Here is a 144,179-nt window from a genome sequence, read left to right as displayed (position 1 = left end):
ATAAAAATTTTATAATAATAACAAAAGAGAAAATGAAAAAATAACTTGTATTCCATTTAGGATTTCTGTTTTTTTCTTAAAAAAATACAAAATACACTCATTTAATATTTTACAACATAATGTTCTATCCATATTTTATTTGCCAAATATAAATTTATATCTCTGTATATTAAACGAAACTACCATTTTCAAAGGTGAAATACACGTTCTCCGATCCCTTGATTTGTTGCTTATTACCACTTCCATATTTGGCTCGATCTTCTTATTAAGATATGACCATGAAATGACATGTCTAGTTGAAATTTTACATCTTTATTTCATACATTTACATGCATATATTTTTTAAATTTTTAAATTATCTTTAAAAAATTAATATAATGGACATTTTACCCAACAATAAAAAAAAAAGTTTTTTCATGGACATTAATGATTTTCAAAAAAAAATTTAGTGTTATAGTCAATACTTATATAGTAATTGTTAAAAAAATTGACAATATATTTATTGGCACTTTTTTTTTTTGTACCGGTCATAAGTAAACTACGAAATGTTAATTAATCATTATAAAATAGTAATTCTTGACACTATTTTTATGGTGTAAAGAATAATGATAAAATTGTGAAAGAATAAGAAAATAAAATATGAATAATTTTTATTGATTGTTAATTGATTAAATTAAATTGTATTATGAAGGTAAAACTAAATATATATAAAGCATTGACCTAAGAAAGATAAAAGTAAATAAAGATAAAATAAGATAAAATAATAAAAACTAAAATTATAACTGAATTTATGTATTTTGTTAGGTTGAATTTGTGGGTCACGAGACTTCTTTATTGTTATCATGGACTAAGGTGGAAGAATAGTTTAATAAATAAAGCGGAGAGAAAATTAATATATATATCATTGATTGGTATAAAACACTTTGTTTTGCTTCTAATCAAGAAAATAGAAACGAATTTTCTTTTGACCATTTTTTCTTCGTCTCATTCTTATGTCTATCTATATATATATATTTTAGTTTTTAGCTTTCTATTATTATCTCTTTAATCCAAGAAAAGTAAAGGTATGTGTGTGTCTTTCTTTTAGCCACTTATAACAGTGTCACTATCATTACTCTCTAACGTTAGAAGCCACTTGTTCCTAAAACAAATGGTTCTACAACATGGCCAGGGAATACGCATTTCCTCTTACAACTTACAATCAGAGCTGTAAAGGAATTTGAATCATATATACTATTATCATAAAGTAGTGAAAACTTTTCTCTAGAAACATATCAATTCATGTACACCTATTACACTATATATCTTTAACGTTATCTAGATGAGAAAAATAAATAAATAAATGAATATATATGTTTAAAATTATAAGGGATGGAATGACAAAAAAAGAATTGGATTTATTTTATTCAATGTCAACTATGTAGGTTTCCAATTATGTCAATTAAAATACATGTTTGATTTACCTACTTATTATTTCAAAAGTCATGAAAAATAATCCAATTTACAAACATCTAGCAGTTTAGAGAAGAATTGTACTTAAATAATATAATGTAAAAAATATAATTTGATAATTTTATCTATAGTTGATTTTATGACTTAAACTTGTGATATTGAAGTCACATAAAAATTCATTTCTCCAAATAAAATTTTATTTTATATATATATAATTATTTTCCATCATATTATGTTACACAAAAAATCATTCCTCAATTAATTATTATGGTGTATGTAAATAATATCTTTATAGAACCTCATAAAAAATTATATTATATCATTGTAAGTAAATTTATTTATCTATTACAGATTTAATTATTGTATTATTATATTATGACAGATTTGATTATTATTATAAAAACTGATTACTTAACTAAAAAAAAATATATGAATCATCAATACTCATAAATATATACAAATACATAATAATAGTAATTGTTTTGATGATTGATTTTTTATTTATGTGGAATATTTTTTAATTCTTTTGTATTATTAGTATAAAGTGTTAAACTCAAAAGAATCCTTAATTGATTTAAAAATGGATATAGAATCCATTATTTTAAATAAAAATTGAAATGAGATCCATGAATATATATAGTATCATATATCCATGGTTAATGAAAAAGAAGAAAGTGATTAAAAGGGGTAATTCAACTTTGAAATTTAAATTAAATCATGACTAATTAAACATCAATAAGCATAATATATTCTCCCTTTATGCTTAAATTTACATGGTGCAAGTGGAGGGGGGTGTTTCTACAAGTAGCTAGTAGTAACAACATAAAAGCAATTAGAAAATAGGGCAAAAAAAAAAACAAGAAGAAGAAAATGGATCCAAGAAGGCATGGGAAGCTACCATTATCTTCATCATCAGATGCAAAAGAGAAGAGAGAGGATGATGATTATGGATCTTCTTGGTGCACACCTGAAGACACTGACATGTCAACCATGGTTTCAGCTCTTGCTCAAGTTATGGCAACTTCCAATAATAATAATAATCAAAACCCTCATCACATGATGATGATGCCACAATCAAACCCTTTTCCTCTCTCAAATGAACCTCTTCAACCTACTCACCCTCTTCAAGATCAAGGTGAGTTATAGCTTCTAATTAAATAATAATAATAATAATATTATTATTATTATTCAATTCTTAATTAGTTACTTGTATGTTTAATTTCTATATGTCTTGTTTCTCCTTTTTATTTAATTTATATGAAATTGGCATGCCTAATTTCTAAAAAATGTTATAATTATATCTTATGTTGTGTGTGATGTGTTGTTTAATTTGTAATTGTTTAATTCCGTTTCAAGTTGCTTTCTAATAAAGATCTCTCATATGATTTGTTGGTGATATTTTTCAAGAAAAAAGAACCAATTATTGAAATGGTGTGTATGTTTTGTTGGTGGAGACGTGCTAGACACGGATCTAGATTTTGGTACTCTTATTATAGTGTTATATATTATATAATCTTTTAATTATTTGCAGTTTTTGATCCATAAAAAGGTCAAAAAATAATTTTGTTATATTAATATTTTATACGGCCATATATTATTAATAGATGATAATGATAAATTAAAGTTTTAATTTGATTTGGTTTATTACACTTTTGATATCAATATCATGCATCAATCTATATTCTATATATATATATATGATATTGAAGATTTGATAACTTACATGTGATGATTGATGGCTTTGTATGGAAAATGTAAGCTATTTGCATTGTTAGTAGAAGAATATAGTTCATAAAAATTTTATTAGTTCAATTCGATGTTTGATTTGCATGAAAGCATGCTTGCATATATAACTATAAAATTTATTTCATCCAAAGTGGATAATATCACATGCATGTAAGCATTTCCAAAGATGTATGCATCATTTATTTCAATTTTAGTCCATTGGTATATTTTTTATTTACACTTACACTACTTACATTCATGTTGCATGCAACTATGGACCGGATATTAAATATCGTCTTATGCATACAGCAATCAATTGGTCAGCAGTAGATTTTTAAATAGAGTTTAGATTTATAACAAATTAACTCTAAACCTGTCGGACTATAAAATACCATGGACAATCAAAAAAATAAAATTTGTACCTACCACCTAAACTTTTCTAAACCGGTTTACATTCATTTTCCCATGACATAACATCAACCCCTTTTCCTTAGTTAAAGTTTTGCATGACATCTTTATTTACTTAAAGTTGCAAATCCATATGGTTTGATAATATATAATATTTAGTTCTTTAAATCAATTTAATTATAATATAGCTTTGATTTTGGTCCATCTTGACATCTTGTTAAGTAGATAATTCTAGCATATATAATAACTTGAGTTCTCTTTGCTGACTAATAAACTTTGTGGAAATATACATTGCAATCATTTCAATTTATTCGTTTCTTAATGGATGATATTGTTGGTACACAATTACTATGACAAATTAAATAAAACTTATTTTTTCATCAAGCAATTAATATCTGATAGTACATATTATTCCAACTCACATGATGAGTGAGATGACGATGATAAATATGCCAAGTTTCTGGTTCTATTTTCAAGCATGTGTAAAATATAGACATCAAAAATAGATTTATATGTTGAATATCAAATTCGGTACTCTAAAATGATGGAGTATCATGATGACTAAAATGTTTCTCATTCTGGTTATAGACATGTGTAAATTCTATGTAGGAAAAGCACAATTGAGCAATGATTGATGAATTACCTGTTTTAGTTTCTCATGTCAATGAAGGAAGAAAAAAAAAAAAATAGACTTTTTCCTAGAGACTTTTATATATAGAATCCAATTCGTTTGCTACTTCAATCAAAATGTCCAGCAATGCCAAAATAAGCTTTGTTTAATTTTATTTTCTCACTTCCATCCAAGTATGTCATGAAAAAAAAAAAGCCAAATTCTTTGCATTCTGTCCAAAAGAAATTAAACTAAACAAATCATACTACATATATAGTAAGTTGAGATTAATATTTTTTTATTAAAAACTTTTTTTGAGTATTTATATCAATACACTTGTTTTATTATTTTAGTACGACCTAATCACTTTCATTTTTTTCATCTCTAAATATAAATCATACCTATTGATTTACATGTATACTTTGATACATATATATTATTATAAAAGTGAAGAGATTTAAATCACCATGTTATACATATTAAAAATGAGGAAATATAGGGAGCTAATGGAGTATCTGTACGTACAATGGAGATTAGGGATGTTCGATTCAGTAGGAGATCGGATGTTTATTATTTCTAGTACCAGATAGTTATTCTGGATAGTATAGTATAGGTGTACTGTATTTGAGAAATTAGTAATATTTTATCCTGGATGTTCATTTTTTAACTCATATTAGGCCAAATAAATAACCCATTGTACACATTATACAAATACTTCATTGGCTCCCTAACGGGATTCATTAAAAATATATATATATGATAACTAATTTAATGATTAATTTTTTATATATACATAAAATTTTTGTAAATGATACAGAAAATTGTAATCTGTTGGACCTAGTGTGTAAAGAAATTTAAAAATGAATAATTTTTTGTTATGCATAAACTTTTATGATAGACATTATTATTTTAATATCAATATTTTCAATAATTAAAAAGTATTTTTTTTGCTTTATTAATTAAAACATAATCTAAATACATAATTATTGATAACAACTATATTTTTACATGAGGAGTACCAGGAATATTTACTGCATAACATTATTATTGAAAGACAAAATTGTAATATGTTTTGTTGAATTTGCATGTACGCATATTTTGCATTGATGACTAATAATAAAGAGGAGGGGTCAAATAAGAAGAAGCCACACTACAGAGGAGTGAGACAGAGGCCATGGGGAAAATGGGCAGCAGAAATTAGAGATCCAAACAAAGCAGCAAGAGTCTGGCTTGGAACCTTTGACACTGCTGAAGATGCTGCTTTAGCTTATGACAAAGCTGCTCTCAAATTCAAAGGCAACAAAGCCAAGCTCAATTTCCCTCAAAAACTTGTTCAACCAAACACTACTCAACAACAACAACCTAATAACAACAACATGCTACAACAACAACAACTACAAGGTGGTTCTGCCTTTCAATTCAGTGGTTCAGCTTCTAATGCTATTCTTCCTACGCTCTATTCACCATCATCATCATTATCCTCAACACATGATCATCAAGTTTTCCCAAACTTGTTTCAGTATGCACAGATTCTTTCAAGTGATGAAGCAAATTTTCCTTATTACACTTCACATCTTTTCAATCAACAACAGCAACAACAGCAGCAACAATTGCAACAATCTTTGAATCCATCGTCCTATTTCTACAACCAACAACAACAACATGATCATGAAGGAGGACACCATCACCACCAAGATTAGTAGTATATATATAAAAATATATTGTATGTGTCTGCCAACTGCTGTGCATGTTGTTGCTGCATAAATATATATCTTTTATGACCTCTTTCTTTCAATAAAAAATATTGGATGAGTCATCGTTATCACCAATATCTCATATGAAATAATTATGCTTATTTCTAGAGATTAGTACTTTAACCATAATTATTGATGATTATGTAGTGATTTAATTTATCATGTCCTTATACATTTGTTATCATCAAGATTGATTATAAATATATAATATACAATTTTTCTTATCGAATAGTCTATATAGTATATATCATTGCATTGTCAACTAGTTGAATCTTATTTTTAATTAAGTTTGGAAAAATACTTTTATACTTATGGAAAAGATGAAAGTTTTACTCCACAAAACACACACCATTGTTACCCCTTGTGAAATGTTTTTAAAATTAGAGTAAAAAGGTAAACATCCGTTTATTTTATTTTATTAACGATTCCAAAAAGGAAATGTTATTCTGAAAACAATTCACTTATAAAATATTAAGTTATACACTCTTTTGAGTGGAAGTGGAAATTAAAGGCAGAAACAGAGAGGAAAGAAAAGAAAGTAGTATTCATCTTTTGACTTGCTTCTTAACTTCTTTTGTAGTCTTTTATATAAAGTTAATAGTTGAGAAGTGTTAGATATACAATTATTTTCATGTTATAAAGAAAATCGCATGTACTAAGTAAGCTGTAATGTTAATCGTTGACGAGCATGAAGAGAGAGAAAAAGTGAAGGTTGAGAGGAAGAAAAATGATTTCTTCTCATTTTAAAAGATTTTGAAATGAATGAAAAACTAAAACAAATTATTTAGTGGTTAACCTTACGTATTTTTTATGTACTCTTAATCTCCTTCTATAATTAATTACAACCAACATTAAACTAATAAAAATTAGGGGTGTGTGGTTTGGCCGTCCTCTTCTCCACCCTTACTGTAGACCCTGATTTCATATAGGTTACAGACAATGCATTTGTTGTTTTAAGCAAGTCAAGAAGAGACTCTGGTTTTCCAAATTCCATTTGGTTATTGTTGCTGCTGATGGTGTTGTTAATGATTCCATTATTGTAGAGTGATCACTTCTACATTGGAAAAGAAAAGTTAATGCTTGATGTTAGGGTGATGTTGATGTTAGATGTGTAAATAATATTGGAAAAAAGATTGCTATTAAATGATTGGTATTATTAGAAAAATAATCTCTTCTCGTTTTGAAAATCTTTTAAATAAATAAAAAACTAAAACAAATTGTTTGGTGGTTCACCTTGTACACTTTTTATGTACTCCTATGATAATTAATTGTAATCAATATTAAACTAATAAAAAATGATTTAGGTAACATGTGAAGTTGTAAGTTGACATATTCGATTAAATGTTATTTAACGACTCTCAACTATGAACTTTACATGAATATCATCTCATAAAGTAAGATAAATATTGTCATTGTGAAATGTAAAGTGAGTGATGATTGTTGAGAAACACGCATGGATAAAAGTGGGGCTTGGCAGCCTCCGCCACTTGTAACGGTTGATGGTGCATCAGTCAAAAAGAACCCCACTTTCATCCTATAACCAAAAAAAAAAGCGACAACAATTTTAAAATTTTTCCACATGCTAGCTAACTAGACAAGCGTGCTTCTTTTGAGAATGAGTAGGAAAAGATTGAATACTTTAGATCAAACCTTATCATTTAGTAACTGTGTTCCTAACCTCTCTTCTTAGTGTTGCTAATTTTTTTTATTGGGTACGCGAGTGAACAAATGTTAAATTCTCTTTTCCTACTCATTCTCAAAGGATCACACGACTTTTTGTTAAGAAATTTTTTTTTAGTTATTCACCTTTTAATTGAGATATATCAATCAATTTCATTTAAATACGAATTTTTTATACAAATATTTTTTCTCATAAAACAATATTGTTTTAAGGGATTGAATAGTCATATTTTTCACTCAAAAGATGTCTAGAGATTGAATATCCTTGTTCGTCGTTGGAAAAATTGTTTTAGGTGAAAAATAATTAGGGTCTCCAAAAATAAATAGTTAGGACTTAGGACTACTTTGTTATCTAATTTTCCATGTATTCTTTACCTTGACAAGGTAATGACTAATTCGAATCCCGACACTTTTTAAGCGGATTGAATTAACTACTAAACCAACTCAACTTCACCTCGACTTTATTCAAAAGCTAAATGCATGCATAAAAGTGCATGGTTAATCTTTGGGCGTAGTGGGAGTTTATGAAACCCAAAACCTGGCTATATATGTATGCAATAATTCTATGTCAAATTTAGCTTGAATTCAAGCCCATTTCCATTTACCATCTTGAACAAAAATGAGTTTCGCTTAAAATAGTTAAAATATAATTATCAATTTTGAAATAGTTTGTGAAAATTTTATTGTATGTAGGAAAATTGATCATCATTGGTAACAATTGCCTAAAGAAGTCAGAGATTGAATACTATGCTATCTTGTCCAAAAGTTCGTTACAATAGATACCTCCCATTTTCTGCTGTTTCTCTTAAATCTTATGACAGCTTGAATTGTAAGTCCCAAATTACTTACTTTTATATAATATTCATATACACTAGTCTCAAGTAGAAAGAGCATCACATCAAATTGAAACATATGATTGAATGTCCTAACTTACAACCTTACTAATATTTCACCCCTTTGATTTATATTCTTTTTCATATGGCTGGTTTGTTTAGGTACACTACGCACACTATATATCACCCCAAAGTCCCTTATCTTCTTAAAAGGTAAATGAATATTTGTGTACTCACATGTATTCACGCGTGGTTTCAATTGTGATTGAAATATTGGGTTGGCAAACTGAGCACGAACAAGAATCAATAACCTGCTCTTTTTTTTTTTTGTTGAGATTTAGCATTATGAACTCAAATAGTTACTAGGAGTCCAATTTGATGATGTCAATCAATCTTGATGTACTATCTTAGCTTTTAGTTGTAACTGTGATGGCTTAATCCAACAATAGATTGTGAATATGTCATTTTATAAATGATTTTATGATTTTATACGCCAAGATTAAGTAATTTTGGATTCATTACCTAGTATTTAAGGTTCCATCTATCTATATATATAGTGCATAATAACTTACATGTTATAGTTATGAACCAATATGAACTTGCATTACTATTAGTTTTGCTTATGATCCATGCTTCGGCATAAGAACTTAATATAAAATATGTTAGTCGAATGGGTTAAATTACCAGTTTACCTTCCTTGTGAAGTAGAATGGTACAACTAATTTAATTTGATTTGAAGAAAAGAACTTCTCTGAACTATTTGTGCTTGGACGAGCGAAGTCTAGTAGTGTATTTTTATATATTTTTATATCGACGGTGATAAAACAACTATGATTAGTATGATGTGGCTCATGAAACGGGGGAGGCTATAACATTATCCTCATTTTCATTTTTAATTTAACTATTAATAAATCTGATAAGAAGATGAAAAAGATATGTAACATTGTCTCATGTTTTGCAACTATTTCAAAGCTTGTTTGGTTGAGTAAATTTTCATAACAGTTCTTGTTTGGTTGAGTAAATTTACGCCATTATCTAATTAAGTTTTTTAGTTTTCAATTTTATTATAGTAGTCTCTCAGATTAAGTTTGGGGCACTATTATGATCCCTAAATCTCTTTTCAATGTTGAATTAGCAATTACAGTGATGATGTGACATTTTATTACCATGTTGGAGGCTGCAATAACTAGCTGATGTGTCAAGTTGCAACTGAGATCCAATTTTGGTAAAATTTTTTGAAAAGGTGTCTGTGCACAAATGCTTGTACTTGCGGCTTTTAAAAGTTAGGGGTGCTTTTACCTAGATTGAGCTTTTTAAAGTTGGCTTGTACGTATTAAAATTAAAAAAAAAAATCTAATATAATAAATATTCAAAATTACCATTATTAATTATTAACACCATAATTTATTTATTTTTCCACACATATTTTTCGCCATTATATTACCATTGGAATCCTCATATATTTCTAATTTCTCAACCTAACTTTCACAAATTCTAACACAATCTTCATATATTTTTATTTTTTAACCTAATCTTCACAATTTTAACGCAAATACATTTCTATCACGTATTAGGTATGAACTTCTATCTATTTATATTATTTTTTGTGCTTTATTTTTGTATTTTTTAGTAGATATTTGTTTTTCTCTATTCTCTAAAATCGTGAAGAAGGAGACCTGGTTTATGGAAACCAATCATAAAATTTTCGTACACTAACTTCATGAACATTAATCACAATTATAATAACAACATATATATATACATATGTAAATATAGATATATAATTTTACTTGAGATATGTGTCCAATTTTCTGTGATATGTAAAAATGAGTCAATATATAAATGGATAATGGACGTATCAGTATTAACATTGGATTACATTCAAGTTTTATTATTGACTAATGATAACTCTATTTATATTACTATAAAGAGTAAATCAAATAACTATTTAAATTATTGGTCTCCAAAATTTGAAAAAAAAAATTATTCTTCGTTATAAATATGTTTATTATAAAGATTGGAGTACTTTTGAAAGCACCTAGCATAAAGCTTTTCAAAGTCATATGTTAACTAATTTTCAAATTTAATACTTGCATTTATGTCTATTATAGTATTTTTAAATTTTAAAAGCTATTTTACCAAACACAATTGATGTTGCTTATGTTTATTAAAAGCTATTTTTGATTTGATTTACCAAACATAAAATGCTACAACTTTTAAAAAGCCATTTTTTAAAAGTTAATTTTTATAAGCTACTTTTGAAAAGTAAAAACTTTACCAAACTAAACCTATATCTAGGGTTTTATTGGGTTTTTAGGGTTTTCTAGGGTTTTCTTGTGTTTTTAGGAATTTCTAGAATTTTCTAGGGTTATCTAGGATTTTCTAGGGTTATCTAGGGTTTTCTAGGGTTTTCTAGGGCTTTCTAGGATTTTATAGGGTTATCTATGGTTTTTAGGGTTTTCTAGGGTTATCTAGGGTTTTCTAGGGTTTTCTAGGGATTTCTAGAGTTTTTAGGGTTTTCTAGGGCTTTCTAGGGTTATCTAGGATTTTCTAGGGTTATCTAAGAATTTATAGAGTTTTTTAGGATTTTCTAGGATTTTCTAGGGTTATCTAAGTTTTTCTAGGGTTATCTAGGGTTATCTCGGGTAATCTTGGGTTATCTAGAATTTTCTAGGGTTATCTAAGGTTATCTAGAGTTTTGTAGGGTTATCTAGTGTTTTCTAGGGTTTTCTAGGGTTATCTAGGTTTTTCTAGGGTTTTCTAGGGTTATCTAGGGTTCTTTAGGGTTTTCTAGGATTTTTTAGGGTTTTTAGGAATTTCTAGAGCTTTCTAGGGTTATCTAGGATTTTCTAATGTTAACTAGGGTTTTCTACGGTTATCTATGATTTTCTAGTAGGGTTATCTAGGATTTTCTAGGGTTATCTAAGGTTTTATCGGGTTTTTTAGGGTTTTCTAGGATTTTCTAGGGTATTTAGGAATTTATAGGGTTTTCTAGGGTTATCTAGGATTTTCTAGGGTTATCTAGGGTTTTCAAGGGTTTCTTTGGTTTTCTAGGGTTTTCTAGGGTTATCTAGGGTTTTCTAGAGATTTCTAGGGTTTTCTAGAGTTTTCTTGGATTTTCAAGGATTTTCTAGGATTTTTTAGGGTTTTCTAGGATTATTAGAGTTTTCTAGGATTTTCTAGGGTTATCTAGGATTTTCTAGGGTTATCTAGAGTTTTCTAGTGTTATCTAAGGTTTTATAATGTTTTTAGGGTTATCAAGGGTTTTCTAGGGTTTTCTAGGGTTATTTAGGATTTTCTAGAGTTATCTAGGATTTTCTAGGGTTATCTAGGATTTTCTAGGATTTTCTAGGGTTTTCAAGAGTTTTCTAGGTTTTTTTGGGTTTTCTAGGGTTATCTAAGGTTTTCTAGGAATTTCTAAGATTATCTAGGATTTTCTGGGATTATCTAAGATTTTCTAGGGTTATATAGGGTTTTCTAGAATTTTCAAGGATTTTCTAGGGTTTTCTAGGGTTTTCTATGATTTTCTAGGGCTTTCTAGGGTTTTCTAGGGTTTTCAAGAGTTTTATAGGTTTTCTAGGGTTTTCTAGGGTTATCTAAGATTTTCTAGGGTTTTCTAGGGTTTTTAGGATTTTCTTGGGTTTTTTAGGGTTATCTAAGATTTTCTTGGGTTATGTAGAGTTTTCTAGGGTTATCTAGGGTTTTTTAGGGTTATCTAAGGTTTTATAGGGTTTCCTAGGGTTTTCTAGGGTTATCTAGGGTTTTCTATGGTTTTTTAGGGTTATGTAGGGTTTTCTAGGGTTATCTTGGGTTATCTAGGGTTTTCTAGGGTTATCTAGGGTTTTCTAGGGTTTTCTAGGGTTATCTAGGGTTTTCTAGAGTTTTTAGAGTTTTTTAGGGTTATCTAGAGTTCTTTAGGGTTTTCTAGGGTTTTCTAGTGTTTTTAGGAATTTCTAGGGCTTTCTAGGGTTATTTAGGATATTCTAGGGTTGTCTAGGGTTATCTAGGATTCTCTAGGGTTTTCGAGGGTTATCTAGGGCTATCTAGGTTTTTCTAGGGTTATCAAGGGTTTTCTAGGGTTATCTAGGACTTTCTAGGGTTATCTACGGTTTTCTAGGATTCTCTAGTGTTATCAAGTGTTTTCTAGGTTTTTTTAGGATTTTCTAGGGGTTTCTATGGTTTTCTACGATTTTCATGGGTTATCTATAGTTTTCTAGGAATATCTTGGGTTTTTTAGGGTTTTCTAAGGTTATCTAGGATTTTCTAGGGTTTTCTAGGGTTTCAAGGTTTTCTAGGGTTTCCTAGGGTTTTCTAGGTTTTTCGAGGGTTATCTAGGATTTTTTAGGGTTTTGTTGGGTTTTCTAGGGTTTTCTAATGTTTTTAGGGTTTTCTAGGGATTTCTAGGGTTTCTAGGTTTTCTAGGGTTATCTAGACTTTTCTAGGATTTTCTAGGGTTATCTAGGGTTTTCTAGGGTTATCTAAGGTTTTATAGGATTTTTAGGGTTTTCTAGGGTTATCTAGGGTTTTCTAGGATTCTCTAGGGTTATCTAGGGTTTTCTAGGGATATCTAGGGTTATCTAGGGTTATCGAGGTTATCTAGGGTTTGCTAGGGTTATCTAGGGTTATCTAGGATTTTCTAGAGTTATCAAGGGTGATCTAGGATTTTGTAGGGTTATCTAGGGTTTTCTAGGGCTTTCTAAGGTTATCTTGGGTTTTCTAAGGTTTCTAGGGTTTTCTAGGGTTATCTAGGATTCATTAGGATTCTCTAGGATTTTCTATGGTTTTTCGGAGTTTCTAGGGCTTTTTAGGGTTTTCAAGGGTTATCTAGGATTTTCTTAGGTATTTTAGGGTTTTCAAGGGTTTTCTAGAGTTATCTAGGGTTATCTAGGGTTTTCTAGGGTTTTCTAGGGTTTATAGGTTTTCTAGGGCTTTCTAGAATTATTTAGGATTTTCTAGGGTTATCTAGGGTTTTCTAGGGTTATCTAGAATTTTCTAGGGTTATCTAGGATTTTCTAGGGTTTTTAAGGGTTTTCTAGGTTTTCTAGGATTTTCTAGGGTTATCTAGGGTTTTCTAGAGTTTTCTAGAATTTTCTAGGGTTTTCAAGGGTTTTCTAGATTTTCTAGGATTTTCTAGGGTTGTTAGGATATTCTAGGGTTATCAAGGATTTTCTAGGGTTATCTAGGTTTTTTAGGGTTATCTAGGGTTTTCAAGGGTTATCTAGGATTTTCTAGGGTTATATAGGGTTTTCTAGAATTTTTATGGATTTTCTAGGGTTTTCAAGGGTTTTCTAGGGTTATCTAGGATTTTCTACGGTTATCTAGGGCTTTCTAGGGTTATCTAGGGTTTTCTAGGGTTAGCTAAGGTTTTATAGGGTTTTTCTTGGGTTTTCTAGGGTTATCTAGGGTTTTCTAGGGTTTTCTAGGGTTATCTAGTATTTTCTAGGGTTATCTAGGGTTATCTAGGGTTTTCTAGGATTATCTAGGGTTTTCTAGGGTTTTCTAGGATTATCTAGGGTTTTCTAGGGTTTTCTAGGGTTTTCTAGTATTTTCTAGGATTATCTAGGATTTTCTAGGATTATCTAGGGTTCTTTAGGATTTTCTAGGATTTTTAGAAATTTCTAAGGCTTTTTAGGGTTATCTAGGATTTTCTAGAGTTATCTAAGATTTTCTAGGGTTATCTAGGATTTTCTAGGGTTATCTAGGGTTTTCTAGTGTTTTCAAGGGTTTTCTAGTGTTTTCAAGGGTTTTCTAGGGTTATCTAGGGTTATCTTGGGTTTTCTATGGTTTTCTAGGGCTTTCTAGGGCTTTCTAGGGTTTTCTAGGGTTTTCTAGGGATTTCAATAGTTTTATAGGTTTTCTAGGGTTTTCTAGGGTTATCTAGGATTTTCTAGGGTTTTCTAGGATTTTTAGTGTTTTCTAGGGTTTTCTAGGGTTATCTAGGATTTTCTAAGGTTATGTAGGGTTTTCTAGGGTTATATAGGATTTTTTAGGGTTATCTAAGATTTTATAGGGTTTTCTATGGTTATCTAGGGTTTTTAGGAATTTCTAGAGCTTTCTAGGGTTATCTAGGTTTTTCTAATGTTATCTAGGGTTTTCTACGGTTATCTAAGATTTTCTAGTAGGGTTATCTAGGATTTTTTAGGGTTATCTAAGGTTTTATCAGGTTTTTTAGGGTTTTCTAGGATTTTCTAGGGTATTTAGGAATTTCTAGGGTTTTCTAGATTTTCTAGGGTTATCTAGGGTTATCTTCGGTTTTCTATGGTTTTCTAGGGCTTTCTAGGATTTTCTAGGGTTATCTAGGGTTTTCTAGGATTTTCAAGGGTTTTTTTGGTTTTCTAGGATTTTCTAAGGTTATCTAGGGTTTTCTAGGGTTTTCTAGGGCTTTCTAGAGTTTTCTAGTGTTTTCAAGGATTTTCTACGATTTTTTAGGGTTTTCTAGAGTTATTAGGGTTTTCTAGGGTTTTTTAGGATTTTCTAAGGTTATCTAGGGTTTTCTAGAGTTATCTAAGGTTTTATAGTGTTTTTAGGGTTATCAAGGGTTTTCTAGGGTTATCTAGGGTTTTCTAGGATTTTCTAGGGTTATCTAGGGTTTTCTAGGGTTATCTAGGATTTTCTAGGGTTTTCTAGGGTTATCTAGGGTTATCTAGGGTTTTCTTGGGTTTTTTAGGGTTATCTAGGGTTTTCTAGGGTTATCTAGGGTTTTCCAGGGTTATCTTAGGTTATCTAGCGTTTTCTTGGGTTTTTTTGGGTTTTTTAGGGATTTTTAGGGTTTTCTTGTGTTTTTAGGAATTTCTAGGATTTTCTAGGGTTATCTATGATTTTCTAGGGTTATCCAAGGTTTTCTAGGGTTATCTAGGGTTTTCTAGGTTTTCTAGGATTTTCTAGGGTTATCTAGGGTTTTCTAGGGTTTTCTTGGGATTTCTAGAGTTTTTAGGGTTTTCTAGGGCTTTCTAGGGTTATCTAGGATTTTCTAGGGTTTTCTAGGGTTTTTAGTGTTTTCTAGGGTTTTCTAGGGTTATCTAGGATTTTCTAAGGTTATGTAGGGTTTTCTAGGGTTATATAGGGTTTTTTAGGGTTATCTAAGATTTTATAGGGTTTTCTAGGGTTTTCTAGGGTTTTCTATGGTTATCTAGGGTTTTTAGGAATTTCTAGAGCTTTCTAGGGTTATCTAGGTTTTTCTAATGTTATCTAGGGTTTTCTACGGTTATCTAAGATTTTCTAGTAGGGTTATCTAGGATTTTTTAGGGTTATCTAAGGTTTTATCAGGTTTTTTAGGGTTTTCTAGGATTTTCTAGGGTATTTAGGAATTTCTAGGGTTTTCTAGATTTTCTAGGGTTATCTAGGGTTATCTTCGGTTTTCTATGGTTTTCTAGGGCTTTCTAGGATTTTCTAGGGTTATCTAGGGTTTTCTAGGATTTTCAAGGGTTTTTTTGGTTTTCTAGGATTTTCTAAGGTTATCTAGGGTTTTCTAGGGTTTTCTAGGGCTTTCTAGAGTTTTCTAGTGTTTTCAAGGATTTTCTACGATTTTTTAGGGTTTTCTAGAGTTATTAGGGTTTTCTAGGGTTTTTTAGGATTTTCTAGGGTTATCTAGGGTTTTCTAGAGTTATCTAAGGTTTTATAGTGTTTTTAGGGTTATCAAGGGTTTTCTAGGGTTATCTAGGGTTTTCTAGGATTTTCTAGGGTTATCTAGGGTTTTCTAGGGTTATCTAGGATTTTCTAGGGTTTTCTAGGGTTATCTAGGGTTATCTAGGGTTTTCTTGGATTTTTTAGGGTTATCTAGGGTTTTCTAGGGTTATCTAGGGTTTTCCAGGGTTATCTTAGGTTATCTAGCGTTTTCTTGGGTTTTTTTGGGTTTTTTAGGGATTTCTAGGGTTTTCTTGTGTTTTTAGGAATTTCTAGGATTTTCTAGGGTTATCTATGATTTTCTAGGGTTATCCAAGGTTTTCTAGGGTTATCTAGGGTTTTCTAGGTTTTCTAGGATTTTCTAGGGTTATCTAGGGTTTTCTAGGGTTTTCTTGGGATTTCTAGAGTTTTTAGGGTTTTCTAGGGCTTTCTAGGGTTATCTAGGATTTTCTAGGGTTTTTAGTGTTTTCTAGGATTTTCTAGGGTTATCTAGGATTTTCTAAGGTTATGTAGGGTTTTCTAGGGTTATATAGGGTTTTTTAGGGTTATCTAAGATTTTATAGAGTTTTCTAGAGTTTTCTAGGGTTTTCTATGGTTATCTAGGGTTTTTAGGAATTTCTAGAGCCTTCTAGGGTTATCTAGGTTTTTCTAATGTTATCTAGGGTTTTCTACGGTTATCTAAGATTTTCTAGTAGGGTTATCTAGGATTTTTTAGGGTTATTTAAGGTTTTATCAGGTTTTTTAGGGTTTTCTAGGATTTTCTAGGGTATTTAGGAATTTCTAGGGTTTTCTAGATTTTCTAGGGTTATCTAGGGTTATCTTCGGTTTTCTATGGTTTTCTAGGGCTTTCTAGGATTTTCTAGGGTTATCTAGGGTTTTCTAGGATTTTCAAGGGTTTTTTTGGTTTTCTAGGATTTTCTAAGGTTATCTAGGGTTTTCTAGGGTTTTGTACGGCTTTCTAGAGTTTTCTAGTGTTTTCAAGGATTTTCTACGATTTTTTAGGGTTTTCTAGAGTTATTAGGATTTTCTAGGGTTTTTTAGGATTTTCTAGGGTTATCTAGGGTTTTCTAGAGTTATCTAAGGTTTTATAGTGTTTTTAGGGTTATCAAGGGTTTTCTAGGGTTATCTAGGGTTTTCTAGGATTTTCTAGGGTTATCTAGGATTTTCTAGGGTTATCTAGGATTTTCTAGGGTTTTCTAGGGTTATCTAGGGTTATCTAGGGTTTTCTTGGGTTTTTTAGGGTTATCTAGGGTTTTCTAGGGTTATCTAGGGTTTTCCAGGGTTATCTTAGGTTATCTAGCGTTTTCTTGGGTTTTTTTGGGTTTTTTAGGGATTTCTAGGGTTTTCTTGTGTTTTTAGGAATTTCTAGGATTTTCTAGGGTTATCTATGATTTTCTAGGGTTATCCAAGGTTTTCTAGGGTTATCTAGGGTTTTCTAGGTTTTCTAGGATTTTCTAGGGTTATCTAGGGTTTTCTAGGGTTTTCTTGGGATTTCTAGAGTTTTTAGGGTTTTCTAGGGCTTTCTAGGGTTATCTAGGATTTTCTAGGGTTTTCTAGGGTTTTTAGTGTTTTCTAGGGTTTTCTAGGGTTATCTAGGATTTTCTAAGGTTATGTAGGGTTTTCTAGGGTTATATAGGGTTTTTTAGGGTTATCTAAGATTTTATAGGATTTTCTAGGGTTTTCTAGGGTTTTCTATGGTTATCTAGGGTTTTTAGGAATTTCTAGAGCTTTCTAGGGTTATCTAGGTTTTTCTAATGTTATCTAGGGTTTTCTACGGTTATCTAAGATTTTCTAGTAGGGTTATCTAGGATTTTTTAGGGTTATCTAAGGTTTTATCAGGTTTTTTAGGGTTTTCTAGGATTTTCTAGGGTATTTAGGAATTTCTAGGGTTTTCTAGATTTTCTAGGGTTATCTAGGGTTATCTTCGGTTTTCTATGGTTTTCTAGGGCTTTCTAGGATTTTCTAGGGTTATCTAGGGTTTTCTAGGATTTTCAAGGGTTTTTTTGGTTTTCTAGGATTTTCTAAGGTTATCTAGGGTTTTCTAGGGTTTTCTAGGGCTTTCTAGAGTTTTCTAGTGTTTTCAAGGATTTTCTACGATTTTTTAGGGTTTTCTAGAGTTATTAGGGTTTTCTAGGGTTTTTTAGGATTTTCTAGGGTTATCTAGGGTTTTCTAGAGTTATCTAAGGTTTTATAGTGTTTTTAGGGTTATCAAGGGTTTTCTAGGGTTATCTAGGGTTTTCTAGGATTTTCTAGGGTTATCTAGGGTTTTCTAGGGTTATCTAGGATTTTCTAGGGTTTTCTAGGGTTATCTAGGGTTATCTAGGGTTTTCTTGGATTTTTTAGGGTTATCTAGGGTTTTCTAGGGTTATCTAGGGTTTTCCAGGGTTATCTTAGGTTATCTAGCGTTTTCTTGGGTTTTTTTGGGTTTTTTAGGGATTTCTAGGGTTTTCTTGTGTTTTTAGAAATTTCTAGGATTTTCTAGGGTTATCTATGATTTTCTAGGGTTATCCAAGGTTTTTTAGGGTTATCTAGGGTTTTCTAGGTTTTCTAGGATTTTCTAGGGTTATCTAGGGTTTTCTTGGGATTTCTAGAGTTTTTAGGGTTTTCTAGGGCTTTCTAGGGTTATCTAGGATTTTCTAGGGTTATCTAAGTTTTTCTAGGGTTATCTAGGGTTATCTAGGGTTATCTCGGGTAATCTTGGGTTATCTAGGATTTTCGAGGGTTATCTCGGGTTATCTAGAGTTTTGTAGGGTTATCTAGTGTTTTCTAGGGTTTTCTAGGGTTATCTAGGTTTTTCTAGGGTTTTCTAGGGTTATATAGGGTTCTTTAGGGTTTTCTCGGAATTTTTAGGGTTTTTAGGAATTTCTAGAGCTTTCTAGGGTTATGTAGGATTTTCTAATGTTATCTAGGGTTTTCTACGGTTATCTAAGATTTTCTAGTAGGGTTATCTAGGATTTTCTAGGGTTATCTAAGGTTTTATCGGATTTTTTAGGGTTTTCTAGGATTTTCTAGGGTATTTAGGAATTTCTAGGGTTTTCTAGGGTTATCTAGGATTTTCTAAGGTTATCTAGGGTTTTCTAGGATTCTCAAGGGTTTTTTTGGTTTTTTAGGGTTTTCTAGGGTTATCTAGGGTTTTCTAGGGCTTTCTAGAGTTTTCTTGGATTTTCAATGGTTTTCTAGGATGTTTTAGGGTTTTCTAGGATTATTAGGATTTTCTAGGGTTTTCTAGGGTTATCTAGGATTTTCTAGGGTTATCTAGGGTTTTCTAGAGTTATCTAAGGTTTTATAGTGTTTTTCGGGTTATCAAGGATTTTCTAGGGTTATCTAGGGTTTTCTAGGGTTATTTAGGATTTTCTATTTCTAGGGTTATCTAGGATTTTCTTGGGTTTTCTAGGGTTATCTAGGATTTTCTTGTGTTATGTAGAGTTTTCTAGGGTTATCTAGGGTTTTTTAGGGTTATCTAAGGTTTTTTAGGGTTTTCTAGGGTTTTCTAGGATTATCTAGGGTTTCTAGGATTTTCTAGGGTTATCTAGGGTTTTTTAGAGTTTTTAGAGTTTTATAGGGTTATCTAGGGTTCTTTAGGGTTTTCTAGGGTTTTCTAGTGTTTTTAGGAATTTCTAGGGCTTTCTAGGGTTATTTAGGATTTTCTAGGGTTGTCTAGGATTATCTAGGATTCTCTAGGGTTTTCGAGGGTTATCTAGGGTTATCTAGGTTTTTCTAGGGTTATTTAGGGTTTTCTAGGGTTATCTAGGACTTTCTAGGGTTATCTATGGTTTTCTAGGGTTCTCTAGTGTTATCAAGTATTTTCTAGAAATATCTAGGGTTTTTAAGGTTTTTCTAGGGTTTTCTAGGGTTTTCAAGGTTTTCTAGGGTTTTCTAGGGTTTCCTAGGTTTTTCGAGGGTTATCTAGGATTTTTTAGGGTTTTTTTGGGTTTTCTAGGGTTTTCTAATGTTTTTAGGGTTTTCTAGGGTTTCTAGGTTTTCTAGGTTTTCTAGGGTATTCTATGGTTATCTAAGGTTTTCTAGGGTTTTCTAGGGTTATCTAGACTTTTCTAGGATTTTCTAGGGTTATCTAGGGTTTTCTAGGGTTATCTAACGTTTTATAGGATTTTTAGAGTTTTCTAGGGTTATCTAGGGTTTTCTAGGATTCTCTAGGGTTATCTAGGGTTATCTAGGGTTATTGAGGTTATCTAGGGTTTGCTAGGGTTATCTAGGGTTATCTAGGATTTTCTAGAGTTATCTAGGGTGATATAGGATTTTGTAGGGTTATCTAGGGTTTTTTAGGGCTTTCTAGGGTGTTTTAGGGTTATCTAGGGTTATCTAGGGTTAACTAGGGTTTTCTAGGTTTATCTAGGGTTATCTAGGGTTATCTAGGGTTTTCTAGGGTTTTCTAGGGTTTTCTAGGGTTATCTAGGATTTTCTAGGTTTATCTAGGATTTTCTAGGGTTTTTTAGCTTTTCTAGGGCTTTTATGGTTTATTTAGGATTTTCTAGGGTTATCTAGGGTTATCTAGGGTTATCTAGGGTTATCTAGGGTTATCTAGGATTTTCTAGGGCTATCTAGGGTTTTCTAGGATTTTCTAAGGCTTTCTAGGGTTATCTAGGGTTTTCTAGGGATTTCTAGGGTTATCTAGGATTTTCTTGGGTTTTCTAGGGTTATCTAGGATTTTCTAGGTTTTCTACCGGTATCTAGGGTTCTTTAGGGTTTTCTAGGGTTTTTAGTAATTTCTAGGGCTTTCTAGGGTTATCTAGGATTTTCTAGGGTTATCGAGGATTTTCTAGGGTTATCTAGGATTTCTAGGGTTATCTAGGGTTTTCTACGACTTTTAAGGGTTTTCTAGGTTTTCTAGGAATTTCTTGGGTTATCTAGGGTTTTCTTTAGTTTTCTAGGGCTTTCTAGGTTTTGCTAGGTTTTCTAGGGTTTTCTAGGGTTTTCTAGGTTTTCTAGGATTTTCTAGGGTTATCTAGGGTTTTCTAGGATTTTCTAGGGTTTTCTAGCGTTATCTAGGATTTTCTACGGTTATGTAGGGTTTTCTAGGGTTATCTAGGTTTTTCAATGGTTATCTAAGGTTTTATAGGGTTTTCAAGGGTTTTCTAAGATTCTTTAGGGATAACTAGGGTTTTCTAGGGTTTTCTAGGGTTATCTAGGGTAATTTAGGATTTTCTAGGGTTATCTAGGTTTATCTAGGGTTTTCTAAAGTTATCTAGGGTTTTATAGGGTTTTTTAGATTTTCTAGAGTTTTCTAGGGTTCTTTAGGGTTTTCTAGGGTATATAGGAATTTCTAGGGTTTTCTATGGTTATCTAGGATTTTCTAGGGTAATCTAGGATTTTCTAGGGTTTTCCAGGGTTATCTTGGGTTATCTAGGATTTTCTTGGGTTTTTTTGGGTTTTTTAGGGTTTTCTAGGATTTTCTTGTGTTTTTAGGAATTTCTAGGATTTTCTAGGGTTATCTAGGATTTTCTAGGGTTATCTAAGGTTTTTTAGGATTATCTAGGGTTTTCTAGGTTTTCTAGGATTTTCTAGGATTATCTAGGGTTTTCTAGGGTTTTCTAGGGCTTTCTAGGGTTTTCTAGGGTTTTCTAGAGTTTTTTAGGCTTTTCTAGGGTTATCTAGGGTTTTCTTAGGTTTTCTTGGGATTTCTACAGTTTTTAGGGTTTTCTAGGGCTTTCTAGGGTTATCTAGGATTTTCTAGGGTTATCTAAGAATTTATAGAATTTTTTAAGATTTTCTAGGGTTTTCTAGGGTTATCTAAGTTTTTCTAGGGTTATCTAGGGTTATCTCGTGTAATCTTGGATTATCTAGGATTTTCGAGGGTTATCTAGGGTTATCTAGAGTTTTGTAGTGTTATCTAGTGTTTTCTAGGGTTTTCTAGGGTTATCTAGGTTTTTCTAGGGTTTTCTAGGGTTATCTAGGGTTCTTTAGGGTTTTCTAGGAATTTTTAGGGTTTTTAGGAATTTCTAGAGCTTTCTAGGGTTATTTAGGATTTTCTAATGTTATGTAGGATTTTCTACGGTTATCTAAGATTTTCTAGTAGGGCTATCTAGGATTTTCTAGGGTTATCTAAGGTTTTATCGGATTTTTTAGGGTTTTCTATGATTTTCTAGGGTATTTAGGAATTTCTAGGGTTTTCTAGGGTTATCTAGGATTTTCTAGGGTTATCTAGGGTTTTCTAGGGTTCTCAAGGGTTTTTTTGGTTTTCTAGGGTTTTCTAGGGTTATCTAAGGTTTTCTAGGGTTTTCTAGGGCTTTCTAGAGTTTTCTTGGATTTTCAAGGATTTTCTAGAATTTTTTAGGGTTTTCTAGGATTATTAGGGTTTTCTAGGGTTTTCTAGGGTTATCTAGGATTTTGTAGGGTTATCTAGGGTTTTCTAGAGTTATCTAAGGTTTTATAGTATTTTTAGGGTTATCAAGGGTTTTCTAGGGTTATTTAGGGTTTTCTAGGGTTATTTAGGATTTTCTATTTCTAGGGTTATCTAGGATTTTCTTGGGTTTTCTAGGGTTATCTAGAATTTTCTTGTGTTATGTAGAGTTTTCTAGGGTTATCTAGGGTTGTTTAGGGTTATCTATGGTTTTATAGGGTTTTCTAGGGTTTTCTAGGGTTATCTAGGGTTTTCTAGGGTTTTCTAGGGTTATCTAGGATTTTTTAGAGTTTTTAGAGTTTTCTAGGGTTATCTAGGGTTCTTTAGGGTTTTCTAGTATTTTTAGGAATTTCTAGGGCTTTCTAGGGTTATTTAGGATTTTCTAGGGTTGTCTAGCATCTAGGATTCTCTAGGGTTTTCGAGGGTTATTTAGGTTTTTCTAGGGTTATTTAGGGTTTTCTAGGGTTATCTAGGACTTTCTAGGGTTATCTATGGTTTTCTAGGGTTCTCTAGGAATATCTAGGGTTTTTAAGGTTTTTCTAGGGTTTTCTAGGGTTTTCTAGTGTTTCCTAGGTTTTTCGAGGGTTATCTAGGATTTTTTAGGGTTTTTTTGGGTTTTCTAGGGTTTTCTAATGTTTTTAGGATTTTCTAGGGATTTCTAGGGTTTCTAGGTTTTCTAGGGTATTCTATGGTTATCTAAGGTTTTCTAGGGTTATCTAGGGTTTTCTAGGGTTATCTAGACTTTTCTAGGGTTATCTAAGGTTTTACAGGATTTTTAGAGTTTTCTAGGGTTATCTAAGGTTTTCTAGGATTCTCTAGGGTTATCTAGGGTTTTCTAGTGTTATCTAGGGTTATCTAGGGTTATCGAGGTTATCTAGGGTTTGCTAGGGTTATCTAGGATTATCTAGGACTTTCTAGAGTTATCTAGGATGAACTAGGATTTTGTAGGGTTATCTAGGATTTTCTAGGGCTTTCTAGGGTTTTTCAGGGTTATCTAGTGTTATCTAGGGTTAACTAGGGTTTTCTAGATTTATCTAGGGTTTTCTAGGGTTATCTAGGGTTATCTAGGGTTTTCTTGGGTTTTCTAGGGTTATCTAGGGTTTTCTAGGGTTATCTAGGATTTTCTAGGTTTATCTAGGATTTTCTAGGGTTTTTTAGGTTTTCTAGGGCTTTTATGGTTTATTTAGGATTTTCTATGGTTATCTAGGGTTATCTAGGGTTTTCTAGGGCTATCTAGGGTTTTCTAGGATTTTCTAAGGCTTTCTAGGGTTATCTAGGGTTTTCTAGGGATTTCTAGGGTTATCTAGGGTTTTCTTGGGTTTTCTAGGGTTATCTAGGATTTTCTAGGTTTTCTACCGGTATCTAGGGTTCTTTAGGGTTTTCTAGGGTTTTTAGTAATTTCTAGGGCTTTCTAGGGTTATCTAGGATTTTCTTGGGTTATCGAGGATTTTCTAGGGTTATCTAGGATTTCTAGGGTTATCTAGAGTTTTCTACGATTTTCAAGGGTTTTCTAGGTTTTCTAGGATTTTCTAGGGTTATCTAGGGTTTTCTTTAGTTTTCTAGGGCTTTCTAGGTTTTGACCTTAGAAAACCCTAGATAACCGTAGAAAACCCTAGATAACTCGAGAAAACACTAGATAACCCTATATAACCCTAGAAAACCCTAGATAACCCTAGAAAACCCTAGATAACCCTAGAAAAATTAGAAAACCTAAGAAATCCTAGAAAGCCCTAAAAAACCCTAGAAAATCCTAGATAACCCTAGAAAACCCTAGAAAACCTAGAAAACCCTTGAAAACCCTAGAAAACACTAGATAACCCTAGAAAGTCCTAGATAACCCTTGAAACCCTAGATAACCCGAGAAAATCCAAAAAAACCCTAGAAAGCCCTATAATTTTCTAAAAACCCTAGAAAACCTAGATAACCCTAGATAACCCCAGATAACCCTAGAAAACTCTATATAATCCTAGAAAATCCTAAAAAACCCTAGATAACCCTAGAAAACCCTAGATAACCCTAGAAAATCCTATAAAACCTTAAATAACCTTAGAAAACCCTTGATAGCCATACAAAATCTTAGAAACCAAGAAAACCCTTGAAAACCCTAGAAAACCCTAGATAACCCTAGAAAACCCTAAAAAACCTAGAAAACCCTTGAAAACCTTAGAAAACCCTAGATAACCCGTGAAAATCCTAGATAACCCTAGAAAACCCTAGATAACCCTAGAAAATCCTAAATAACCCTTGAATGTCCTAGAAATACCTAAAATCCCTAGATAACCCTAAAGAACCCTAGATAACCCTAGAAAACCCTAGAAAACCTAGAAAATCCTAGATAACCCTAGATAACCCTAAATAACCCTAGAAAACCCTAGATAACCCTAGAAAATCCTAGATAACCCTAGAAAACCCTAGAAAACCATAAAAATCCTATAAAACCTTAGATAACCCTAGAAAATCCTAGATAACCCTAGAAAACCCTAGATAACCCTAGAAAATCCTACATAACTCTAGAAAATCCTAGATAACCCTAGAAAACCGTAGAAATTCCTATATATCCTAGAAAACCCTAGAAAAATCTAAAGAACCCAAGATAACCCAAGAAAATCCTAGATAAGCCTAGAAAATTCTAGATAACCCTAGAAAGCTCTAGAAATTTCTAAAAACCCTAGAAAACCCTAGAAAACCCTAAAGAACCCTAGATACTGCTAGAGAACCCATGAAAACCTAGAAAATCCTATATAACCCTATATAACCCTAGAAAATCTTAGATAATCCTAGAAACACCTAAAAAACCCTAGATAACCCTAGAAAGCCCTAGAAAATCCTAGAAAACCCTAGATAACCCTAGAAAACCCTAGGAAACCCTTAAAAACCCTAGAAAATCCTAGATAACCCTAGAAAATCCTAGATAACCCTAGAAAATCCTAAATAACCCTAGAAAGCCCTAGAAAACCTAAAAAACCCTAGAAAACCCAAGATAACCCTAGAAAACCCTAGATAACCCTAGACAACTCTAGAAAACCCTAGATAACCCTAAAAATCCCTAGATAACCCTTGAAAACCCTAGATAACCCTAGAAAACCCTAGATAACTCGAGAAAACCCTAGATAACCCTATATAACCCTAGAAAACCCTAGATAACCCTAGAAAGCCCTAGAAAACCCTAAAAAATCCTAAAAAATCCTATATAATCCTAGAAAACCCTAGATAACAATAATAAACCCTAGATAACCCTAGAAAACCTTAGACAACCCTAGAAAACCCTAGAAAACCCTAGAAAACCTAGAAAACCTTAGAAAACCCTAGAAAACCCTAGAAAACCTAGAAAACCCTTGAGAACCCTAGAAAACACTAGATAATCTTAGATAACCCTAGAAACCCTAGATAACCCGAGAAAATCCTAAAAAACCCTAGAAAGCCCTAGAAATTCCTAAAAACCCTAGAAAGTCCTAGAAAATCCTAAAGAACCCTAGATAACCCTAGAAAATACTAGAAAACCTAGAAAACCCTAGATAACCCTAGATAACCCCAGATAACCCTAGAAAACTCTATATAATCCTAGAAAATCCTAGAAAACCCTAGATAACCCTAGAAAATCCTATAAAACCTTAGATAACCCTAGAAAACCCTTGATAACCATAGAAAATCCTAGATAACCCTAGAAAACGCTAGAAAATCCTAGATAACCCTAGAAAACCCTAAAAAATCCAAGATAACCCTAGAAAACCCTTGAAAATTCTAGAAAACCCTAGATAACCCTAGAAAATCCTAGATAACCCTAGAAAATCCTAGAAAATCCTAGAAATCCTAGAAACACTTGAAAACCCTAGAAAACCCTAGAAAACCCTAGAAAACCTAGAAACACTTGAAAACCCTAGAAAATCCTAGAAAACCCTAAAAAGCCCTAGAAAACCATAGAAAACCCTAGATAACCCTAGGAAATCCTTGAAAACATAAAAAACCCCTGAAAACCCTCGAAAACTCTAGATAACCATAGAAAATCGTAGATAACCCTAGATAGCCCTAGAAATTTCTAAAAACCCTAGAAAACTCTAAAGAACCCTAGATAACCCTAGAAAACCCTAGAAAACCTAGAAAACCCTTAAAAATCCTAGAAAATCCTAGATAACCCTATAAAATTCTAGATAACCCTAGAAGATAACCCTAGAAAACCCTAGATAACCCTAGATAACCCTAGAAAACCCTAGATAACCCTAGAAAATCCTAAATAATTATAGAAAGCCCTAGAAAATCTATAAACCCTAGAAAACCGTAGATAACCCTAGATAACTCTAGATAACCCTTGAAAACCCTAAAATACCCTAGAAAAATCTAGATAATCCTTGAAAATCCTAAAAAGCCCTAGAAACTCCTAAAACCCCTAGAAAACCCTAGAGAATCCTAAAGAACCCTAGGTAACCCTAAAAAACCCTAGAAATCCTAGGAAATCCTAGATAACCCTAGAAAGCCCTAGAAAATCCTAGATAACCCTACAAAATCCTAGATCACCCTAGATAACTCTAGAAAATCCTAGATAACCCTAGATAACCCTAGAAAACCCTAGATAACCCTAGATAAGCCTAGATAACTCTAGTCTACTCAAATCTGTGGCTGACAGATAAGCAAAGAATGACTGGAACTGCTTTTCATACCTACAGAACTATGGTCAGAGGGAGAACTATTTACTTCCATCTGGACAAAATAAGAGAGGTCTTCAAACTGCCTCAACTACAAGATGATCCTGAATCCTTTAATAGGAGAATGGTGAGAGGAGATAAGGGGTTGGATCAAGTTCTAGAGGACATATGCCTCCCTGAAACTAAGTGGATAACCAATTCAAAAGGTGTCCCAAACCAACTCAAGAGGGGAGATCTCAAACCAGTTGCAAGAGGTTGGCTAGACTTCATTGGGCGTTCTATATTGCTCACTAGCAACCGTTCTGAGGTCACTGTCAAGAGAGCAGTGATAATTCATTGCATTATGCTGGGAAAAGAAGTGGAGATTTATCATCTGATTTCTTGTGAGATTTACATAATTGCAAACAAGAACTCCACTGAAGCCAAACTGGCTTACCCAAACTTAATCTCTCTGCTATGTAAAGATGCTGGGGTGAGGTTAATCGCGCGTTTGCGGAGAGGTATGACGTTGTCGGCTGAAGGATGGGCGGCAGTGGGTCGAGGGAGAGGCTGCACGGCCGGTGGCGGTTGGGCAGCGAAAAGGAGGTTGTTCGGGGCTTGTACAGTGCAATCGGACATTCGCAGAAAGTTTGGGCAGTGGCGGCTGGAGTCTGGGCAGCGTCTAATCGGAGATCAAAAAAATGAAGCAACGGCTGGGTTACTCTACAGATCGAAGTTTGCAAATAGAGGAGGAAGGTTAGCGTGACAGTGGGCGTAACTGATTTGGTTTAATCCTTATTTTTTAAATTTCAAAATCTGAAATAATTAATAATTAATTAATAAAAAGATTTATTTCGTTTTCCTTTTTTATTCTATTGTTTGAATTGTTTACCTCACTCATTGTTTTCCTATACTTTTTCAAATTGTAAACCAAGTAGATAAATATCGATAATAAATACAACAGATACAGTGCGAATATAATTTGTATTGCTAATATTCATAGCACTTACTAAAGACAGTACTATCAAACAATATGTAAAAAATTAAATCATTATTCATGTTGCACTATTCTAACCTAAGTGTCACTTTTGGATATGACTTCAATTAATTGCCTATTAATTTCACTATTAATTAATAGTTACATACCTACTTTATTTATTTAACTTAAGTTACAATTAGTTACCTATTTTATTTATTTCACTTAAGTTACAATTAGTTACAATCAATTATACAAAATATCAAACCATATTATACCCAACTAAATATATATAAATTGTCTAACTTTGTCTAGTTACAAAGTCCTATCACATTAACTAAGTTACTAAAACCTAAACATCTAAATTAATTATTCACTAAAAAATAAAACAAGAAAAAATTACTAATCTTAAAATCTAAATCTCCAGCCACATGCCAAGTAGCATTCAGTCTATTGATGTCTCTCTCGTGAACATATTTTCGGAGGCCATATTTACTTAAGGAACTCGAATTTAAGCGTTTAGAAACTAACAAAATTCTTAAAAATTATTCAAATACACAGCAATCTAGGCTGCTATGACCTTATATATACGTCTGAGTATATATCGGATGTTGAGACCCAAATTAGACAAATTGTATATATCTCAGATACTGAGATCCCTTTTTCAGTTGCCACATATCTCAGGTGCTCAGTCTCCAATCTCGATAATAACACATATCCTAGATGCATCCAAGATATATCTCGGCATCACTCGCATAGGGTGTCAAACGCCGAAATATGTTCAATTTTTTACTTATCTTTCGACATCCAAAATGTGTAAGATTACGCATTTTAAAAAATACTTCACATTTTATCTATTTTCATAATTTATACATTTATTTAATTTACATAAAAGATCCTTAAAATTACTATCTCATAAGAACATTTTTAATGTGTCGCTTTAGTTTAATTTTATTTTAAGTTTTATAATATAATATGTCACATTTATAATATGTTACATAAATATTTGTGAGATCATATATTATAAAATTTGATTTAACACTCAGTAAAAAATTTGTTATTCTAATAGTTAATTTCATTTAAATTTATTAATAACATTACAATGTTTATTTAATAAGTTTAATGAATATGTAAATAATTGCATTGTATTAGTGTTTTTTTTTAAATAATATGATATTATTAGTATTATTTTAAAAATTATATCTAATATAAATTTTAATTTCAAATGGTAAAAATTAAAAATAATATTAAAAAAATATCCTATTTAGATTGCTCTAAGTTGTAAGTTATAACTTATAACTACTAATGAATTTTGATTGAATGGCTGTTACTTACAATACTCCTATAATATTTGGAATTTTAAAATTCGGTGTGATTTAAATTTAAAAAATATCAAAATAAAAACTCTGGATCTATTTTAATTTTTTTTTGTTTTATTAAAAAAAATTACTTTCGACTCTCCCTCTCCTCTCTAACCCACTCGGTAAACATCATCATCTTATTGCTGTCGCGCCTCCGCCACTTGCTACGGCGCTGACGCCCTTCCGCAATGCCAACCTGAGGCAGAGATTCCGATTCCGGCGTTAACCCAAATTTTTGGATATCAACCCCGAATTTATGGAGAACGGTTCGAAGCCAGGAAGGAACAGAGGCGACGGCGTAGCTAAATTTTAATTTTAAAAAGTAATATAATCTTTTAAATAAAAATTTAGAATCTTTCAAACAATTAAACAACTCTTATCTTAAAAGAATATTTTATTTTTTAAAAATTAATTATAAAATTATTTTATTTTTTTAATAATTAAATTTTAATTAAAATTAAATAAATTTAATACTAAAAGATATTTTAGTTTTTTTTTATTTTTGTTATATTTTAATATCAACTCAAAAATAAAATAAATTTAAATTAAAATAAAAAAATTGTAACTAAACAAAATTTTAATGTTTTTTATTCTTTCTCTTTTTGATTATGGAGTCCTAAAACTCTGTGGATAGACATTTCTTTTCTATAATTAAAGAAGAAGAATGTTAGGGGCCAGCAACTTTTGTGATTTGTAGTCATCAAATAGTCATCAATGATGATTTTAATGGTGTGAGATTGGTGTGAGATTTCATCTAATGGCTCATTTTTTTTGCTGGTTATATACTGGTCAAAATTTAACAAAGTTGCTGCCCTCTAGAGTTTTCCATTAAAAAATACTAAAACTCTATTAATCTATTATTTTGAAATATCAAATCACATATTGAAAATCAAGTTTATCCTTGAATTAAGATTTGTTGCTTATTGAAACGATTTTCATTGGTTAAAACTTAAAAGTTAAAACCTTTGACCAAATTAACATTAACCGGAAAAAAAGCAAATCAATTGCTTCCCCATTTTTTAAAAATAACGGTTTCCAAAGTTACATTATTTCTAGGAACTGAGGGGAAAAAACGTGGGAAAATGCTCGTCTTTTTAAACGGATTGAAGAAATGTGCATATGAATCTTCTTCCTCGCCAAAAACCCTAATATCGGGACCAATAGCAATGAAGCAATCGAGCATGGAGAAGAAGAAGCTCAAGAGCATCAACGATCTCCTTCTTCCGGAGCTGATAGGAGCAATCTTACTGAGGGTTCCCATCAAACACCTTGTGTGCGTCAGGTGCGTTTCCAAGCTATGGAACACTCTCATTTCCGATCCCAATTTTGCAAAATCCCATCTTGATCACTCTCTCGCACCCTCCCATGGATGCCTCTTCCTCCAAAACAATTCTCACGCTTCCTCCGTTGACCTCGACGCACTGCTTCAAGATGATAATGATGGCGTTGATGTAATAGCCATCTCTCTCCCTTTCAAGAAGAAGCTACCTTTTGATGATTTCTGTCTTGTTGGTTCCTGCAGAGGGTTCGTACTCTTACACTGCGAACCACAGTTTTTTATCATATGGAACCCACTCACTGATTCCAGCAAAAGAGTTTCATACTCTCATATGGTTAATGCCGCAACAAGCTATGAACACTTCTCCGTTCGCGGTGAAGCGCTTCTATATGGCTTTGGTTATGATGCGTCACAAGATGATTATGTAATAGTTGTAGCATATAAGGGTAAAGACGGCGAAAACCATTTTGATCTGTTTTGTTTGAAAAGCAATTCATGGGTTAATCTTGATGCTGCACTTCCCAAATTACCGGAACGGGGGTAATTTGAAATCTAAGGGGTTGTTCTGTAACGGGGCTATTCATTGGTCTACTCATGAGTACTGTTTTCACATTCTTATCTTTGATATAAAGCGAAGGACTTTTTCAACCATATCTGGGCCGGAACAACTGGCATGCTCCTATCCAGGTATAGCCGTACTACGAGGCTGCCTAGCCTTGTATCATAACAATGGTGATAGCTGTAAGATTTACATATGGGTGATGCAAGAATATAAAGTGCAGTCGTCTTGGATCCTCTGTGAGATTCCCCTTGTATGCTTTAAGTTTAAGCCACTGTGCTTATCTGCTAATGGGGATATTATTGGAAGATCTTATCCTTGGGAGGGTGAAGTAGGGTTCTTTGTATATAATGTCAGAGGAGAGCTGCTCAAATATGTTAAATATCTTTATGGTGATCCTACCAGCCAAGTAAGGTCTATCGTGCATGTGTACTGTCCCTTGGCTCTCCCTAGCAACATCAAGCAGAAGAAGAGGAAGAAGGGTATGTAAAGTGTGCTTTACACCATTTTGTTGCTGTTAATTTTGCTTGTGTTATGATTGATTGAAACGATTTGACCATTGATGGTGAATTTGAAGTCCATTAAACCATGTCTTGCTTCTTATTGTCACGTCTCCCATTGAGGTTCTTTGAGATTAAAATTATCTCTGTTTTTCTTGTGTAATGCGGTGAATTTTACTGGTTGATCTTTTCTGCAGGTTCTTAGAATCACGAAGAAGTCAAACAAGGGAAGGGAATTAGGAGTAAATACGGGAAAAGCTTGGACACTTTGATTGTGTGGTAAATAAAGTGTAGGATTGGCAAGTTGAGCTAGAAAGGAACTCCTCAAAATTCTTATTCTATGATTGGGGAAAACTCAAGCATTTGAAAATGCAATTGAGTTTCTTCTTATTTAATTCAATATCTCTTTTGAATTATATATAATAGTAAACTAAGTAAAGTAATATTTCTGATGCTTTATTTTTCCTCTCCTATACATGTAGTTCAAGTTTTGGATTTGCTTCTTTATGTTTTATCTCTACCATATTTTATTAGTTGCGTTATCTTTGACTGATCTATCATTAGATTCCTGTTCTTATTCTTTCAATACTAATCCCTCTGTTTAAATGATTCTAAATGGCTTATATAAGTAATTGCCTTTTCTTCTATGCATTAATGGTTGGCGGAAACAATGTAATAGGTCGTACAATTTATATACAGAATAAAACACTTCGTTGTAAGATATATATGAGGAAAAGTCTAGGTGCCAGCAATTTTTGTGTTTTCTGGCAGCACTTAACCATCAAAACAAAAGTGAGTGATCTCACACCATTAAAAACACTATTGATGGCCAATTGATGGTTACAAAACACCAAAATTATTGGCCACCTAACATTCCTCATATATAAAATGTGAATTCCAACTTGAAAATTGTGAATTTATTGATTTGTCAATTCAGTTTTCTGAATTATTTTTCATTTGTCAATAGTGAGTTGTATTGGCTCATTAAGTTCCATTTTATGCATGTAAGTACATAAATATAAGCATTTAACCGTCTTGAATATAAGTCGAACAAAAGTGGATTGTTAAATATCATAAGACTAGTCCTACCTAGTTAAATATCTTGTGTATTTAATTGTTTTGAGTTTAGACTTTTATAATTTTTAGAATTACTACAAATTTTGTATTGTAAATTATGTTGTGGACATTAATATCAGTTTTGTATCTTTTATTTTTTCTATTTTCTTTAAGTTTTTATCTAAGTGTTTGTTTGGGCGCATTATTGAAAAAAGATTTTTTTTTTATTTTTTAGCGTGTTTGGCAAATTTCTAGTAGTAAAAGTAAAAGTACTAAAAAAATAAAAAAAAAGATCTTTTTTGAGAAGCTGTAAGTGCATGTTTGGGCGCCATTATTTTGTTAAAAAAAGATCTTTTTTCAATGAAAAAAGATCTTTTTTTATTTTTTAACGTGTTTGACAAATTTCTAGTAGTAAAAGTAAAAGCACTAGTAAAATCAAAAAAAGATCTTTTTTGAGAAGCTGTAATTTACATCTTTTTTTAAAAGATCTTTTTTCCTTAAAAAAAAGATGTTTTTCATGTAATAAATGAACAAAAAAGTACTTTTATACAGTTATACCCAAACATAATTGATAGATAAAAAGACTTTTTTACATGAGATATCCAAACATAAAATTACTTTTACTTTTCTATAAGATCTTTTAAAAAAAGATAACTCAAAAAAAGATCTTTTTTTAAAAGTTCACCCAAACAAGCCCTAATTTACATCTTTTTTTAAAAGATCTTTTTCTCTTAAAAAAAGATGTTTTTCATCTAATAAATAAACAAAAAAGTACTTTTATATCGTTATATCCAAACATAATTGATAGATAAAAAGATCTTTTTGCATGAGATATCCAAATATAAAATTACTTTTACTTTTTCATAAGATCTTTTAAAAAAAATAACTCAAAAAAAGATCTTTTTTTCAGAAGCTCACCCAACAAGCTCTAAGTATCATAACAGAGAAGACTACTTAATTTACTTGTTCCTATATTTTTTTTTATTTGGCTCTTTAATGATTAAAGATAAGGTAATGAATATGCAAGTAAAATTAGTTATGTAAAATTTAAAGATGTTTTATTTTATCAATTATATACACAAATATACACTTTTTTTTTAATCATGTTGTTAATGCAATTAGTTTTAAGTAGTTTTCTAGTAAATTATGATAGACATAGATAAAAATAAATTAATGCTTAATCACTTTGTATGTCAAACCACAAAAATTTAAAATAAAGAATGTAGCATAATTTTTTTAAGGTGATTTTTTACATACAAAATATACCAAACGAAAGACTTTTAAAAAAACAAAAAAAAAAAGAGAGAGAAAATAAAACTATGGTATAAATTTATTAAGCACAGTATTTTGATTAAAAAAAAATTGGTTATTCGAATATTTTTATTTGATTAATTTATTATAGTATAAATATTTTGATGTTAATTGCACAGTATTTTGTGAAAGATAAAAGTAAAAAATATTAAATAAATAATTAGAATATAAGAGTGAAAAATATATTGAGTAGAAAAGTTTAACTTAGGGGATAAGTACAATTTTGGTCCCTCACGTTGAGGGTCAGAATCGAATCCGTCCCCGATGTATATTTTGATTTAAAATCGTCCTTAAAGTCGCATTTAAATTTAAAATCGTCCTTTATAACATTTTCGGACGCAAATGCCCTTGCGTCGTTATGAGGCTGTTATGATCATCGAAAATAATAATAAATATATATGTGTATATATAGGAAATTAAAATGAATGGAAAAGTTTAATAATGATACGTTGAATTGAGAAGAGGAAAGGGTAAAGCAGCGTGGAAGCCATTGTTGCAGAGCTCACCCTGAGGACCTGGTGGAGGGAGACAGCCATGGCTGCACGAAGCTCAACCTCGTCTCGAATCCCATCTTCGTCACAAGGTAGGCTGCTACTTTGTTCTCACGGTGAGAAGCCGGTGTTGCGAATCTCGGGGACCAAGGAGAACCCAGGTCGCAGATTTTGGGGCTGTGTCTACTTTGAGGTTTGTTTATTTACTTTTTCGCTGAAATCGGTCTTCTGGGCGTTGGAAGGGATGGTGATCTCTGTGGGTATGTGCAGGTGAAAGAAGGCTGCAATTTTTTTCGTTGGGCAGATCCAGATACAGAGGTGGAGTATTCAGAAATTGCTAGGTTAAGGAAGAAGCTTTCGATGATGAAATCAAGAACTCAAGTGGCAGAGTGGAAGCTGAAGTTCGTTGCAGTGTTAGGGTTTTTTGGGTGGGTTGGGTTTGTATGTTTGCTGTTGCAGAGTTGGTCTAAGGCAACGCAACAATGTCTCATTCCGTTGAACCTGGTTTGAAACATGTGTAGGTATATTTTGCTGTTGTTTTTGGTGGTGAGTTGGTCTGGGTGGGGTTTATGTATTGGGGGAGTTCTTGTCTGTGGCATGTTGAATGCATTTGAAGATGTAATATGACTGTCTTGTAAGCATGGTTGGATATTGATATGAGAGTGAAAGTTTTCAGTGGCAAAACATGATTTACATGACTGAACAATAATATTAACAGTGTCATTTAACTGGCAACAAGCTACAGTGTTTGACATGAAAATGGTAACAACCTTAATACATAGCAACCATAGTGTTTGACATTACCAGCACCTTAATATAAACTTAACTCAAAACAAGCTAACCATCAAAAGGATTGGCTGGGCTGAGAGCCAATATTTCACTACAACCAACAGTAGCACAAAGGCAACATATAAGCAACAAAAAGTAACAAAATATCCAAGCCAGTATTTCAGTACAACCACACTGGATTAACCAAAAGCTTAACACCAACATAAAACAAAATAAACAAACATGCTAAGTGTTCTGATTTCCCTAAAGCAATCCCCATTTTCTTGGAGGCAACTTTGCCATTAACTTCAGCTTCCTGGGAGAAACATGAGGTCCTCCAGTACAGCTAACAGAGTAGTGCCTAGTGGGTTGGCTTGATGCTGTGGCAAAGGATGGCTGAGATGCTGGAAGAACAGTGGAGGCTGGTTGTGATGATGAAGTTGGTGGATCAGGGTGGGCTGAAGGTGTGGGCTTCAAGGTCCCCTTGGGCCTGCCTCTAGGCCTTTTTGGTGGTGCTACAGTGTTGGACTGGGCTGAGCTTGTTGGCTGTGTTGCTGAAGCAACTTTTCTCTTCACAGTGAGCTTGGGAGTGGGCTGTGTAGATGCACTTTTCTTTCCTCCCTTAGCTGCTGGAGGGATAGAGTTGTTGCTTCCCCTGGATTGGTTGCCCTTGCTTTGTTTCTTGGAATTTTGGGCCTATGAAACATTTGCAGTCAATACAGAAGAACATAAGGCATGAGTAAAAAATTCTCAGACATGCAATGTAAAAAAATTTGATGAATATACCTCATTCTCAATAGGTTTAGGGCATCTGCTTTTATTATGCCCAACAACACCACATATAGAGCACCTCTGTTTCTCCCCCTTCCTGGACATGTGAGTGCGGCTGCTTTCTTCTTCATCTCCAGCAGCTGCCTTCCTTTTTTTGACTGGCCTGTGACTAGGTCTTCTGTATGGGGGAGGCATTACATCAGGATGTGGTGTAATCTCCCATAGGTCAGGGCCATTCAATGGGTGAATTACTGCCTCGTAGCACCTCAAGTATGCTTCTCTCTTGTAGCAGTCAGCCACATAAGGTTCCAACGGAAGCCCTTTGAATTTGATGCGCCCAATTGCATGGACACAAGGTATTCCACTCAACTGCCACCTTCTACAAGAGCACTCACAGGATCTTAAGTCAACAGTAAACTTATCTAACCCATTCATAACCTCATATGTCTGAGCAGCAGACCAATATGGACGCCAGTCACCAGCAGATCTAGACCTCTTCTCCAATTTGATTCTAATCCTAGGTAAGATTGTCCCTGCATACTTCTGAGCCAACTCCCTATTCTCTGCCCACCTAGTCATCAGTTTAACCCGGATCTCCTCTAACATTGTTAGTATAGGTTTCTCTCTAGCATCAACTATGGCAGCATTAAAGCTTTCAGACATATTGTTAACCAGTGTATCTACCTTAGAGTTATAGGTAAACCTAGATCTAGACCAATACATAGGGGGGATAGCAATTAGGTACCTATAGGCTTCCTGATTCACAGCCTTTAGTTCGGCCATGTTCTTCTCCCAGTCCCTCCAGTGAGTAGCCTTAGCACACCTCCACATTATTTGCTTCAAATGTAACCCTGGAAACCGTTTCCTGAAATTGCTGTATAGGTGCCTCACACAGAATCGATTCTCCACACCTGGTATAACAGTTTCGTATGCTGGCAACAAACCTGTAAGCAGAAAATGGAGGACCAAATAGTCATTGATACTTGAGATAAAGTAATTCAGAGTTTCAATGTACATAAGTTAAATTTGGTTTAGGATTGCTTACTTTCTGCTGGTCAGACATAAAAGTAGTTCTTCCCATCTTCTCAACACCAATGTCAGTTGCAAGATGACTAAGGAACCAAGTCCATGAGTCCTTGGTCTCAGCCTCTACAACTGCATAGGCAACGGGCAACATTTGATCGTTTGGATCCCAACCAATGGCAGTGAGCAGTTGTCCCCCCTGTGGTGTCTTCAAAAAACAGCCGTCTAGACCGATAAAGCTCCTACAATGGTTGAAGCTCTGCTTGCATGCTTCCAAGCAGATATATATCCTCTGAAAGATACAGCAGCTGGTTTGTGATGAGGCAACCTCGTTTTCAACTTCAGGGTACCTTTGCACTTGTAAGCGAACAGATGTCCCAGGATTTGCCCGCATCAGCTCATGTGCATAATCATATATCCTCTTATACTGTTCTCGAAAGGTTCCCTGGATTTCATCAAGTGCAATCTGCTTTGTCCTCGTTGCCATTGACTTGGTGACAGTCAAGTTCCACTTTTTTTGAGCCTTTGAAACTAACTCCCTAATCTTCACCCTCGGATTTGATTCCACTTTCTTCTTGAATGCCTTCCCTAGCCATCTAGAGTGCAAAATCCCCACCCTGTGTGTTTGTGTACACGTGTGAGTCAAGTTCATGCTACGAAGCTGCCAACTATCCTCTTCTTTCATCTTCGCAGCATACAGCCAAAACGGACACTTGCCAGTGCAAACTGCCCTTACCCTCTGCAGATCACACTTTCTAAATGTGATTGCCCGAGCCCTCTGCACAGCATATGCAGTCACAGTGTCCTTGAACTCTTCCCTTGTAGCATACACTGTGCCCACTTCCCACTTGTACTGGCTCATGTCTTTTTGATGCTTGTGAACTGGATAACTCTGTCCCTGGTGGTCTGAGTCTGACCCTAAACCTCCAACCTCGTGGTCATCCTCTACTTCATCACTCCCTGCTCCATCTTCATCCTCAAAGTTTTCAGTTGCAACCCTCTTATTTTTCACTGCCCGACTTTTTTCATTCAGCACATTAACATCTTCAAATCCACTGACAGCAGGATCAAGCTCATCTTCACTGCTGGTAAAGTGTAAATCATCTTCAGTCTCTTCCTCTTCCTCAGATGGTTCGTACTCTGAATCAAAGCTATCACTATCACTATAGTTACCCATATTAGCATCCAGATTAGCATCATCACCACCCTCTGTATTCTCGGCCCCAGAGATATCAGCAGCTGCATCAGATTTTTTTGAACCAGCATCTTCTCCTCCATACACAACCAGCTGTTGTCCCACATCATCCATCCTATGACCCCCCCCCCCAACATCAATGTATCCACAAGCAGGAAACACCTGCTCTTCCTCAACCTTGTGCACTACATACAACTCAACATAATCCCTTACCTCAGCTATTTTGCACATAGCAATAGAATCTGCATCAAACTTAAACAGCTTCAAATTTTTCTCCAAGTCTTCATGTGTTGGATCCTTGAACCATAACGAAGGGATATTCTCCTCCACATATCCAAACTGCTTTAACTCCGCATAAGCTTCAAATACGGACCACCGATCACCATCAATTTCTTCTATCATTGTGGTTTCTCCCCCCACATACTCTAACGGCCCATTCCGATAGGTAAAAAACCCCCCATGGTAGACTTTCAGTTTAAAGTATGCCATTGGCTTCTCCAACAACCTATACACAGTGCCATATCACAGAAATAGAAGAAAAAATTAAAACCTAAACCACACAATGATCTTTATTACTACTCTCAGAAACTGGTAAACAGCTACACATACCTGACAGAATGTGCACGACCCTGCCTTTCAGTAGACCAGACTCGGCTGCGATCTTCACTCCAAGAGCACCTTCTAGCGTTTCTGAATCTTCCCTAGGGCACGGTGGAACAACATTGGTGAGATGAGACGTTATGATTAATGTTGGGTTTAAGTTGAGGGTTAGAAAGCATATGAAGCGGTGAGGTGTTTCGCGCGAAACACAAAAACTTCAGAAGGGTATCATCGTCATTTATAAAAAATTTACTTCTTAAAGGACGATTTTAAATTTAAATGCGACTTTAAGGACGATTTTAAATCAAAATATACATCGGGGACGGATTCGATTCTGACCCTCAACGTGAGGGACCAAAATCGTACTTATCCCTTAACTTAGATTGATTTGTTACCGAATTAAATAAAAATATTAAATAAATCTAATTTTACTATTTTATACACTTTTCAAAATAAATCCTTAAAAATAGGACGTATATATTTTACTTTTATAAAATTTAGAATAGTTTAATAAATATCCTTTAAATATTATTATTTATTTAATTTTTTTAATATTAATTTAAAAAAATTAAAACAAACACATTTAAATATATTTATTATCTTTTTTTAATTTAAAAAAAATCTAAAAGACAGAATAATTAAATTAAAATTTAAATTTTAAATTTTAAATTTTTTTAACACTAATATACCATGAACAAAACCTTAAATATTTTTTTAAAAACAGATTTCAACTAACCACCTCTCCTCAGTGGTAACTAAAGAAAACCTTTCGTCTTCTCCCGCACCGCGCACCTCCCCCGCGACGAGCTCCCCCTCCCCCTGCGAAGAACTTCTCCATCCGGAGAATCGAAGTTGAGTGAATTGGTATATGAATTGAAAAAAGCTCAGCAATCCAAGCATGGATAAGAAGAAGAAGCTGAAGCACACGGTGAACAAAGCAAAAGAGCAATCGAGCATGGGGAAGAAGAATCAGAATGACAAGAGCAAGAGCATTCACGACATCCTCCCTCTTGACCTGATTCACATAATCCTTCTGCGGGTGCCGATCAGACATCTCGCTCGCCTCAGGTTCGTTTCTAAGCTCTGGTGCTCTCTAATTTCTGATCCTGACTTTGCGGCATTGCATTTTCATCATTCCCCTGTTGCCACCAAAGCATGCTTCTTCGTGGAAAAAGATACTATGGCTGACTTGGTTTACTTAGACGACAACAATGCATCACAAAAAGAGGTATGTCCCCCTTTCCAAAAGAAAGCACGTTCTGGTTTTCTGGTCTTGGGATCCTGCAGAGGCTTTATTCTCTTACATCGAGACCCACATTTTCTTGTGGTATGGAACCCACTCACTGGAACCAGCAAAAGAATATCCTACTCTCATATTGTTCATCGTAGTAAGCCCCCTGCCCCTTGGATTGCCTACGGTGTGTATCTGCATGGATTTGGTTATGATGCATCACAGGATGATTACTTACTTCTTGTAGCTTGGTGCGATTGCAAAGGACAATATCATTTGGATTGCTTTTCCTTGAGAACCAATTCATGGATTAATCTTGATGCTGCTGTCCCCAAACTCTTGGGTCGTCATTACTGGCATTCTGGTGGGTTGTTCTTTAATGGCGCTGTTCATTGGGTGCCTTTCGAACTTAATGATTACAGGGATGCTATTGTTATCTTTGATCTCAAGGAAATGACTTTTTCAACTATATCTGCGCCAGAACAACTGTCATGCTCTTGTCCAAGTGTTGCCTTACTCGGAGGCTGCCTAGCTTTGTCTTCTCGCAATGATGATTGCCGTAAGACTGACATATGGGTGATGAAAGAATATAAAGTGCACTCATCTTGGACTCTCTATCAGATTCCTTGCAAGGACTTCCGGCCTCTGTGCTTATCTAGTAATGGGGATATTATTGGAAGAGGTTATATTTACTGTGGAAAAACAGGGTACTTTATATATAATGTCAGAGGAGACCTGCTCAGGCATTTTAAAAATCTGTGTTGTCAACTTTCCTACCGTCCCAATACTGTGTATACAGCGAGTCTCTTGCCACTCCCTAGTGACATTAAAGATAAGGATAATAAGAAGAAGATGAAGAAGGAAATCGGCATGTAATCATTCTCCTATGCTTTGCACGAAGCTATTCCTGTTTGTTTTCATTGCATTTTGCATCAAGTTCCAATCAAATGTGTCTTTTGTTTCTGGACGCTGAAATTTGAATTTATCAATGCTTAGGAATCATTGATCACTCTCTTGCTTCTTGTAGTCCGGGCTTGCGGTGCAGTTTTGAAGCTTAGATTATTTTCATGTCTAAAACTTTGTCTTTTACCTGACCCTCTTTTTTTTGCAGGCCATCAAGTTCACCATGAATATTTTGAACAACCTGATGTTGCTAAAGGTTAGCATCAAACAAAGAAAGAGAATTAGGAGCCAACATACAAGTGAACAGCTTGACACATGGGGAAGAAGAACATTTGAAAAGTGCAAATGAAGTTTTGTTGGTTATGCAAAACTTTAGATGTTTTATTTCTTAGTTGGTTATGTAAAACTTTAGATGCTTTATTTTGCAGATTGCATAATGTACTTTTCTTTTATCATGTCAAAACCTTATGAATCCAATCCTAGAAGTTTTAATTGTAGATTCTTTTGGGAATAATACATTTCTCCTGCAAACTTGAGATGCTAGGTGTGGAGTCTATTGAATTTGTCAAATGAATCTCTTGTAAAATTTCTATTTATCTCTGTTTTATGGAGCATTGACATTCCTTAATCCATATGATGTTTCTTGCAAGTAAACAATCATATTCTCAGGAAAACTTAACAACATGAAAATCAATCCACTACGCATGAAAATTTTAAATCATCTAACATTAAATTTGATTGTTTTAAAACCTGGATTATTAATTCTTATTGTTATGAAAATTCTTATATTAAACTTACTGCTTAATTAAGGAATATATAGTAGAGGTGTTACTGAAACTACTTAAACACGTTTTAAAAGGATAGGTCCTACATTATTCCTGATTGGTTTTATTACTTTGTGATCAATAAAAGTACTGAGCAAGATGCATTGTGCATCAAGTTGCATTCAGATGTGAGTTTTGACTATTCATGGTGAAACTTGATGTATCAAATGCTAGGGGAATCATTAATAGCTGTCTTGCTTCCTACAATAAAAGTACTGTGGTGAGGTATGCTTCGTTGTTGTGCTGAGTGCTATGCCTTGTTGAGTGGAATGGTGCAACTACTTTAATTTGATTTGAAGAAAAGGAACTTCTCGGAGATATTTGTTCCTGGACAAGCGAAGTGTAGCAGAATATTTTTATATGGATGGTGGCGAAACTATGATATGATCTTATGGGTGATGAAACAGGGGAGGCTACAACATTATCCACGTTTTTTTTTTCTTTTTTCTAGTTTGACTATTAATAAATCTGATAAGAAGATGAAAAAAGATATTTAACAATGTCTCATGTTTTGCAACTACTTCAGAGCTTGCTTGGTTACCTACTTTCACTTCACAATGAGAAATTAAATTATTTTTTAAATGCACTTTCTTTTAGTCACCAAAAAAATGCACTTTCTTTTAGAGCAACATTAAAATTTGGTTAAATTTATGATTTATTTGGTTGGTAAAAATATATTTTATTTAAAGTTTTAGTATTTTTTATTTATAGGATTTCATGAGAAAAGAAAAAAAATTAGAAATATAATAAAAAAATTTTTAGCTAAACTGATCTTTGTTATTGTCAAATGTCAACACTTAAGAGGCTGAAACAAAAGAAAAAGCTAAGCATTTATTTATATTGTTTTTTTTTTTTTTTTTGCATTTAAGGGGTGGTAATAGGATAAATATGAGAGAATTTTGTCCAATTCGATCTTGTTCTGCCATATAATAACTTGTATAAAATTCTTCTTGTTTTTATATACGAATAATAAAAAATTAAACTTTAACCTATTTTGCAGATATTCATCATTTCTGTCCTTATAATTATTAAAATCTAATAAATAAAATTAAATTTATTTAACTATCATCACATGTATAATATAAATTAAAATTAAAATTTAAAAATAATATAATGTTATTAATTATTTTACTAATTATCATCAGATGTATAATATAAATTAAAATTAAAATTTAAAAATAATATAATATTATTAATTATTTTACTAATTATTTTATATATATATATATATATATATATATATATATATATATATATATATATATATATATATATATATATATATATATACACTGGTACGGATAAAAGTATGTATTATTTAAATTCAATCTTCGCTCTATCCCATTAGAAACGCAATCCAACTAAAAATTTGCTCTACTCGGACGAATAGTTACCCCATCAGATAAGTAGAAACAGGATAAGTATCAGCTTTGGAGAGGGGTTTTCTTTTTGTGTAACACCCTACTAAACAGAGCTTTATGTCTAGGACATAAATCAAAGGTGGTGAGGCGCTACGATTTCTAAAACAAAAATACGTAAATAGATATATATGAGGAATAGTTTAACTAGGAGGTTTGGAAGAAAAGATGAACAAAACAAGACCGAAAATACGTCACACTCGAAAAGCGATAAGATAGAAGGCTTATACAAAAAACCAAAAAGACAAGTATATAAACTGAGTTTCAAAATATAGATACATAAGCAAGCTCTAAACTCGACCTGCGAAGCAATGGTCGGCTAGAATATATATATATATATATAATGGGGAATCTATACACATATATAAACATAAACAAAATACAACACCAGGTTCCAAGATAGCTGTTCGCTTCAAGAGTTACCAAAATGCTTAGTGCGGTGCCTCGTGTCCTGCATCTAAAAACAACAACATATGTATGAAATGAGAATCGGAGGTTCTCAATATGGTAAAGGTGCCCACATAGATAATATATAAGGTCTTGGAAAAGTTATAGGCAATCCTAAAACTTCGATACCTATATTCAAAACTTAGAGTTATACTTTAAATCAGAAATCAGGTAAACTATCTAAGGTACTCAGGTTCTAATCCAAATATAACTTAACACTTCAATCTCACTCTCCTCAATTCCTCCAAATCACCAGTGGAACAACTCTCAGTGTCACCTCAACTAACATGAGGGATCTCTCAGTTGAATAGACATATAATACAGACAAGAAAAATATAGATAGAATGCAGTTACAGCAAGTAAATCAGATATCGGTTAGTCACAGACAAGCACATAGGCAATCCAAAACAAATCCATAGACAAATAAGTCATACAAATGCATATGATGCATGTCTATCCTATGATTAATGAGCTAATTTATCAATTATATAATCAAACTTGACATATCTGGTAGCTAATCTAGACACTGTTTCTGTGTTGCGCAATAATACCATTAGAGGGAATACGTGCCCTGTCATCATTAGAAGGATTATGTGCCCTGCCACCATTAGAGGGAATAAGTGCCCTGTAACCCTTACAACCAGAGAGAAAATATAGACATACTTGTCATCAATAATCTTTAATCATGTCTCATCTATCATAATCATTCAATTTCATAATCAAAATCATTTTTCATCATTTTCCTTCCTCATCTCTTTTTCGGAGCAAGTGGACAATGCCACTGCCTCTTACCCAGGGTCTCAACTCTTAATCAAATTCAATTTCATTTTCAAATACATTTCTCAATATCATTCAATTTCATTCAAAAATCATACTTTAAAATCATAATTTCATCATTCTTAATTCTCTATGCGTACGCACACTTTGAGAAAACTCTTCTGAGAGTGCGTACACACAACCTTATGCATATGCACACTGCCATGTTTTTCAATGAAAACTTTGTTTTTAATCGTTTTACCTTCCTGACAAGCTTGCAAATATCCATAACACTTGTTTAAAACCTTTTTTTTCCAATTTTAGGGTCTTGAATTAAGGGAGAAAACAATAAATAAATAAAAAAGAGATATTTTAGTTATGAGTTTAGAGCCGGTGACATATATTTTGGAAGGATTGTGTAAATTCTCCCTTGAATTGGTGAATGTTGAGTTGTGAAGTATATGGTAGAAGAGATTTTTGGAAAATGGGAATGCTTATGATGAATTTGAGAAATTGGAAACCGGTGATGGTTATGATGAGTTAAGAACTTGAAAATGAATGATGAAATTATTGGATTATATGAGAGTGTGCGGGATGGCGTGGTAGTTTTTTTTGCTGCAAGAGTGTACCAAGCACTATATCCTTGGAATGATTTATGGTGAGACAGTTGTTGTTGATTCCTTCTCTGCTGCATGAGTGTGCATGGCGTATATCTTTGGCGTGGCAGATTATCTGCTGTAAGAGTGTGCAGGGTCTATATCCCTGGCGTGACAGATTTCTCTGCTGCATGAGTGTGTGGGGCCTATATCCCTGGCGTGGCAGGTTTATGGTGAAACAGTTGTTGTTGATTCCTTCTCTGCTGCATGTGCAGGGCCTATATCTCTGGCGTGGCAGATTCTCTGCTGCATGAGTGTGCAAGGCCTATATCCTTAGCGTGGCAGATTTTTCTGCTGCATGAGTGTGCGGGGTCTATATCCCTAGCGTGGCAAGAAGGCTACATCCGGGAGGATGTGTCGGGTTGACATTAATAGACCGACAAGTGATATCACCAGCCAATAGGATATACATTCATCATATGCATCTTCTATATGCTTGTTTGCTTTGCTTAACTTTAGTTATGCCTAAATGAATAGGACGTATATATTTTATTTTTATAAAATTTAAAATAATTCAATAAGTATCTTTTAAATATTGTTATTTATTTAATTTTTTTAACATTAATTTAAAAAAACTAAAACAAACACATTTAAATATATTTATTATCTTTTTTTAATTTAAAAAATCTAAAAAATAGAATAATTAAATTAAAATTTAAAATTTAAAATTTAAAATTTCTTAACACTAATATATCATGAACAAAACCTTAAATATTTTTTTAAAAACAAATTTTCAACAAACCACCTCTCCTCAGTGGTAACTAAAGAAAACATTTCCTGTGTGAAAACTGAAAAACCAGGCTGCAGCGCCTCCCCTCCTTGCCACGTTCGTCTTCTCCCGCACCGCGCACCTCCCCCGCGACGAGCTCTCCCTCCCCCTGCGAAGAACTGCTCCATCCGCGACGCGCAGCTCCATAGGCGACCCGCAGCTTCCCCGCACACCTCTTTCGACCTGGGTCTCCTCCAAGCTCCAGCGTCGCGATCCTTCTTCGTCTAAGGTAATTCTGCTTGAACAACTATGTATGATTGGGAGTTTTGTAAAATGAATATACTGTAGATGTGCTAAACTCTAATTTTTAAAGAATAAGACCATCTCCAGTAGGGAACTCATCCCAATTCCTGTTTATGGCCCACCTGTCATAAAAAGTAACTCCACATCAGCTTTTGCGTCATAAACAATAAATAGGAACTCAAAGCATCTCTCTCTTCTCCATTAGGAGGAACTAACTTTAGTCCCTATTGTGGTCCCACTTAATTAATTAATTAAAATACTTAAAATTAATATAATTAATTTTTTTCGATAATATTATTTAAATTTATAAATTTAAAAATAATTCATTATTAAAAGATATTAATATTAAATAAATTCATATATAATAATAATACACAATATATAATTTGAAATTATACTAATTTATAGTTTTGTGTTTACAATTGCTAATTTTAATAATATCATTAGTATTTTAAATTTTTAAAATAAAAATAACCAACTCAACTAAAAATTATTTTATAAGGTATAAAAATTAAATTTATTTTTTAATGTAAGTAAATTTAATTAATTATAATTTAATATAATAATATAAATAATATTTAATATTAATTATAATATAAATAATTAATATAAATTATTAATTAAATAAAAATTTAATTATTTAATATAATTTTTATTATAATTATTACTAATTTAATTATTATTTAATTATTTAATTATTTCAGATTTTATATTATTATTTTTTTATAATAACTTGCCAAATGGCAAGTTATTATTGGTTAATTTGAGTCCCTGCTTAGAGGGACTCCCTTACCTTGATCCTTGTGCGGGAACTCACTCCTCCTCTCCTCCAATGGTTAGAGTTCCTATATGTCAGAAAAAAGTCAAAGAAGAACTCACCATTGGAGATGCTCTAAGTAGCATTTTTGAATTCAGAAACTTACCTAATAAAATTTGTTTGGAACAAAAATATTCGATAAGATATTTTTTATTGCCCCATTTAAAAGATAACATTTTTTTTCCCAATAACCAATCCAAAACTAACCCTTTTTTGTTTTTTCAAGGCAATTTCAAGACCGGAGAATCGAAGTTGAGTGAATTGGTATATGAATTGAAAAAAGCTCAGCAATCCAAGCATGGATAAGAAGAAGAAGCTGAAGCACACGGTGAACAAAGCGAAAGAGCAATCGAGCATGGGGAAGAAGAATCAGAATGACAAGAGCAAGAGCATTCACGACATCCTCCCTCTTGACCTGATTCACATAATCCTTCTGCGGGTGCCGATCAGACATCTCGCTCGCCTCAAGTGCGTTTCTAAGCTCTGGTGCTCTCTAATCTCTGATCCTGACTTTGCGGCATTGCATTTTCACCACTCTCCCGCTGCCACCAACGCATGCATCTTCATGGAAAAAGACACTATGGCTGACTTGGTTTATTTAGACGACAATGATGCATCACAAAAAGAGGTGTGTCCCCCCTTCCAAAAGAAAGCACCTTCTGTTTTTGTGGTCGTGGGATCCTGCAGAGGCTTTATTCTCTTCCATCGAGACCCACATTTTCTTGTGGTATGGAACCCACTCACTGGATCCAGCCAAAGAATTTCCTACTCTCATATCGTTCATCGTAGTAAGCCCCCTGGCCCTAGGATTCGCTACGATGTGTATCTGCATGGATTTGGTTATGATGCATCACAGGATGATTACTTACTTCTTGTCGCTTGGTGCGATTGCAAAGGACAATATCATTTGGATTGCTTTTCCTTGAGAACCAATTCATGGATTAATCTTGATGCTGCTGTCCCCAAACTTTTGGGTTTTCGTTACTGGCATTCTGGTGGGTTGTTCTTTAATGGCGCTGTTCATTAGGTGCCTTTCGATCTTGAAGATTACAGGGATGCTATTGTTATCTTTGATCTCATGGAAATGACTTTTTCAACCATATCTGCGCCGGAACAACTGTCGTGGTCCTCACCAAGTGTTGCCCTACTCGGAGGCTGCCTAGCCTTGTCTTCTCCCAATGATGATTGCCGTAACACTGACATATGGGTGATGAAAGAATATAAAGTACACTCATCTTGGACTCTCTATCAGATTCCTTGCAAGTACTTCCGGCCTCTGTGCTTATCTAGTAATAGGGATATTATTGGAAGAGGTTATACTTCCTGTGGTAAAACAGAGTACTTCATATATAATGTCAGAGGAGACCTGCTCAAGCATTTTAAAGATTTGTGTTGTCAATTTCCCCACAATCGCCGTCCCTATACTGTGTATGTAGAGAGTCTCTTGCCACTCCCTAGTGACATTAAAGATAAGGATAATAAGAAGAAGATGAAGAAGGAAATTGGCATGTAATCATTCTCCTATGCTTTGCACGAAGCTATTCCTGTTTGTTTTCATTGCATTTTGCATCAAGTTCCAATCAAATGTGACTTTTGTTTCTGGATGCTGAAATTTGAATTTATCAATGCTTGGGAATCATTGATCACTGTCTTGCTTCTTGTAGTCCGGGCTTGTGGTGCACTTTTGAAGTTTAGATTATTTTCATGTCTAAAACTTTGTCTTTTACGTGACCCTTTTTTTTTGCAGGCCATCAAGTTCACCATGAATATTTTGAACAACCTGCTGTTGCTAAAGGTTAGCATCAAACAAAGAAAGAGAATTAGGAGCCAACATACAAGTGAACAGCTTGACACATGGGGAAGAAGAACATTCGAAAGGTGCAAATGAAGTTTAGTTGGTTATGCAAAACTTTAGATATTTTATTTCTTAGTTGGTTAAGCAAAACTTTAGATGCTTTATTTTGCAGATTGCATAATGTACTTTTCTTTTATCATGTCAAAACCTTATGAATCCAATCCTAGAAGTTTTAATTGTAGATTCTTTTGGGGATAATACGTTTCTCCTGCAAACTTGAGATGCTAGGTGTGGAGTCTAGTGAATTTGTCAAATGAATCTCTTTTAAAATTTCTGTTTATCTCTGTTTTATGGAGCAATGACATTCCTTAATCCATATGATGTTTCTTGCAAGTATCCAATCATATTCTCAGGAAAACTTAATACCATGAAAACCACTAATGAAAAATTTAAGTCATCTAACATTAAATTTGATTGGTTTAAAACCATAGATTATTAATTCTTATTGTTATGAAAATTCTTATTAGGGGTGCACATGGGTCGGGTGAAGCCGAGTTTGATGTGACCCAGACCCGGCCCGAAATATACACCGGGTCTATTTATTAGACTCGAACCTAGATCCAATGAAACCAATACACTTTCGGGCCACAATTATACCGGGTGAAAACCGGACCGTTAACATTACATTACGTTGATACCTTCTTGTAAGCTAGCATGTAAAAATATCCAAATTTCCAAGACTCCAACCATTAGTTAACATGGTAAAATTCACTTAGAAAAATATAACAAGAACCAATCCTTCTTCAAAATTAAAGCATAACCACAATCAATACTAAAGCATAACCACAATCAATACTAATATTGTCTAATAATACCAAATATTTAAATCAATACAAATAACACAATCTTATGTATTAGTCTAAAGTCTTATGCATTCTAAACATAAAACATTAATTTATAGTCTTATAATGACTAATAACACAAAATATTAAGGTTTACAATATTTAAATTCCACATAAGAATAATCATGATCCATCACTAATAACACAATATTAATTGTGTATGATGACCGGGCCATCGGGCCGACTTCGGGTGACCCGAGCTATGGCCCGGACCCAACCCGAAATAATGACTGGGTCTATTTTTGAGACCCGTACCCGACTCTAAACCCGATGACCAATTATACGTAATGTTATGTCCGGTCTGTGCCTAATTCTTATATTAAACTTACTGCTTAATTAAGAAATATATAGTAGAGGTGTTAGTGAAACTACTTAAACACGTTTTAAAAGGATAGGTCCTACTCTGCTATTCTTTGCACTACATTATTCCTGATTGGTTTTATTACTTCGTGATCAATGTAAAAGTACTGAGCAAGATGCATTGTGCATCAAGTTGCATTCAGATTTGAGTTTTAACTATTCATGGTGAAACTTGATGTATCAAATGGTAAGGGAATCATTAATAGCTGTCTTGCTTCCTACAATCTAGTATTGTGGTGAGGTATGCTTCGTTATTGTGCTGAGTGCTATACATAAATATACTTTTTCTTATTAATTGTATACTTTCAGTTAAGATGTTGGCTTTGGCAACACTTTAAATAATTTTTTGTTGATGTGTATTCTTTGTAATATTATTAGGTACATCACAATGAAATAAGACTCGTAAGATTTATCTTAATGTCATACAAGTAATCAATGTGACTGATAAAATTTTTTGCTAGCCAATTAATTGCTACCCATACAAAGCAAAATTGAGAACTAGTGAACTCTATTTAAAAATTTGTCGCTAGCTTACAGGTTGTTACATGTATAAGGCGAAATTCGAATTTTCGCCATTTACTTAAACTGACTAGTGAGCTAACCACCAAACAACTCCAACTTCATTGAAAGGTTCAATGCATGAAAGAGCATGGTTAATGTTTGGGCGTCTGGGAGTTTATGAAGCCAAAATCCTAGCTATATATGTATGGAACAATTCTATATCTAATTTAACTTAGTCCATTTCCATTTACCATAATGAACAAGAATGAGTTTTGCTTAAAATAGTTAAAATATGATTCTGAATTTTGTAATAATTTGTGAAAATTTTATTGTTTGTGGGGAAATTAATCATCATTGGCAACAACTGCCGGCTATTGAGTAGGGATGTTCATGGATCAGATCTAATCTACATATCTGCCGTATTTATCTGAATCCAATCCGAAAATTGAGGCTATGGATTTGATCCGAAAATTGAGGCTATGGATTTGATCCGCAAGGCTATCGGATCAGATCCGCACACTTATAGGATCAGATTGCGGATTTTATGCAAGTATTCGTATATCCGTTCAGCATACGCACGGATCCACAAAAATAAATAAATAAATAATTAAAATTCTTCTTATATTTAATTTCAACTAATAATTATCATATATGTTGTATTATTTTAATTTTATTATTTAAGAAAAGTATGTTTAATATTATTTTAAAAGAAAACATATTTAAAAGAGTAGAAAATAGGAATTTTATTAATATTTTTTTAATAAAAATAAGTGTTTAAAAATATTTTTGTGTTTTGCGGATATATCCGATATCCTATATCATCATATCCGTAAATGTGCGGATCGTATCCAAGTTTAAAAACCGCAGATATTAAGTCCATCTGATGATTCTAGTGCGGATCGGATCTAGATTTTCATCATATCAAATCCGATCCGATCCGCGTTCACCCCTACCATTGAGGAAGTAGGAGATTGAATACTATGCTATGTTGGCCAAAGGTTGGAGTTTACGTTACAATGAAAGTAAGTTCTTAATCTTATACCTCCCATCTTCTGCTGTTTCTCTTAAATGTTATGATAGCTTGCATTACAAGTCCCAAATTACTTACTTTGATGTAATATTCATATAGCATATTACGTTATTCCACCTTGGAACATTACTCAGTGCCATATAAAAAAACTGGTCTAGTCTTATACTATACATAAGTCTCAAGTAGAAAGAGTATCACATCAAATTGAATCATATGATATACAACCTTACCAATATTTCACCCCTTTGATTTATGTTCTTAGTGACTCTTAAGGGGCCGAAGAAAAAGGGTATGAGCATTGTATTCTCTTATGCTTTACTAGTAACATTTTATTTATGTTAATTTTGATCACATTATGATATGATGGATGATCTTCTTTGTGTTCTATGCAGGCCATGAAGTTTTGTGACTGTGATGGCTTAATTCAGACAATAATTTTGTGAATATATCATTTTCTAACTGATTTTGTGCGCCAAGATTAAGCAATCTTGGATTCATTACCCGGTTACTATTTAAGGTTCCATCTAGCTATAGTGTATAATAACATGTTATAGTTATGAACCAATCTGAGCTTGCATTACTATTACTTTTGCTTATGATCCATGCTTCGGCATAAGAACTTAATGCAAAATATGTTAGTCAAATGGGTTGAATTAACACTTTACCTCCATTGTTAAGTGGAATGGTGTGAAGGTACCAGATCTTAGAGGGTGAAGATTGAAGAAGAAAGGAGACTGAAGATTGAGAAAGAGAACATAGAAAAATGAACTTTATTGATTACTCAGCATGAATGAAAAATCAATTCAGTACAATAACATGCGTCTACTTATAGAGAGTGATGGGAGCTTCTGGAAAATTGCCTAAGGGTGTGAAAAGGTGTGACTAGTGTTAAAGGTGTGACTTGTGCCAAAAGTGTGACTTGTGCTGACTCATAACAGAGCCTAAGGGTGTGGAAAGGTGTGACTTGTGCTAAAGGTGTGACTAGTGTTAAAAGTGTGACTTGTGCCAAAGGTGTGACTTGTACCAAAAGTGTGACTTGTGCTGACTCATAACAGAACTACCTGTAACACTCTCATCATAACACCTATCATGGTGCAACCACTTTAATATGATTTGAAGAAAAGGAACTTCTCGGAGATATTTGTGCTGGGACAAGCCAAGTGTAGCAGTGTATTTTTATATCGATGGTGGCGAAAGTATGATATGGCCATATGGGTGATGAAATAGGGGAGGTTACAACATTATCCACGTTTTTTATTTTCTAGTTTGACTATTAATAAATCTGATAAGAAGATGAAAAAAGGATATGTCACAATGTCTCATGTTTTGCAACTACTACAGAGCTTGCTTGGTTACCTACTTTCACTTCACAATGAGAAATTAAATTATTTTTTAATGCACTTTCTTTTAGAGCAACGTTAAAATTTGGTTAAATTTATGATTTATTTGGTTGGTAAAAATATTTTTTATTTAAAGTTTTAGTATTTTTTATTTATAAGATTTCATGAAAAAAGAAAAAAAAAAAACTAAAAATATAATAAAATTTTTTTAGCTAAACTAATCTTTGTTATTGTCAAGCGTCAACACTTAAAGAGGCTGAAACAAAATAAAGCTAAGCATTTATTTCTATTATTATTTTTTTTTTTTTTGCATTTAAGGGGTGATAATAGGATAAATACGGAAGAATTTTTGTCCAACTCGATCTTATTCTACCTTATAATAATTTGCGTAAACTTCGTCTTGTTTTTATATACGATTGATAAAAAATTAAACCTTAACCTATTCTACAGATATTCATCATGTCCTTATAAGTATTAAAATCTAATAAATAAAATTAAATTTATTTAACTATCATCACATATATAATATAAATTAAAATTAAATTTAAAAATAATATAATGTTATTAATTATTTTACTAATTATTATATATATACTGATACGGATAAAAGTATGTACTATTTAAATTCAATCTTCGCTCTATCCCATCCGAAACGCAATCCAGCTAAAAATTTGCCCCACTCTGGCGAATAATTACCCCATCAGATAAGTAAGGACAAGATAAGTATCAGCTTCAGAGAGGGGTTTTCTTCTTGTGTAACACCCTACCACACAAAACTTTATACCTAGGACGTAAATTAATGGTGGCGAGGCGCTACGACCTCTAAAACAAAAATATGTAAATAGATATATGAAGAATAGTTTAACTAGGAGGTTTGGAAGAAAAGATGAACAAACCAAGGCCGAAAACGCGTCACACTCGAAAAGCAATGAGATAGAAGGCTTATATAGAAAACCAAAAAGACAAGTATATAAACTGAGTTTCAAAATATAGATACATAAGCAAGCTCTAAACTCGACCTGTGAAGCAAAGGTCGGCTAGAATATATATATATATATATATATATATATATATATATATATATATATATATAACCCCAGAAATAAACCAACATATAAATATAAATCCTGTTTCTCCAAGTCAACCTCTAAGAGAGACAAAACATAATATATACAAGATGGAGAATCTATACACATAGATAAACATAAACAAAATACAAACACCAAGTTCCAAGATAGCTCTTCACTTCAAGAGTTACCAGAATGTTTAGTGCGGTGTCTCGCATCCTGCATCTGAAAACAACAACATATGTATGGAATGAGAACCGGAGGTTCTCAGTATGGTAAAGGTACCCACATAGATAATATATAAGGTCCCGAAAAAGTTAGAGGCAATCCTAGAACTTCGATACCCATATTCAAAACTTAGAGTTATACTTTAAATCAGAAATAAGGTAAACTATCTAAGGTACTCAGGTTCTAATCCAAATATAACTTAACACTTCAATCTCACTCTCCTCCAGTTCTCCAAATCACCAGTTGAACAATCCTCAGTGTCACTTCAGCCAACATGAGGGATCTCTCAGTTGCATAGACATATAATAAAGACAAGAAAAATACAGATAGAATGCAGTTACAGCAAGTTAATTAAATATCGGTTAGTCACAGGCAAGCACATAGGCAATCCAAAACAAATACATACACAAATAAGTCATACAAATGCATATGATGCATGTCTGTCTTATGGCTAATGAGCTCATTTCTCAGTTATATAGTCAAACTCAACATGTCTGGTAGCTAATCCAGACATTGTCTCTTTGTTGCGCAATAATACCATTAGAGGGAATACGTGCCCTGTCACTATTAGAGGGATTATGTGCCCTGTCACCATTAGAGGGAACCTTACAACCAGAGAGAAAACACATACATACTTGTCATCAATCATCCTCAATCATGTCTTATTTATTATAATCATTCAATTTTATAATCAAATTCAGTTTTCATCATTCTCCTTCCTCATCTCTTTTCCAGAGCAAGTGAACAATGCCACTGCCTCTTACCCAGGGTCTCAACTCTTAATGAAATTCAATTTCATTTTCAAATACATTTCTCAATTTCATTCAAAAATAATACTTTAAAATCATAATCTCATCATTCTTCATTCTCTGTGCATATGCACACTTTGAAAAAACTCTTCTGGGAGTGCGTACGCACAACTCTATGTGTACGCACATTGCCTTATTTTTCAATAAAAATTTTGTTTTTAACTGTTTTACCTTCTCGACAAGCTTGTAAATATCCGTAACACTTGTTTAAAACCTTTTTTTTCCAGTTTTAGGATCTTGAATCAAGGGAGAAAATAATAAATGAATAAAAAAGGGATATTTTAGTTATGAGTTTAGAGTCGATGACATAGGTTTTGGAAGGATTGTGTAAATTCTCGCTTCAATTGGTGAATATTGAGTTGTAAAATATATGGTGGAAGAGATTTTTGGGAAATGAGAATGCTTATGATGAATTTGAGAAATTGAAAACCGGTGATGGTTATGATGAGTTGAGAACTTAAAAATGAATGATGAAATTATTGGATTATATGAGAGTGTGCAGGGTGGCGTGGCAATTTTTCTGCTGCAAGATTATACTAGGCACTATATCCTTGGAATGATTTATGGTGAGACAGTTGTTGTTGATTCTTTTTCTGCTGCATGAGTGTGCATTGCCTATATCTCTGGCGTGACAAATTCTTTGCTACATGAGTGTGCAGGGCCTATATCCCTGACGTGGCAGATTTTTCTACTGCATGAGTGTGCGGGGCCTATATCCTTGGCGTGGCAAGAAGGCTACATCCGGGAGGATGTGTCGGGTTGGTATTTATAGACCGACAAGTGATATCACGAGTCAATAGGACAGGCATTCATCATATGCATCTTCTATATGCTTGTTTGCTTTGCTTAACTTTAGTTATGCCTAAATGAATCACATGTCTACTTGTTATTTGTTTACTTGCTATATATGTATATCACTTGTGCTTTACTTGTTTGCATTAACTGTGTTTTCTACTGGAATTGAAGAGGCTCGGTAGGCGGTGGCGATGGGATCACATGGAGGTTAGGCTGGCGAACGCTGTGGGACAACGATGCTATGTTAGTTAGAAATCCCTTAAGATAGAATACGCTGTTTATGGTTTAAGTTTTTTATTTATTCTAAACTTGAATATTTGTATTGATGTGAAGTTCTAGGATTGTCTTTGGCGTCCTGGAACCTTACATCTTATATATTGGGCACTGTTACTATACGATATGTTGTTGTTATTTTTTAGATGCAGGTTGTAACCCACCTCGGTGAGTTGCGAGATGGTGACAGAGCGGAGTATGGTTTTATCTTTGTTTTATTCTGCTTTATTTTGATATAGTCTCTCTCTCATCCTTTGTATTTATATAACCTTGTTGCCTTAGAGGCTTTATTTCTGAAAACTTTGAGAGATAGGTTGTTGCTATTTTAAACTTCAAAACTATGTTGTATTCGGTTTGACTAGCCAGCCTAAACTCCGCAGGCTGTGACTAGTCCTCTTTTTGTATATCATACTTATATGTATGTCTTGTTTAATTTAAGTACTACTTTGTATATCCTGGAGCTATCTACAAGGTTTTATATATATTATGTCTTGTTCTGTCTGTGCCTAAGTGTTTAGTTATCGTGTGTGAACGCTTCGCGTTTTATAATTTCGCTTTACGCGACTTTGAGCTTTATTCTTTCATCGGGTTCTAGTTATATAAATTCTTAGACATATATTATATAATATAAGCTTTAGAACGGTTGTGACTCTTAGTTATTCTTTGCTTTACAACTAGAGGTAAAGTTTAGGGTAATTGGGGTGTTACACGGTGAAGAGGAGGATTACAATATGGATGGTAGGCAACATCCTAGAGTTATCAATGTGCAGACCAATATGTTAGGCAACATCTTGGAGTGTAATGCTGACCTCACCCCATGGAAGGTGGAATGTGTGGGCCTCGAGTCTCCACCGCTCGACAAATATAGAGATCAAGAAATTGTCAAACATAAAATCTATCCACTCTACTACATGCCCAAATTCCGCCTCCCTGATATAAGGCAATAGGATGTTAGGCGGGAGGATACCAAGGTCACATGGCATGGCGACAGTAATCGTGGTCTCTACAATATCCATAACATTTACTCTCACATATTAATCTCGTCTATACCATTAATTGTGTTTAACCATTACTAAAATTTCTAAACCAAGTAGATAAACATCGATAATAAATGCAACAGATACAGTATGAATATAATTTGTATTGCTAATATTCATAGCACTTACTAAAGATAGGACTATCAAACAATATATAAAAAATCAAAATCATTCATATTGCACTATTCTAATCTGACTGTCGTATTTGGGCATGACTTCAATTAATTACTTATTAATTTTACTAACGTATTAATTAATAGTTATCTATTTTATTTATTTCACTTAAGTTACAATTAGTTAAATCAATTATACAAAATATCAAACCATACTATATCTAACTAAATATATATAAATTGTCTAACTTTGCCTAGTCACTAAGTCTTACCACATTAAATAAGTTACTAAATTCTAAACATCTAAACTAATTATTCATTGAAAATAAAATAAGAAAAAATTACTAACCTTAAAATCTAAATCTCCAATCACGTGCCAAATAGCATTCAATCTATTGATGTCTCCATCACGGACATATTCTCGGAAGGCCATATTTATTTAAGATACTCGAATTTAAGCATTTAAAAACTAACAAAATTCTTAAAAATTATTCAAATACACAGCAATCTCGAGCAATCTCGGCTACTGTGACCTTCGAGTATATTTCAGATACTAAAACCCAAATTAGGCAAATTGTATATATCTCAAGTACCGAGACCCCTTTCTCAGTTGTCAAATATCTCAAGTGTTCAATCTTCGATCTCGATAATAACACATATGTCTCGGCATTGTTCGGTCATAGCACGGGGTCTCGGACAGCAAGATATGTTCAATTTTTAACTTACTCCTCAACATCCAAGATGTGTAAGAGTACGTAATTTTTTAAATATTTTAATTATGTATTTTCATAATTTATATATTTATTTAATTTAAATAAAAAATCCTTAAAATTACTATTTTATTAGAACATTTTTAATATGTGACTTTAGTTTAATCTTATTTTAGGTCTTATAATATAATATGTCAAATTTAGAATATGTCACATAAATATTTGTAAGATCATATATTATAAAATTTAATTTGACATTCGATATAAAATTTGTTATTCCAATAGTTGATTTCATTTAAGTTTATTAATAACATTACAATATTTATTTAATAAGTTTAATGAATATATAAATGATTGTATTGTATTAGTCTTTTTTTTTTTAAATAATACGATATTATCAGTATTATTTTAAAAATGATATCTAATATAAATTTTAATTTCAAATGGTAAAAATTAAAAATAATACTTAAAAAAATCCTATTGAGATTGCTCTAAATTGTAAGTGATAACTACTAATAAACTTTGATGATGAACTTGAATCCAACAAATGCTTAGAAAATCAAGTTTATCCGCTTGAATTAAGATTTGTTGCTTATTGAAACTATTTTGGTTGGTTAAAAGTTAAAACCTTTCACCAAATCAACATTAACAGAAAAAAATAATCAATTGCTTCCCCATTTTTCTAAAATAACGCTTTCCAAAGTTGCATTATTTTTCTCGGAACTGAAAAAAGGGGAAAAAACGCGGGAAAACGCTCGTCTTTTTAAACGGATTGAAGGAATGTTCATATGAATTTTCTTCCTCGCCAAAACCCTAATATCGATGACAATGAAGCAATCCAGCATGGAGAAGAAGAAGCTCAAGAGCATCAACGATCTCTTTCCTCCGGAACTGATACGAGCAATCTTACTGAGGATTCCCATCAAACACCTTGTGTGCGTGAGGTGCGTTTCCAAGCTATGGAACACTCTCATCTCCGATCCCAATTTCGCAAAATCCCATCTTGATCACTCTCTCGCACCCTCCCATAGATGCCTCTTCCTCCAAGGCAATTCTCACGCTTCCTCCGTTGACCTCGACGCACTGCTTCAAGATGATAATGATGGCGTTGATGCAATAGCCATCTCTCTCCCTTTCAAGATGATAAACCTTCTGATGATTTCTGTCTTGTTGGTTCCTGCAGAGGGTTCGTACTCTTACACTGCGAACCACAGTTTTTTATCCTGTGGAACCCACTCACTGATTCCAGCAAAAGAGTTTCATACTCTCATATGGTTAATGCCGCAACAAGCTATGAACACTTCTCCGTTCGCCGTGAAGCGCTTCTATATGGCTTTGGTTATGATGGGTCACAAGATGATTATGTAGTAATTGTAGCATATAAGGGTAAAGACGGCGAAAACCATTTTGATCTGTGTTGTTTCAGAAGCAATTCATGGGTTAATCTTGATGCTGCACTTCCCAAATTACTGGACCGGGATAATTTAAAATCTAAGGGGTTGTTCTGTAACGGGGCTATTCATTGGTCTACTCATGAGTACGGTTTTCACATTGCTCCTATCCAAGTATCGCCGTACTACGAGGCTGCCTAGCCTTGTATTATAACAATGGTGATCTTGTATGCTCTAAGTTTAAGCCACTGTGCTTATCTGCTAATGGAAGTATTATTGGAAGATCTTATCCTTGGGAGGGTGAAGTAGAGTTCTATATATATAATGTCAGAGGAGAGCTGCTCAAACATGTTCAATATATTTATGGTGAGCCTACCAGCTACACAAGGTCCATTGTGCATGTGTTCTGTCCCTTGGCACTCCCTAGCAACATCAAGCAGAACAAGAGGAAGAAGGGTTGTAACGTGTGCTTTACACCATTTTGTTGCTGTTAATTTTGCTTGTGTTATGATTGATTGAAACGAAATGAGCTTGATGGATTTTGCACTAAGTTGCAACCAAATGTGAGTTTTGACCATTGATGGTGAATTTGAAGTCCATTAAACCATGTCTTGCTTCTTATTGTCACGTCTCCCATTGAGGTTCTTTGAGATTAAAATTATCTCTGTTTTTCATGTCTAATGAGGTCAAAGTGTCAAACCAAAGAGGTCAAACAAGGGAAGGAAATTAGGAGTAAATACAGGAACAACTTGGACACTTTGATTGTGCGGTAAATAAAGTATAGGATTGGCAAGTTGAGCTGGAAAGGAGCTCCTCAAAATTCTTATTCTATGATTGGGGAAAACTCAAACATTTTAAAATGCAATTGAGTTTTCTCTTGTTAAATTCAATATCTCTTTTGAATCATATATAATAGTAAACTAAGTAAAGTAATATTTCTTAAATTATCTGCTTTATTTTTCCTCTCCAATATATGCAGTTCAAGTTTTGGATTTGTTTCTTTATGTTTTATTTTTGTACAATATTTTCTTGGTTCATTAGATTCCTATTCTTGTTCTTTTAATACTAATCCCTCTGTTTAAATGATTCTAAATGGCTTATATAAGTAATTGTCTTTTCTTCTATGCATTAATGGTTGGCGGAAACAATGTAATAGGTCGTGCAATTTATACACAAAATAGCACACTTAGTTGTGAGAATTGAGATATATATAAAATGTGAATTCCAATTTAAAAATTGTAAATTGTGAATTTATCGATTTATCAATTCAGTTTTCTGAATTATTTTTTATTTGTCAATAGTGAGCTGTATTGGCTCATTAATTTCCATTTTATGCATGTAAGTACGTAAATATAAGTATTTAACCGTCTTGAATATAAGTCAAAGCAAAAGTGGATTCTTAAATATCATAAAACTAGTCTTACGTGGTTAAATATCTTGTGTATTTAATTGTTTTGAGTATTGCCAACGAGTAATAGCTCAAATGGCATAGTCTCCTCATACCTAATTAAGAGGTTGGTTTTGTTGGTAGCTCGTTGTGTGTTATCTTCTATATTTTTGTTTGCTCTACTTTAATGTATTGAACTTCTTTTATTTCAAAAAAAATTGTTTTTAGTATAGGCTTTTATAATTTTTAGAATTATAACAAAATAAATCCTCAAAAAATGGGACTTATATGTTTTATATTTGTGCAACTAAATATCCTTCATATATTGTTATTTATTCAACATTTTTTAATATTAATTTAAAAAAATTAAAACAAACACATTTAAATACGTTTATTGTCTTTTTTTTTTAATTTAAAAAACTATCTAAAAAACAGAATAAACAAATTAAAATTCAAAATTTTAAATTTAAATTTTCTTAACACTAATACATCATAAACAAAACTTTAAATATTCTTTTAAAAACAGATTTCAACTAACCACCTCTCCTAAGTGGTAACTAAAGAAAACCTTTCCTTTGTGAAAACTGAAAAACCAGGGGTGCAGCGCCTCCCCTCCTCGCCGCCTTCGTCTTCTCCCGCACTGCGCACATCCCCTGGCAACCTTTTAATTGAGTATGAGGAGACTATACCATTTGAGATATAACTCATTGGCTAAATGGGAGTTTGTATAGAATTGATTTTGCAAACTTGATTTTGATGAAAAGTAAGTTTGTGTTAAAGTAATTTATGTTTAGTAATCTTTATATCAAAATAGATTATAGTAAAATAAATATTGTTTAGATTACACTACTCAAAATTATTTTTAAATAAAAAATTATTAAAATAGACATCAACTTAAATAAATTTTTTATATTATTCTATTATTTTAATTTAGATATTTAAATAAATATTATTAATTAATTTTATAATAAAATTAATATTTACTTACTAAAATAAAAATAATATATAAAAATTGGCAAAATATATTTTTATATCAAAAGTAAAAATAATATATGAAAAATATATCAAAATATATTTTATTATATTATATTACTTATAATTTTTTAGTACTCTTGATACTCTTTTATTTAATATTATTTTAACTATAAATTTTAATTATTTATGATTTTATTCTTAATTATAATTAGTTATTTATTTATTTTGTTCTTTTTAATGGGATTAATAATTTATATTATAACAAAATTATAATAATAAATTAATATACAAGAATTACACTTACAAATTTTAATAGAGTCAAACAAAAAATAAATTTTTTTTATACAAAATCAAAAGTAAAAATTTAATAAAAAAATATAATTATATATTTAAAATATTTGAATACCAAAAAAACTATAAGAGGGTAGAATTGATAAGAAAAAATAATTCAATCCTAACGTGATTTTCTAAACGCAAAACTATAACATTTAAAAAAAAAAGGTACCCAAATATAAATAGCAAGCATTCAATGCACTGAAACGTGTTTCTCTTCTTTCTAACGCTAAACCAAACACAGGTATTGGCAGTTTTGTAAAATGAATGTAATGTAGATGTGCTAAACTAATTTTTAAAGAATAAGTAGCATTTTTGAATTTAGAAACTTACCTAATAAAATTTTTTTGGAACAAAAATATCCGATACGATATTTTTTATGGACCCATTTAAAAGAACTTTTTTTTTTCCAATACCCAATCCAAAACTAACCCTTTTTTCAAGGCAATTTCAAGTCCCGGATCTGAGTTGAGTGAATTGGTATATAAATTGAGAAAAGCTGAGCAATCCAAGCATGCATAAGAAGAAGAAGCCGAAGCACACGGTGAACAAAGCAAAAGAGCAATCGAGCATGGAGAAAAAGAATCAGAATGACAAGAGCAAGAGCATTCATGACATCCTCCCTCTTGATCTGATACACATAATCCTTCTACGGGTGCCGATCAGACATCTCGCTCGCCTCAAGTGCGTTTCCAAGCTCTGGTGTTCTCTAATTTCTGATCCTGACTTTGCGAAATTTCATTTTCACCACTCTCCCGCAGCCACCAACGCATGCTTCTTCATGAAAAAAGACACTATGGCTTACTTGGTTTACTTAGACGACAATGATGCATCAGAAAGAGTGGTGTGTCCCCCTTTCCAAAAGAAAGCACGTTCTGATTTTGTGGTCTTGGGATTCTGCAGAGGCTTTATTCTCTTCCATCGAGACCCACATTTTCTTGTGGTATGGAACCCACTGACTGGATCCAGCAAAAGAATATCCTACTCTCATATTGTTCATCGTAGTAAGCCCCCTGGCTATGGCACGATTGCCTACAATATGTATCTGCATGGATTTGGTTATGATGCATCACAGGATGATTACTTACTTCTTGTAGCTTGGTGCGATTGCAAAGGACAATATCATTCGGATTGCTTTTCCTTGAGAACCAATTCATGGATTAATCTTGATACTGCAGTCCCCAAACTCTTGGGTTTTCATTACTGGTATTCTGGTGGGTTGTTCTTTAATGGCGCATTTCATTGGGTGCCTTGTGAACTTATAGATTACAGGGATGCTATTGTAATCTTTGATCTCATGGAAATGACTTTTTCAACTTTATCTGCGCCCGAACAACTGTCATGCTCCCATCCAAGTCTTGCCCTACTGAGAGGCTGCCTAGCCTTGTATTCTCGCAATGCTGATTGCTGTAACACTGACATATGGGTGATGAAAGAATATAAAGTGCACTCATCTTGGACTCTCTATCAGATTCCTTGCAAGGACTTCTGGCCTCTGTGCTTATCTAGTAATATGGACATTATTGGGAGAGGGTATACTTCGTGTGCTAAAACAGGGTACATCCTATATAATGTCAGAGGAGACCTGTTCAAGCATTTTAAATATCTGTGTTACCGTGAACCCATTATTGTGTATACAGAGAGTCTCTTGCCACTCCCTAATGACATTAAGGATAAAGATAACAAGAAGAAGATGAAGAAGGAAATCGGTATGTAACCAATTTCCTAGGCATTGCACGAAGCTATTCCTGTTAGTTTTCATTGCATTTTGCATCAAGTTCCAATCAAATGTGACTTTTGTTTCTGTATGCTGAAATTTGAATTTATCAATGCTTAGGAATCATTGATCACTGCCTTGCTTCTTGTAGTCCGGGATTGTGGTGCAGTTTTGAAGTTTAGATTATTTTCATGTCTAAAACTGTCTTTTACCTGAGCTTTTTTTTGCAGGTCATCAAGTTCACCATGAATATTTTTGAACAACCTGATGTTGCTAAAGGTTAGCATCAAAGAAAGGAGAATTAGGAGCCAACATACAAGTGAACAGCTTGACACATGGGGAAGAAGAACATTTGAAAAGTGCAAATGAAGTTTAGTTGGTTATGCAAAACTTTTGATGTTTTATATCTTAGTTGGTTATGTAAAACTTTAGATGCTTTATTTTGCAGATTGCATAATGTACTTTTCTTTTATCATGTCAAAACCTTATGAATCCAATCCTAGAAGTTTTAATTGTAGATTCTTTTGGGAATAATACATTTCTCCTGCAAACTTGAGATGCTAGGTGTGGAGTCTAGTGAATTTGTCAAATGAATCTCTTGTAAAATTTCTGTTTATCTCTGTTTTATCGAGCAATGACATTCCTTAATCCATACGATGTTTCTTGCAAGTATCCAATCATATTCTCAAGAAAACTTAACAACATGAAAACACTAGTGAAAAATTTAAGTCGTCTGACATTAAATTTGAGTGGTTTAAAACCATAGATTATTAATTCTCATTGTTATGAAAATTCTTATATTAAACTTACTGCTTAATTAAGGAATATATATAGTAGAGGTGTTAGTGAAACTACTTAAACACGTTTTAGATATGTTACTGAGGGTGAAGTAGAGTTCTATATATATAATGTCAGAGGAGAGCTGCTCAAACATGTTCAATATATTTATGGTGAGCCTACCAGCTACACAAGGTCCATTGTGCATGTGTACTGTCCCTTGGCACTCCCTAGCAACATCAAGCAGAACAAGAAGAAGAAGGGTATGTAACATGTGCTTTACACCATTTTGTTGCTGTTAATTTTGCTTGTGTTATGATTGATTGAAACGAAATGAGCTTGATGGATTTTGTACTAAGTTGCAACCAAATGTGAGTTTTGACCATTGATGGGGAATTTGAAGTCCATTAAACCATGTCTTGCTTCTTATTGTCACGTCTCCCATTGAGGTTCTTTGAGATTAAAATTATCTCTGTTTTTCATGTCTAATGCCAAAATTTTACTGTTTGATATTTTCTGCAGGTTCTCAGAATCACGAAGAGGTCAAGCAAGGGAAGGGAATTAGGAGTGAATACGGCTTGGACACTTTGATTGTGTTGTAAATAAAGTGTAGGATTGGCAAGTTGAGCTGGAAAGAAGCTCCTCAAAATTCTTATTCTATGATTGGGGAAAACTCAAACATTTGAAAATGCAATTGAGTTTCCTCTTGTTAAATTCAATATCTCTTTTGAATTATATATAATGGTAAACTAAGTAAAGTAATATTTCTGAGATTATTAGCTTTATTTTTTCTCTCCTATGCAGTTCAAGTTTTGGATTTGCTTCTTTATGTTTTATCTCTATACAATATTTCCTTGGTTACTTATCTTTGACTGATCTATCATTAGATTCCTGTTCTTGTTCTTTCAATACTAATCCCTCTATTTAAATGATTCTAAATGGCTTATATAAGTAATTGCTTTTTCTTCTATGCATTGATGGTTGGCGGAAACAATGTAATAGGCCGTGCAATTTTTACACAGAATAATACACTTTGTTGTGAGATATATAACATGTGAATTCCAACTTAAAAATTGTGAATTTATCGATTTGTCAATTCAGTTTTCTGAGTTATTTTTTATTTGTCAATAGTGAGCTGTATTTGGCTCATTAAGTTCCACTTTATGCATGTAAGTACATAAGTATAAGCGTATAACCGTCTTGAATATAAGTCGAGCAAAAGTGAATTGTTAAATATCATAAGACTAGTTCTGCATTGTTAAATATTTTGTGTATTTAATTGTCTTGAATATATGCTTAACAATTTTTTAGAATTGTTACAAATTTTATATTGTAAACTATGTTGTGAGCACTAATATCAGTTTTGTGTCTCTTATTATTTTCTGACTTCTATCTAAGTATCATAATAGAGAAGCCTATTTAATTTACTTGTTCCTATATTTTTTTTTATTTGGCTCTTTAATGACTAAAGATAAAGTAATAAATGTATAAATAAAATTGGTTACAGTCACCAAAAAAAAAATAAAATTGGTTATGTAAAATTTAAAGATGTTTTATTTTATCAATTATATACACAAATATACACTTTTCTTTTTAATCATGCTATTAACGTAGTTCGTTTTAAGTAGTTTTTTAGTAAATCATGGTAGACCCAACTAAAAAAAAAATTAATGCTTAATTACTTTGTATGTCAAACCACAAAAATTTAAAATGAAGAATGTAACAGAATTTCTTAAGGTAATTTTTTGCATACAAAATATACCAAAACAAAAGACTTTTAAAAAAATAAAAAGGAGAGAGAAAATAAAACTATGGTTGTTCAGGAATTAATTAAAAAAATTGTTTATTCGAATATTTTTATTTGATTAATTATTATAGTAGAAATATTTTGATATTAATTGCATAGTATTTTGTGGAAGATAAAAGTAGAGAATATTGAATAAATAATTAGAATGTGAGAGTGAAAAATAAATTGAATAAAAAAATTTAATTCAAAGTGATTTGTTATTGAACTAAATAGAAATACTAAATAAATTTAATTTTACTATTTTATATATTTTCTAAAATAAATCCTTAAAAATAGAATTTATATGTTTTATTTTTATAAATTCAAAGCAGTGTGATTAGATATTCTTTAAATAGAGTCTCCAAAAAGATATTCTTTAAATATTGTTATTTATTCAATTTTTTTAACATTAATTTAAAAAAGTTAAAACAAACACATTCAAATACATTTATTATTTTTTTAATTTAAAAACAAATATAAAAAAACAGAATAACCAAATTAAAATTCAAAATTTTAAATTTAAATTTTTTTAACAATTAGACATCATAAATAAAACCCTAAATATTCTTTTAAACACAGATTTTAATTAATTAATCACCCCTACTTTGTCGTAACTAAAGAAAATCTTTCATCAGTAAAAACTAAAAACCCAGAGCTGCAGCGTACCTCCCCTCGCGAAGAACTTCTCCATCCGTGACGGCGACATGCAGTTCCATTGCCGACCTGCAGCTCCCCCGCTCACCTCTTTCATCCCAAGTCTCCTCCACCATCGCGATCCTTCTTCGTCTAAGGTAATTCTGCTTGCAAAACTATGTATAATTGGGTGTTTTGTAAAATAAATATAATGTGATATGCTCAACTCTGATTTTTAAAGAATAAGTTGCATTTTTGAATTCAGAAACCTACCTAATAAAATTTTTTTGGAACAAAAATATCCAATACCATATTTTTTATGGACCTATTTAGAAGATAACTTTTTTTTTCCAATAGCCAATCCAAAACTAACCCTTCCTCTTTTAGTTTTAGGTTTTTAAATTAATTTCAAGTCCCGGGAACCGGAGTTGAGTGAATTGGTATATGAATTGCGAAAAGCTCAGCAATTCAAGCATACATAAGAAGAAGAAGCTGAAGCACACAGTGAACAAAGCAAAAGAGCAATCGAGTATGGAGAAGAAGAATCAGAATGACAAGAGCAAGAACATTCACGACATCCTCTCTCTTGACCTGATTCACATAATCTTTCTGCGGGTGCCGATCAGACATCTCGCTCGCCTCAGGTGCGTTTCCAAGCTCTGGTGCTCTCTCATTTCTGATCCAGACTTTGCCGAATTGCATTTTAACCACTCTCCCGCTGCCACCAATGCATGCTTCTTCATGAAAAACGACACTATGGCTGACTTGGTTTACTTAGACGTCAATGATGCATCACAAAAAGAGGTGTGTCCCCCTTTCCAAAAGAAACCACCTTCTAAGTTTTTGGTCGTAGGATCCTGCAGAGGCTTTATTCTCTTCCATCGAGACCCACATTTTCTTGTGGTATGGAACCCACTCACTGGATCCAGCAAAAGAATATCCTACTCTCATATTGTTCATCGTAGTAAGCCCCCTGGCCCTAGGATTGCTTACGATTTGTATCTGCATGGATTTGGTTATGATGCATCACAGGATGATTACTTACTTCTTTTAGCTTGGTGCGATTGCGAAGGACAATATCATTTGGATTGCTTTTCCTTGAGAACCAATTCATGGATTAATCTTGATGCTGCTGTCCCCAAACTCTTGGGTTTTCGTTACTGGCATTCTGGTGGGTTGTTCTTTAACGGCGTTGTTCATTGGGTGCCTTTCGATTTTGAAGATTACACGGATTACACTGACGCTATTGTTATCTTTGATCTCAAGGAAATGACTTTTTCAACTATATCTGCGCCGGAACAACTGTCATGCTCCTACCCAGGTCTTGCCCTACTCGGAGGCTGCCTAGCCTTGTATTCTCGCTATAATGATTGCCGTAAGACATATGTGTGATGAAAGAATATAAAGTGCACTCATCTTGGACTCTCTATCAGATTCCTTGCAAGGACTTCCTGCCTCTGTCCTTAACTAGTAATAGGGATATTATTGGAAGAGGTTATACTTCGTGTGGTAAAACAGGGTACTTCATATATAATGTCAGAGGAGACCTGCTCAAGCATTTTAAAGATCTGTATTGTCAGCTTCCCAAACGTGAACCCATTATTGTGTATACAGAGAGTCTCTTGCCACTCCCTAGTGACACTAAGGACAAGGATAACAAGGAGAAGATGAATATGAAGAAGGAAATCCGTATGTAACCATTTTCCTATGCTTTGCACGAAGCTGTTCCTGTTAATTTTCATTGCATTTTGCATCAAGTTCCAATCAAATGTGACTTTTGTTTCTGGATGCTGAAATTTGAATTTATCAATGCTTGGGAATCATTGATCGCTGTCTTGCTTCCTGTAGTCCGGGATTGCTGTGCAGTTTTGAAGTTTAGATTATTTTCATGTCTGAAATTGTCTTTTACCTGAGCTTTTTTTTTTTGCAGGCCATCAAGTTCACCATGAATAATTTGAACAACCTGATGTTGCTAAAGGTTAACATCAAACAAAGAAAGAGAATTAGGAGCCAACATACAAGTGAACAGCTTGACACATGGGGAAGAAGAACATTTGAAAAGTGCAAATGAGTTATGCAAAACTTTAGATGTTTATTTTAGTTGGTTATGTAAAACTTTAGATGCTTTATTTTGCAGATTGCATAATGTACTTTTCTTTTATCATGTCAAAACCTTATGAATCCAATCCTAGAAGTTTTAATTGTAGATTCTTTTGGGGATAATACGTTTCTCCTGCAAACTTGAGATGCTAGGTGTGGAGTCTAGTGAATTTGTCAAATGAATCTCTTGTAAAATTTCTCCTCAGCACTCACCTCTTCATTCCTCTTCATCAAGGACCCTGCAGAAGCTCACTACTGCTCTGACCTAAACGAAATATTTCATGACGATACTATGATTAAAGTGACCTTTCTTGATTTCATTTTCCCGATGAAGAACAAGAAGGAGAAGAATATGGATCAATCTCGTGAATCGTAATACAAGGTGGGTGCCTAGCCTTGTATTTCATAAACTACAGTTTTGGTGATAATAGAACTCAGATATGGGTTTTGAAAGAATAAAAAGTGAATTCATCTTGGACTCTACTCTGACATTCCTTAATCCATATGATGTTTCTTGCAAGTATCCAATCATATTCTCAGGAAAACTTAACAACATGGACATCAATCCACTACTCATGAAAAATTTAAGTCATCTAACATAAATTTGATTGGTTTAAAACCATAGATTATTAATTCTTGTTGTTATGAAATTTCTTATATTAAACTTACTGCTTAATTAAGGATATATAGTAGAAGTGTTACTGAAACTACTTCAACACGTTTTAAAAGGATAGGTCCTATTCTTCTCTTCTTTGCACTACATTATTTCTGATTGGTTTTATTATTTGGTGGCTACTCCAATGAAGATTTCATAATTGTCATCATGTGAAGATACTTCATTTTGACCATTGGATGATAAGTTGTAGGGCTTGATTTTTATTTAAAGTAAAAATGTTACTTTTATTTAAAATGTTGCTAAACAAATAAGTCACACTTTTTAAACAAAGATCATCATAAGAAGATGTTTTTAACATCTTCATTGGAGTAGCTGCCTTATTACTTTGTGATCAATGTAAAAGTCCTGAGCAAGATGCATTGTGCATCAAGTTGCATTCAGATGTGAGTTTGACTATTCATGGTGAAACTTGATGTATCAAATGCTAAGGGAATCATTCATAGCAGTCTTGCTTCCTACAATCTAGTATTGTTGAGGTATGCTTTGTTATTGTGCTGAGTGCTATACATAAATATACTTTTTCTTATTGATTGTATACTTTCAGTTAAGATGTTAGCTTTGGCAACACCTTAAATAATTTTTAGTTGATGTATATTCTTTGTAATATTATTAGGCACATCACAATGAAATAATTAAGACTCATAAGATCTATCTTAATGTCATACAAGTAATCAATATGTGACTGATAAAATTTATTGCTGGCCAATGAATTGCTACTCATACAAGGCAAAATTGAGGACTAGTGAACTCTATTTAAGAATTTGCTGCTAGCTAACAGGTTGTTACATGTATAAGGCTGGATTCGAATCTTCGCCATTTGCTTAAACGGACTAGTGAGTTAACCACCAAACTTCTCCAACTTTATTCAAAAGCTAAATGCATGAAAGTGCATGGTTAATGTTTGGACGTCCTGGAGTTTATGAGGCCAAAAACCTGGCTATATATATATATATGCAATAATTCTATATTAAATTTAGCTTGAATTGAAGCCCGTTTTCATTAACCATAATGAACAAGAATAAATTTTGCTTAAAATAGTTAAAATATGATTGTGAATTTTAAAATAATTTGTGAAAATTTTATTGTTTACAGAAAAATTGATCATCATTGGCAACAACTGTCCGCCATTGAGAAAGTCAGAGATTGAATACTATGCTATGTTGGTCAAAGGTTGGAGTTCACCGTTATAATGGAAGTAAGTTCTTAATCTTATACCTCCCATTTTTTGCTGTTTCTCTTAAATGTTATGATAGCTTGCATTGCAAGTCCCAAATTACTTACTTTGATGTAATATTCATATAGCTTATTAGGTTATTCGACCTTGGACCATTACTTAGTGCCATATCATAAAAGTTGGTCTAGTCTTATACTATACACAAGTCTCATGTAGAAAGAGCATCACATCAAATTGAATCATATGATTTAATGTCTTAATTTGATTTGAAGAAAAGGAACTTTTCGGAGATATTTTTTTTGGGACAGACTAAAACTTCAAAGTAATCCTTAAGATTGGGCGAGTTACCCATAATCGTCCTTGACTTTTAAAATTCCCTAAAGAGTATCTCTCACATTCAGTTTCGAAACCCATAGTTGCCCTGCTACCCTTTTCGGCGCACAGTCAGCAAAATTCCCTAAGACTACCTAATTTGCTTGCTCCTATATTTTTTTTATGATGAATTATATGGTAAAGATGTAAGTTTAAAGGTCTTTCTTTTTATGTGATGAAAGAGAGATTGAAAATACCAGAATCCACATTTTGAACATTAATAAAATAATAAAAAATAACTATAAAAAAATTTAATTCTCTCTTTATACAACTTGAATCTGTATAGTAGAGTGCCCCTTTTTTTATTTGGCTGTTTAATGATTAAAAATGAGGTAATGAATGTACAAAGAAAATTGACAATGTAAAACTTAAAAGATATTTTATTTTATCAATTACATACACAAAATATACACTTTTCTTTTAAATTATGCTGTTAACGCAGTTAGTTTTAAGTAGTTCTCTAACAAATTATAGCAGATCAAAACAAAAATAAATTAATACTTAATCACCTTGTATGTTAAGCTACACAAATTTAAAATGAAAAATGTAACATAATTTCTTAAGGTAATTTTTTGCATACAAATATATCAAAACAAAAGACTTTTAAAAAAGCAAAAAAAAAAAGGGAGAGAAATTAAAACTATGGTTGTTCGGAAATTGATTAAAAAAAATTTTATTCGAATATTTTTATTTTGATTAATTTATTATAGTATAAATATTTTGATGTTAATTGCATAATATTTTGTGAAAGATAAAAATAAAAAATATTAAATAAATAATTAGAATGTGAGAGTGAAAAATATATTAAATAAAAAAGTTTTAATTTAGAGTGATTTATTACTAAACTAAATAGGAATACTAAATAAATCTAACTTTACTATTTTATACACTTTCCAAAATATATCCTTAAAAATATAGTATTTATATAATTATATGATATCTTTTAAAAATTGTCATTTTTTTAATTTTTTTAAACATTAATTTAAAAAAAACTACAAACACATCTAATTATATTTATTGTCCTTTTTTTAATTTAAAAACAAATAAAAAAACAGAATAACCAAATTTAAATTTTAAATTTTAAATTTAAATCTTTTTAACACTAACATATCATAAATAAAATCCTAAATATTCTTTTAAACACAGATTTCAACTAGTCACTTCTATTATGTGATAACTAAAGAAAATTTTTCCTCCGTAAAAACTAAAAACCCAGAGCTACAGCCCCTCCCCTCCTCGCTGTGTTCGTCTTCTCCCGCACCGCGTACCTCCCCTCGCGACGAGCTCCCCCTCCCCCTCCCCCTGCGTAGAACTTCTCCATCCGCAACACGCAGCTCCATTGGCGACCCGCAGCTCCCTTGCGCCTCTTTTGTCCTGGGTCTCCTCCATCATATCAATTTTTTTTGTCTAAGGTAATTCTATTTACACAATTATGTATGATTGGGAATTTTGTAAAATAAATGTAATGTGGATGTGCTAAACTCTAATTTTTATTATTTTGTTGATTTCGAATTTGAAATATTAGTGTAATCTGAATGTATAATGATATAATTTTTTATGTTTTCATGTTATTCATGTTAATATTAAATGTGTTCGTGTTTTTACTGTACTATTTTTAATTTTTCAAAAATTAGATACGAGAGTATTATTGTTCTAGTAACTGTGAATGATTTGTTCGTTTTTATAATTTTATTGATGATTTTTGTTGTCTATCAATTATTTGGTGTGTAATTTTGTGATTTTAGTTGTGTAATTTTATAATGTTGGAATAATTTTGTAAATTTTAAATTGTAAACAAATCATATGATATAAGCAAAATAAAAAAAATAATTTTTCTAATTTTTTGAACAACTAATATCATAAAAATAAATATTTAAATTAATTAAATAATAAATTCTTAAAATTAGAAGGCATAATTAATTAAAAAATTAAAATAATATGTTATTAAATTAAAGACGGAGCAAAAGTTAAACTTTAAAGAATAAGGGCCGTTTGAAAAACTTTAAAAGTAATTTTTTTGATTTTTTTATTTATAAAAAGTAGTAGTATTAATGTTCAGTAGAATTTTTAAAATTAAATTGCAGCTTTCTAAGAAGCTATTTAAAAACTTATAGAAAAGTTAAAAAAAATGACTTCTCTCATAATGCTACTACTTTTTATCATATTTATATAAAATAAGTATTTTTAGAACTAAAAATCCAAACACAAAATAACTTATTTATAAGCTACTTTTAATATAATTATTTATTGTTTAAGCTATTTTTTCAAATATAGCTTAATTAAGTTGTTTATCCAAATTGGGACTAAGTAGTATTTTTGAATTCAAAAACCTACCTAATAAAATTATTTTTGAACAAAAATATCCCATTATTTAATAGAAGTGTCTTTATAGATATATTTTCTAGATGTGTCTCTTTATATATGTATTTAAAATATATTAATTATTAGATACATCCACGAACACACTTCCATGAAACACAATTATAAATAAGAGTTGGCAGAAGTTGGCAGATAATATGTTGGTACCCTATACTTTTCCTATTTTTTATGGACCTATTTAGAAGAGGGAGTGGATCATCCTCTCCAGTAAAAAATAAATTGGATGGTGTTCAATGTTAAATCTAATCCTTTATTGTTCTCTCTCTCAAATTTAATTTTAGTCTCACTTATAAAATTAAAGATAAAAAATCATTCTTTATTCTTTCAAGTGTTAAAAAAATTAGAGAAGATCTATTACCATTTAGAAGATAACTTTTTCTTTTCAATTACCAATCCAAAACTAACCCTTCCCTTTTTAGTTTTAGGTTTTCAAGGCAATTTCAAGTCCCGGGAACCGGAGTTGTGTGAATTGGCATATGAATTGCGAAAAGCTCAGCAATCCAAGCATGGATAAGAAGAAGAAACTGAAGCACACGGTGAACAAAGCAAAAGAGCAATCTAGCATGGAGAATAAGAAGAAGAATGACAAGAACAAGAGCATTCACGACATCCTCCCTCTTGACCTGATTCACATAATCTTTCTGCGGGTGCCGATCAGACATCTCGCTCGCCTCAGGTGCGTTTCCAAGCTGTGGCGCTCTCTCATTTCTGATCCTGACTTTGCGGAATTGCATTTTCACCACTCTCCCGCTGCCACCAATGCATGCTTCTTCATGAAAAACGACACTACTGCGGAGTTGGTTTACTTAGACGACAATGATGCATCACAAAAAGAGGTGTGTCCCCCTTTCCAAAAGAAACCACCTTCTAAGTTTTTCGTCGTAGGATCCTGCAGAGGCTTTATTCTCTTCCATCGACACCCGCATTTTCTTGTGGTATGGAACCCACTCACTGGATCCAGCAAAAGAATATCCTACTCTCATATTGTTCATCGTAGTAAGCCCCATGACTATGGCAGGATTGCCTACAATGCGTATCTGCATGGATTTGGTTATGATGCATCACAGGATGATTACTTACTTCTTGTAGCTTGGTGCGATTGCGAATTACAATATCATTTGGATTGCTTTTCCTTGAGAACCAATTCATGGATTAATCATGATGCTGCTGTCCCCAAACACTTGGGTATTCAAATCTTGGGTTTTCGTTCCTGGCATTCTGGTGGGTTGTTCTTTAATGGCGCTGTTCATTGGGTGCCTTGGGATCTTAAAGATTACAGGGATGCTATTATCATCTTTGATCTCATGGAAATGACTTTTTCAACTATATCTGCGCCAGAACAAATGTCAGGCTCCTATACAAGTCTTGCCCTACTCAGAGGCTGCCTAGCCTTGTATTCTTGCAATAATGATAGCTGTAACACTGACATATGGGTGATGAAAGAATATAAAGTGCACTCATCTTGGACTCTTTATCAGATTCCTTGCAAGTACTTCCGGCCTCTGTGCTTATCTAGTAATAGGGATATTATTGGAAGAGGTTATACTTCGTGTGGTAAAATAGGGTACTTCATATATAATGTCAGAGGAGACCTGCTCAAGCATTTTAAAAATTTGCGTTGTCAGCTTCACTGCCGTGAACTCAATATTGTTTACACAGAGAGTCTCTTACCACTCCCTAGTGACATTAAGGATAAGGATAACAAGAAGATGAAGAAGGAGATCGGCATGTAACCAATCTCCTATGCTTTGCACGAAGCTATTCCGGTTTGTTTTCATTGCATTTTGCATCAAGTTCCAATCAAATGTGACTTTTGTTTCTGGATGTTGAAATTTGAATTTATCAATGCTTAGGAATCATTGATCACTGTGTTACTTCCTGTAGTCCAGGCTTGTGGTGCAGTTTTGAAGTTTAGATTATTTTTATGTCTAAAACTTTGTCTTTTACCTTAGCTTTTTTTTTTTTTTTTGGCAGGCCATCAAGTTCACCATGAATATTTTGAACAACCTGATGTTGCTAAAGGTTAGCATCAAACAAAGAAAGAGAATTAGGAGCCAACATACAAGTGAACAGCTTGACACATGGGGAAGAAGAACATTTGAAAAGTGCAAATGAAGTTTAGTTGGTTATGCAAAACTTTAGATGTTTTATTTCTTAGTTGGTTATGTAAAACTTTAGATGCTTTATTTTGCAGATTGCATAATGTACTTTTCTTTTATCATGCCAAAACCTTATGAATTCAATCCTAGAAGTTTTAATTGTAGATTCTTTTGGGGATAATACGTTTCTCCTGCAAACTTGAGATGCTAGGTGTGGAGTCTAGTGAATTTGTCAAATGAATCTCTTGTAAAATTTCTGTTTATCTCTGTTTTATCGAGCAATGGCATTCCTTAATCCATATGAAGTTTCTTGCAAGTATCCAATCATATTCTCAGGAAAACTTAACAACATGAAAATCAATCCACTAAGCATGAAAAATTTAAATCACCTAACATTAAATTTGATTGTTATTAATTCTTGTTGTTATGAAAATTCCTATATTAAACTTACTGCTTAATTAAGGAATGTATAGTAGAAGTGTTACTGAAACTACTTAAACACGTTTTAAAAGGATAGGTCCTACATTATTCCTGATTTGTTTTATTACTTTGTGATCAATAAAAGTACTGAGCAAGATGCATTGTGCATCAAGTTGCATTCAGATGTGAGTTTTGACTATTCATGGTGAAACTTGATGTATCAAATGCTAGGGGAATTATTAATAGCTGTCTTGCTTCCTACAATCTAGTATTGTGGTGAGGTATGCTTCGTTATTGTGCTGAGTGCTATACATAAATATACTTTTTCTTATTGATTGTATACTTTCAGTTAAGATGTTAGCTTTGGCAACACCTTAAATAATTTTTAGTTGATGTGTATCCTTTGTAATATTATTAGGTACTTCACAATGAAATAAGATTTATCTTAATGTCATACAAGTAATCAATATGTGACTGATAAAATTTGTTGTATGAATTTCTACCCATATAAGACAAAATTGAGGACTATTGAACTCTATTTAAGAATTTGCCGCTAGTTAACAGGTTGTTACTTGTACAAGGCTGGATTCAAATCTTCGCCATTTGCTTAAACGGACTAGTGGGCTAACCACCAAACCACTCCAACTTTATTCAAAAGCTAAATGCACGAAAGTGCATGGTTAATGTTTAGGCGTTCTGGAGTTTATGAGGCAAAAAACTTAATCTTATACCTCAGCTCCCATTTTTTGCTGTTTCTCTTAAATGTTATGATAGCTTGCATTCAGGGGCGGAGCTAGAAATTATTTTGGGAGGGGCTAACATGAAAAATATAAGTTAAAAAGAAAGAAAAATTAAAAATTAAAAAGAGGTTAAACTAAAAAATCAAAAACTTATACATACACCTTATTAGTTTGGGGGGGCCATTGCCCCCCTTGCTCATAACGTGGCTCCGCCACTGCTTGCATTGCAAGTCTCAAATTACTTACTTTGATGTAATATTCATATAGCTTATTAGGTTATTCCAGCTTGGAACATTACTTAGTGCCATATAAAAAAAAAGCTGGTCTAGTCTTATACTATACACAAGTCTCAAGTAGAAAGAGCATCACATCAAATTGAATCATAAGATTGAGTGTCCTAACTTACAACCTTACTAATATTTCACCCCTTTGATTTATGTTCTTTTTGATATGGCTGGCTTGTTTAGGTACACTACTCACGCTATATGTGTCGAAAATCTGTTGCCCCTTCCTAGTAACATTTTATTTGTGTTAATTTTGATCACATTATGATATGATGGATCATCTTCTTTGTGTTCTATGCAGGCCATGAAGTTTTATGACTGTGATGGCTTAATTCAGACAATAGTTTTGTGAATATGTCATTTTCTAACTGATTTTATGTGTCAAGATTAAGCAATCTTGGATTCATTACCTAGAATTTAAGGTTCCATCTAGCTATAGTGTATAATAACATGTTATAGTTATGAACCAATCTGAGCTTGCATTACTATTACTTTTGCTTATGATCCATGCTTAGGCATAAGAACTTAATGCAAAATATGTTAGTCAAATGAGCTGCATTACCAGTTTACCTCCATTGTTGAGTGGAATGGTGCAACTACTTTAATTTGATTTGAAGAAAAGGAACTTCTCGGAGATATTTGTGCTGGGACAAGCGAAGTGTAGCAGTGTATTTTTATATCGATGGTGGCGAAACTATGATATGGTCATATGGGTGTATTTAAACAGGGGAGGCTACAACATTATCGACGTTCTTTTTTCTAGTTTGAGTATTAATAAATCTGATAAGAAGATGAAAAAAGATATGTAACAATGTCTCATGTTTTGCAACTACTTCAGAGCGTGCTTGGTTACTTACTTTCACTTCACAATGAGAAATAAAATTATTTTTTAAATGCACTTTCTTTTAGAGCAACGTTAAAATTTGGTTAAATTTATGATTTATGTGGTAAAAATATTTTCTATTTAAAGTTTTAGTATTCTATTTATAGGATTTCATGAGAAAAGAAAATAAAAATACTAAAAAATATAATAAAAAAATATAATAAAAAATTTCTTTAGTTAAACTCATCTTTATTACTGTCCACACTTAAAAATCTGAAACAAAAAAAGCTAAGCATTTATTTTTATTAACTTTTCCTTGTATTTAAGGGGTGGCAATAGGGTAAATAAGGGAGAATTTTTGTCCTACTTGATCCGGTCTTCCCTGTAATAACCTGCATAAAATTTGTCTCATTTTTATATGTGGATAATTAAAAAATTGAACCCTAACCTATTTTGCAGTTATTCGTCCCGCCCTTACAATTATTAAAATCTAACAAATAAAATTAAATTTAAAAATAATATAATGTCATTAATTATTTGGCTTTGGGTATGATGCGTCACAAGATGATTATGTAGTAGTTGTAGCATATAAGGGTAAAGACGGCGAAAACCATTTTGATCTGTGTTGTTTGAGAAGCAATTCATGGATTAATCTTGATGCTGCACTTCCCAAATCATTGTACTGGGATGATTGGAAACCCATGCTAAGGGGTTGTTCTGTAACAGGGTTAGAGGAATGCTAGGGGGCAGCAACTTTTGTGATTTATAGCCATCAAATAGCTATCAATTATGGTTTTAATGGTGTGAGATTTTATCCAATGGCTCACTTTTTTTTGCTGGTTACATACTGGCCAGAATTTAACAAAGTTGTTGGTCTCCTAGATTTTTCCAACAGTGTTATTCATTCATTGGTCTACTTATGAGTACTGCATTGACATTCTTATCTTTGATCTGAAGGAAAGAAGTTTCTCCAAGATATCTGTGCCAATAGAAAGAGACCTATGTAAACCCTGTCTTGTCCTGCTAGGAGGGTGCCTAGCCTTGTATTTTTATGAAGAGATTACAACTGAGATATGGGTGATGAAAGAATATAAAGTGCAGTGGTCTTGGACCCTCTATGAGATTCCGCTTGGATCCTTTAAGCCTCTGTGCTTATCTGCTAATGGGGATATTATTGGAAGATGTTATCCTTCAGATGGTGAAATAGAGTTCTATATATATAATGTCAGAGGAGAGCCGCTCAAACATGTTCAATATGTTCTTTATGGTGAGCCTTCCAACCACATAAGGTCCGTTGTGCATGTAAGTGTGCTTTGCACAGTTTTCTTGCTGTTAATTTTGCTTGCATATTATTCATTAAAAACAAATAAGCTTGACGGATTATGCAGTAAGTTACAACCAAATGTGAGTTTTCATCATTGATAGTGAATTTGAAGTCCGTTAACCCATGTCTTGCTTCTTATTGTCACGTCTCCCATTGAAGTTCTTTGAGATTAAAATTATTTCTTTTTTTCATGTCTAATGCGGTGAATTTTACTGGTTGATCTTTTTTGCAGGCTCTCAGAATCACAAAGAGGTCAAACAAGGGAAGGGAATTAGGAGTAAATATGGGAACAACTTGGACACTTGATTGTGTTGTAAATATAGTGTGATATTGGCAAGTTGAGCTGGAATGAAGCTCCTCAATATTCTTATTCTATTTTGCTTTTGCCTTAAAGTATGATTTCCCTTCCAACTATAATTGGGGAGAACTCAAACATTTGAAAATGCAATTGAGTTTCCTCTATGGTAGCGCATAATAACTTAACATGTTATAGTTATGAACCAATCTGAGCTTGCATTACAATTACTTTTGCTTATGATCCATGCAAAATGTTAGTCAAATGAGTTGAGTTACCAGTTTACCTCCATTGTTAAGTGGAATGGTGCAACTACTTTAATTTGATTTGAAGAAAAGAAGCTTCTCGGAGATATTTGTGCTTGGACAAGTGAAGTTTAGCAGTGTATTTTTATAATGATGATGTCGAAACTCAAGATATGGGTCATGAAACAGGGGAGGCTGCAATATTGTCCACATTTTTTTTCTAGTTTGACTATTGATGAATCTGATAAGAAGATGAAAAAAAAAATGTAACATTGTCTCATGTTTTGCAACTAGTTCAGAGCTTGCTTGGTTACCTACTTTCACTTCACAATGAGAAATTAATTTTTTTAATGCACCTTGTCAAACTAACATTAAAAATTGGTTAAATTTATGATTTATTTGGTTTGTGAAAATATTTTGTTTAAAGTTTTAGTATTTTCTATTTATAAGATTTCATGAAAAAAGGAAAAATAAAACAAAAAATACTAAAATATAATGAACAATTTTTTCCCTTGGCTAAAGTGGTTTTTACTACTGTCAACACTAGAAGTCTTAAGACAAAAGAAACAAGCTAAGCATTTATTTCTATTAACTTGCATTGTGATGCATGATGAAAAGATCAGTGAGTCTTTTTTTTGGCTAAGATAGGTAGTTTTATTAAAATGATGAAAGGTCTAAATTCGAACAACAGGCAAAAAGAAATTGGAATGGTTCCACCAGTGTCTAACTAAGAATAATGGCTATTACAATTTGGGAAAAAGTCAATTGGGAAAATTAGGTCGTCCTCTTTCTCTCAGTTATCATTGTCTGTGCTAGCTTCACACTGAGAGATGGTGATCGTCGAACTCCTCCAAAAACCAATTCATTTCTTGCTTTCCAAAGTTGCCAGAGTAAATTGGCCACCAATTCATTTCTTCTGGAACTTGAATTTGGACTTTCTGCCAGGCTTCCAGGGAATCGGGACAAGTTAGTAGACAGTGGGTAACTGATTCCTCTTCTTCCTCACACCTTGGGCATTTTGAATTTATGTTCGGAATCCTGGAGTGAAGCTTGCTCCGAACAGGTAACCCTTCATGTATGAATTTTCATATGAAGTTTTTAACTTTTGGCTGATTTTTAAGCTTCCATATACTTGACCAAAGAGATTTGTTTCTGTAAATTTCAGAAAGTCAATTGGAGGATGAAAAAATTGGAAGGCTAACCGGTATCCAGAATCCGCTGAATATCCACCATTTTCTCCTTCATCCAGGTAACTGAATCCTCTCCTTCATGGATTGTGGTGTTGAGAATTGATTCTGTGGTGTCTGTGGTGAAGAACTGTCTGATTTTTGTTTGGTTCCACTATCTAGTTGGTAGGATTAACTCTGAGACTCGAACTGGTGTATAACTTGAATCTGTATCAATAATTGGAGAAATTGCTAGAAAGTCCTTAACCCATGAATCTTCTTTTATCCGGATCAGTTGACCCCCTCTTACTCTCCAGAGAATACCTTTTTCCAGTACTTTCCTGCCATCCAACACACTTCTCCAACCCCAGGATGAGTTATGGCCTGCCTGCACTTCTAGGAATGTTGAGAATCTGTGATATTTAGCCTTATAAACTTTGGCAATCAGAGAGTTTGGACAAGTCAAAAGTCTCCAACCTTGCTTGGCTAGCATAGCAAGGTTGAAGGCTTTGAGGTCCTTGAAATTTAGCCCTCCCTGACTCCTTGGCCTACATGAAATCTGCCAACCAACCCAATGCATCCGCTTTTCAGAGGCTTTTTGACCCCACCAGAACTGTAGCATAGCCTTTTGTAGTTCTTCCAAGAATAATTCTAGAAGTTTAAAACAGCTTAGAGTGTAGATAGGAACCACCGATACGACTGCTTTAATAAGAGTCTCTCTACCACTAGTGGATAATAAACCCCTTTTCCAATGTTAAAGCTTTTTGTTAACCTTAAAAAGATCAGTAAGTCTTCATACAATAGGAATTAAAATTGTTATCTTGTATGTTGTAACTACTAATGAATTTTGATGGTAAACTTGAATTCAGCAAATGCTTATTATGAAATCACATTAATCCTTGAATTAGGATTTGTTGTTCATTGGTTGAAACCTTTGACCAAAATCAACAGTAACTCAAAAAAAAAATTATGGTTGCTGTAAATTGCTTCCAAATAACCGTTTCCAAAGTTGCATTATTTCTAGAAACTGAAAAGAGAACAAAAAAACGCAGGAAAATGATCGTCTTTTTAACTGGATTGATGGAATAGGCATATGAATCTTCTTACTTGCTAAAAGTCCTAACATTATTGGATAACAGTAATGAAGCAATCGAGCATGGAGCAGAAGAAGCTCAAGAGCACCAACAATCTCCTTCCTCCAGAGCTGAAACGACAATCTTACTGAGGGTTCCCATCAAACACCTTGTGTGTGTCAGGTGCGTTTCCAAGCTATGGAACACTCACATTTATAAGTTGTTTGATTAAGAAGTTTTATATATATGTATATGCTTGTTTGTTTTCATGAAAAAATATTTTTGTATTTTCAAAGAAAACAGCAATACGATTTTGAGTTAAAGGCTCCTATTTTATTATTATGTATATGAAAATCGTCATAATAGTTTTGTTATTAGAGTAACATAACCGGAAGCATAGCATTCTGATAGTAAAGGTGATACAATAATGATAGAATATTTGGATGAAATTGTCAATTTTTATATATTCTCTACAATATTAATTTTTAAATGTAATAAATTTCTTTATGATGTAGGTTTTTAATTCAGTTTTCTAATTGGCTTTTTGATGTGTTATGAATTATGATTATGAGTGTGCAATGAGGGTTTAAATATACACTTAGTATTGTGTATTTAGGGCTCAAACATGTACACATAATTACAAAAATTTAACTGTCTTGAGTATAGGCTTTTACAACTTTTAGAATTGTTACAAATTTCGTATTGTAAACTATATTGTGGACACTAATACCAGTCTTGTGTCACTTATTATTTCTCCTGTTTTTTCTAGGCCTCTATCAAAGTATCATAATAGAAAAGACTACTTAATTTGCTTGCTTCTATATTTTTTTATTTGGTTGTTTAATGACTAAAGATGAGATAATGAATGTACAAGTAAAATTGGCTATGTAAAACTTAAAGATGTTTTATTTTATCAATTACATACACAAAATATACACTTTTCTTTTTAATCTTGCTCTTAACGCGATTGGTTTTAAATAGTTCTCTAGCAAATTATGGCAGATTCAAACAAAAATAAATTAATGCTTAATCACCTTGTATGTCAAACTACAAAAGTTTAAAATGAAGAATATAACATAGTTTTGAGTAAAAGACAAATAGGTCTCTAACCTTTTAAAATGCGGACATTTTTGTCCCTCAAGATTGGAAAATACATTTCAATCCTCCACGTTTTAAAACGGCCGACAATTATACCCCTCCGTCCGTTTTGGGCCAAAAACGGCAACGGAGCCAACTGACATGGAGGGGTAGAGAATGACGTGTCCGTTACACTTACTGAAGTGGATTGGGACGAATTATTAGTGGACAAATCTATCCCTTAAGTGCAAAACGACGCCGTTTCCACCAGTGAGCCCTATTTCATCAAAATGCAAGGTGGAAGCCATGGCCGCTGCTGGTGCGATCGTCCATGATGAGTGAGGGGGGCTCTTCATGCACAAGACCTGGACGGGGATCTTCATGCGCTGTTGCAGGAGGATGTGATCGAGATGGGGTTGCCGCGAAGTGCTTCTGCGGCATTTATGCCATTCTTTACAAGTCAAGAACAGCATCTAATCCCAATAGGATGTTTCTCGGGTGTCCATTCTTCAAGGTGAGTGATTATTTTGATAGTAGTTGGATGAGACTGTTCTGTGTCTAATTACGGCGTTATCTGAAAAATTGCTCTAGGTTAAAGAACGGTATTGCCGGTACTTTGTCTGGCTTGATGAACACCTGAAAAAAATTAGGGCCATGGAGTCTGAAGCATTGGGTGCTGTGGATGATGTTGGAGGGGTAGACGTTGAAGATCAAGTGGTGCGAAGTCAGGAATTGGAAACAAAAATTCAACTGGTGCGAAGTCAGGAACTGGAGAAAAAAATGGAAGAGTTGGAGAGGAAACTATTATGTATGGAGAAGGAAAAAAATAAGTATGTGGCATATTGCTTTGATTAGTGTAGTTGTTTTTCTTGTTGTTGTATGTTTCTTAAAGTGGTGAGAATGAATTGATGTACAATGTTGATGATGTAATGAAAATTGCCATTGTTGAACAAGTAAAAAATACTGTGAATCAGCTATTATATAAGGTAGTACTTCTGCATAGATTATGACCAAAATATAAACAACAATGTATCTGTCTTAATCCAAAACATAACAGCATAAGTTTGCCACAAAATAACAAAACATCTGGTTGGCATGTAAACAAGTTTGCCAAACTACAATAAGTAGACAGTGTTGTTTAATTCATACTAAAGACTAGGACAAAAAAATAGAAATTCATTCAGTAGTGTTCAGTTCTTCTGATTGTTGGATCCAGGAGTTGGGATGAAATTCATTCCTATGGCCTCACTACCAGCAACTTTCAAGGTCTCTTCTAATGTAGCGACACTGGCACTGATGCTTTGAGTCTGGGTTGTATCTGGGGGTGGAGTTGGTAGTGGATTTGAAGGTGGATTTGCACTTGTTCGGGGCCTTCTGATTGTCTGCTTGGGTCTGAATTTAGAGGCAGCAGCAGGGGTTTTGGGTTGACCCATTCTTGGCAGCTGGGATGGAGGCCTGAATAGAGGTTGGACTGGAGCAGATGGTGTTGTTGCTGCAGCATTCTGGCTGATGACATCATTCTGCAAAAGTAACCGAATTATTCAGTTGTTCAAATGCATGGACAAGAATAAAGTGATTGGCATTATGAGTGTATTATTTAGGGGGGCTTACTGGAGACTTTTCTTGCGCAGCATTATTCTCAGCAAAACTTTCAGTCTGTGTCTGGTTTTCATCCTATGCAACATAGATCCAACAAGGAAACAACATGGACAAATTAATCCTTAAAAAAAATTATAATGACATCGTAACCACTGACAAAATTTAAAATGTACAGATTTATCCTAAAGCATAGCAGGGATATCTCTGGTTGAGGGGCTGATTGTGAAAGGGGAAGCAGCACCAAGGGTTGTGTGTTGTCAGCAGTCTTCTTAGCTTTTTTCTTTTTTGGTTTCCAATTTGGGTTGCTTGGTGCTCCCTTACAGGTCTTATAGTTATGGTCTTTCTCATTGCACTTGTTGCATGTCACTTGAAAGCTTCTCTTAAGCTTGTCACCCTGAATATGAGACTCAGCAGGATCCTTGTTGCGATTGTGTACCTTTGGCCTCCTAATAGGTCGCTTGATGTGTGGTGGAGCAGGCCTCAGCTGGTCAGTGGTTATCCAAAATTTCTCACTTGAAACTGGTTTTATGCAATGTGCATATGTCTTGTGAATAGATTCCATACATAACCAGGGATGCACATAATCATCTACCTGGTCATGCCTCTTTCTAATTGCAGTAATACCGTGAATGCATGGCATTCCTGAATCAAAATCACATAACATATTACCTAGCATTATATAAGATCAGCCTTAAAGAAAATCATTCAAAATAAACTATGTACCGGTCAATTGCCAAACATTGCATGAACAAGTGTGTTTGATCAAATCCACATCTACTTTGGTCTGCTTTCTGCTAACTTGAAATCTTTTTCGTTCGTTATCTCCCACCCACTCGGCAATCCACCTACTGCTGGGTTTTATCCGCCTCTGCAACCTTTTCTCCTAGACGGGTGCAAGCTTTCCACTATGGCGCTCTAACAGCCTAATATGCTTAGTCATTCTCCGCATTAGGTAGCACCTAATTTCCTCACACATATTTAAAACTGGCTTCATTTTGTACTTAACCACTTTTGCATTAAATACTTCGCACATGTTGTTAGTTAGGTTATCCACCTTGGGGCCATGACTGAAGAAAGCCTTAACCCAAGTGGCTGGTTCAAATCTCATCAGATACTCCCATGCCACCTTATTCACCCCCTTCAGCTTCTCCATGGTCTCTTTGAACTCTAGTTCAGTTGTGCACCTAGCACAGTCCCATACTATGTCTCTAATGTGCATATCTTTGAACCTATTTATGAAGTTCTTCTACATATGCATGACACAGTTCCGATGATGTGCTCTCGGCATTACCTCCTTTAAGGCTGGTAGCAGACCCTGCCAACACATAATATTGCAAACACATATATGCAGCAGTTTAAATTTCATACACTAATATGCAGTAACTTCAATTGCAAACACATATATGCAGTATTCAAAATTTCATAGACTAATATGCAGTAATATCCATTGCAAACACATATATGCAGTAAATTCCATTTCAAACACATACATGCAGTAATTTAATATGCTACACTAATATGCAGAAATTTAATTTCTAACACATACATGCAGTAAATTAATATCCTACACTAATATGCAGTAATTTAACATGCTACACTAATATGCAATAATTTAGAAGTCTAACCTTTTGTTGGTGGGACATAAAGTCCAACCAAATTGATGTGCATCACCCAGATCTTCTTAAAGCAGTGTGAGGAACCATTTCCATGATTCCTTCGTCTCCGATCTTGCAACTCCATATGCCACTACATAGAATTGGTTATTCGCATCCTGTGCCACTGCTGACAGTAGTTGGCCTCCATGGTATGTCTTCAAAAATTCTCCATCTAGATGTATGAAAGGCCTACACCCAGTTTTAAAGCCTTGCTTACAACCCTCAAAGCAGATATATATTTTGTCAAAGACAGGTAGGGATTGAGAGATTGGTATCACATCAACTCTTGCAGTCGAGCCCAAATTACTCTTAATGATCTCCATGCCATAGTCCCTAAGCTTCCCATACTGTTCCTTTTCATTTCCCATAATTCTCTCTTTGGCCTCTTTCACTGCCCTGTAAACCATCTTCGGATGCAACACTAGATTAAACTCTTCTCTAAGAAATTCAATTGCCTCATTAGTTGTCATATGAGGTTGACATGCCATCCTCTTCTCCACTTTCTTGCTGACCTAGTGTTGATCAGCAACATTACTGCCCAGGTCTCTAGCACATGTATGCTCTGCCTTGTAAGTCTTTACCTAATAACATAACAATTTTTTGTTGTAGGATAGATGTGCTAGCCATGGATAGTTTTCACCCCTGCAGCCAACCCTCACCCTTTCTTTATCATTTTTTATCCACACGAGTTCCCTCCCTTCAGAAATGAACATATCTTTTACCACTTCTTTGAACCCATCAATTGTTGCAAACTTGGTTCCAATCTCGAACCTACCCTCCCCGAACCCATACTCTTCATTAAAAACTGGAAACTCATGCTTCTCTCCCTCATCCTCTGAAGACACTGGTGTGTGAAGTCCCTCTGATGCATACTCATAAATCATATCATCATCATCTGAAACCTCCTCACTCACATAGAGTCCAATTGGAGGCATATCCCTGGATTGCACAGTAGGCACAGCTTCTTCAGCATGTACAGCAGGCCTACTTCTTTGTTGATTTGCATTAGGCCCATTCCTTTTGGGCTTCGCAGCAGGCCTGGTCTTTTTGGGCTTTTCTCTTGGCCTAGTTTCTTTGGACTTGGCAGTTCCTCTGGTCTTCACAGTAGGCCCATCACCTTTGGCAGCACTACCACTTGCACTCCTTACTCCACCTCTGTTTTTAACTCCACTTGACTCTGCCCCTGTCCCTTCTTTCACACTGATATTTTTCTTTGGCAGAACCTTGTCTTTTCCTTTCAGACTTCTTTTTTTCCTCATCCTATCATCTTCCTCATCAACACTAGAACAGCCCTCATCTGAAACAGTCTCCGAGTCAGTTTGAGGAGGTTTATACATTTCATCCTCTTCACTTTCTTGCCCATCAGCTTCTATGGATGGTGATGATTGGAGCTTTCTCATGATGCTGTCCACATCAATAGGGTCATCAAACTCTTCCACCCCTGCTTCTGCCGCAGCCCCTTCTTCCACTATCTGTGGCTCATCAACGGGATGGTCGAAGTATATGTAGAATTCATCCGTGGTTAAATTCTTCATCTTATTCTCTCGAAGTTCATTGATGCCTGCATCTCCTCTCAGAATGTGCAGTCCAGCCTCAAGATCACTGCTAGTTGGGTCAAACCAATACACTGCCCTATATGATGCATACCCTAAACCCTTGAACAATGTCACCAAATCTCCAAAATTCACGAAGTCTAAGTCCATCTTCGAAAATTTTTTAACTTTTCCACCAATATACTCAAGAGTTCCACAGGGTTTTCTACCAAAACGGCCTCCGTGGTGAAAAACAGGTACCACATACATATCATCCATCTACATTATCCACAAGTACATAAATCAGAGATTAAACCCTACCTAATCAGAATTTCGAAATCAGTTAACTTCACATAGCTTTTCCTCATTCTTTTACCAAAAAAAAAAAAAAAAACATGCAGTCACCCCATATCCTAACCCCATGCATTCTCAGTTAAACAACATACATACTCTTCATTGTCACCCTTACCTCTGTAGATGATGGTAGCTTCCTCTCCACGCAAAGCTTGCCATAACCTTCAACAACAACCACGTCGACTGACCACACCACCCCTTTCAACTGTAGGAAGTCGTTCTTTTTTTGGAGAGAGAAGGGCGTTCGTGTTCTGATAGGGTTTTCTGTAATATGTGGAGTCACTCTTGGGTGTTATGGGGATTGCGAAGCTTCAAATATGGGGGATGGTGGAAACGGCGTCGTTTTGCACTTAAGGGACGAATTTGTCCACTAATAATTCATCCAAATCCACTTCAGCAAGCGTAATGGACACGTCATTCTCTACCCCCTCCATGTCAACTGGTTCCGTTGCCGTTTTTGGCCCAAAACGGACGGAGGGGTATAATTGTCGGCCGTTTTAAAACGTGGGGGATCAAAATGTATTTTCCAATCTTAAGGGACGAAAATGTCCGCGTTTTAAAAGGTTAGGGACCTATTTGTCTTTTACTCCATAGTTTTTTAAGGTAATTTTTTGCATATAAAATATACCAAAACAAAAGATTTAAAAAAAAACAAAAACAAGAAAGAAAATAAAACTATGGCCGTTTAGGAATTGATTAAAAAAATTGTTTATTCGAATATTTTTATTTGATTAATTTTTTATAGTATAAATATTTTGATGTTAATTGCACAATATTTTGTAAAAGATAAAAGTAGAAAATATTGAATAAATAATTAGAATGTGAGAGTAAAAAATATATTGAATAAAATAGTTTAATTTAGAGAGATTTATTATTGAACTAAATAGGAATACTAAATAAATCTAACTTTATTAATTTATACACTTTTCAAAATAAATTCTTAAAAATAGGACTTATATGTTTTATTTTTGTAAAATTCATAACAATGTAAATAAGTATTCTTTAAATATTGTTATTTATTCAATTTTTTTAACATTAATTTAAAAAAATTAAAACAAACACATCCAAATTCATTTATTGTAGTCACCAAAAAAATACATTTATTGTCTTTTTTTAATTTAAAAACAAATATAAAAAAACAGAATAACCAAATTAAAATTAAAATTTTAAATTTTTTTGGTGACTGAAATAAATTAAACAAAGAAAAACAAAACAAACAAAACAAGGAACTGCCTAAATAGAGGGACAGTCCCGTTTAAGACTACTCTTAAACTCCTCCCAAGGTGAAAGAAGCTCCACATGCGAAAGTTGTAACTTCATCGCCATCTTTGCCATAGTATCTGCCACCGTGTTTGCATCTCTCATAATCAAACGAAAGTCAACCCGCCAATTTCAATGCATGATATCTCTTATTTTGAGCACCAGTGGATCAATAAACCCAAAACCATCTTGAGTAACAAGATTAAATGCTTCCACACAATCCGTCTCACAAATAACATCTCGTTGACCCACATCCCAAGCTAAGAGATATCCTCTCCAAATAGCAAACAATTCTCCTTGAAGAATACTATTACTCTCAATCATTCCCAAACACCCCCTTTGCCAGCTCCCATTACAATCTCTAATAACACAAGCAAAACCAACACTATCACCGAACCAAAATAACTAGCATCACAATTAATCTTAAAAGTACCAATGGATGGGGGATTCCAAAAACCATTTAGTGTAGAGGTAAGGGACATACGTTGTAATTCAAAGATATTCCTAAGCTCTTTTTCTGAAGTTAATGCCAGACAAATCACTTTTTCCGGAGGCCAAGTTTAATCGGGATTAAAGATGTCATTATTCCTTGCTCGCCATATCCACCAAAGTCCCGAAAAGAACTTGAACGGATGCTCTCTGCTATGATACAAGAACCAGTTCTTCAAATCCAAAGGATGACAAGAAATATCCAACCTATGCCAGACAAGCTGAGCTTTGGGACAATCCCGAATACAATGTAAAACCGATTCCTGGCTAGAAAGACATCTTGGACACTTATCCGACGACGACATCCCTCTTCTAAAGCGAAAACTTGCAGTAGGAAGAGCCTCCTTAAGACACAACCAAGCCAAAAATTTATGCTTTTCCGGAACAAGCTGGCGCCAAAGCCAAAGCCAATTCTCCCGCTCCTCCCAACCAAACAGCTGCTTACACAACCACAAGTAACCATTGCGAGAGTTATAGACTTTGGCAGCATACCCACTCCAATACCAACCCACTTCCGGACCTGCTTGTTCATCTGGATTGTAAGAAAGAATATTATCTTTCAGATTTTGAGATAAAGGAGAATAAAGAGTATCCAAATGCCACCTACCAACCGACCAAATATCCTGTATCCGGAGATTCGAATCAGAAATGTGAACATAATCGATCTCATTAGATAACCGTCCTTCTTTCCTCCAGCTAGAAAACCAAAAATTCTGGTTCAAATCTCCAATACTCCAAGCAAACCCATCCTTCAACACTTCCCAAGCCTTGCAAAGACACCTCCAAATGGGAGAGTCCTTGTTCTTAGGATAACTAAAACAGTCATATAGAGATGATCGGTATTTGGCATCCAACAATTGGACCCATAGCTTGTTTGGCTGCTGGAAGAAAGTCCAAACTAGCTTCCCAAGAAGAGCAATATTTACACAATAAGGATCTCTAATCCCTAAACCTCCATATTTTTTTGGAGTAACCAGTACCTTCCAACTAACAAGATTCAATCCTCTTCCATCAACTTGAAATTTTAAATTTAAACATTCTTAATACTAACACATCATAAATAAAATCCTAAATATTCTTTTAAATACATATTTCAACTAGTCACCTTTTCTCTGTGGTAACTAAAAAAAAACCTTTTCTCTGTAAAAACTAAAAAACCCAGAGCTCCTCTCTTCGCCGCGTTCGTCTTCCCCTACACCGCGAACCTCCTCCCGCGACGAGCTCCCCCTCCCCTGCGAAGAACTTCTCCATCTGCGATGCACAGCTACATTGGCGACCCAGCTCCCCCGCACGCCTCTTTCGTTTTGGGTCTCTTTCACCGTCGAGATTCTTCTCCGTCTAAAGTAAGTCTGCTTGCACAACTATGTATGATTGGAGGTTTTGTAAAATAAGGACTTGTTTGAGTGAGCTTTTAAAAAAAAGATCTTTTTTCGAATTATCTTTTTTTAAAAGATCTTATAGAAAAGTAAAAGTAATTTTATGTTTGGATATCTCATGTAAAAAGATTTTTTTATCAATCAATTATGTTTGGGTATAACAATATAAAAGTACTTTTTTGTTTATTTATTACATAAAAAACATCTTTTTTTAAAGAAAAAAAGATCTTTTAAAAAAAGATGTAAATTACAGCTTCTCAAAAAAGATTTTTTTTTTTTACTAGTGCTTTTACTTTTACTACTAGAAATTTGCCAAACACGTTAAAAAATAAAAAAAAGATATTTTTTCATTGAAAAAAGATCTTTTTTTAACAAAATAATGGCGCCCAAACATGCACGAAAAACATCTTTTTTTAAGAAAAAAAGATCTTTTAAAAAAAGATGTAAATTACAGCTTCTCAAAAAAGATTTTTTTATTTTATTTTACTAGTGTTTTTACTTTTACTACTAGAAATTTGTCAAACACGTTAAAAAATAAAAAAAGATCTTTTTTATTGAAAAAAATCTTTTTTTAACAAAATAATGGCGCCCAAACATGCACTACATGTAATGTGGATGTTTTAAACTCTAATTTTTACTTCTTTGTTGATTTCAGATTTAAAATATTAGTGTAATTTGGATGTGTAATGATCTAATTTTAGATGTGTTCATGTTATTCATGTTAATATTGGATGTAGTTGTGTTTTTGCTGTGCCATTTCTAATTTTTCAAAAATTAGATATGAAAGTATTATTGTTCTTGTAAGTGTTGAGAATTTATTCGTTCTTATTGATGATTTTTGTTGTCTATCAATTATTTGGTATGTAATCTTGTGATTTTAGTTGTGTAATCTTATAATTTTGGATGTGTAATCTTATAAATTTAGAATTGTAAACAAATCATATGATATAAATTTCGATGTATTGCGGGCATTTTCAACAGGTATTATGGTGCTTATTCAGCCGCTTTTTTATTGTTTTTTAAATAATTTTTTTTTAGTATATTATTCACTCTTCAAATTTATTAGATAAGTATTTTTTATTATTTTAATATTAATGATATCTTATTTATATCATTTTTTACTTTAAAATTATTATAAAATATTTTTAAAATGTTAAATTATAAAAACACACAATAAAGATATCTATATATATATATATATATATATATATATATATATATATATATATATATATATTATCAGAAAAAACATAGTTCAAAAAATAATGATAATAATATTAGTCTACTTCAAAAAGAGTATATATAAACCAAGATGGATGTTAGTTATTTACAAAATATAATTTTGCTTAAATGTCATGGATATTTATATTTGTCTTAATTTTTTTAAGTGGTAGGCCAAAATATGGATTTGAATCTAAAGAAGCCTTCATTTTTCCAGTGAAAAAACAAAAGAAATGAGAATGCTTATTTTTTTCGTTTTTAAATATCAAACTATAAAAATAATTAATAAATAAAATAGGAAAATATAAAAATTGTGTATCTAAAATTTTTTTTTCGTAATTCATCACACATCTTATTATCAATAATTTTTTGAATCTTGAAAAATTGTCAGTTATTGACCATAAAAATAATTATATAAACAATTCAAGATTATTCAATTAGATTGAATAATTGATTCTTTATTATAGGTATCATGCCATTGTCACGTCATTAATATAGTAATACTTAATTTATTATATATTAGTCTCATTGATATAATTAATTGATCATCTTTTCATATATTTTGTTACGGTTGGAATCTTTCTTCTTATCATTTATAGTATATATATATCACAATATATTTCAATAGTATTTTGTATATTATTTTAGCATTAAATAATGATACATCCCAACTAAGATATACCTTTACCTTTTATTGATTGTAAAAATTTTATTTTTATAATAAATATCTATGTCTATATAAATGAAAAAAAAATACAAGAAAGAGTGAGAATAAAAATGAAAAAAAAGATAACAATAATAATATAATAAAAGAGTACGAAGCAATATATATGAGATAGTAAAAATAACAATAACTCTACAATAGAAATAATAATAAGTGCATCTCTTGTTTTGGGTTATAGTGATGGGAGAAAATAAAAAAAAATAATTGGACATCAAGCTCGTATACCTCTTTTAATTTATCAGGTAACTAATGAAATAAAATATTATTATTTACAGTATAAATTAAATTAAAAAATATTTAATCCGTAACATTATAATAGGAAAAAAAAAGTTATTATGACAAAAATTAAAATTATCAATCATATAATAGCATTATTTCAATTCAACCAAAAAAAAAGAAAATTTGAATCTAGATTTATTAGGTATTAAATAAGATAAAATAAAATATTATTTGCACTATAAATTAAATAAAAAATACCAATACTTTTAGAATGAAAAAAATTTATTTTTAAAAATAAATAAATAAATATTTTATAAAATAGCTACTATTGTACATGAGAATAATTGCACATAATTTACTGAGTATGATTCACTTCAAAGTTTTAGTATCTAAATTTAAATTTTAATATTATCTTTTATGATAGAACTTCTCCCGTACATGCGTTCATAAAGAAACCACTTCCATTGTGAACGACAACTCATATTCTCTATCTCATTTTCATTTGTATTTCGGTAATAGTTCTAAAAAAAAAAAAATCATGTGTAACCTTTCTTTAATTTTTTACTCTATTAATTTAGATACACTCCTCTCCATGGAACAATTATTATTAAAATAAAAAATAGTTATTATGACAGAAATAAAAAATAGTAAATAAAAATTAGTAGAAAAAATAGTTATTACGATAGAAATCAAAGTTGTCAATGATACAATGAGACTATTTCATTCCACAATGTCGAAAAAAATAAAAGAAAATTCGAATATAAATTTATCATATATTAAATAAAATAAAATTACATAAAACATTATTATTTACCATATAAATTAAGTAAAAATTATTAATATTTTTAAATAAATATTTTATACAGTCACCAAAAAAAAATAAATATTTTATACAACTACCATACAGAACTCACTGAATAGTAAAAAAAATTAAACATCAAATTCTCATATCCCTTTGTATATTGTTATTTTGTTATAATATGAATAATAATTTTGGAGTTATCTAAATATTTTAATATAAATTATTTAATTTTGTCAGAGTAAAAAAAATTAAGAAATAAAATTAATATTTCTTCTAAGAATGCTTATTTTTAAAATTATAAATATACAATAAAAAATTAGAATACATTAACCTAGTACAATATGAAAAATAATTCAAAATATAAAATTAACAAACTAATGATATATATATATATATAACTAAGCAATATTATCATCATTTGGTATATTATTTGGACTAATTCTAATACTTAAGTATCTAACAAACAGATTATTAATATATAAATAATATTTTTTGAATTATCTAAATCTTTTAATATAAATAATTTAATATTATCTGGACAAAAAAAAATTAAGAAATAAGATTAATATTTCTTCTAAGAATGATTTTCATTAAATTTATAAATACATAATAAAAATTTAGAGTACATTACAATAGTACCATAATAAAAAAAATTCAAATATTAAATTAATAGCGTAAATTTTTTAAGTGAACAATTATCAATCAGAATACACTGTATTATAGATATATGTAACATATTATATTATAAATAATTGAAAGTTTACTAAGTATGAGTTAAAGCTTTTAAAAAATGATAATTTTATACCGACTAATGTTATAACCGTTTCATCTATTACTTGAATTTGGACTAATTACACTGTTATCATGAGTATCTAAATGTTTAAAAAGCAAATATATTATTGGTATGAGATTAATGTATTTTTAAATTCTACCAAAAATGAAATAATTTCTTATATAAATCATAGTTATTAAAAATAAAAAAATATAATAGTAATAACCAAAACATAGATCTAAACGAAAATATTATTATTTATAATTTATAAGAATTAATTTAGATATGGTACCTCAAGTAAAATATTGAAGGTAAGTAATCCTGGGTATGTGTCTATTTTTGTTTGTGATATCTTTAAGAAAAGATAAAATGTATTAAAAACAAATAAAATAAAAAAAATTTATCTGTATTCAACAATACTAGTAAGAGATGAGATGAGAAGAGAGAAACGGAAAAATTAGTGAAAATTTTTTAGAGCTGAATAACTGAGGGTAAATGGAGAAGGGTAAGTGAAGAAGTTAATTAAAAAGGATAATACTGAAAAAAATTTTGTACACCAAACTCATGTATTGGCATTATATATTGTTATAAATTTTAGATGTGTTAAAAGAGAAAGAGATTCAGTACCTGTACTTATGGTGTGATGATGGTGTATTAAAAAAGAGAGAAAATAACAAATAAATAATTTTTTTAATTTTTTAAACAACTATTATTATAAAAATAGATATTTAAATTAATTAAATAATAATAAATCTTTAAAAATAGAAGACATAATTAATTAAAAAGTTAAAATAATATATTATTAAATTTAAAAGTCGACCAAATATTAAATATTAAAAAATAAGTAGTACTTTTAAATTTAGAAACCTACCTATTAAAATTTTTTTGGAATAAAAATATCCGATATTTTATGGACATATTTAGGCTTAGTTTGGTAAAGTTTTTACTTTTCAAAAGTAATTTATAAAAGTTAACTTTTAAAAGATAGCTTTTAATAAACACAAGTAACATCAATTAATAGCTTTTAAAATTTAAAAATACTATAATAGACGTAAATATAAGTATTAAACTTGAAAATTAGTTAACATATGAGGTTATATTAGACTTTTAAATTTTGAAAAGCTCTTTCGTACTTTTAAAAGTACCCAAATCTTTTGAAAGCTGCAAGCACGAGCACATGGTCTTTTTACACATATAAGCCTTTTTGGCTTACAAGTTATACAAGTTGGTCCAAGTTAAAAAAAAAACACGCGCAGCACTTCTTTAAAATCGAGCGTCCAACGCACGCGTTCATTATGCCGCACTCTTCCTCTTCTTCCTCAGTCAAAACGCAAACCGTCAAGATTCAAGGGACATTCGAAATAAAAGACACGTTCCAACTCTTCGCGAAAAGTAGAAGAAATCAAGAAGAAACGATACAAATCTCCATAAAAAATCACCAGAAAAAACCAAGAAACATTATTCAAGGTACTGTTTTATTGTTCTTCTAGTTTTTTGTTTTCTAGATTGTCTCTGCCATGTGCCTCATCCTTAACCAGCAAAATATTAAAAGATTTAAAAAAAAAATATACTGTCTCCCCTATGTTTTGGGTGTATTTCTTAAATCGTTTGGGTGTATTTCTATAATCTTTTCTGTAATCGTTTGGTGTATTTCTGTAATCAATTGCGTTATATATTTTTTAAAAAATTGAAGTTATATATTTGCGTGTTAATTGATTTGAATTGATTTAAAAGTGGATTTCGTTTTTCTTCATACTTATAAAGCTTGTAAGCTTAAAACACTTGTAAGTAGAGATTAATCCTATTTTTTTTTTCAATAGCCAATCCAAAACTAACCCTTCCCCTTTTAGTTTAGGTTCTCAGGGTAATTTCAAGTCCCAGGAACCGGAGTTGAGTGAATTGGTATATGAATTGCAAAAAGCTCAACAATTCAAGTGTGGATAAAAAGAAGAGGCTGAAGCACGCTGTGAACAAGATGAATCACAAGAGCAAGAGTATTCACGACATCCTCCCTCTTGACCTCATTCACAGAATCCTACTGCTGGTGCCGATTAGACATCTCGCTCGCCTCAGGTGCGTTTCCAAGGTGTGGTGCTCACTGATTTCTGATCCTGACTTTGCGGAATTGCATTTTCACCACTCTCCTACGGCCACCAACGCATGCTTCTTCATGAAAAACGACACTATGGCTTACTTGGTTTATTTAGACGAAAATGGTGCATCACAAAAAGAGGTGTGTCCCCCTTTCAAGAAGAAAGCACGTTCTGGTTTTGTGGTCTTGGGATCCTGCAGAGGCTTTATTCTCTTGCATCGACACCCACATTTTCTTGTGGTATGGAACCCACTCACTGGATCCAGTAAAAGAATATCCTACTCTCATATTGTTCATCGTAGTAAGCCCCCTGGCCCTAGGATTCCCTACGGTGTGCAACTGCATGGATTTGGTTATGATTCATCGCAGAATGATTACTTACTTCTTGTAGCTTGGTGCGATTGTGAAGGACAATATCATTTGGATTGCTTTTCCTTGAGAACCAATTCATGGATTAATCTTGATGCTGCAGTCCCCAAACTTGTGGGTTTTTATTGCTATCATTCTCGTGGGTTGTTCTTTAATGACGCTTTTCATTGGGTGCCTTGCGATCTTAAAGATTATAGAGATGCTATTGTTATCTTTGATCTCAAGGAAATGACTTTTTCAAGAATATCTGCACCCGAACAACTGTCATACTCCTATCCAAGTCTTGCCCTACTCGGAGGCTGCCTAGCCTTGTATTATCACAATCATGGTAGCTGTAACACTGATATATGGGTGATGAAAGAATATAAAGTGCACTCATCCTGGACTTTCTATCAGATTCCTTGCATGGACTTCCGGCCTCTGTGCTTATCTAGTAATAGGGATATTATTGGAGGAGGTTATACTTGCTATGGTAAAACAGGGTACTTCATATATAATGTCAGAGGAGACCTGCTCAACCATTTTAAAAGTCTGTATTGCCAGCTTCCCTGCCGTGAACGCAATACAGTGTATACAGAGAGTCTCTTACCACTCCCTGGTGACATTAAGGATAAGGATAACAAGAAGAAGATGAAGAAGGAAATTGGTATGTAACCATTCTCCTATGCTTTGAACGAAGCTATTCCTGTTAGTTTTCATTGCATTTTGCATAAGTTCCAATCAAATGTGACTTTTGTTTCTGGATGATGAAATTTGAATTTATCAATGCTTTGGAATCATTGATCACCGTCTTGCTTCCTTTCTGTAGTCCGGGCTTGTGGTGCATTTTTGAAGTTTATATTATTTTCATGTCTAAAACTCTTTTACCTGAGGCCTTTTTTTTTGCAGGCCATCAAGTTCACCATGAATAGTTTTGAACAACCTGATGTTGCTAAAGGTTAGCATCAAACAAAAAAAGAGAATTAGGAGCCAACATACAAGTGAAGAGCTTGACACATGGGGAAGAAGAACATTTGAAAGTGCAAATGAAGTTTAGTTGGTTATGCAAAACTTTAGATGTTTTATTTCTTAGTTGGTTATGTAAAACAGTAAAACTTTAGATGCTTTATTTTGCATATTACATAATGTACTTTTCTTTTATCATGTCAAAACCTTATGAATCCAATCCTAGAAGTTTTAATTGTAGATTCTTTTGGAGATAATACGTTTCTCCTGCAAACTTGAGATGTTAGGTGTGGAGTCTAGTGAATTTGTCAAATGAATCTCTTATAAAATTTCTGTTTATGGCTGTTTTATCGAGCAATGACATTCCTTAATCCATATGATGTTTGTTGCAAGTATCCAATCATATTCTCCGGAAAACTTAACAACATGAAAATCAATCCACTACTCATGAAAAATTCAAGTCATCTAACATTAAATTTGATTGGTTTAAAACCATAGATTATTAATTCTTATTGTTATGAAAATTCTTATATTAAACTTACTGCTTAATTAAGGAATATATAGTAGAGGTGTTACTGAAACAACTTAAACACGTTTTAAAAGGATAGGTCCTATTCTGCTATTCTTTGCACTACATTATTCCTCATTGGTTTTATTACTTTGTGATCAATGTAAAAGTACTGAGCAAGATGCATTGTGCATCAAGTTGGATTCAGATTTGAGTTTTGACTATTCATGGTGAAACTTGATGTATCAAATGCTAGGGGAATCATTCATAGCAGTCTTGCTTCCTACAATCTAATATTGTGGTGAGGTATGCTTCGTTATTGTGCTGAGTGCTATACATAAATATATTTTTTCTTATTGATTGTATACTTTCAGTTAAGATGTTAGCTTTGGCAACACCTTAAATAATTTTTAATTGATGTGTATCCTTTGTAATATTATTAGGTATATCACAATGAAATAAGACTCATAAGATTTATCTTAATGTCATACAAGTAATCAATATGTGTCTGAAAAAATTTGTTACTGGCCAATTAATTGCTACCCATACAAAGCAAAATTGAGGACTAGTGAATTTGTCGCTAGCTATCAGGTTGTTACATGTATAAGGCGGGATTCGAATCTTGGCCATTTATTTCAACGGACTAGTGAGCTAACCACCAAACTACTCTAACTTTATTCAAAAGCTAAATTCATGAAAGTGCATGGTTAATGTTTGAGAGTCCGGGAATTGATGAGGCCAAAAACCTGGCTATATATGTATGGAATAATTCTATGTCAAATTTAACTTGAATTGAAGCCCATTTCCATTTACCATCATGAACAAGAATGAGTTTTGTTTAAAATAGTTAAAATATGATTGTGAAAATTTTATTGTTTGTAGAGAAATTGATCATCATTGGCAACAACTGCCCGCGCATTGAGTAGAGGTGTTTATGGATCGGATCCGATGTGCATATCTGCGGTTATTCGAATCCAATCTGAAAATTGTGGATATGGATTTGATCCGCAAGGCTATCGGATCGGATCAGCACATGTATAGGATTGAATTGCGGATTTTATGTAGGTATCCGCCTATCTGATTAGCATATCCGCGGATCCACAAAAATAAATAAATAAATAATTAAAATTCTTATGTTTTATTTCAACTAATAATTATCATATATGTTATATTATTTTAATTTTATTATTTAAGAAAAGTATGTTTAATATTATTTTAAGAGTAAACATATTTAAAAAAGTAGAAAATATGAATTTTATTACTATTTTTTTAATAAAAATAAGCTTTTTAAAATATTTTTGTGTTTTGCGGATATATTCGATATCCAATATCCGATCCGTAAATGTGCGGATCGGATCCAAGTTTAAAAAATTGCGAATATTAGATTCGATCCGATCCTATGGTTCTAGTGCGGATCGGATCGAGATTTTGGTTATATCCAATCCGATCTGATCCGCGTTCACTCCTACTATTGAAGAAGTCAAGAGATTGAATACTATACTATGTTGGCCAAAACAATGGAACTATGGAAGTAAGTTCTTAATCTTATACCTCCCATCTTCTGCTGTTTCTCTTAAATGTTATGATAGCTTGCATTACAAGTCCCAACTTACTTACTTTGATGTAAGGAAAAGTTCATATAGCTTATTAGGTTATTCCAGCTTGAAACATTACTTAGTGCCATGTAAAAAAAGCTGGTCTAGTCTTATACTATACACAAGTCTCAAGTAGAAAGAGTATCGCATCAAATTGAATCCTATGATTGAATGTCCTAACATACAACCTTACCAATATTTCACCCCTTTGATTTATGTTCTTTGTCATATGGCTGGTTTGTTTAGGTTGAAAATCTGTTGCCCCTTCCTAATGACTCTTAAGGGGCAGAGGGAAAAGGATATGAGCATTGTATTCTCTTATGCTTTACTAGTAACATTTTATTTATGTTAATTTTGATCACATTATGATATGATGGATGATCTTCTTTGTGTTCTATGCAGGCCATGAAGTTTTGTGATTGTGATGGCTTAATTCAGACAATAATTTTGTGAATATGTCATTTTCTAACTGATTTTATGCGCCAAGATTAAGCAATCTTGGATTCATTACCTAGTTAGTATTTAAGGTTCCATCTAGGCATCTAGCTATAGTGTATAATAACATGTTATAGTTATGACTATGCTGTATGCGTTTATTATTTTTCATGTATGAGAGAGAGAGAGAGGTGTATAACAAGAAGCTATGAAGGGAGGTGTGTTTCACACTACTATGGGATATACAAATGGGAGGCACCCATTTGTTTGTATTATTTTTTTTTTTTAAACAAACAATCACAAATCGGATGGTCCGATTTGTGATTTCGAAAATAAAAAAATTTTAATGTTTGAAATCGGACCGTCCGATTTTTATTTAAAAAAAAAAAAAAAATACAAATTGGACCCTCTGATTTGTAGTTTATTTTTTTTTTTAAACAAATCGGACTGTCCGATTTGAATAAAACACCATATAAAAAAAACACCTAATCTTTCAATAATAATGTATTACACATATATTTAATTAATATAAAAAAATTAGCCATGCTGGATGCTAATTATTTTTTAGATGATGGATGAAGCAAGTTAACGGTAGTTTCTTATTTGGTGGTATAGGACATGACAGTAATCATAACTTGGATGAATTTACTTGTTTTAGAAACAGCAATATAGGGAGGCAATAAATATCAAGATTCTTGTTGATATAGGGCACTGATAATATTTTCTCGAGTAATTAGATAATAGATACAAATAAAGTAACCTTTTGATACAAAGAGCAAAGTCTGTCCTAAACAATAAAATGAGAGAAAATGCTTTGATTAACCCAATGTGGCGAAATGAAATTTGCAATTAAATGAAAACAGTGAACTAAGCTAGTGGGAGAGGAAGAAGACGTGCCGTTCTGCCCAGAGCCGCCGCGCGAAGGATCGTCGCCGTCACTCTGTGTCGCCGTCAAGCCCAGCCACCATCGCCACTGTTCGTGCCTCTGTTTTGCATCGCTGTGACTCTCGTCGCCGTCAGATCTGTCGCCGTCGCCTGCACGCCGTCGCCGGGAGTGAAACAGAATGCGCGTGGAGAGATAAGGGGTCGCTAGGTGGTTCCGCCATCATTGGAATTTGCAGAATTTGCGGTTGAGAAATTTGCGGCATTTTTGCGATAGGGTTGAGTTTTCCAGGTTGCATGCAACGATTAGAGTTGCTGTGGTTGTCGTGGGAGTGGAATGAAGCTGTGGTGGTTGCAGCTGCCGCAGTTGGGGCCAAGGAAAAGGATTTTTGACCAGCTGTATAGCTGTTGGGACGGTAGGGATTTTTTTAAAATTTATTTTATATTACAGAATTGTTATAAATAGATATTAATATGAAAAATATATTAATGTGATTATGTGAGTCTTATGGATGTGGTTGTTTATTGGATTGAATTATTTATTGTTTGAGTGGTGTGTGGTTGCTGGTAAAAATGAATTTGGAAAGTTGATTTGATTGATTATTATGAAAAGCGGTTTTCTTGGTTTTGGAGTTAATTTGATATTGAAAATGAATCGACATTGGAATTGATTTTGTTGATTTATCGAAAATGATTTTTTTAGAATTGAAAATGGTTTGAGATAATGGAATTGGTCTAATTTTGAAAATGATTTTAAAAGAGTTTGAGAAATGTTTTGGATGGGATCCTTGAAGGGTGGCAAAGTCCGAATTTTAAAGATGTTGTCGAAATTTTTTTAAAAAATTGAAAGTTTCGTTTGAAGTGGTTATTTAGAAAGATTTGGATTTTAAGGATTACATGATTTGATTTTGAGTTATTAAGAAAATAATTACGTTTTGAGTTTGTTTTATTTAGAAAAGAATGAATTATATTTTGATATGAATTATTGATAAATGTAATGGGAGGTGTGATATTAAGGAATGAAGGATGATGAGGATTGATTTTAAAGTCTGATTGTTGAATGATATTGAAAATGGATTTGAACATGAATTTGAATTTGATTGAGATATATGTGACCGGTTAAGACGCGGTGGTATTGTCCACTTGCTCCGGGTAAAGATTGTTGTGCGTGGGGATCGTGGTGGTTTACCGCCCACGAGTTTGTTGTTTTCCAATTGAAAATGTCAGTGGGAATCGTGGTGGTGTACCACTCACCTGTTTTCAAGAGGACAACGTCCGAGTTAGCTACCGGACATGACGGGTTGGCTGTAGGACAAACATTCATCATATGCATTTGCATGCTTTATTTGGGTTTGAATTTGTCTTGGTTTGCCTAACTGCTTAACTATTATTAACTGCTATCTAAGCTACTTGCTGTATCTGCTATCTATACCTGTATTTTCCTTATCTGTTTTGCCTGTGTTTGTTCTGGTGTGGTACTTTTGAGATTGAGTATTGGTGCAAAATTAATGATAGTGTTAATTAATTACGTGATTGGTTTCTGATTGAGGTTTAGTTAAGTATGAAAAATCAAGCTGTTTAACATAAACTTAATGAACCTATACTTGAAACAGGCTGGTCGTCATTCATACAGTTTAAGAAACTTTTAAGATCTTCTTCTAAGAAAAGAAAGGCTTTGGATTTTGGATAATTAACTGATTTCTTTAAAAAAGTTTTAGATTTTTGCAAGTTAATAGTTGATTTTCAAAAGTTTCATATGACAAGCAATGAGCACTGTACTTAAAAACAGTTTTCTTTCTAAATATCTTCTTTTGACAATTCTGAAAATTCGTGGTAAGAGTGTAAGACCATGTGATTAGGTTGTCACTCCCTACAATTTTATCTTTTCAGGACGGGTGAATAAGCTTGCGGAATTTTTGTTAAGTACTTAGATATGTTGTTTCTGTTTGTATTTATATGTAATAGATTTTCCTCGCCTTTATTATTAAATTCTTGTAAGAGGAATATGATTCGTGACTGTAATGACATATATATATAATAAGTTGCTTGAGTAAGAAGTTTTGTATATATGTATATGCTTGTTTGTTTTCATGAAAAAGTATTTTCGTATTTTTAAAGAAAACAGTGATACGGTTTCGAGTCAAATGCTCCTATTTTATTATTATGTATACGGAAGTCGTCGTAATACTTTTCGATATCAGAGTGACGCAACCGGAAGCGTGACATTCTGATAGTAAGGATGTTACAATAATGACAAAATATTTAGATGAAATTGTTAATTTTTATATATTCTCTATGATATTAGTTTTTAAATGTAATAAATTTTTTTATGATGTAGGTTTTCAAATGTGTATTTAGGGCTCAAATATGTGCACATAAAATATAAAAATTTAACTATCTTGAGTATATATTTTTAGAACTTTTAAAATTGTTACAAATTTTATATTGTAAACTATGTTGTGGATACTAATATCAGTCTTGTTGTGTCTCTTATTATTTTTTCTGTTTTTTCTATACCTCTATCTAAGTATCATAATAGAGAAAATTATTTAATTTGCTTGCTTTTATATTTTTTTATTTGGCTGTTAATGACTAAAGATGAGATAGTGAATGTCCAAGTAAAATTATTTATGTAAAATTTAAAGATATTTTATTTTATCAATTACATACACAAAATATACACTTTTCTTTTTAATCATGTTGTTAACTCGGTTGGTTTTAATTTGTTCTCTAGTAAATTATGGCTGACTTAGACAAAAATAAATTAATACTTAATCACCTTGTATATCAAACCACAAAAATTTAAAATGAAAAATGTAACATAGTTTTTTATTACAAAATATACTAAAACAAAAGACTTTTAAAAAAACAAAAAAAAAGAGAGAAAATAAACTATGATTGTTCAGGAATTGGTTAAAAAAAATTGTTTATTTGAATATTTTTATTTGATTAATTTATTATAGTATAAATATTTTGATGTTAATTGCACAGTATTTTTTTGTAAAAGATAAAAGTAGAAAATATTGAATAAATAATTAGAATGTGAGAGTAAAAAATATATTGAATTAAAAAGTTTAATTTAGAGTGATTTGTTAATGAACTAAATAAAAATACTAAATAAATTTAACTTTACTATTTTATACCCTTTTTAAAATAAATTCTTAAAAATAGGACTTATATAATTTACTTTTGTAAAATTCAGAACAATATAACTAAATATTCTTTAAATATTATTATTTATTCAATTTTTTTGAACATTAATTTAAAAAACTAAAATAAAGACAGTTAAATATATTTATTATTTTTAAATTTAAAAAAATATAAAAAACAAAATAAATAAATAAAAATTTAAAATTTAAATCTTCTTAACCTAACACATCATAAATAAAATCCTAAATATTCTTTTAAACACAGATTTCAACTAGTTACGCCACTTATGTGATAACAAAAGAAAACCTTTCTTCCACCAAAGATACTAAAGCACACGGTGAACAAAGCAAACGAGGAATCGAGCATGGAAAAGAAGAATCAGAATGACAAGAGCAAGAGTATTCACGACATCCTCCCTCTTGACCTGATTCACATAATCCTTTTGCGGGTGCCGATCAGACATCTCGCTCGCCTCAGGTGTGTTTCCAAGCTCTGGTGCTCTCTCATTTCTGATCCTGACTTTGTGGAATTGCATTTTCACCACTCTCCGGCTGCCACCAACGCATGCTTTTTCATGAAAACCGACATTGTGGCTGACTTGGTTTACATAGACGACAATGATGCATCACAAAAAGAGGTGTGTCCCCCTTTCCAGAAGAAACCACCTTCTTATTTTGTGGTCGTGGGATCCTGCAGAGGCTTTATTCTCTTACATCGACACCCACATTTTCTTGTGGTATGGAACCCACTCACTGGATCCAGCAAAAGAATATCCTACTCTCATATTGTTCATCGTAGTAAACCCCCTGGCTATGGCAGGATTGCCTACCGTGTGTATCTGCATGGATTTGGTTATGATGCATCACAGGATGATTACTTACTTCTTGTAGCTTGGAGCGATTGCAAAGGACAATATCATTTGTATTGCTTTTCCTTGAGAACCAATTCATGGATTAATATTGATGCTGCAGTCCCCAATCGCTTGGGTTTTCTTTGCTGGCATTCTGGTGGGTTGTTCTTTAATGGCGCTGTTCATTGGGTGCCTTTCGATCTTAGAGATTACAGGGATGCTATTATTATCTTTGATCTCATGGAAATGACTTTTTCAACTATATCTGCGCCGGAACAACTGTCAAGCTCCTATACAAGTCTTGCCCTACTCGGAGGCTGCCTATCCTTGTATTCTTGCAAGGATGATTGCTATAACACTGACATATGGGTGATGAAAGAATATAAAGTGCACTCATCTTGGACTCTCTATCAGATTCCTTGCAAGTACTTCCGGCCTCTGTGCTTATCTAGTAATAAGGATATTATTGGAAGAGGTTATACTTCATGTGGTAAAACAGGGTACTTCATATATAATGTGAGAGGAGACCTGCTCAAGCATTTTAAAGATCTGTGTTGTCAGCATCCCAGACGTAAACCCATTATTGTGTATACAGAGAGTCTCTTGCCACTCCCTAGTGTCATTAAGGATAAGGATAACAAGAACAAGATGAAGAAGGAAATCCGTATGTAACCATTTTCCTATGCTTTGCACGACCTGTTAGTTTTCATTGCATTTTGCATCAAGTTCCAATCAAATGTGACTTTTGTTTCTGGATGCTGAAATTTGAATTTATCAATGCTTGGGAATCATTGATCACTGTCTTGCTTCCTGTAGTCCGGGCTTGTGGTGCAGTTTTGAAGTTTAGATTATTTTCATGTCTAAAACTTTGTCTTTTACCTGAGCTTTTTTTTTTTTGCAGGCCATCAAGTTCACCATGAATAATTTGAACAACCTGGTGTTGCTAAAGGTTAGCATCAGACAAAGAAAGAGAATTAGGAGCCAACATACAAGTGAAGAGCTTGACACATGGGGAAGAAGAACATTTGAAAAGTGCAAATGAAGTTTAGTTGGTTATGCAAAAATTTAGATGTTTTATTTCTTAGTTGGTTATGTAAAACTTTAGATGCTTTATTTTGCAGATTGCATAATGTACTTTTCTTTTATCATGTCAAAACCTTATGAATCCAATCCTAGAAGTTTTAATTGTAGATTCTTTTGGGGATAATACGTTTCTCCTGCAAACTTGAGATGCTAGGTGTGGAGTCTAGTGAATTTGTCAAATGAATCTCTTGTAAAATTTCTCCTCAGCACTCACCCCTTCATTCGTCTTCATCAAGGACCCTGCAGAAGCTTGCTACTGCTCTGATCTAAACGAAATATTTCATGACGATACTATGATGAAATTGACCTTTCTTGATTTCATTGTCCCAATGAAGAACAAGAAGGAGAAGAATATGGACCAATCTCATGAATCGTGATACTAGGAGGGTGCCTAGCCTTGTATTTCATAAACTACAGTTTTGGTGATAATAGAACTCAGATATGGAAAAGTGAATTCATCTTGGACTCTACTCTACCACATTCCTTAATCCATATGATGTTTCTTAAGTATCCAATCATTTTCTCAGGAAAACTTAACAACATGAAAATCAATCCACTGCTCATGAAAAATTTAAGTTATCTAACATTCAATTTGATTTGTTTAAAACCATAGATTATTAAATCTTATTGTTATGAAAATTCTTACATTAAACTTACTGCTTAATTAAGGATATATAGTAGAGGTGTTACTGAAACTACTTAAACACGTTTTAAAAGGATAGGTCCTATTCTGCTATTCTTTGCACTACATTATTCCTCATTGGTTTTATTACGTTGTGATCAATGTAAAAGTACTGAGCAAGATGCATTGTGCATCAAGTTGCATTCAGATGTGAGTTTTGACTATTCATGGCGAAACTTGAAGTATCAAATGCTAGGGTAATCATTAATAGCTGTCTTGCTTCCTACAATCTAGTATTGTGGTGAGGTATGCTTCGTTATTGTGCTGAGTGCTATACATAAATATACTTTTTCTTATTGATTGTATACTTTCAGTTAAGATATTAGCTTTGGCAATACCTTAAATAATTTTTGGTTAATGTGTATCCTTTGTAATATTATTAGGTACATCACAATGAAATAACTCATAAGATTTATCTGACTGTCATACAAATAATCAACATATGACTGATAAAATCTGTTGATGGCCAATGAATTGCTAGTTGCTACCCATAGAAGGCAAAATTGAGGATTAGTGAACTCTATTTAAGAATTTGCCGCTAGCTAACAGGTTGTTACATATACAAACGGAATTCGATTCTTGGCCATTTGCTTAAACGAACTAGTGAGCTAACCATTAAACCATTCCAACTTTATTCCAAAGCTAAATGCATAAAGGTGCATGGTTAATGTTTGGGCATCCGGGAATTTATGAGGCCAAAATCCTAGCTATATATGTATGGAATAATTCTATGTCAAATTTAACTTGAATTGAAGCCCATTTCCATTTACCATCATGAACAAGAATGAGTTTCGCTTAAAATAGTTAAAATATGATTGTGAATTTTGAAATAATCTGTGAAAATTTTATTGTTTGTAGGAAAATTGATCATCATTGGCAACAACTGCCTGCCATTGAAGAAGTCAGAGATTGAATACTATGCTATGTTGGCCAAAGGTTGGAGTTCACCGTTACAATGGAAGTAAGTTCTTAATCTTATACCTCCCATTTTCTGCTATTTCTCTTAAATGTTATGATAGCTTGCATTACAAATCCCAAATTACTTACTTTGATGTAATATTCATATAGCTTATTAGGTTATTCCAGCTTGGAACATTACTTAGTGCCATATAAGAAAAGCTGGTCTAGTCTTATACTGTACACAAGTCTCAAGTAGAAAGAGCATCACATCAAATTGAATCATATGATTGAATGTCCTAACTTACAACCTTACCAATATTTCACCCCTTTGATTTATGTACTTTTTCAAATGACTGGTTTGTTTAGGTACACTACGCACGCTATATGTGTCGAAAATATGTTGCCCCTTCTTAGTGACTACTTTAATTTGATTTGAAGAAAATGAGCTTCTTTTATAATGATGATGCCCAAACTAAAGATATGGGTCATGAAACAGAGGAGGCTGCAACATTATCCACATTTTTTTCTAGTTTGTTTATTAATTAATCTGATAAGAAGATGAAAAAGAAAATGTAACATTGTTTCATGTTTTGCAATTAGTTCAGAGCTTGCTTGGTTGCCTACTTTCACTTCACAATGAGAAATTAATTTTTTTAATGCACTCTGTCAAACTAACATCAAAATTTGGTTAAATTTATGATTTATTTGAGTTTGCATACAATAGGAATTAAAATTGCTATCTTGTATGTTGTAACTACTAATGAGCTTTGATCGTTTTCATTTTTACGGTATCCCTCAATACGACAGGCTAATGACTAATACGTCGCGAATTGGAGCTCTATTTAAGGGTCTGCTACTGGTCAATGGGTTCCTGTATGCACAAAGCAGGATTCGAACCACTAGTGCTTGCTTAAGTGAACGAGTGAGTTGATCACTCAACCAACCCAAGGTGATTACTATTAAGTTTTGATGGTAAACTTGAATTTAGCAAATGCTTATTATGAAATCACATTAATCCTTGTATTAAGATTTGTTGTTCATTGGTTGAAACCTTTGACCAAAATCAACAATAACTCAAAAAAGAAAAAAAATTATAGTTGCTTTAAAATTGAATTGCTTCCCCATTTTTCTAAAATAATTGTTTCCAAAGTTGTTTTATTTCTAGGAACCGAAAAGAGGGGGAAAAAAACGCGGGAAAATGCTCGTCTTTTTAAACGGATTGATGGAATGGGCATATGAATCTTCTTCCTCGCCAAAAACCCTAACATTGGACCAATAGCAATGAAGCAGTCGAGCATGGAGAAGAAGAAGCTCAAGAGCTTCAACGATCTCCTTCCTCCGGAGCTGATACGAGCAATCTTACTGAGGGTTCCCATCAAACACCTTGCGTGCGTCAGGTGCGTTTCCAAGCTATGGAATACTCTCATTTCCGATCCCAATTTTGCAAAATCCCATCTTGACCTCTCTCTCTCACCCTCTCATACATGCCTCTTCCTCCAAGACAATTCTCACGCTTACTCAGTTGACCTTGATGCACTGCTTCAAGATGATAATGATGGCGTTGATGCAATAGCCCTCTCTCTCCCTTTCATGAAGAAGCCATCTTCTGATTTCCATCTTCTTGGTTCCTGCAGAGGGTTCGTACTCTTACACCGCGAACCACAGTTTCTTATCTTATGGAATCCATTCACTGATTCCAGCAAAAGAATCTCATACTCTCATATGGTTTATGCCGCAACAAGGGATATAGTTTATAATCGTCTTGTTAAGGTCTTCTGCTTTCTCCATGATGCGCTTCTATATGGCTTTGGGTATGATGCGTCACAAGATGATTACGTAGTAGTTGTAGCATATAAGGGTAAAGACGATGAATTCCATTTTGATCTGTGTTATTTGAGAAGCAATTCATGGATTAGTCTTGATGCTGCACTTCCCAAATCATTGTACTGGGATGATTGGAAACCTAAGGGGTTGTTCTGTAACGGGGCTATTCATTGGTCTACTCATGAGTACTGTGTTGACATTCTTATCTTTGATCTGAAGGAAAGAAGTTTCTCCACGATACCCGGGCAGCACCTATTTAAACCCCGTCTCGTCCTGCTAGGAGGATGCCTAGCCTTCTATTTGTATGGAGTGAAAGAGAATATAACTGAGATATGGGTGATGAAAGAATATAAAGTGCAGTCGTCGTGGACCGTCTATGAGATTCCTCTTGGATCCTTTAAGCCTCTGTGCTTATCTGCTAATGGGGATATTATTGGAAGATGTTATCCTTGGGAGGGTGAAGGAGGGTTCTATATATATAATGTCAGAGGAGAGCTGCTCAAACATGTTCAATATCTTTATGGTGAGCCTTCCAATCACATAAGGTCCGTTGTGCATGTGGACTGTCTCATGGCAGTCCCTAGCAACATCAAGAAGAAGAAGAGAAAAAAGGGTATGTAATATGTGCTTTGAGCCATTTTGTTGCTGTTATTTGTGCTTGTGTTATGATTGATTGAAACAAAATGAGCTTGATGGATTATTAAGTTGCAACTAAACGTGAGTTTTGACCACTGATGGTGACCTTGAAGTCCATTAAACCGTGTCTAGCTTCTTATTGTCACGTCTCCCATTGAGGTTCTTTAAGATTAAGATTTTTTCTTTTTTCATGTCTGATGCGGTGACTTTTACTGGTTGGTCTTTTACGCACTTCGTCAGAATCACAAAGAGGTCAAACAAGGGAGGGAATTAGGAGCTAACATGGGAACAACTTGGACACTTGATTCTGTTGTAAATGAAGTGTAGGATTAGGAAGTTGAGCTGGAAAAAAGCTTCTCAAGACTCTTGTTCTATTCTGCTTTTGCTTTAAACTTTAAAGTATGATTTCCCTTCCAACCATGATTGGGGAAAACTAAAAAATTTGAAAATGCAATTGAGTTTGCTCTTGTTAAATTCAATGTCTTTTGAATTTGAATTATATATAATAGCCCTATATATGCAGTTGAAGTTTTACATTTGCTTCTTTATGTTTTATCACCGTGCAATATTTACTTTGTTGCGTTATCTTTGACTGATCGAACATTAGATTCGGTTCTTTCAATACTGATTCCTCTGTTTAAATGATTCCAAAAAGCTTACATCATAGCTAATTGCCTTTTCTTCAATGCATTGATGGTTGGTGCAAACAATGTAATAGTGTTGCAGGACCATTCTCCACATATATGTTTGAAATATGAAGTTAAAACCTGGCATATGCTTGTGATTAGACTTGATAGCTCTGCCTAGTTCATGGATATATCTACTGAGTAATATAAATTCAGAGACATCGAGAGAAAATAATGAATAAAAATGTGAGAAGATTGAAAAGCTTCTACCTATTTACTTCAACTTCAGTTGGATGTGGGAGTTTCTGGGCTTGATGGTGGGACTTGATAGCTTCGTTTAGTTAAGCTTCTGCATAAATTATTTAGATGTTAATAGATAGATAGACAGATTTTAATGGTAATTCCTCCAAGTCCACCAGTTTTAGTTTTTCTAGATTTTCCCAGTGATGCAAGCCTTGTAATAATTGATGCTCTGTATATTTACTTTTGATATTCCACCGCAAACCCAATTTTCTAAGCTTGGGGAATCTCTCATTAACAATGGAGGATACTGTCAATCCTTCTTCAAGAGTGACAACTTGGAGGGTTTGGAGATTCGGCAAACAGTCTTCTCCGGGGGTGTCCGTTGGAATCGTGTTACTCGTCATGCATAGCCTCCCTTCAAGATGTCTCAGTTTCTTGAGCCTCCATATTTCATGTGGGAGAGTATAAGTATTCCTATAGTCATCTTTATGACCATATAGAGCAATATTTTCAATAATTAGAGTTTCTAGATTTGGAAGGGCGCAGATTGGAACAACCCCGTCTGATTGGTAGTAACTCTTCCTTAGTCTCAAGTATCTTAAATAGATAAACATCTCCAAATCCCGGGCCATTGATGAATGAAGAGTACCATATCCAAGGTCCACAATGCGAGCTAAAGGGAAACTCGATAGACGTATCCATCCAAAGTTGATGTCGTCCCAGATGCAGATTAAAGAATGGATTCTGAAGTGATCGGACTGCTTAAGTGAAACCATATAATTGCCTCGAAGGGACAATCTACAAGATTTAGCATTGCCCAAGGAACTAATGTTCTTCTTCGTGCAGATCTCTATTTCTTTATCAGCTCTACTCTCTGATATGCAAAGATCAAGGAGAAGGTCATGAATCCAGCAGATTTTGACCCCTCCCTCACTCCTTCTTTCTACCACCATCACCAAAAATTTAAAATGAAAAATGTAACATAGTTTGTTAAGATAATTTTTTGCATAGAAAATATACCAAACCAAAAGACTTTAAAAAAAAAAAAAAACAAAAAAAGAGAGAGAAAATAAAACTAAAAAAATTGTTTATTCGAATATTTTTGAATAAATTATCATTTGTGTCTATGAAAGATACAAAGACGTATACATATAAGAATAGAATAAAACGACAATTGTACTCACGGAAGAAGAACGGACCAATTGTGTAACCAACGCCGGGTACTCTTGGCATACAGAAGCCATTTTCCGTGGTTATAATTGTCGTTTTATTCTTATATGGGAACATTTGTCAGCATCTATATCTTTTATAGGTACAAATGGTAATTTATTCAATATTTTTATTTGATTAATTTATTATAGTATAAATATTTTGATGTTAATTGCATAGTATTTTGTGAAAGATAAAAATAGAGAATATTAAATAAATAATTAGAATGTGAGAGTAAAAAATAAATTGAATAAAAAAGCTTAATTTAAAGTGATTTGTTACTGAACTAAATAGGAATACTAAATAAATCTAATTTTACTATTTTATACATTTTTCAAAATAATTTATATGTTTTATTTTTGTAAAATTCATAACGACTAGATATTCTTTAAATATTGTTATTTATTCAATTTTTTAACATTAATTTAAAAAAATTAAACCAAACGCATCCAAATACATTTATTATTTTTTAATTTAAAAACAAATATAAAAAAACAAAATAGTCAAATTAAAATTTAAAATTTAAAATTTAAATTTTTTAAACACTACCACATTATAAATAAAACCTTAAATATTCTTTTAAACACAAATTTTAACTAATCACCCCTCCTATGTCGTAACTAAAGAAAACTTTCTAAAAACCCAGAACTGCAATGCCTCCCCTCCTCGCTGCGTTCGTCTTCTCCCGCACCACGCACCTCCCCTCGTGACGAGCTCCCCCTCCCCTTGCGAAGAACTTCTCCATGCGCGACGCGCAGCTCCATTGCCGACCTGGAGATCCCCCGCACGCCTCTTTTATCCTAAGTCTCCTCCACCGTCGCGATCCTTCTTCGTCTAAGGTAATTCTGATTGCACAACTATGTATGATTGAGTATTTTGTAAAATAAATATAATGTGGATGTGCTAAACTCAAATTTTTAAAGAATAAGTAGCATTTTTGAATTCAGAAACCTACCTAATAAAATTTTGTTGGAACAAAAATATCCAATACCATATTTTTTATGGACCTATTTAGAAGATAACCTTTTTTTTTCAGTAGACAATCCAAAACTAACCCTTCCCCTTTTAGTTTTAGGTTTTCAAATCAATTTCAATTCCTGGGAACTGGAATTGAGTGAATTGGTATATGAATTGCGAAAAGCTCAGCAATCCAAGCATGCATAAGAAGAAGAAGCTGAAGCACAAAGTGAACAAAGCAAAAGAGCAATCCAGTATGGAGAAGAAGAATCAGAATGACAAGAGCAAGAGCATTCACGACATCCTCCCTCTTGACCTGATTCATATAATCCTTCTGCGGGTGCGATCAGATATCTCGCTCGCCTCAGGTGCGTTTCCAAGCTCTGGTGCTCTCTCATTTCAAATCCTGACTTTGCGGAATTGCATTTTCACCACTCTCCTGCTGCCACCAACGCATGCTTCTTCATGAAAAACGAGACTATGGCTTATTTAGTTTATTTAGACGACAATGATGCATCAGAAAAAGTAGTTTGTCCCCCTTTCCAGAAGAAAGCACCTTCTAATTTTGTGGTCTTGGGATTCTGCAGAGGCTTTATTCTCTTCCATCGACGCCCACATTTTCTTGTGGTATGGAACCCACTCACTGGATCCAGCAAAAGAATATCCTACTCTCATATTGTTCATCGTAGTAAGCCCCCTGGCCCTAGGATTGGCTACGATGTGTATCTGCATGGATTTGGTTATGATGCATCACAGGATGATTACTTACTTCTTGTAGCTTGGTGCGATTGCGAAGGACAATATCATTTGGATTGCTTTTCCTTGAGAACCAATTCATGGGTTAATCTTGATGCTGCTGTCCCCAAACACCTGGGTATTCAACTCTTGGGTTTTCGTTACTGGCATTCTGGTGGGTTATTCTTTAATGGCGCTGTTCATTGGGTGCCTTGGGATCTTAAAGATTATAGGGATGCTATTATCATCTTTGATCTCATGGAAATGACTTTTTCAACTATTTCTGCGCCGGAACAACTGTCATGCTCCTCTCCAAGTCTTGCCCAACTCGGAGGCTGCCTAGCCTTGTATTCTCGCAATGATGATTGCCGTAACACTGACATATGGGTGATGAAAGAATATAAAGTGCACTCATCTTGGACTCTCTATCAGATTCCTTGCAAGGACTTCCGGCCTCTGTGCTTATCTAGTAATAGGGATATTATTGGAAGAGGTTATACTTCGTGTGGTAAAACAGGGTACTTCATATATAATGTCCGAGGAGACCTGCTTAAGCATTTTAATAGTCTGTGTTGTCAGCTTCCCTGCCGTGAACGCAATAATGTGTATACAGAAAGTCTCTTGCCACTCCCGAGTGACATTAAGGATAAGGATAACAAGAAGAAGATGAAGGAAATCGGTATGTAACCATTCTCCTATGCTTTGCACGAAGCTATTCCTGGTAGTTTTCATTGCATTTTGCGCAAGTTCCAATCAGATGTGACTTTTGTTTCTGGATGCTGAAATTTGAATTTATCAATGCTTAGGAATCATTGATCACGGTCTTGCTTCCTGTAGTCTGGGCTTGTGGTGCAGTTTTGAAGTTTAGATCATTTTCATGTCTAAAACTGTCTTTTAACTGAATAATCGAAAAAAAAAACTGTCTTTTACCTGAGCTTTTTTTTTTGCAGGCCATCAAGTTGACCATGAATATTTTGAACAACCTGATGTTGCTAAAGGTTAGCATCAAACAAAGAAAGAGAATTAGGAGCCAACATACAAGTGAAGAGCTTGACACATGGGGAAAAATAAGATTTGAAAAGTGCAAATGAAGTTTAGTTGGTTATGCAAAACTTTAGATGTTTTATTTCTTAGTTGGTTATGTAAAACTTTAGATGCTTTATTTTGCAGATTGCATAATGTACTTTTCTTTTATCATGTCAAAACCTTATGAATCCAATCCTAGAAGTTTTAATTGTAGATTCGTTTGGGGATAATATGTTTCTCCTGCAAACTTGAGATCCTAGGTGTGGAGTCTAGTGAATTTGTCAAATGAATCTCTTGGAAAATTTCTGCTTATCTCTGTTTTATCGAGCAATATATGCTTATTTTATTAATCTTGTATATAATTTAGTTTTAAACTATTGGGAGTAAAATACATGGTGAATAGCTTTTGAGGAGAAGCACAAAGTGGTCAAACAAGGGAAGGGAATTAGGAGTAAATACAGGAACAACTTGGACACTTGATTGTGTTGTAAATAGAGTGTGGGATTGGCAAGTTGAGTTGGAAAGAAGCTCCTCAAAATTCTTATTCTATTTTGCTTTGTTGTGAGATATATAACATGTGAATTCCAACTTGAAAATTGTGAATTTATCGATTTGTCAATTCAGTTTTCTAAATGATTTTTTATTTGCCAAGAGTGAGCTGTATTGGCTCATTAAGTTCCATTTTATGCATGTAAGTACATAAATAAAATCAAAGAAACACCAATGTATCCAAGACCTAACCTCACAACACCCAAAATAAAACAACTCTCCGGTTAGCCCTCACATGTCCCACCAAAACATATCTACCTTCAATCCTTCACAACTGTAACATCTTGGGCTTGTTAGTCAAAATATTATTTTGGTGGTAAGTCCAATAATATGTACTTAATGTACACTTCTTGGCTTGTCTGCTTCCTTAAAACCACAAAACCGTTCTTGATTAGCTTGCTATCTAATTTTTTATTGTTGTTGTTCTTCCTTCTAAACCACAAAAATGTTCTCGATCAGATTGCTATTTAGTCCGTTACTAAGGGATTTTATTTTATATCCTTACATCAACCTGCTACTTAAACTAATATGTAAAAGAAATGTCCAATTTAAAAATTAAAACAGGTAGATCAAACTAGCAATATTTCAGAATTTGCTTAATTCAAACTCTAAATCTTTATCAGCTTTACTCTCTGATATGCAAATATCAAGGAGAAGGTCATGAATCCGACAGCTTTTGACCCCTCCATCACTCCTTTTTGCCACCATGACCAACTCATTCAAGTACTCTTTAGCAATATCTTCTACTTCTGGTGCATTTAATATTCCTGTATTAACCCTTCAGCAACCCATAATTTTATCAATTGTTTCACTGGAATTGCAAAGCAAAGTCTTCGGATACATCCCAAAGTATAGAAAACATGGTTTTAATCGTTGAGGCAAGCTGCCATAACTAAGCTTCAAACCAGGAAAGAGATTCAAAAGGGACGCGTGATTTCAATTGCGATTGAAATGCTGGGTTGGGAAGGTGAGCATGAAGAAGAATGAAGAACCTTCCGTTTTTTGCGTTGAGATTTAGCATTGTGATGAACTCTACTAGTTACTATAGTCCAATTTGATGATATCAATCAATCTTGGATTATCTTATATTTGATTTGTAAATGTGATGGCTTAATTCAGACAATAGTTTGTGAATATGTCATTTTCTAACTGATTTTATGCGTTAAGATTAAGCAATCTTGGATTCATGACCTAGTATTTAAGGTTCCATCTATCTATGGTAGCGTATAATAACTTAACATGTTATAGTTATGAACCAATCTGAGCTTGCATTACAATTACTTTTGCTTATTATCCATGCAAAATGTTAGTCAAATGAGTTGAATTACCAGTTTACCTCCATTGTTAAGTGGAATGGTGCAACTACTTTAATTTGATTTGAAGAAAAGGAGCCTCTCGGAGATATTTGTGCTTGGACAAGTGAAGTTTAGCAGTGATAATGCCGAAACTAAAGATATGGGTCATGAAACAGGGGAGGCTGCAATATTATCCACATTTTTTTTTCTAGTTTGACAATTGATGAATCTGATAAGAAGATGAAAAAAAATTGTAACATTGACTCATGTTTTGCAACTAGTTCAGAGCTTGCTTGGTTACCTAATACCTACTTTCACTTCACAATGAGAAATTAATTTTTTTTAATGCATTCTGTCAAACTAACGTTAAAATTTGGTTAAATTTATGATTTATTCGAGTTCGCATACAATAGGAATTAAAATTACTATCTTGTATGTTGTAACTACTAATGAGCTTTTTTATTTGAGAAAGTTAGGGGCAGTAACTTTTGTATTTTGCGGCCAGCACTTAACCATTAAAAGAAAAGTGAGTGATCTCTTACCATTGGATGGCCAATTGATGTAATTTCATGGCCAATTGATGGTTACAAAATACAAAAATTACTGACCCCCTAGCACTCCTTTTTTTTTTTTGTTGCTCACGATATCTTCCTACTCGACAGGCTATCAAATTCCGATACTTGTTTAAGTAAACAAATGAACTTTTCACTCGATTAACTCAATTGGTTACTAATGAACTTTGATGATAAACTTGAATTCAGCAAAATGTTTATTATGAAATCACATTAATCCTTGGATTAAGATTTGTTGTTCATTGGTTGAAATCTTTGACCAAAATCAACATTGATTCAAATAACTATTTCCAAATTGAATTGCTTCCCCATTTTTCTAAAATAACTATTTCCAAAGTTGCATTATTTCTAGGAACTGAAGAGAAAAAAAAAAATAACGGGAAAATTCTCCTCTTTTTAAACGGATTGATGGAATGGGCATATGAATCTTCTTCCTCGCCAAAAACCCTAACATTGGACCAATAGCAATGAAGCAGTCGAGCATGGAGAAGAAGAAGCTCAAGAGCTTCAACGATCTCCTTCCTTTGGAGCTGATACGAGCAATCTTACTGAGAGTTCCCGTCAAACACCTTGCGTGCGTCAGGTGCGTTTCCAAACTATGGAATACTCTCATTTCCGATCCCAATTTCGCAAAATCACACCTTGACCTCTCTCTGGCACCCTCTCATACATGCCTCTTCCTCCAAGACAATTCTCACGCTTACTCAGTTGACCTCGACGCATTGCTTCAAGATGATAATGATGGCGTTGATGCAATAGCCCTCTCTCTCCCTTTCATGAAGAAGCCACCTTCTGATTTCCATCTTCTTGGTTCCTGCAGAGGGTTCGTACTCTTACACCGCGAACCACAGTTTCTTATCTTATGGAATCCACTCACTGATTCCAGCAAAAGAATCTCATACTCTCATATTGTTAATGCACTAACAAACTGTAGTGTTTTTGATCGTCTTGTTAAGGTCTTCTGCTTTCTCCATGATGCGCTTCTATGTGGCTTTGGTTATGATGCGTCACAAGATGATTATATAGTAGTTGTAGCATATAAGGATAAAGACGGCGAAAACCATTTTGATCTGTGTTGTTTGAGAAGCAACTCATGGATTAATCTTGATGCTGCACTTCCCAAATCATTGTACTGGGATTATTGGAAACCTAAGGGGTTGTTCTGTAACGGGGCTATTCATTGGTCTACTTATGAGTACTGTTTTGACATTCTTTTTTTTGATCTGAAAGAAAGAAGTTTCTCCAAGATATCTGTGCCAATAGAAAGAGACCTATATAAACCCCGTCTCGTCCTACTAGGAGGGTGCTTAGCCTTGTATGTGTATGAAGAGGATACAACTGAGATATGGGTGATGAAAGAATATAAAGTGGAGTCGTCTTGGACTGTCTATGAGATTCCTCTTAAATTCTTTAAGCCTCTGTGCTTATCTGCTAATGGGAATATTATTGGAAGAGGTTATCCTTCATATGGTGAAGTAAGGTTCTATATATATAATGTCAGAGGAGAGCTGCTCAAACATGTTCAATATCTTTATGGTGAGCCTTCCAACCACATAAGGTCCGTTGTGCATGTGGACTGTCTCATGGCAATCCCTAGCAACATCAAGCAGAAGAAAAGAAAAAAGGGTATGTTAATTTTGCTTGCATATTATTCATTTAAAACAAATAAGCTGTATGGATTATGCAGTAAGTTGCAACCAAATGTGAGTTTTCATCATTGATAGTGAATTTGAAGTCCATTAACCCATGTCTTGCTTCTCATTGTCACGTCTCCCATTGATGTTCTTTGGGATTAGGATTATTTCTTTTTTTTATCTTTTATGCTGTGAATTTTACTGGTTGGTCTTTTCTGCGGTGAATTTTACTGGTTGATCTTTTCTGCAGGCTGTCAGAATCACAAAGAGGTCAAACAAGGGAAGTGAATTAGGAGCTATCGTGGGATTTTCAAGTTGAGCTGGAAAGAAGCTTCTCAGAACTCTTATTCTATTTTTCTTTTGCTTTAAAGTATGATTTCCTTCCAACTATGTTTGGGGAAAACTCGAACATTTGAAAATGCAATTGAGTTTCCTTTTGTTAAATTCAATATGTCTTTTAATTATATATAATAGTAAAATAATATTTCGTAGATTATATGCTTTATTTTTTTTCTCCTATGTATGCAGTTGAAGTTTTACATTTGCTTCTTTATGTTTTATCATTGTACAATATTTCCTTTGTTGCATTATCTATGATTGATCTATCATTAGATTTGTTTCTTTCAATACTAATTTCTCTGTTAAAATAATTATAAAAAGCTTATATTGCTAATTGCCTTTTCTTCTATTCGTTGGTGGTCGGTAGAAACAGTGTAATAGGTCGTGCAATGTATACACAGAATTATCACACTCTACTATGAGATTTAACATGTGAATTCCACCTTGAGATTTATCAATTTGCTCATTAAGTTCCATTTTCTGCATGTAAGTACATGAATATAAGCACATAATCATCTTGATAACAAGTCAAGTAAAAGTGGATTGTTAAAAATCAATTCTCAGCAAATGGTAGAGTAAATGCTATAGCCTAGAGTGCGCTTAGCTTGTTGAGAAAAGATTGCATTTTTACCTTCACTTTTCTTTTCTTTTTTAAATTTGATAGTTTAGTAAAGCTTTACTCTGACGAAGCTATACAAGCTTAAAAGAGGGAACTATTAACGAAATCTCAAAACAAAATGCAACTCACCATTATTATGCCACTCGCCAATAGAACACACATATAAGAGGAACCTCGTTAAAAAACCTCTAAGAAACAAACAGAGGAAAAAGAGTATTCTTTTTATATGAACTAAGGTGATAAAAAATAGTAAATACTACAATGAAAATTTTATAATTAATATACTTTTTTTTTAACCATCAAACGATGAATGATAGGATTTGATTTTGATATTTTATAAAAGTGTTACCTTTATTTAAAGTATAGTTAAACAAACAAATTACACTTTTAATACAAGTATCTTTATAGAAAGATATTTTTAACATTTTCATCTGAATAAGTGTCTTAAAAATTACATAACACATCAAACCAAACAAACACCATTATATCCAAGATCCAACCTCACAACATCCAAAATAGAACAGCTCTCCCCCGTTTACTCCTCGCATATCCCATCTAAGAATATCTCTCTTTTTTTTTTTTTTTTTGGTTAAGTGAATTGGACAAAGCCCTCAATTCTAGGCATTACACCCATGCTTTACACACCCACACAACACACTACATGGGTATTATGGGTTCTTCAACAACAACCAGTCTCAGCTGGGATTCGAACCCGGATGCAGCTTATAAGAGGCATATAGAAAGAATATCTCTCTTCAATCCTTCACATCCGTAACATCTTGGGCTTGTAAACGACAACACTATTTTGGTGGCAAATCCACTATGTGCACTTGCCCAGTCTGCTTCTTTGAAACCACAAAATTATTCTTGATGAGCTTGCTATACATATATATACATTTTTTCATTGTGTATACTTTCAGTTAAGATGTTAGCTTTGGTAACACAATAAATAATTTTTAGCTGATGTGTTAGGTATATCACAATGAAATAAGACTCAAAATTTATCTTAATGTCATGCAACTAATCAGTAACCAAAGGATTGATGTAGAGGTAGAGGTGCTTACCTGAACTAGGTGTTACAGATATATTGAATTCTCTTAAAATTCTCTTGTTTCCACAAACCAAATCAACACACCTCATGCATATCTGTTTAACCTTGCTTATGCTTATTGTTTGATAATTTTAAGGCCCAAATTTTTTGAAGTTAGGTTAAGAATTAGTTTTGATATATTTTAATAGATCAAGGTTCGATTTTCAAAAATTATTTTATTAGAGGTGATTGAACCAAGTTGTGATAAATTGATTTTTGAAATAAATTAAAATTTTTATCTAATTTTATAATTATTGAATAATTTTTTATAATTAAATTATAAAATTTAGTGGTTATAAAATAATGAAGATTTTATATGAATTGATTTAAATAATTAAGATTTGGAGTTTAATAATTCTATTTTTATGAAAAAAAATTAATTACATTATCTTATATTTTAAATTAGAATACCTATTTAAAAATAATTTGTAAGTTGATGAATAAACGGTATTTTCATATATAATTATTGTTTGATTAAATTAGGTTTTAATTTACTACTCTACTCTCCAATTTTACAAAAATACCTACATTAGCCATAAAATCTCTAATTTTTACTTTTTTTTTTCAAATTAAACCCTAACCTTAACCCTCAATTTTCACTCGAGAAAGTATAGAGAGATAATGAGTTTAGTGAACAATGTGAATAATAGAGTGAAAAAGAAAATTAAAATCACATGATAATTAATTTAATTAATTTTTAATAATTTCCCATTTTGAATTCAAAAAACATAAGGATTTCAAATAGGGCTAGTTACGTATCTCCCTCTTCTCACATGTGAGGTCAGTGTTTTGGAGTCTTCCTCTCCCCCATTCTCTTCCCATCTCGCTGGTCCGTTGCCGCTAGGAACACCAGCCGCCGTCCAGAGCACCAGCCGCCACCCAGAGCACCAGCCGACGCCGCCCTGCCCACCGCGAACGTCCAAGCACCCCCTTCGCGCATGTTGCGTCATTCACGCAGCCCCCTAGCCGGCATGTTTCACCGTCCCAGTGTCTTCATCCACGACATACAAGGACAGATGGTTGTTTTAGTGAGTAATTGGATAATTATTTTTTGTTCGTAAAAGTCGGATGTTCATCTCTATACGTAGCCGAATGGTTATTATTATTAGTTACGTAGATGGTTGTTATTTGTCACAAGTGCGACGGACTGCGAAGCTAGGACGACGGTGGCAGGACGTGACCCACAGGCTGCGCACCAGCGCGGGAGAGAGCGGCGAGCCAGGCACCAGGGACGCGCAACCGGAACGAGCAAGGCCTGCCTCGACGCGGGTTGCCGGCGGATGACACAGACGGGAAGGAGACGTCCGTCTGACCTGTTGGCTGCCAACGACGAAGACAAACGTCAGGGGTGGCTGCCGTTTGGGAAGAAAGAAGGATTTGGGGGTGAAAACTATTTGTAATTAGGATTTGGATAGTTGTTTTTGTAAAATAATTGAATGAGGGTTTTTGGATTTAGGGTAATTTGTGAAGTGGTGTTCACTTTTTACCCCTATTGGGCCAAATAACGAGTCCATTGTTCACATTGTCAAGATTTCTCATTGTCTCTGTAGCGGAGTTGTTTCCACTCACACTGTCACATAACTCAACACATACACAGTTATAGGGGAGGGGGAACAGATGGAAGAAAGAAAGAAAGAAAGAAAGGGAGAAGAGAGAACGGGGAGAGCAGAGGGGAATGAGGAAGAAGAGAAGGGGGGACCATATTGTTGCCGCTGTCCAATCGTCACCGCCGTCCCGTGGAGCTGCCGCCAAATTGTTGTGCGTGAGGAGCTGCTACTGAGCCGTCGTCGTTGGAGAGAGAGAGCGAGAGAGAGAGAGAGAGAGAGAGAGAGAGAGAGAGAGAGAGAGAGAGAGAGAGACGCACAAGCCAGTGAGAGAGGAAGAAGACGCGTCGTTCTGCCTAGAGCCGTCGTGGGAAGGATCGTCGTCGTTGCCATCCCTGGAGCCGTCATCCTGTGTCACCGTCAAGCCCAGCCACCATCGCCGTCGCCATGCACTCCGTCACCGGGAAAGAAACAGAACGCGCGTGGAGAGATAAGGGGTCGCGGGGTGGTTCCGCAGCCGTTGGAGCTCCGCTACTACTGCTGTCATGGCCTCCATGCCTCTGTCGCCGGAAAACGCTGCTAGAGTCGATTGTTGGAGTTGCGGTTGCTCTATTCTTGGTTCATTCTTGGTACAATAAGTCGTTTTGCTCCAAAAAGTAGTTTAGTCGCTTTTCTGTTATATGTTACTGAGAAATTTGCAGCGTTTTTGCGATAGGGTTGAGTTTTCGAGGTTGCATATAACGATTACAGTTGTTGCGGTTGTCGCAGAAGTAGAATGGAGCTGTGGTGGTTGTGGCTGCCACTATTGTGGGCCGAGAAAAATGGATTTTTGACACGCTATATAGCTGTTGGGTTTTGATTAGTTGAGGTAGGGATTTTGTTAAGATTTATTTTATATTACAGAATTGTTATAAATAGATATTGATGTAAAAAATATATTTCTGTGATTATGTGAGTCTTATAGATGTAGTTGTTTACTGGATTGAATTATTCATTGCTTGAGTGGTGTGTTGTTGCTGATAAAAATGAATTTAAAAATTTGATTTGATTGATTATTATGAAAAGTGGTTTTCTTGGTTTTGGAGTTAATTTGATATTGAAAATGAATCGGCTTTAGAATTGGTTTTGTTGATTTATCAGAAATGATTTTTTTTAGAATAGAAAATGGTTTGAGATAATGGAATTGGTCTGATTTTGGAAATGATTTTAAAAGAGTTTGAGAAATGATTTGGTTGGGATCCTTGAAGGGTGGCAAAGTCTGAATTTTAGAGAAAATGCTATCCAAATTTTATAAAAATTGAAAGTTTCGTTTGAAGTGGTTATTTAGAAAGATTTGGATTTTAAGGATTATATGATTTGATTTTGAGTTATTAAGAAAAGGATTACGTTTTAAGTTTGTTTTATTTAAAAAAGAATGAATTATGTTTTGAGTATGAATTATTAATGAACGTAATGGGAGATGTGATATTAAGGAATGAAGGATAATGAGGGTTGATTTTAAAGTCTGATTGTTGAATAAATTGAATGATATTGAGAATGTATTTGAAAATGAATTTGTATTTGATTGAGATATGTGTAACAGGGTAAAAAGCAGTGGCATTGTCCACTTGCTCTAGGTAAAGATTGATGTGCGTGGGGATCGCGGTGGTTTACCGCCCACGAGTTTGTTGTTTTCCAATTGAAAACGTCTGTGGGGATCATGTTAGTGTACCACTCATAGATGGTGGGGATCGTGGTGGTGTACCGCTCAACAGGTGGGGATCGTGGTTTTGTATCGCTCACCCATTTTTAACAGGACGATGTCCGGGTTAGCTACCGGACATGTCGGGTTGGTTGTATAGCCGACAGATGAGACTCATCGGTCACAGGGTAGATATGCATCATATGCATTTGCATGCTTTGTTTGGGTTTGAATTTGTTTTGTTTTGCCTAACTGTTTAGCTGTTATTAACTGCTATCTGAGCTACTTGCTGTAATTGCTATTTATACCTGTGTTTGTTCTGGTGTGGTACTTTTGAGATTGAGATTGGTGCTGAATTGATGATAGTGTTGATTGATTGCGTAATTGGTTTCTGATTGAGGTTTAGTTAAGTATGAAAAATCAAGCTGGTTCAGCATAGACTTAATGAACCTATACTTGGAACAGGCTGGTCATTCATACAGTCTAAGAAACTTTTAAGATCTTCTTATAAGAAAAAAAAGGCTTTGGATTTTGGATAATTAACTGATTTCTTTAAAAAGGTTTTGGATTTTTGCAAGTTAATAGTTGGTTTTCAAAAGTTTCATAAGACAAGCAATGAGCACTGTGCTTAAAAACAGTTTTCTTTCTAAATATCTTCTTATTACAATTCTGAAAATCCGTGGTGAGACCATGTGGTTAGGTTCTCACCCTCTACAACTTTATCATTTCAGGACGGGCGAATAAGTTTGCGGAGTGTTTGTTAAGTGTTGTTTCTGTTTCTATTCATATGTAATTGATTTTCCTCGTCTTTATTATTAAATTCTGAGTAAAGTATTGTTTTTGTCCCAATGTTTGGGATAAATCCTATTTGTGTCCCTAACGTTTAAATCGTCCTATTTGTATCCCTAACGTTTGTAAAAGTGATTCAATGTTATCTTGCCGTCATTAGGGACAATTTAAACGTTAAGGATACAAATAGGACGATTTAAACGTTAGGGACACAAATATGATTTACCCCAAACGTTAGAGACAAAAACGATACTTTACTTTTAAATTCTTGTAAGAGGGATAGGAGTCGTGATTATTATGTATACGGAAGTCAAAGACTCCTATTTTATTATTATGTATACAGAAGTCGTCATTATAATAAGACGTCATTAAGTGGGGTAGCCAAAAGCGTGACATTCTAATAGTAAGACGTTACAATAATGACAGAATATTTAAATGAAATTGTCAATTTTTATATATTCTCTACAATATTGATTTTTAAATGTAATAAATTTCTTTATGATGGAGGTTTTCATTTCAATTTTCTAATTGATTTTTTGATGTGTTAGGAGTGTGCAATGAGAGTTCAAATACACACTTAGTATTGTGTATTTAGGGTTCAAATATATGCACATAAATTATAAAAATTTAACTGTCTTAATATAGGCTTTTACAACTTTTAGAATTGTAATAAATTCTGTATTGTAAACTATGTTGTGGACACGAAGACCATCTTTAGTAAGGAATTTATCCCAATTCCTGTTTATGGCCCATCTGTCATAAAAAGTAACTCTACATCAGCTTTTGCGTCATAAACAGTAAATAGGAACTCAAAGCATCTCTCTCTTCTCCATTAGAAGGAACTAACTTTAGTTCCTGTTGTAGTCCCACTTAATTAATTAATTAAAATACTTAAAATTAATGTAATTATATTTTTTTAATAATGTAATTTAAATATTTAAATTTAAAAATAATTCACTATTAAAAGATATTAATATTAAATAAATTTATATATAATAATAATACACAATATATAATTCGGGATTACAATAATTTGTAAAATTACTTAATACAAAAAGAAAATATAATTAAATTCTATAGTTGACGACAAGCATTGTGAAATTATCATATGTGTTCAATCAAGTCCTCTTTCAATTGTCTATGCTGCTGCCTATTTTGAAGTTGGGCATTTCTTTGGAGAAATTGATGGTATGGTGCAAAATCTTCTTCTCTCAGCTGAGGTTGTGATAAGCCATTTTCAACATCATCATACTCTAAGCCTTGAGCAAAATTTCCTGCATAAGTGTCTCTTTCATCCTCAACAATCATATTATGCAATATAATACAAGCTCTCATTATGTTGGCAAGCTTCTTCTTTTCCCAAAAACGAGCTGGACCACGTATAATTGTAAAGCGTGCTTGCAACACTCCGAATGCTCGTTCCACATCTTTTCTTTGCCCTTCTTGGTATTGTGCAAATAACTTGTGTTTCTCCCCTTGTGGCTTTGAGATTGATTTGACAAATGTGGCCCATTCAGGATAAATGCCATCTACTAAGTAGTATCCCATTGTATAATTATTACCATTAATAGTATAATTTACCTCCGGAGCACAATCATTTAGAATGTCATCAAACACTGGAGAACGATCTAACACGTTGATATCGTTATTTGAACCAGAAACTCCAAAGAACGCATGCCATATCCAAAGGTCTGAAGATGCTACAACCTCAAGTACTATGGTTGCAACCCCACGATAACCACTCATGTACATACCTTTCCACGCCTTTGGACAATTTTTCCATTGCCAATGCATGCAGTCAATGCTACCCAACATGCCAGGGAAGCCACGACCCTCTGCCATTTGTAGTAGGCGTTGTACGTCATTTGGAGTAACATTTCCGATAGAGGGGTTAAATATGGATGAAAATGAAAAATGGGGTGTTTGTGAATTTTGATTTTGCGGTTGGATTATAGGAAATTGATTATTATAAGGAGCTTGAAAATTGAAATTAGAAAGATTTTGTGGATTTGGATTTTGAAATGTATTTGGTAGTGTGAAGTTTTGATTTGGAACTTGAGAGTTTGAGGTTTGAGATTGTTGGGTATTTGAAATTTGAGGAAAGTTTTGTAAGTAATTGAAGAAAGAGTTGAGTTGGTTTGGATCCATTTTTCGAACAAAAAATAATAGTAGCAGAATTTTGATTTTGTGTAAACTTGGAAGAAGATGAAGAAGAGTAGTAGAGAGTGTGAGAATAGAAGTGTATCTAAGTGGTATATATAGAGTACAAAAATATTAATTTATTAATAATAACGGTAACATAGTAACGGCTAGTTTCTAACAGCTATTTCTACAACGTCTATTTTTGCAACGGCTAAATTAATATAACAATATAAATATAAACAATATTTAATATTAATTATGATATAAATCATTAATATAAATTATTAATTAAATAAAATTTTAATTATTTAATTATTATAATTATTAATAAATTAATTATAATTTAATTACTTACTTAATTATTAGTTAATTAATTAATATAAATTATTAATTAAATAAAAATATCAATATTTAATATAATTATTCAATTAATTATTATTTTATATAATTTTTTATTTTTTATTTTATTTGTCATTTGGCAAATTTATATTGGTTAATGGGAGTCCCCATTCAGAGGAGCTCCTTTGCTTTGAATTTAGCAAAGAAACTCAAATGAGTTCCTCTCCAACGCCCAATCTCTCTTTTCTCTCTGACATCACAGTAAAAGGGCATTTATTTGCCCGTTGGAGATGCTCTAATACTAATCTTGTGTCTCTTATTGTTTCCCATGTTTTTTCAGGAGGCTTCTATCTAAATATCATAATAGAAAAGACTACTTAATTTACTTGCTTTTATATTTTTTTTATTTAGCTGTTTAATGATTAAAGATGAGATAATGAATGTACAAATAAAATTAGTTATATAAAACTTAAGGTTTGTTTGGACGTCATTCTAAAAAAATATCTATTTTTAAATGATATTTTTTAAAAAATTTTTTATAAAAGTAAAAGTGATTTTATATTTGGATATCTTATGTAAAAAGATTTTTTTGTTTATTCTCAAAAAAGATAATTTTTTATTTTTCTAATACTTTTACTTTTATTATTAGAAATTTACCAAACACACTAAAAAATAAAAAAGATCTTTTTTTATTAAAAAAATCATTTTTTTATCAATTTAATAGCACCAAAACAAACACTTAAAGATGTTTTATTTTATCAATTAATTACATACACAAAATATACATTTTTTTTATCATGCTGTTAACACGGTTGGTTTTAAGTAATTCTCTAGCAAATTATGGCAGACCAGACAAAAATAAATTAATGCTTAATCACTTTGTATGTCAAATCACAAAAGTTTAAAATGAAGTAGGTAACATAGTTTCTTAAGGTAATTTTTTTGCATGCAAAGTATACCAAAATAAAAGACTTTTAAAAAAACAAAAAAAAGAGAGAGAAAATAAAACTATTGTTGTTTAGGAACTGATTAAAAAAAGTTGTTTATTCGAATTTTTTTATTTGATTAATTTATTATAGTATAAATATTTTGATGTTAATTACACAAAATTTTGTAAAAGATAAAAGTAGAAAATATTGAATAAATAATTAGAATGTGAAAGTGAAAAATATATTGAATAAAAAAGTTTAATTTAGAGAAATTTGTTAATGAACTAAATAGAAATACTAAATAAATCTAACTTTATTATTTTATACACTTTTTAAAATAAATTCTTAAAAAATAAGATTTATATGTTTTATTTTTATAAAATTCAAAACAGTTCAATTATATATTATTATTTATTTAACTCTTTTTAATATTAATTTAGAAAACTAAAACAACCACATTTAAATATATTTATTGTCTTTTTTTAATTTAAAAAGTAAAAACAAATCTAAAAAAACAGAATAAACAAATTAAAATTTTAAATTTTAAATCTTCTTAATACTAATACATCATAAATAAAACCCTAAATATTCTTTTATACACATATTTCAATTAATTACCTCTTTTGTGGTAATTAAAAAAAATCTTTCCTTCGTAAAAACTAAAAATCCAGAACTGCAGCGCCTTCCCTCTTCGCCGCTATCGTCTTCTCCCGCACTGTGCACGTCCCTCCGCAACGAGCTCCCCCTCCCCCTGCGAAGATCTTCTCCATCCGCGACGCGCAGCTCCATTGGCGACCCATTGGCGACCCGCAGCTCCCCCGCACGCCTCTTTCGTCCTGGGTCGTCACAATCCTTCTTTGTCTAAAGTAATTCTGCTTGCACAATTATGTATAATTGGGGATTTTAAAAAATAAATGTAATGTGGATTAGCTAAAATCTAATTTTTAAAGAATACGTAACATTTTTTAATTCAGAAGCCAATCCAAAATTAACCCTTCCCCTTTTAGTTTTAGGTTTTCAAGGCAATTTCAAGTCCCGGAAACCGGAGTTGAGTGAATTGGTATATGAATTGCGAAAAGCTCAGCAATCCAAGCATGGATAAGAAGAAGAAGCTGAAGCAAACAGGGAACAAAGTAAAAGAGGAAGCGAGCATGGATAAGAAGAATAATCAAAGGAGCAAGAGCATTCTCGAGATCCTCCCTCTTGAGCTGATTCACAGAATCCTACTGCGGGTGCCGATCAGACATCTCGCTCGCCTTAGGTGCGTTTCCAAGCTCTGGTGCTCTCTCATTTCTGATCCTGACTTTGCAGAATTGCATTTTCACCACTCTCCAGCCGCCACCAACGCATACTTCATCATGAAAAACGAGACTATAGCTGACTTGATTTACTTAGACGGCAATGATGCATTACAAAAAGAGGTGTGTCCGCCTTTCAAGAAGAAACCACCTTCTAAGTTTTTGGTCGTGGGATCCTGCAGAGGCTTTATTCTCTTCCATCGAGACCCATATTTTCTTGTGGTATGGAACCCACTCACTGGATCCAGCAAAAGAATATCCTACTCTCATATTGTTCATCATAGTAAGCGCCATGGCTATAGGATTCCCTATGGCGTGCATCTGCATGGATTTGGTTATGATTCATCACAGGATGATTACTTACTTCTTGTAGCTTGGAGAGATTGTGAAGGACAATCTCGTTTGGATTGCTTTTCCTTGAGAACCAATTCATGGATTAATCTTGATGCTGCAGTCCCCAAACTTGTGGGTTTTGATTACTATCATTTTTGTGGGTTGTTCTTTAATGGCGCTTTTCATTGGGTGCCTTACCATTTTAATGATTCCAGCGATGCTATTGTTATATTTGATCTCAAGGAAATGACTTTTTCAACTATATCTGCGCCGAAACAACTGTTATGTTCCTATCCAAGTCTTGCCCTACTTGGAGGCTGCCTAGCCTTGTCTACTCCCAGTGATGATTGCCTAAATACTGACGTATGGGTGATGAAAGAATATAAAGTGCACTCATCTTGGACTCTCTATCAGATTCCTTGCTAGGACTTCCGGCCTCTGTGCTTATCTAGTAATAGGGATATTATTGGAAGAGGTTATACTTCGTGTGGTGAAAAAGAGTACTTCATATATAATGTCAGAGGAGACCTGCTCAAGCATTTTAAAAATCTAAATCTGTGTTATCAACGTCCCTTTCCCTTCTGCGAAACCGCTACTGTGTATACAGAGAGTCTCTTGCCACTCCCTAGTGACATTAAGGATAATGATAACAAGAAGAAGATGAAGAAGGAAATCGGTATGTAACCATTCTCCTATGCTTTGTACCAAGCTATTCCCGTTAGTTTTCATTGCATTTTGCATCAAGTTCCAATCAAATGTGACTTTTGTTTCTGGATGCTGAAATTTGAATTTATCAATGCTTAGAAATCATTGATCGCTGTCTTCCTTCCTGTAGTCCGGGCTTGTGGTGCAGTTTTGAAGTTTAGATTATTTTCATGTCTAAAACTTTGTCTTTTACCTGAGCTTTTTTTGTTGCAGGCCATCAAGTTCACCATAAATATTTTTGAACAACCTGATGTTGCTAAAGGTTAGCATCAAAGAAAGAAAGAGAATTAGGAGCCAACATACAAGTGAATAGCTTGACACATGGGGAAGAAGAACATTTGAAAAGTGCAAATGAAGTTTAGTTGGTTATGCAAAACTTTAGATGTTTTATTTCTTAGTTGGTTATGTAAAACTTTAGATGCTTTATTTTGAAGATTGCATAATGTACTTTTCTTTTATCATGTCAAAACCTTATGAATCCAATCCTAGAAGTTTTAATTGTAGATTCTTTTGGGGATAATACGTTTCTCCTGCAAACTTGAGATGCTAGGTGTGGAGTCTAGTGAATTTGTCAAATGAATCTCTTGTAAAATTTCTGTTTATCTCTGTTTTATCGAGCAATGAGATTCCTTAATTCATATGATGTTTCATTTTAGAGGATAAAGTGTGATTTTTTTACCATTTATTTCATAGGTGAGATCAAAAGAAAATATGAGAGATAAACTATCCAAGGGTGAGAGATCACATTTTATCCTCTAAAGTGAAAATTCAAAATTTGAGGATCTAAATTCCTTAAACTAATATGCAAAAGAAATGTCCAATTTAAAAATTAAAACAGATAGATCAGACTAGAGCAAGTCGCAATATTTTAGAATTTGCTTAATTCAAACTCTAAATTTTTGTCAGCTTTACTCTCTGATATGCAAATATCAAGGAGAAGGTCATGAATCTCACAGCTTTTGACCCCTCCATCACTCCTTTTTGCCACCATGACCAACTCATTCAAGTACTCTTCAGCAATATCTTCTACTTCCGGTGCATTTAATATTCCTGTATTTGGTGGTTGTATTAACCCTTTAGCAACCCATAATTTTATCAATCGTTTCACAGGAATTGCATAGTCTTCGGGATACATCCCAAAGTATAGAAAACATGGTTTTACTCGATGAGGCTAGCTGTCATAACTAAGCTTCAAACTAGGAAAGAGATTCAGAAGGGACGCGTGATTTCCATTGCGATTGAAATGCTGGGTTGGGAAGGTGAGCATGAAGAAGAATGAAGAACCTTCCGTTTTTTTGGGTTGAGATTTAGCATTGTGATGAACTCCACTAGTTACTAGGAGTCCAATTTGATTATGTCATTTAATCTTGATGTATTATCTTAGGTTTGATTTGTAAATGTGGTGGCTTAATTCAGAAATAGTTTGTGAATATGTCATTTTCTAAGTGATTTTATGCGTTAAGATTAAGCAATCTTGGATTTATTACCTAGTATTTAAGGTTCCATCTATCTATGGTAGCGCATAATAACTTAACATGTTATAGTTATGAACCAATCTGAGCTTGCATTACTCTTACTTTTGATTATGATCCATGCAAAATGTTAGTCGAATGAGTTGAATTACCAGTTTACCTCCATTGTTAAGTGGAATGCTGCAACTACTTTAATTTGATTTGAAGAAAAAGAGCAACTTGGAGATATTTGTGCATTCAAAATTATACAAGTAAAATTTAAAATTCAAAAATACACTTTCAAATTATAAGATTGAACACTAATTATTTTATTAACACATCCAAAATTCATGTTAAAATAATTTGTTTACCCATCCAAATTTATAAAATTGCACAATAAATAATTAATTGACACATTCGTAAGTCAATTGTAAATAATTGTGCTCATCATAAGAAGAAGTAGGTGAAATGTTCATAAAAATTTGTTTTTTTTTTTTAAATTATAACACATTATTAAGTTATATACAAAATATATTTGTAACACATCCAAAATCATAAATCTAAAATAATTGTCTTTTTTAATTATAATACATCTAAAATTATTAAGTTATATACAAAATATTTTTAAAATACATCCAAAATCATAAATCTAAAATTTTATTTTTGGATGTGTATTTAAATTATAATCGGTTAGTAATTAAAAATCTTAAAATCAAAATGGAAATTTTAAAATTTAGATTTTAAATTTCAGTTTTATTTAGTTTGTATTTTGGATGTGTATTTAAATTTAAAAAGACACCAAATTTATTTGGACGTGTTTATTTTAATTTTTTTTAAATTATTCTAACCTAGTTGAACCGCTAAAAATATAATCAAAATTTTTTTTCCTTGACTAAACTGGTTTTTACTATTGTTAACACTTGAAGTCTTAAGACAAAAGAAACAAGCTAAGCTTTTCTTTTTATTAACTTTTACTTGCATTGTGATGCATGATGAAAAGATCCGTGAATCTTCGTCCAATGAGAATTAAAATTACTATCTTATAACTACTAATGAGCTTTGATGGTGAACTTGAATTCAGCAAATGCTTATTAAAAAATCACATTAATCTTGAATTAAGATTTGTTGTTCATTGGTTGAAACCTTTGACCAAAATCAGCAGTAATTCAAAAAAAAAAAAAAATTTATGGTCGCTGTAAATTGATTCCAAATAGCTGATTCCAAAGTTGCATTATTTCTAGGAACTGAAAAGAGAACAAAAAAACGCGGGAAAATGCTCGTCTTTTTAACCGAATTGATGGAGTAGGCATATGAATCTTCTTCCTTGCCAAAAACCCTAACAACTTGGACACTTGATTGTGTTGTAAATGAAGTGTAGGTTTGCAAGTTGAGCTGGAAAGAAGCATCTCAAAACTCCTGTTCTATTTTTCTTTTGCTTTAAAGTATGATTTCTTTCCAACTATGTTTGGGAAAAACTCAAACATTTGAAAATGCAATTGAGTTTCCTCTTGTTAAATTCAATATGTCTTTTAATTATATATAATAGTAAAATAATATTTCTTAGATTATGAATGCAGTTGAAGTTTTACATTTACTTCTTTATGTTTTATAGCTGTACAATATTTTCTTTGTTGCATTATCTTTCATTGATCTATCATTAGATTCGGTTCTTTAAATACTTACTCCTCTGTTTAAATGATTCTAGAAAGCTTATATTGCTAATTGCCTTTTCTTCATGCGTTGGTGGTCGGTAGAAAGAATGTAATAGGTCATGCAATGTATTCACACAATATCACACTTTATTATGAGATTTAACATGTGAATTCCACATTGAGATTTATCAATTTGCTAATTCAGTTTTTTTGCTTTAAAAGTGAACTGTATTGGCTCATTAAGTTTCATTTTTCTGCATGTAAGTACATAAATATAAGCATATAATCATTTTAATTATAAGTCAAGCAAAAGTAGATTGTTAAAAATCAATTCTCAGCAAATGGCAGAGTAAATGCTATAGCCTATAGTGCATTTAGCTTGTTGATAAAAAGATTGCATTTTTACCTTCACTTTTCTTTTCTTTTTTTTTTTTCTTTTTTAAATTTGATAGTTTAGTAAAGCTTTACTCTAAAACTACGAAGCTATACAAGCTTAAACAGGTAACTATTAACGAAATCTCAAAACAATATTAAATTATCATGCCACTCACCAATAGAATACACATATAAGAGGAACCTCGATAAAAAACCTCTAAGAAACAAACAGAGAAAAAAGAATATTCCTTTTATATGAACTAAGGCGATTAAAAAAATAGTGAATACTACAATAAAAATTTTATAATTCTCTTCATGTAAATATACTTATTTTTTAACATTAGACGATGAATTGCAGAATTTGATTTTGATATGTTATAAAAGTGTTATCTTTATTTAAAGTGTGACTAAACAAACAAATCACACTCTTAACACAAATATCTTTATAAAAAGATATTTTTAACATCTTCATTTGGGTAAGTGCTTTGAAAAATACATCACACATAAAACCAAACAAACAACATTATATCCAAGACCCAACCTCACAACATCCAAATAGATCAGCTCTCCGGTTTACTCTGCAATATCCCATCTAAGAATATCTCTCTTCAATCCTTCACATCTGTAACATCTTGGGCTTGTAAGCGACAACACTATTTTGGTGGCGAATCCACTATGTGCACTTGCCCTGTCTGCTTCTTTGAAACCACAAAATTGTTTTTTATGAGCTTTCTATCTATTTTCTTCATCATCATAATAACAATATCTTTAAAACCAAAAAGTTGTTCTTGATCAGATTGCTATAAGTCAATTACTAAGGATTTGTATTTTACATTCTTACATCAACCTGCTACACTTATGGTCCGTTTGGGAAACTTTAGAAGTAATTTTTTTTAACTTTTGACTTATGAAAAGTAGTAGTATTAATGTCGGGTGCAATTTTCAAAACCAAATTGCAACTTTCTAAGAAGCTATTTAGGAGCTTACAGAGAAGTTAAAAAAAATGACTTCTCTCATAATACTTCTACTTTTCATCATATTTCTATAAAATAAACACTTTTAAAGTTAAAAATCCAAACACAAAATAATTTATTTATAAGTTACTTTTAACAGAGTCATTTATTGTTTAAGTTATTTTATCAAAAGGAACTTAATTAAGTTGGTTACCCAAACTGGGCCTTAAACTAATATGTAAAAGAAACTACCAATCCAAGACAGATAGATCAGACTAGAGTAACTAGCAATATTTCAGAATATGCATAATGCAAACTCAAAACAGAACTGAATAGGAGTAAAGCAACAATAAATCGCTACTAAAGAATGATATACAACAACTAATTAAAAAATTTCACTTGGTCTTAATGACTATATTGGTGATTGTAATAAAAATACTAAAATGCAACATTTTACCAAATTAAAAAACAAATTATGTTTACTAAATCACATCAAAATGTGATAAAGAAGCCGTAGGTATGCTGTATGCTAATTATTTTTTGAGTAAAGTATCATTTTTGTCCCTAACGTTTGAGTAAATCTCAAAGTTGTCCCTAACGTTTGAATCGTCCTATTTAAGTCCCTAACGTTTCAAAATTGACTCGATGTTGTCCTGCTGTTAGGAATCTCTTAACAGGAATTGACGGCGGGACAAAATTGAGACGATTTTAAAACGTTAGGAACTAAAATAGGAGGAACACGTTGGGAACAAAAACGATACATAGAAATAAATTTTAATTTTATCCTTCAATAATATCAATTTTTTACGGTACATAGTTATTCAATTATTTTTTAATCACATCTAAGTAAATTACACTTAATCACATTAATTTTATTCCAAATAAATTTATTTTTTTATAATTTTACTCTTAAAATTTTTTTCTCATTATAAAATATTTGTAGAATGACTAGTACATAAACTTGTTGGGAAAAAAATGATACATATACAATAAAGTAATGTGATTCTAGTCATTTTACAAATATTTCATGATGAGTAAAAATCTTTAAAAGTAAAATTATAAAAAAAATAAATTTATTTAGAATCAAAGTAATGTGATTAAGTGTAATTTACTTAAATGTGATTAAAAAATAATTGAATAACTATGTACGGTAAAATATTGATATTAATGAAGGATAAATTAAAATTTATTTCTTTGTATCGTTTTTGTCCCCAACGTTTTCGTCCTATTTAAGTCCCTAACGTTTCAAAATCGTCTCAATTTTGTCCCGCCGTCAATTCCGTTAACAGATTCTTAACGGCAGGACAACATTGAGTCAATTTTGAAACGTTAGGGATTTAAATAGGACGATTCAAATATTATGAACAACTTTGAGACTTACCCCAAACGTTAAGGACAAAAACGATACTTTATTCTTATTTTTTATACGATGGATGAAGCAAGTTAACGGTAGTTTCTTATTTGGTGGTATAGGACATGACATTAATCATAACTTGGGTGAATTTACTTGTTTTAGAAACAGCAATATAGGGAGGCTTTTCTTGTTAAATCAAAATCAAAATCAAGATTCTTGTTGATATAGGGCACTGATAATATTTTCTCTAGTAATTAGATAATAGATACAAATAAAGTAACCTTTTGAAACAAAGAGCAAAGTCTGTCCTAAACAATAAAATGAGAGAAAATGCTTTGATTAACCCAATGTGGCGAAATGAAATTTGCAATTAAATGAAAACAGTGAACTAAGCCAGTGAGAGAGGAAGAAGACGTGCGTTCTGCCCAAAGCCGCTGCGCGAAGGATCGTTGCCGTTACCCTGTGTCGCCGTCAAGCCCAGCCACCATCGCCGCTGTTCGTGCCTCTGTTTCGCATCGCTGTGACTCTCGTCACCGCCAGATCTGTCACCGTCGCCTGCACGCCGTCGTCGGGAGTGAAACAGAATGCACATGGAGAGATAAGGGGTCGCCAGGTGGTTCCGCCGTCATTGGAATTTGCGGTTGAGAAATTTGCGGCATATTTTCGATAGGGTTGAGTTTTCGAAGTTGCATGTAACGATTAGAGTTGCTGTGGTTGTCGTGGGAGTGGAATGAAGTTGTGGTGGTTGCAGCTGCTGCAGTTGCGGGCCAAGGAAAAGGATTTTTGACCCGCTGTATAGCTGTTGGGTTTCGACCGGTCGAGGTAGGGATTTTTTTTAAATTTATTTTATATTACAGAATTGTTATAAATAGATATTAATATGAAAAATATATTAATGTAATTATGTGAGTCTTATGGATGTGGTTGTTTACTGGATTGAATTATTTATTGCTTGAGTGGTGTGTGGTTGCTAATAAAAATGAATTTGGAAAGTTGATTTGATTGATTATTATGAAAAGCGGTTTTTTTGGTTTTGGAGTTAATTTGATATTGAAAATGAATCGGCATTTGAATTGGTTTTGTTGATTTATCGGAAATTATTTTTTTAGAATTGAAATGGCTTGAGATAATGGAATTGGTCTAATTTTGGAAATGATTTGAAAAGAGTTTGAGAAATGTTTTGGATGGGATCCTTGAAGGGTGGCAAAGTCCGAATTTTAAAGATGTTGCCGAAATTTTTAAAAAAATTGAAAGTTTCGTTTTAAGTGGTTATTTAGAAAAATTTGGATTTTAAGGATTACATGATTTGATTTTGAGTTATTAAGAAAATAAATATGTTTTGAGTTTGTTTTATTTAAAAAAGAATGAATTATATTTTGATATGAATTATTGATGAACGTAATGGGAGGTGCGACATTAAGGAATGAAGAATAATGAGGATTGATTTTAAAGTCTGATTGTTGAATGATATTGAAAATGGATTTGAAAATGAATTTGAATTTGATTGAGATATATGTGACCGGTTGAGAGGCAGTGGCATTGTCCACTTGCTCTGGGTAAAGATTGTTGTGCGTGGGGATCATGGTGGTTTACCGCCAACGAATTTGTTGTTTTCCAATTGAAAACGTTTGTGGGGATCGTGGTGGTGTACCACTCACCAGATGGGAATTGTGGTTCTGTACTACTCACCTGTTTTCAAGAGGACAATGTCCAAGATAGCTACCGGACATATCGGGTTGGCTGTAGGACAAACATTCATCATATGCATTTGCATGCTTTATTTGGGTTTGAATTTGTCTTGGTTTGCCTAACTGCTTAACTATTATTAACTGCTATCTAAGCTACTTGCTGTATCTGCTATCTATACCTGTGTTTTCCTTGTCTGTTTTACCTGTGTTTGTTCTGGTGTGGTACTTTTGAGATTGAGTATTGGTGCTGAATTGATGATAGTGTTGATTAATTGCATGATTGGTTTCTGATTAAGGTTTAGTTAAGTATGAAAAATCAAGCTAGTTTAGCATAAACTTAATGAACCTATGCTTGAATAGGTTGGTCATTCATACAGTTTACGAAACTTTTAAAATCTTCTTCTAAGAAAAGAAAGGCTTTGAATTTTGGATAATTAACTGATTTCTTAAAAAAAGTTTTGGATTTTTGCAAGTTAATAGTTGATTTTCAAAAGTTTCATATGACAAGCAATGAGCACTGTACTTGAAAACAGTTTTCTTTCTAAATATCTTCTTATGACAATTCTGAAAATCCGTGGTAAGAGTGTAAGACTATGTGATTAGGTTGTCACTCCCTACAATTTTATCTTTTCAGGACGGGCGAATAAACTTGCGGAGTTTTTGCTAAGTACTTAGATATGTTGTTTTTGTTTGTATTCATATGTAATAGATTTTCCTCGTCTTTATTACTAAATTCTTGTAAGAGGGATATGATTCGTGACTGTAATGACATGTATATATATATATATATATATATATATATATATATATATATAATATTTGTAAGTTGCTTGAGTAAGAAGTTTTGTATATATGTATATGCTTGTTTGTTTTCATGAAAAAGCATTTCCGTATTTTTAAAGAAAACAGCGATACAGTTTCGAGTCAAAGACTCCTATTTTATTATTATGTATACGGAAGTCGTCGTAATACTTCTTGTTATCAGAGTGACGCAATCGGAAGCGTGACATTTTGATAGTAACGATGTTACAATAATGACAAAATATTTGGATGAAATTGTCAATTTTTATATATTCTCTACAATATTAATTTTTAAATGTAATAAATTTTTTTATGATGTAGGTTTTCAATTGTGTATTTAGGGCTCAAATATGTGCACATAAAATATAAAAATTTAACTATCTTGAGTATATACTTTTACAACTTTTAAAATTGTTACAAATTCTATATTGTAAACTATGTTGTGGACACTAATATAAGTCTTGTGTCTCTTATTATTTTTCCTGTTTTTTCTAGAGCTCTATCTAAATCTAAGTATCATAATAAAGAAGATTATTTAATTTGCTTGCTTCCATATTTTTTTTATTTGGCTGTTTAATGACTAAAGACGAGATAGTGAATGTACAAGTAAAATTATTTATGTAAAACTTAAAGATATTTTATTTTATCAATTATATACACAAAATATACACTTTTCTTTTTAATCATGCTGTTAACACAGTTGGTTTTAATTTGTTCTCTAGTAAATTATGGCTGACTTAGACAAAAATAAATTAATACTTAATCACCTTGTATATTAAACCACAAAAATTTAAAATGAAAAATGTAATATAATTTTTTATTACAAAATATGCTAAAACAAAAGACTTTTAAAAAAACAAAAAAAAAGGAGAGAAAATAAACTATGGTTGTTCAGGAATTGGTTAAAAAAATTGTTTATTCGAATATTTTTATTTGATTAATTTATTATAGTATAAATATTTTAATGTTAATTGCACAGTATTTTTTTTGTGAAAGATAAAAGTAGAAAATATTGAATAAATAATTAGAATTTAAGAGTGAAAAATATATGGCAAAAGCTAGTGCACTTTAGACAAAGTAGGGAGTGTAGCACTCTTTAAAAGTTAACCTGCTATCAAAAGTAATTAGGTAAATTAAATTTATTTATTATTGTTATTTTTTTTGTCATGGACTGAACAAACAAACCGGCACTAACAAAAAAAACTAATTTGCTCGTTTAACACATGACTATCTTTATACCAGAAAAGTACTCAGAAAAATTTGATCGACTTCCTCCGTGTTGATGTGATGTCTTCAAGCATTTTTACTGTTTTGTTTGCTAGCAGGCCACTATTGTTCTGTCTAGCCATAGATTTTGATGCTCTTGAACCCACCCCATTCCACATCTACCATAAATGGACCTTCAAAGTCCAAAAAATTGCTGCCATAGAAAAGGAAGACGCTGTCTGTCGTCGCTGCTGGTTGGTTAACTCCAAACGTAAAACTGATTCTGTAGAAGAACCCGGTCTCCATGAAGGCGCCATGATTCTCAGATGACAACGCAATAAAAGCACAAAATACATGACAGTTACAACAAGTCCATTATCTTTTATTTCAAATTATCCTCAACGTGTACGTAATAGAATGAAAAATTAAAATATAATTATATTTAAACAATTATTTGTATTATTTTTATTAATTTATTCAAAAAATAATTAAATTTTGAAGCTAATTGGTATAAAATATTACATATATAAAACTAAGAAAAATTTTTAAGAATGAGCCTAATAAATAATTATTTTATTTAATATATAATTAAGAGTATTTTTTTCTTTGCCAACGAGTTATAGTTCAAATGACATAGTCTCTATATTCACCTAAAAGTTGGTAAAAAAAAAGAATACTTTTTTTTATTAACTTTTTTAAACATTAATTATTTATTTTACATACAATATAGAAATAAATGAATATAATATTTATTGAGTAGACGCAGTTACGTAAAAAAAATTTATTGTCATAGTATTTGAACCAAAGAAAAAAAAGTATTATTTTAAGAAAAACTAATAATATATTTTTAATAATATTCTTAATACAAAATAATAAATTTTAAATATTTTTTTAAATAATATATATTAACTAAAATAATATAATTATCCCAAATAATATATTATAAATATAGTAAAATGACATATTTCAATAAAAAAATTGTTAATAAAAACTTATATAAATTTTTGTTTCGCACAAAATAAAATTATTATATGTTTGTTTGCTTTTTACGTTGTATATATGTTTTTTTAATTAAATTAGTATAATATAAAATCTTTCATCATTCTGTTTATATTTAATGTTTTAATTTTGTTTCTCACAAAATAAAATTATATCTATATAACACAAAATTTTTTATCATTGTGTTTATATTTAATATTATAATTTTATTTCACATAAAACAAAATTTATTTAAATTTTAATATTATATACATAATATATATATATATATATATATATATAACACAAAATTTTTTAGCATTGTGTTTATATTTAATATTATAATTTTATTTCACACAAAACAAAATTTATTTAAATTTCACATAATATATATTTAATATTATTTTTTTTAAGATTCTAATATATCTTTTTTTCTAGATTTAGTACATGAATTTTTAACTTATTTTTTATGTATTATTTATTTTAATTCTAAAGTCCAATAATTTTTTTGACAGACATTTGTTTTTAATATTTATATACTATTTTTTTTATTTTGAACTTCAGCCCAATATCTGAGACTTACAAAAAAAATCTAAAACTTATCAAAAAATGATTAACCTGATTAACATGTTACCTTTTTAAATTCAGACCATTCAAATAAAATATAATAAATGAAGAGTTCAGATTTACGAATTCACAAGGTGTGCAGCACTCCATACTTAACAAGGAACGTTTAAGGATGAACCAAAATATATTGAATTAAAAAGTTTAATTTAGAGTGATTTGTTAATGAACTAAATAAGAATACTAAATAAATTTAACTTTACTATTTTATACCCTTTTCAAAATGAATCCTTAAAAATAGAATTTATATATTTTATTTTTGTAAAATTTAGAATAATATAACTAAATATTGTTATTTATTTAATTTTTTTAAATATTAATTTAAAAAAACTAAAACAGACACAATTAAATATATTTATTATTTTTTTAATTTAAAAAATTTTAAAAAATTAGAATAACCAAATTAAAATTCAAAATTTTAAATTTAAATCTTCTTAACCTAACATATTATAAATAAAATCCTAAATATTCTTTTAAACACAGATTTCAATTGGTTACCGCACTTATGTGGTAACTAAAACAAACCTTTCTTCCGGTAAAAATTAAAAATTGGTATATGAATTGCGAAAAGCTCAGCAATCCAAGGATGGATAAGAAGAAGAAGCTGAAGCACACGGTGAACAAAGCAAAAGAGGAATCAAGCATGGAAAAGAAGCATCAGAATGGCAAGAGCAAGAGCATTCACCACATCCTCCCTCTTGACCTGATTCACATAATCCTTCTGCGGGTGCCGATCAGACATCTCGCTCGCCTCAGGTGCGTTTCCAAGCTCTGGTGCTCTCTAATTTCTAATCGTGACTTTGCGGAATTGCATTTTCACCATTCTCCCGCTGCCACCAACGCATGCTTCTTCATGAAAAACGACACTATGGCTGACTTGGTCTACTTAGACGACAATGATGCATCACAAAAAGAGGTGTGTCCCCCTTTCCGAAAGAAACCACCTTCTGTTTTTTTGGTCGTAGGATCCTGCAGAGGCTTTATTCTCTTCCATCGAGACCCACATTTTCTTGTGGTATGGAACCCACTCACTGGATCCAGCAAAAGAATATCCTACTCTCATATTGTTCATCGTAGTAAGTCCCCTGTCTATGGCAGGATTGCCTACGGTGTGTATCTGCATGGATTTGGTTATGATGCATCACAGGATGATTACTTACTTCTTGTAGCTTGGTGCGATTGCGAATTACAATATCATTTGGATTGCTTTTCCTTGAGAACCAATTCATGGATTAATCTTGATGCTGCTGTCCCCAATCGCTTGGGT

At 32.8% G+C, this 144,179-nt stretch overlaps 11 protein-coding genes and 5 long non-coding RNA genes across 21 annotated transcripts in view; 15 read left to right on the top strand and 1 right to left on the bottom strand.

The window, feature by feature from the left end:
* Window positions 1-2,019: 2,019 nt before the first annotated feature.
* LOC112744771 (ethylene-responsive transcription factor ERF114-like) lies at window positions 2,020-6,175 on the top strand. The gene is made up of 2 exons (XM_072234004.1): window positions 2,020-2,587; window positions 5,318-6,175. Exons 1-2 carry the CDS (start codon window positions 2,323-2,325, stop codon window positions 5,893-5,895), a joined length of 843 nt encoding a protein of 280 aa, XP_072090105.1. The 5' UTR covers window positions 2,020-2,322; the 3' UTR covers window positions 5,896-6,175.
* A 24,271-nt stretch (window positions 6,176-30,446) lies between these two features.
* LOC112744770 (uncharacterized) lies at window positions 30,447-32,353 on the top strand. Its single transcript, XR_011881532.1, has 2 exons — window positions 30,447-31,719; window positions 31,935-32,353. It is a non-coding gene; the product is annotated as an uncharacterized lncRNA (long non-coding RNA).
* A 7,346-nt stretch (window positions 32,354-39,699) lies between these two features.
* On the top strand, window positions 39,700-41,583 carry LOC112744769 (F-box protein CPR1-like). Of its 2 annotated transcripts, none has more exons than XM_072236237.1 (2): window positions 39,700-41,055; window positions 41,295-41,583. In XM_072236237.1, exons 1-2 carry the CDS (start codon window positions 39,851-39,853, stop codon window positions 41,311-41,313), a joined length of 1,224 nt encoding a protein of 407 aa, XP_072092338.1. In that variant the 5' UTR covers window positions 39,700-39,850; the 3' UTR covers window positions 41,314-41,583. The 2 variants fall into 2 exon arrangements, 1 of the variants encoding a protein (XP_072092338.1); XR_011881531.1 differs by having other exon boundaries at window positions 39,803-40,020.
* A 5,631-nt stretch (window positions 41,584-47,214) lies between these two features.
* LOC112744768 (uncharacterized) lies at window positions 47,215-49,187 on the top strand. Its single transcript, XR_011881530.1, has 2 exons — window positions 47,215-48,525; window positions 48,764-49,187. It is a non-coding gene; the product is annotated as an uncharacterized lncRNA (long non-coding RNA).
* Window positions 49,188-62,561: 13,374 nt separating this feature from the next.
* Window positions 62,562-76,038, top strand: LOC112744767 (F-box protein CPR1-like). 3 transcript variants are annotated; one of them, XM_072234002.1, is made up of 3 exons: window positions 72,468-72,709; window positions 74,096-75,442; window positions 75,651-76,038. In XM_072234002.1, exon 2 carries the CDS (start codon window positions 74,153-74,155, stop codon window positions 75,407-75,409), a length of 1,257 nt encoding a protein of 418 aa, XP_072090103.1. In that variant the 5' UTR covers window positions 72,468-72,709; window positions 74,096-74,152; the 3' UTR covers window positions 75,410-75,442; window positions 75,651-76,038. The 3 variants fall into 3 exon arrangements, with proteins under 3 accessions (XP_072090102.1, XP_072090104.1, XP_072090103.1); XM_072234001.1 differs by lacking the exons at window positions 72,468-72,709; window positions 74,096-75,442 and adding an exon at window positions 62,562-63,771 and having other exon boundaries at window positions 75,651-75,939; XM_072234003.1 differs by lacking the exons at window positions 72,468-72,709; window positions 74,096-75,442; window positions 75,651-76,038 and adding exons at window positions 62,562-63,771; window positions 64,010-64,431.
* On the top strand, window positions 66,920-69,198 carry LOC112744764 (uncharacterized). The gene is made up of 3 exons (XR_011880646.1): window positions 66,920-67,133; window positions 67,363-68,664; window positions 68,906-69,198. It is a non-coding gene; the product is annotated as an uncharacterized lncRNA (long non-coding RNA).
* A 4,486-nt stretch (window positions 76,039-80,524) lies between the features above and the next one.
* Window positions 80,525-84,823, top strand: LOC112744766 (uncharacterized). The gene is made up of 4 exons (XR_011881529.1): window positions 80,525-80,969; window positions 81,072-81,155; window positions 82,212-83,736; window positions 83,814-84,823. It is a non-coding gene; the product is annotated as an uncharacterized lncRNA (long non-coding RNA).
* Window positions 84,824-97,090: 12,267 nt separating this feature from the next.
* LOC112744761 (F-box protein CPR1-like) lies at window positions 97,091-98,973 on the top strand. Its single transcript, XM_072234711.1, has 2 exons — window positions 97,091-98,332; window positions 98,575-98,973. The coding sequence occupies exons 1-2, from the start codon at window positions 97,132-97,134 to the stop codon at window positions 98,595-98,597; spliced, it is 1,224 nt and encodes a 407-aa protein (XP_072090812.1). The 5' UTR covers window positions 97,091-97,131; the 3' UTR covers window positions 98,598-98,973.
* Window positions 98,974-102,016: 3,043 nt separating this feature from the next.
* Window positions 102,017-104,102, top strand: LOC140184000 (uncharacterized). Its single transcript, XR_011880645.1, has 2 exons — window positions 102,017-102,467; window positions 103,942-104,102. It is a non-coding gene; the product is annotated as an uncharacterized lncRNA (long non-coding RNA).
* Window positions 104,103-105,565: 1,463 nt separating this feature from the next.
* Window positions 105,566-107,258, top strand: LOC112743422 (F-box/kelch-repeat protein At3g06240-like). Its single transcript, XM_072234609.1, has 2 exons — window positions 105,566-106,715; window positions 106,953-107,258. Exons 1-2 carry the CDS (start codon window positions 105,566-105,568, stop codon window positions 106,973-106,975), a joined length of 1,173 nt encoding a protein of 390 aa, XP_072090710.1. The 3' UTR covers window positions 106,976-107,258.
* Window positions 107,259-109,844: 2,586 nt separating this feature from the next.
* LOC112744762 (F-box/kelch-repeat protein At3g06240-like) lies at window positions 109,845-111,712 on the top strand. The gene is made up of 2 exons (XM_072236236.1): window positions 109,845-111,153; window positions 111,417-111,712. The coding sequence occupies exons 1-2, from the start codon at window positions 109,998-110,000 to the stop codon at window positions 111,455-111,457; spliced, it is 1,197 nt and encodes a 398-aa protein (XP_072092337.1). The 5' UTR covers window positions 109,845-109,997; the 3' UTR covers window positions 111,458-111,712.
* Window positions 111,713-112,164: 452 nt separating this feature from the next.
* LOC140184270 (probable disease resistance RPP8-like protein 2) lies at window positions 112,165-112,998 on the bottom strand. The gene has a single exon (XM_072234608.1). The coding sequence runs from the start codon at window positions 112,996-112,998 to the stop codon at window positions 112,165-112,167; it is 834 nt and encodes a 277-aa protein (XP_072090709.1).
* An 867-nt stretch (window positions 112,999-113,865) lies between these two features.
* LOC112744763 (F-box protein CPR1-like) lies at window positions 113,866-116,322 on the top strand. The gene is made up of 3 exons (XM_072234000.1): window positions 113,866-114,093; window positions 114,324-115,625; window positions 115,897-116,322. The coding sequence occupies exons 2-3, from the start codon at window positions 114,677-114,679 to the stop codon at window positions 115,947-115,949; spliced, it is 1,002 nt and encodes a 333-aa protein (XP_072090101.1). The 5' UTR covers window positions 113,866-114,093; window positions 114,324-114,676; the 3' UTR covers window positions 115,950-116,322.
* Window positions 116,323-118,698: 2,376 nt separating this feature from the next.
* Window positions 118,699-120,633, top strand: LOC112744759 (F-box/kelch-repeat protein At3g23880-like). Its single transcript, XM_072233998.1, has 2 exons — window positions 118,699-120,014; window positions 120,273-120,633. The coding sequence occupies exons 1-2, from the start codon at window positions 118,856-118,858 to the stop codon at window positions 120,308-120,310; spliced, it is 1,197 nt and encodes a 398-aa protein (XP_072090099.1). The 5' UTR covers window positions 118,699-118,855; the 3' UTR covers window positions 120,311-120,633.
* Window positions 120,634-130,095: 9,462 nt separating this feature from the next.
* On the top strand, window positions 130,096-132,350 carry LOC112744758 (F-box protein CPR1-like). The gene is made up of 3 exons (XM_072233999.1): window positions 130,096-130,360; window positions 130,502-131,801; window positions 132,044-132,350. The coding sequence occupies exon 2, from the start codon at window positions 130,559-130,561 to the stop codon at window positions 131,549-131,551; it is 993 nt and encodes a 330-aa protein (XP_072090100.1). The 5' UTR covers window positions 130,096-130,360; window positions 130,502-130,558; the 3' UTR covers window positions 131,552-131,801; window positions 132,044-132,350.
* An 11,063-nt stretch (window positions 132,351-143,413) lies between these two features.
* Window positions 143,414-144,179, top strand: part of LOC112744757 (F-box protein CPR1-like) — a 1,817-nt gene continuing 1,051 nt past the window's right edge. For 2 of the 3 annotated variants that reach the window (XM_072233996.1, XM_072233997.1), the window contains exon 1: window positions 143,440-144,179. This exon is cut by the window's right edge. In XM_072233996.1, coding sequence (XP_072090097.1) covers window positions 143,469-144,179 — 711 coding nt within the window. In that variant the 5' untranslated portion in view covers window positions 143,440-143,468. The other variant, XR_011880643.1, reaches the window with a different exon arrangement.

Source organism: Arachis hypogaea, chromosome 4 (genome assembly GCF_003086295.3).
Source record: "Arachis hypogaea cultivar Tifrunner chromosome 4, arahy.Tifrunner.gnm2.J5K5, whole genome shotgun sequence".
Classification (NCBI taxonomy): domain Eukaryota; kingdom Viridiplantae; phylum Streptophyta; class Magnoliopsida; order Fabales; family Fabaceae; genus Arachis; species Arachis hypogaea.
The sequence above is the reverse complement of the archived record's forward strand: the minus strand, read 5'-3'. Positions and strand labels throughout refer to the sequence as shown.

Bases quoted from the DNA above. Each gene is read 5' to 3' on its own strand.
- LOC112744761 (XM_072234711.1), top strand. From the start codon at position 97,132: ATGAATTGCAAAAAGCTCAACAATTCAAGTGTGGATAAAAAGAAGAGG. The intron at 98,333-98,574 runs GTATGTAACCAT...TTTTTTTTGCAG, and splicing joins GAAGATGAAGAAGGAAATTG to GCCATCAAGTTCACCATGAA.
- LOC112744759 (XM_072233998.1), top strand. From the start codon at position 118,856: ATGAAGCAGTCGAGCATGGAGAAGAAGAAGCTCAAGAGCTTCAACGAT. The intron at 120,015-120,272 runs GTATGTTAATTT...TCTTTTCTGCAG, and splicing joins GCAGAAGAAAAGAAAAAAGG to GCTGTCAGAATCACAAAGAG.
- LOC112744762 (XM_072236236.1), top strand. From the start codon at position 109,998: ATGAAGCAGTCGAGCATGGAGAAGAAGAAGCTCAAGAGCTTCAACGAT. The intron at 111,154-111,416 runs GTATGTAATATG...GCACTTCGTCAG, and splicing joins GAAGAAGAAGAGAAAAAAGG to AATCACAAAGAGGTCAAACA.
- LOC112744758 (XM_072233999.1), top strand. From the start codon at position 130,559: ATGAATTGCGAAAAGCTCAGCAATCCAAGCATGGATAAGAAGAAGAAG.
- LOC112744771 (XM_072234004.1), top strand. From the start codon at position 2,323: ATGGATCCAAGAAGGCATGGGAAGCTACCATTATCTTCATCATCAGAT. The intron at 2,588-5,317 runs GTGAGTTATAGC...CTAATAATAAAG, and splicing joins TCACCCTCTTCAAGATCAAG to AGGAGGGGTCAAATAAGAAG.
- LOC112744769 (XM_072236237.1), top strand. From the start codon at position 39,851: ATGGATAAGAAGAAGAAGCTGAAGCACACGGTGAACAAAGCAAAAGAG.
- LOC140184270 (XM_072234608.1), bottom strand. From the start codon at position 112,998: ATGGTGGTAGAAAGAAGGAGTGAGGGAGGGGTCAAAATCTGCTGGATT.
- LOC112744767 (XM_072234002.1), top strand. From the start codon at position 74,153: ATGAATTGCGAAAAGCTCAGCAATCCAAGCATGGATAAGAAGAAGAAA.
- LOC112744763 (XM_072234000.1), top strand. From the start codon at position 114,677: ATGAAAAACGAGACTATGGCTTATTTAGTTTATTTAGACGACAATGAT. The intron at 115,626-115,896 runs GTATGTAACCAT...TTTTTTTTGCAG, and splicing joins GAAGAAGATGAAGGAAATCG to GCCATCAAGTTGACCATGAA.
- LOC112743422 (XM_072234609.1), top strand. From the start codon at position 105,566: ATGGAAAAGAAGAATCAGAATGACAAGAGCAAGAGTATTCACGACATC. The intron at 106,716-106,952 runs GTATGTAACCAT...TTTTTTTTGCAG, and splicing joins CAAGATGAAGAAGGAAATCC to GCCATCAAGTTCACCATGAA.